Here is a 142,567-nt window from a genome sequence, read left to right on the forward strand (position 1 = left end):
TATTCTAATCCTGCCAGAGGAGCAGAGCAGGACAGGCTGGACTTGTGGAGGGAGAGGGGAGGCCGGGCTGGACCTGGTGGGCTGGGGGAGGTGGGGGAGGCAGCCTGCTCCCACCTTCCAGTGCAAACCCGCCACTAATGAGGCCTGTCTTTGGAGTAATTAGCCGCAATCACAGCGCGGAGCATTAGGCAGACAAGGCCTTGGTGCTGCGGCGGCTCCCAGGATGCAGGAGCCCAGGGCTTTGAACATTGCATTACGGCAGGGGATGCGTCCTAATGTCACTTAATTACCCCAGACAGCCTCAGATGTAATCGAGCCTGGATGGGCTGGCGCGAGCGGGTGCAGACGTCCAGAGGAGGCTGATGCATTTATAATGATGCCACTTTGCAAGACAAATTTGGCTTTGGTGGGCTGAATGAAGAGCGCAAAGTAGGGGTGGCAGGGAGGAGGCTGCGGTGGCATTCAGACAAGGACCCCTTCATTTCCCAAACCCTTGGAGGTCTTCACCCTATCTTGGCCGGATGTCTGCATTGATCGGCCCCAGGCAGCAGGAATTGGAGGGAGGGGAGGAGTCTTTACTTCCCATCCCCCATCCAAGAGGCTATGGGGTCAAGGTCTTCCTCTACTTCCATTTCATTGCCTGCCAATGGCGAATGATGGATCCGGGAGGAGGCGTGGCAGGTGGGAGCTGAAGACAGGGCACAAGAAGGGCCGATGGACACTGCAGAGAGTCAAGGGGAGGTGGTACCCTCGAGGACCCTGGAGATGAGTTTGGGAGAAAGCCCCAAGGGCAGGAGGAAGAGCTCTGAGGCACGAATCTAGACCCTGCGTTTCAAGGGCAGACTCTCAAGACAGTGCTCCTGTCAACGCCTGTCCCTCCGGAGGCTGAAGAGTCAGCACGACAGGAAGCTGAGTTCTCCGAAAGGCCCTTGAAGGCAGGGACCATTCCCAGCACCTGGCACAGTGCCTGGCCCTCGTAGGTGCTCAAAAAATATTCACTGACATGAATAAGTGAGTGAGTGCCATGGACCTACTTATCTCCTGAGCTACTCATTTCCCCCACTTGATTTCAGTGTCCTCATCTGGAGCTAATGATTCCCAGCTCAGCGGCCAGGCCTGTGATGGCACCTATCAGGTGAGCTAATGACCACAGATCCTCCTGAATGGTGAGGAGCCCCTAACAGAGGCAAATGGGGGCCACCCCCTCTGGGACCTGCTCTCTCTCCTGCTTCCTCGGCCGAATCCCGCAGATTCCAGACCGACTCCCTGGAACAGGGGGAGGTGAAGTACTCGGTGACTAGGACTGAGGTGACCCTGCCCTCAGCTTGGGGAGGCCGGGGACTCGCCAGCCCTTTTCTCCTGCAATCCCTCTCTCCCCTGTGGGCCTGACTTGTTCTTCACACATCAGGATCGCAAGCACAGGTACTTCCAACAATCCCAGGAATGGCTGCCGTGGAAGAGAAAGCTTCTTGGGAAGGGTCCCCCTGAATAATAACGGACGGGAGCATCAACTGTGTGATTCAGGTGGGGGCCTCATGCAGAGAGTAGTTCAAAATGCCAAGTAGAATACACACCTCTAAAAGGCATCTGGGCTAATTCTTCCCATAGATTATCAGACAGAGACGGGAGGGGCTTGGGAGACGGCAGGCACTTGGGCCATGAGTGAAGACTCAGAGGTTGGGGAAGGCAGGCAGATGGCTTGGGCTGCAGAGAGAGAAGGAAGAGAAGGTACAGACAGATCGTCATGGCCTTGAATGCTCGGCAAGAAACTGGGACCACACCCTCTGCCCATCCCCATCCCCCCGACCCCCACCAGTGGGGACAGTGATATATTCTGAGGTCTCTCTTTCTCTTCTCCCTCCCTTGGACCACCTGGGACCTCTTCAGGAATCTCTGCCCCTAGCTTGCTATGTGACCTTGATTAATTGCTATCCCTCTCTGGGCCTGGGCCTGGGCCTCTCCACTTGGATAATGGGCAGGCTGGACTACGGGGTTGCCATGTCCCCTTTAACTGACCTTTGTCTGCCAATCACACAGAGGGGGGTACGTGAGGCATTGGCTCCCTGGGATCCCTGTCACTGCACCCCAGAGTCCACATGCCCCCTCTCTGGAGGCCCAGCAGTCACTGGGACCCACGGTGACATTGAGGGACGTGCTATTCTCTACCCTGACCAATGGGCCGTGTGCCAACACCTGCCTTCTCCCCGCTGTCATCTGTCACTGTCTCAGTGTGTCGGTAGGAAGACAGCTTCATTAGCTCCTCCTGAGCCATCCGTCCCGGAGCAGAGACAAATGAAGCCCTCCCACCCCCTTCAGCCTGGGAAGGCTCCGAGCCCTAAGGGCAGTTTCTAAAGGGCTGCCCTGCCTTCTCCGCTCCCTGTGCAGTTCTCCCACCTGAGGTCATAGGGCTTCTCACAATGCAAGAGGATGAGTCCGCAGCAGCTCCCTCGCCACCTGACGCCACGCCCAGAGCCCTGCCGGGAGAGGCCCCTGAGGCACTTCAGCTCCCACAAGTCCACGGCAAGGCAGACACCCGGGAATAGGAGGTCAGACACGGGACTGGAGCCAAGAGTCAAAGGCACTCCCCTCTCTGATATGGGCCCCAGGCGACTGGTTTCCCCTTGGGGCCTCAGCTTCGCCATCCTGAAATAAAGGAGTTAGTCTAGAATCTAGATAATCTCCAGGCCCTTTGATCTGTGATATTATGAGGTTCCATGGGGGTCCCTGGGGCTCAGAGCATGTGGGGGAAGGACGCGCTCTGGAGCTTGCTCCCTCTGCAGGAACTGGGGCCACCAAGCACACGGCTCAGTTTCTGAGACGTAACCACATTGGTTAATGAACATGGCTCTCCCCCTCTAAAACCCTTCCTGAAAAATGGTCCCCATTTTGGAACTTCCAGTTACCAGCCATGGTCTTAGGGGCAGTGGACAGAGTGGAAGCCAAGGCTTGCATTAGCATCTGGGCGGATAACAGGCCCAGGAAGGAGAGTGGTTTCCTCAAAAGGATTCTGCTAGACGCCCAGGCCGTGATTCTGCCCCACCTGGTGGACAGAGAGGGGGTGCATAATGGCCGCCTCTGGACCATCCTGAGTTCCCCATAGGTTCAGTGGAGAGAAGAGAGTCATCCCGTCCCCACCTGCTTGCTCACCCCAAAGGAGGAACCCCCCCTGGTTTTCAGAGGGAGAAGGAAGCGGCAGCTCCCCTGTACTGTAAGAGTGTGCAAGGGAACTCCTCCACCTCCATTAATAAAATCACACTGGACCCCAAGGTAGAGCTCCGCAGAGAGAATCGCTCCATGGAGCAGTCTGGGCTCTAGTGGGGTGGGCGGATGGAAGCTCCCTACAACATCCCTAACACTGAAGCTGAGGCAGAACCATGATTTCTGTGTAGTGAGAGCCAATCCAATGGCTCAACTCCCAAAGGCTCTGAGCAAAACAGGGAGATGGAGGCCTGAGTCCATGACCTAGCGTGGCTCGGCCTTCTGAGGGAACAGGACGCAGGGCCCTGTGTCTCCATGACAGTGACCTTGCCTACTGATTCCGACATGGAGTGGGACCCCAGGCGGACGCGGTCTCAGCGAGGGGCCACAGCCTCTGCTGTCCTCTCCTCAGAGCGACTCTTCCCTCACCCATAATCTCAGAAGAGCAATAGTGGTTTCATGAAAAGACTTGGTAAGTCAAAATACCACCAGTACGCACACAAGCCCCATTCACAGCCACAAGCAGCTCCAGTGAGCCCCCGAAGGCTGGCTCAGAGCCCCATCCGGGCCCGCAGAGCATGGGAGGCCTGCCCTCAGGACTCTGCCCACAGTGTAGGAGTCACACCCCGACAGCCAGCTGGCTGAGGCTCAGGGGTGAAAAGGAGAGTGTGTCTGGGACCAGAGAGAAGGTTCTTCTGGCTGGAATGAGGGGAACATGAGGAAAGGACAGGGATCGGAGAGGGTCCTCAGGGCCTGGTCAAGGAATTTCGAACTTGATCCTATAAGCAGAGGGAATCTATTAAAAGCTTTTGGTGGCAGGAAGGGCCAGAGCTGGGAGGGCCCCAGAGGACATCTAACCCAGCCTCCCCATTACAGGTGGGAGGACTGGGGGCAGGGGGCCTGGTGTAAAGTCATCCACGTGTTTAGAACAGGGCCAGCACTGTTCTTTCCGAGCAGGAGGTAACACTGTTCCAGGCAGAGGAGGACCACTCCTGCCACTCCAGCCCTCGGATCTCTGTCCCCTCTGGGGCTGGTCGTGGACAGTCTCTGCCTCCCAGCTTCCCACCAGGAGGAGGTCTGTGCTCCTGGCACCCAGTTTCCCTGCTAGGAAGCCCTGCTTGGAGGGGAGGACGGGGGCAGTGGGGAGAGGGGCTATTATCAGGGGGCCCAGATGTAAAATGAATGCCTGTGATATTTATCCCTGTCATCACTATTAATAAATGGCCTGATTTGTCAAGCAGGGGCAGATTCAAAGATGTCAATTAAGAAGAGAAAAAAGCCCAGCTGTACTGTATTTATCTGTCAGGCAGATGCATGGTGGAGGAGAGGGCTCCAGAGCGTGGGGGCCCCCCGAGCCCACCCCCACCCTGCTGCCACTTTCCTTCCACCTCCCTCACCTTCTCTCGTCCCTCTGTCTCTTCCCTCTCTGGTTTCATCCTCACGTCTGTCTTACTGCACGCTTGACTCTGTCTGTCCTTCACCTCTCGCCCCACCCTGCCCCAGCGCACTGGACGATCCCCCTCTCCTATCACTCTCTGCTTCCCCCACTATGATCCTGAATCTCCTCTTCCAGCTCCCCCTCCCCTGAACCTTTGGTTGCTATGACCCTGGTCTTTCTCCACTGGCTTCCTTTATGATCTGGGCTCACAAAGCTTGTTCTGGATTCAGAGTGGTGAGTGGATGTAAGCCGTAGAAGGAAAATTATAAAAGCCACAAATCCGAAGGTTTTTACTTAAACTACAGCATCAACCAAACTTTTAGAGGGTTTCTGCTTTGAAAGATAAAATAAGATCCCAGGGAATCATTTTGACTGGGTCCCTGAATAATAGATTAAAATTGAAACTAGTGCCTGAACCTAAGTAAAAACTTCTCCCTCCTGCACCCCCCACCCCCGGCCCTGAACCAATCATGTCTGAGACCTGGGGGGCCCAGGACAGGACTTTCTCCAGGGACCAAGGGGTTCTAAATAGCACTGAGAGTTCTCCTTCTAGATCTTGGATCTCTCCACTCAAGGAGTCACAGAGAAATGCCCCCAGGGAGGAAACCAGCCCCACGAGGGCCACTGCAGTCTAAGGGGGGTCGAGGAAGGATGTGGGGATTTGTCCACTGTGGATGGGACCAAGGGAGCTCAGAGAGGTGACGATGCATCAGCCTGGTGCTCTCCACCACTGGCATGGTGGGGAAACTGGTGGCCTCTTCTAGAGAATACATGCCACTCAGACATCCCAAGCTGGGGCATGTGCTCTTTGCTGTCTGCCTCACTAGGGCCATGACTTTCTTCTCTGAGCCACAGTGAAAAGAATTCCCTGAATGGTTCTCTGGAAATGGGTCCCGAGCTGCTGGCGTAAGCAGAGATCCCTCCCCCTGGGCCTCCAGCCCCAGCCCCACAGCTCTCCAGCTCAGGATGATCTCACACTGCACAACACCAAGACTGACCACTGACATGGGGTGAGGGCTGGGTTGACCCTGGCTGAGACCAAGGGCTAGATTGCAGCCCATCCCAGGGTGGGTCAGTCCATGGTCAGGGAGAAGGGGAAGCCACATGGCCTCCAGCAGACCAGTGGTATTACCCATCTGGCCAGAGCCAGCTTCCCTGGGCCTCACCAACTGCGTGTGCACAGGAGGCCCTTCAGCCATATCCTGAGATGTCCCTGCATCCCTAGGGAAATGAGGAAACCTGCCCCAATCGGTCATAACACTTCTCAGGTGACCACCCCACCTCCTAGTTTACTACCTGCCAATTCCCCCCTCCTCTGCCTTCTGCCTACCCCCCAGGAACCAGCTGAGAGCATCTATCCCCGCACGCAGATGAGGAATCTGTCATTCATTCTGGAGCCTGAATTAGAATCCACGCTCCTTGCCCCATGGTCCTTCCTCTGTTCCACATCCTCAGGGACAGTCTGAGGATGATTACGTGATGACAGACCATACCTGAAGTTGATCTTTGAATTCTTGGGGAGACAAGTGTCATAGACATAGAAGTGATTGTCGCAGCCCCGAGCTGTGTGAACAGATTTATAAAGCCACTTGCCAGTGGTTCTATCGGAGCTCAGAGAGTCCAGGAATGCTGTGGGAGTCTGTTCCTGAGCTGCCAAGGACACCGTGAGCCACTGAAAGTCACTCTAGCCTCGTAAGTTGGCAGCGTGTTCTGCAAGCCTTTCTCTTGTCCCCTCTTCTATAGGTATCATTGGAATAATAATAAAATAATAATGATGATAATAAACATTTGTTGGGCACATAATATATTCAAGGCAATGGGCTAAATATGTCCCATGCATTATTTTGCTTATTGATGACAACAACCACATAGTTGAGGTACTATTATCTCCCCCTTACCAAAAGAGGAGACTGACGTTCAGGGGTGTTAAGTAATTTGCCCAAGGACACAGCCCGTAAATGGCACTCAGCACTTGAACTCGGATCTGTATTTCTCCAGAGCTGGAGCTTAGGACCAGATTTTTCCCTCCCTCCTGTCTTGAGGTCCAGCCCCCAGGGTGAGGCCTGGGTGAAGGTGCCCACGGAGGCAATTCTCCCCTCGGCAGCTGACACCAGGGTCTGTTCAACCAGGTGGTCGATGACTGAGTCTTAGTGCAAACTGGCCCTTGGCTCCTCTCAGGGAGCTTCTCTCTGCTCAGTCACTGAAGCAGGTGCTGTGGGTGCTCTCCCCATATGCACCCCCCTTACCATTCCAGAGCTCACTGACCCAACGGCCAAATGACATCATCTTCTTTTCTATGCCTGAGGATTTTCTCTTTGCTGACTGTGTAGGGAAGAAATGTCAGGGAATTAACAGCCCCTGGGAGCAGCCTTCAACCGAGGACTCCATCTCCCTTGCTCCTTGGGTGGTCCAACAGTGGGGCTTGGGCCGTTGCAGGTCTCCGAGCTCCCCAGCAGGGCTGGGCCCCACTCACCCACTGTGGTAACTGGCTCAGTAATGGCCCCCTTTCTTTCCCTACTGATGTCCCTGCACTGAGATAGGTGTCTCAGGGTGGGCTTCTGGAGGGACCCAAACTAACCCCCTTCCTCCCCACTCTCAGCAGTGTCCTCAGCGCCCAGAGCAGGAAAGTGGTGGGGGGATCTGACTAGGATGTAGGTACCATCTTCCTTCCCAAATCCCCGGATGGCTCCCCAGTGCCTCCAGAAGGGGTCCAGGGTCTCTAAGCCGGCATGCTCTGGCTCCTGCCCACCTCACCTTTGGATAGCCCTCTCTCCAAGAGGCTTCCACCATAACATAGTTTCATGCCTGCAGGGCTCTGCCCACACAGCTCCCCCGAGCTGGCCTCCTCAGAGACCCCCTTTCCACCTGGTGAACACCTGCTCATCTTTCTTTTTTTTTTTTTTTTTAAAGATTTTATTTATTTATTTGAGAGAGAGAATGAGAGAGAGAGAGCACATGAGAGGGGGGAGGGTCAGAGGGAGAAGCAGACTCCCTGCCGAGCAGGGAGCCCGATGCGGGACTCGATCCCGGGACTCCAGGATCATGACCTGAGCCGAAGGCAGTCGCCCAACCAACTGAGCCACCCAGGCACCCCCTGCTCATCTTTCAAGACTCCGCTTAAGGGTCGCTTCCTCTAGGGGAAGTCACTCGTGTCCCAGGGAAGTGATCCCTCCTGCCAGGGAGCCCCCGGCCGTCCTGAGCCTGCTTCTATCCCAGCCTCCGTGACCCATCGAGGGACGCATCTGTGTATGAGGCCGACTGTCTCCCCAGATGCTGAGCTCCTTGAGGGCAGGGGTCAGTCTTATCCATCTTTTGTTGTCAGGCCAGCCCCCTGATAAATGTACATTAAGTGAATGGTAGTGTGTCTGAGGAGAGAGGAGGGGCAGGGGGGAGGCAACTCAGGGAGCTGGACCTCACCGCACAGGCTTGTTTGCTTCTGTGATGATCTCAGAACCTGTCCCTGCTCCAGCAGCCTGACAACTGGGCCCAGTTAGTCCCATGGCCCCCTGGCTCTGTCCCTTGCTTGCCCTGGTCAGTCAGCCAACTTCTAAACTGGGGTCTCCTCTGTACCCACCACATCCCAATGATCAATGGAGAGGGCCTGATATCCTGGAAGGTGCACCGACCTGGCTTTAAGCCCACATCGGACCTTCAGCAGGTTATTTGGCTTCTGTTTACCCATCTGAGCCTCAGTTTCCCCAACTGTAACAAGGGGAATAATACAACAGTCTTCCTTCCAGGGGCGCCATAAGCATTCAAGACGATAACCACGAAAGGGCCCAGCACGTCCCCTGGAATGTGGGGGTGCTCTCCATAAGCAACTGCACAGGACAGGGGAGACTTTTGCCAAGTTTCGTCTAGTCGCTCCATTTCGCAAATGGGCGAACAAAGGCCCATAGAACGGTCATCCCCCCAAGGTCACAGAGCCTATCAGGGATAGAACTGGAGTTCTGAGCTCCTTGGCTGTGCTCTTTCCTTCGCCCTAGATGGCTTCTTTGCAACCACCCTTGTTGAGCTAAAATAGCTTAAAATGTCTTCTTTTCCCACCTGTCCCCACAGTGGGTCCCGGTGCAGAGTTTCCCAGAGGCTCCTCATCTACTACCCCAGCCCTGGCAAGTCTTCCCCACACCTGGCTGCCCACACCTGCTCATACGCCCCCACCTTCATCAGCAAAGACTTATCGTCTCCTAGGTGTGGAACTCGGGGCTGCAAGGCGGAGGGGGCTGACGGGCTGGGGGCAGGGGGCTGGGGGCTGGGAAGTCTCTCTCCCATGATTTTCTCCCCAGACTGCAAGCTCTCTCAGCAAGAAGTCCAGACATGAGACTGGCTGGGGGACAGGGTGACCCCACATTCATTCTTGCGGATGTCTGCTGACCTCCCAGGATGCCCTAGGCTCTGGGTGAGGCTTTGGGGGATCTAGAGCTATGTGTACCCCACGATGCTCAGGGTCAGGGAAGAGGAGCCAGCAGGCAAAGAAGGACCTGCTCGTGTGAGAGCAAACACCCCTCAAGGCGAACCCCAGGCACGTGAGAGTGAGGGCAGTAGCAGTGTGACTCCCTCCAGGGCTCAGTCCACTTGTCATCTGGGTGTCTTAACCCCACTAACAGATCCGAAGGGCCCGCGGAATGTCTGCGATTGGACCGACTTGCAGAGAGGGGCCCACTCATGGAGAAGGAAGTTGGGGGGGATTGCCTGCTTCCCTTCCCCAGCCTTCTCCTTCCCTCCCTTCCCCATCCTTCTCCCCATCCCCTCCCCCGCAGCCCCCGTTCCTGCCCCTCCCCCACTCAAAGAGTCCTATTAATAACTTGTGATACCATTAGCTTTTGCTGTCACCGGCGCCGACAACTCAGAAGCCCCCGAGAGCTGTCTGCAAAGACACAATAAATGAGAACTCTTAATTAACACCTTCCTTAACTAAATAAATTAATTTTATGCGGTCATGATGTCAGCGATGTGACTTGCTGATGACAGAGGCGACTTGGAGAGACTTGGCAGGGGCTGCAGGGCAGGAGCGGCTTGTTAACCTCTGCGGGCCTCGGAGGGCAGCGGGACCATGGGGTGAGGGGTGGACATGCGGGCGGGGAACCCGGGACCGGGCAGCCGACAGGGGAGCCAGGGTGGTGCAGCCGATGGGCCTCCCTCGTCCTAGTGGCCCTGGCAAGCTGCTTAGCTTCTCGGGGTCTCTGTTCTCCTCATCTGTAAAATGGGTGTCATCTCTTGCCGTGCCTCTTTCTCGGGACCATGGAGAAGACGAAAAGGTGCTGGAGAGAAGGGGTTTTATAAACTATAAAGTGCTGTGCACGTGTGAGAAATGATAGCACCCCCTTCCACTGCTGGAGAGTTAGGGCTAGCAGGGCAGTTCTCCTGTGCTTCCCTCACTGCACACACAGGAAGAAACGCTCCCCAGGCAGCCCTGAGCCTCCCGGAGGACACCCTGGCACAGGGAGAACACCTCCAAGCACAACGCCCTCAGAAAGCCCCCGGTGTCCCCCCCCCCCAACTCAGCTGAGTGCTTAGAGCCAATGAGGCCAGGACTGTGGCACTCGTCCCACGGGCTCCCATCAGAGAGGAAATCTGCCCGTGCCCCGGGCTGACCCTGCCCCACCTGCAGGAGCCTCTCATCCAGCCCTGGGTCGGAGGACCAGAAACCAGCCCCAGGCTCTGACTTCAACCCTGACCCGGACAACTCAGGCCCTGCTCTGCCCCGGCCCTGGCCAAATTCTTCATATGGGATCCCGCTGTTGCTGGAGTGAGCCCCTGACTTCAACCCCTGGCCGTACCCCCCGTCCAGCCCACCCTGACACCCCTCAGTCCCAGGGCCAGCCTGCGCCCTGGCTGGGTGCCAGGCCCGGGACACTCTCTGCCCCAGCCCCTCAGGACCATGCTGTGCTCTAACGCACCTCAGCCTCGTCTTGGGGGAGATGGAACCTGAAGTGATCGGAGCCCGGACCCACGTGGGAAGCGGCAGAGCCCCAGCTGGGGTCCACTTGCATGTGAGCAGCTGTGTGACATCGGCCAGGTCACCAACTTCACGCACTTCAGTGTCCCCGTCTAAGAAATGGGCTAACAGTGCCCTTCACGCAAGGCTGTGGTGGCATTACAGAGGTCACTGTTCTTGGCGCAGGCCTGGGGACACAATGAGCGCCTCGCCATTGCGAGTTACCGCATCTTTCCACCCCTTGCCTGCCGCAAAGCCGGCCTTCCAGCCCCAGAGCCCCGGGGACCAACCCCCCGGAGTGGGAAGGGCCCTCGGGGTGCCTGATGTTCCTTTGCCCAAAGGCCCTCCACAGCTTCCCTTCAGGTGGTCCTCGGCTTCAGCTCGTATGCCCCAAGGGACGGAGTACTCACTACCCAAGGCAGACATTGGGAGGGAGCTCAGCGTGAGGGAGGGTTCTCCTACTAAGTTGGAACGTGACCCCTTGGAACATCCACAGGTCCCCAGTAGCCTGAACCTGCCCCGCTCCTGGTGAGCCCTCCACGTGCGGCCGTCACCAGAGTCCATGCCGGAGTTCAGCTTCTCTGGTCTTTCAATCAGGGTGCCTTGGAGAAAGGCAACCCGAAGACCAAGACAACCCAGGGTGTCACTCCCCTTCTCTTCACCCTGATAGCTTTCCTCCCGGTCCCCAGCCATCACGCCGAGCTCTCCCGATGCCCCAGGGTCTCCAGTGCCTCCACTCATGTGGAACTGGCACATTGTAGCATTAACAAGTGTTCCTTCTCCTGTGATTCCATTTTGGAAGCTGGGACTGTTGACCTAATTCACCCAAAGGAATGACTTCCTAATGAAATTATGGATGTCAGGGCGTCTTGGTGGAAGGGAGATTTGCAGATAAGAGCCTTCTTTTTGTTTAAGATTTTATTTATTTATTTTGTTTTAGAGAGAAAGAGCGTGAGTGGGGGGAGCAGCAGAGGGAGAGAATCTCAAGCAGACTTTGCACTGAGCACGGAGCCTGACACGGAGCTCGATCTCACGACCCTGAGATCGTAACCGGAGCTGAAACCGAGAATCAGATGCTTAACCAACTGAGCCACCCAGGCGCCCTGGTAAGAGCCTTCTTAATGCCCCTCGAATCATACCACCCTACGGGCTGCCAGGCTCCCCTTCCTGGTAAGATTTTTCCTACACAGAGCCTTGGGCACGCTTTGGAACCTGAAGCCTGCTCCTCGGCAGGAGGGCTTAGCCGAAGCAGCTGGGACAGCCGCGGCTTTAGGAATAACTTCTGAGCCCCCAGAAGGCAGGAGTGGGGGGGGTTGATTTTTGAGTCCTCTTGGAGACTGGGATCTGCAATCAATCTGGCAATTACCAGGCCAGGTGTGAAGTGGCTGCTGGATTCCAGGCTCCCGCATCCCCCGCCCCCGGGCTCCTCTCCTTTTCTGAAGGAGGGGCTCTGCTGCTCCCTGTGGTGCCTCCTGCCTCCCTGCCTCCTGCCTCCCTGCCTCCTGCCTCCTGCCTCCCTGCCTCCTGCCTCCCTGCCTCCTGCCTCCCTGCCTCCCTGCCTCCCTGCCTCCCTGCCTCCTGCCTCCCTGCCCCTTGCCTCCTTGCCTCCCTGCTTCCCAGACACAGCTGCTGAGGAGTCCAGCTGGTTGTACCTCTTTCCGGACACTGTCACCTGGGCAGGGTCATAGGGTGGGCTGGGAGGAGGGGGCCCAGATGGCAGGGCTCAGTGAGGGAGCAGGGGGACACCCCCCCCCAGGCCCACAGCACAGAGGTTGGGGCAGTCTGGGCTCCTGGGCATCACCCTGGTCAGATCCGGGCAGCCTCTAGGGGCCTTTTCCAACCCCTCCACATCCACATCCGAGGTAGGTCGGAGGATATAGCAGGGGTTTCCAGGGACTGAATTTTCGGAGGCCCGATCCAGGGGAGCAGAGAGCTGTCTGTCCTACATTCGCCATCTGCCCAGCTGACCAAGCCCGGGGGCTGCTGGCCATTGAAACAGTTCAGCTCCACATCCCCCTAACCAAGCCCCACTCCAGCCCTCCCACACCTGGAGAAGCGAGTGGCTTGTCAGGATTGCCTAAAGGGGGGAGCGATGAGGTTTAAGAGAACTGGGGGCTGTCCCAGGAAAGACACAGCACTGCCTTGAAAAAGCTCAGATTAATGGGGGCTCTGTTTTCCCTTTCTGCCCCCCTCCTGTGCTGTGTGAACTTGGATGATTCCCCTCCCCTCTCTGAGCCTCCAGACCCCACCTATACCAGGAGGGTGGGATCAGAGGATCTGGCTTGGGGGGGCAGGGGCAGAGTCCGGGACTCTCAGGGCTTAGACCATGACCCTAGGGTTTTCCAAAGTGGGCAGCAGGCATGAGCTTTCCCAAATTCAGCATCCCAGAGGCCCCAGGAAATGTAGGCTGGTTGCAGCCAGGTCCCCCATGGTTGAAGATTCATTTGAGGTCTTACACCCCAGATCCTGAGCTCCAGCTCTCTCCCCTCCCTCCAGAGCCTGGGCTGGGGTGGGAGGCTAGTACCTGGAGGGGCTCAGCTCAACCCTGAGCTGTTGCATACCAGGACCCAGGGCCACCACAGTGAGGGGCGATGGAGCTTTGGGGCTTCGCGGGCTGCTGGAGCCTCCAGAGCAGGGTAGTGGGACCTTGAGAGTATTTTATTTCCCAAGGGCTTCATGGGCCACTCCTCAGGGCTGGTGGCAGCAGTCTCCACCCATAAGCAGGAGCCCAGGAGCCAATAAATTCAAATCACAGGCCCCCACCGCCTCTCCTGACCCCGGATGGACTCTCTGAGCCTCCTCCCAACACATGATTTGAGAGCCTCACCTGCTGATTCCCCTTCCTGACCCCTGCTTCTAGAGCTCAGTTACCTCCTGGAAGAGGCCAGTGGTGAGAGCCAAGGGGTCGTGCTCTGGGAGGAGGCAGGAAGGGTGCCTTCTTCTTCTTTAAGGTCTGAGTAGCTCAGGTGTTAGCAGGAAGTATCTGATTGCTCCTCTCTGGTCCCTTATAATCTTCCCTGTCTCCTCCTCGAACTCTTCCTCCTCCCTCCGTACCCAGTGAAAGATAGAATCATTCTAATGCAGCTAACTATGCCCTTTGTCAGATGGCACACAGGTGGTCAGAGAGAAGAGATCCCTCCACCCACCCACCGGCACATCACCCATCCATCCACCCATCCATCCATCCAGCCAGCCAGCCAGCCAGCCAGCCATCCTCCCATCCACCCATCCATTCACCCACCCATCCATCCACCTACCCATTCATCCATCCACCTATCCATCCACCCATCCACCCACCCATCCACCCATCCACCCATCTAACCATCCACCATCCCTCCATCTATTCACCCATCCATCCATCCACCCATCCATCTACCCGCCCATCCATCCATCCATCTACACACACATCCATCCACCCACTCACATGCCCACCTGCCTACCCACCCATCCATCCATCTATCCAGCCAGCCAGCCAGCCAGCCAGCCAGCCAGCCATCCTCCCATCCACCCATCCACCCACCCATCCACCCATCCACCCATCCTTCCATCCAACCATCCACCATCCCTCCATCCACCCACCCATTCATCCATCCACCCATCCATCCATCTATCTACACACACATCCATCCACCCACTCACATGCCCACCTGCCTACCCACCCATCCATCCATCCACCCATCCATTCATCCACCCATCCATCCATCTATCCATCCAACCACCCAGCATGCCCTCTGCCTGTAGTGTCAGACCAAGGGCCAGGCAGACCAAAAAGGAATCCAACAGCCTCTGTCCCCAGGAAACTCCAGGCCAACTGCCCTGGGGCAGAGCAGGGTGGGCAAGGCCCCAAGGCACCCAGGCACCAGCACCTATTCTTCCCAAAGAGACAAGGATAAAGTCAACCAGTCACCAAGGGTGACTCCGGCAGCCCCAATACCCACCATTCAAGGGGTTATAGAGTGGCCGAGAAGAGGAACACTCGGATGTCATCTAGGACAAACACCCCATTGGACAGGAGGAAAGCATTATGCCAAGTGAAGAGAACAGTGTGAGTGGAGGTGAGGAGTAGTTAGATAAGCAAGTCTGAGTACAGTGCCTGAGGGCAGAATGGGGGACAGAATGGCCCAGCTGAAGAGCTGGCGTGCAGGGCGACTGGCAGGGTGGACAGGATGTTATCACCCACATTCCATCACCAGCTCCTCTCTGGCCTGCACATATGCAGGGGTCACCCCAGACCCACTGCTCTGCATCTCTTCCTCTCTGTCCAGGAGGCCCCTCTCTCGGGCCAGTTGGCTGGCAGTTGATAGACGCAGTCACAACCCCCATTACATCTCCATTGCCCACAATTCTTTCCCTAATTTTTCTTGCTAAGAGACAGTTTTTAAAAATGAGTCCCTGAGCTCAGCCCTTTCCAGCCTCGTTAATTTCATGCCCCACCTCATTTGTTCGGGGGACCTACTTTCCCCTCGCCCGCTGCCGCCTTCCTCCCGCCAGCTATATTGGGATCTCTGTTCCGTCCTCAGTAACCTTGTGCGCCGCTCAGAGTTCTGCGGCTGTTTTTCCCTGCCAAGGAACTCTGGACTCGAAGGGACCGCAGAGGTCATCTGTTCACATCCAACCCCCTCCTCATGCCCGAAACTGGAATCCCTTTTCCAGCATCCCTGCCCAAGGTTATCCGGTCCCAGCTGCATTCCTCCAAGGACAGGCTGCGTACGGTCCACAAGACAGCCTCACTGCTGCAGGGCAGCCTTCCCCGGGCCCGAGTGCTTCCAGAAAGGCGGAAAAGACATGAGTGAGACTCCTTTGCCATGGTTCCCTCTGTGTGTTCTGTCTGAGTCAAGTTCCCCGCACACTACCATCAGCCTCCAAGAGCAGGGCTCATGGCATGCCTGTCTTGGGCATCCCTTGGACCACGTGTTCTTTGGGTACTTTGGATGAGCAGGACATGTCCTTTGCTTGCAGTCTTGTCAGTGATGGGACTCTCGAACCTGTCTGCGTGCCTCCAGCGCAGGAAAGTGCTGACCTAGAAACTTCTTCTCCGTTTCAGTTGAAAATCCCCATTTCTGTAGCTAACTCTGCCTTCAGGAGTCACCCAGAGCAAGCAGAATTCCTCTTCTGTGGGACAGACCCTCAGATGTTTAAGAACAACCATCACTTTCCCTCCAAGTTCAATGTCAGAATTCATTCAGTCATCCTGCCTCTGGCCTGGGTTTTGTGGCCCAGGCACCCACACTCCTCCCAGGGGGACACACGGCAATTCACCGATGTCCATGCCTGGGTGTAGTCCCTCTGGCCATGGTGTGAGCAGAGCTGACAGATGTCACCTGTCACAGCAGCGTGAGCTTGCCCTGCCGCTCTGGCAGTCCTGCTCTCACCGCTGGTTCCTGCTCCTGTCTCCCCAGGAGAGCCAGGCAGGGAGCAACCTCACCCACTCTGCATCTCAAGTGGACAAAGCACTCAGGGACGGGGCTCCCAAGAGGTCTATGCCTGGAATCTCCACAGCTGACTTTTCTCTCGCTCCTCACCCCTGCTATCAGGCCATGCCCACATACACCTGCTCTGAGCAGGCTCTTCAGCCTCCCGACTGTTACCCTGGGCCCCCCCGTACAGCAGCTGATGCTGCAGGCCATCTCTCTTCGCGTTTATGATGCACAGCCCTAGTCCAGTCCTCCAACTCTCGAGGGACTCTTGTCCCAGTAGGCTGCTCAGTCTCCCACTCCACCCCTGCCGTGCAGACCTTCAGTGGATTTGCACCCTCAGCCCACCCCTCCTCACCGCACACTGGCCTTGACTCATGCCTGCTTTCAAAGACCCTCCGGGCGGGCGGTCCCCAGTCTACCTTATAGCGCCCGCTGAGCTGTGAACAGGGCTTTCACCACTTTCTGAAGCCTTCCATCTCCTTCAAGATCAAGCCCCGACTCCTGTCTTCCAGAAAGCGTGGTGCAATATCCCCATGTCACTCAGGGTGCCTGCCATACCCATGTCCCCTTGTAGCTACAGGATAAAACATGGCCCTCTGTGGGCAGCCTGGAGCAGCTCACGTGACCTGGCACCTGGGGTCGGCCCAGCGGGGCAGAGACCATCAGTCAGGGCTCCTTGGGATTTGGGCTGAGGATATGGTGAACTGGAGCTAGCATCCAGAACAAGGAGGATAAACAGGCAAGCAGAGGGAGAGGCTGTCCTGGGAAATGCGGGAGGGGAGGAGGACGGAGAGACCACTGAGAGAAGCAGCCCAGAGCTGCTGGCCCCTGGCTCCACCCGACTTTCCTGCCAGGGAACCCCTTGGATGAACTTCTGGCCTTCATGACTAAATGTTCTGCAGCCCCAGGCGGATGGAAGCCCTTCCCCCGGCAGGCTCCTAGGCAACGTTTTTGTGTCAGGGTCCTTAACGCGGGGAGGCTCAGGGCGTCTGAGCTCCCGGGGGGCTGATTCCTTCTACTGACCGAGGCCGTCTGAACAGTCCCAGGGCCCCTTTGTGGGGAAAGAGAGCGGAGGAGACAGACAACCTGAGAACACCAGACAGGGGCATGGGGGCGGGGAGGACCATTCAGTACAAGGACTGTTACAAGGTCACGTCTCCTCTCGGGGGACACATCAGGATTACTTGCTATGGCTCTGAATTCAGGTTCCCTGTCCCCAGGGGCCCTGTCACAGCTGGGGGTGAGGCTGAGGATCTCTTGGGGGTGTCGAGGCAGGAAAAAGACTGAGAAGCATGGCCTGACCGGCCTCCATTGCAGACTAAGGAGGAAACCAAGGCCCAGGGAGGGTGGCTGAGGCCAGGGGTGGAGATGGCGGGGCAGGGCAGGCACAGACGCCGACTCCCGATGGAGGCTCGATGTTTTGAGCACATCTCGCAGCCTCTCTGGGGAGATCTGGTTTCCTCCCTGGTTTCTGCACGACCTTGGGCCAGTCACCCCCACTCCCTCCCGCCTGGTTTCCTCCTGCATCTTAAAGAGGGCTGAAGCTCAGTGTCAGGGACGTGGAGCTGGAGTGCCCAGCTCTGCCTGGAACCAGGCTGTACACGGGGGCGGGGCCCGGCGACCTTCCAGAGCCATGCAGGGCTGCTGGGATGAGATGGTGCCGGGGGCCTGGGCTGGGGGGGTCCGCTCGGACTCCTCTCCTACGGGGCACATGTGCCCGGCTGATCTGCCTCCCCGGCCGCCTGCTCCCCAAGGTCTCAGGGGGCAGGGGTATTTGTGTGTGTGCATGATGGTGTGAAAGCATGGGGGGCATGAAGGCGGGTGTGGGCATATGTGAAGCTGTGTGTGTGTGTGTAAATGGAGGCGAGTATGGGTGTGCGAAGCTGTGTGTGCGTGCCTGAGGCTGTGCGTATGGGGGGGTGAAGGTAGGTGTGAGTGTCTGAATGTGGGTGTGCGTGTGCACACTTGGGCGTGGAAACCGTGAGGGAATGGGTCTATTGCTCAGGCTGTGCCCTGCAAAGAGCAAACTGGGGATTCAGCCCCCTGGTGAGCTGAGCAAGAACTAGTCCTGCAGAAGAGTTTTCGTGTCCACCCGAGGTGTTTGAGCCGCACAGCAGATGACAGGAAGGAAGAGTGGCCGGGGAGGACACCAAGGCCCCGAGAGGGGCAGTGGTTGGCCCAAGGTCCGTGCCGAGGTCAGCACGGGGCCTGAGCTGCCTGGCTCCTAGGTTGGCGTGGCCCCTTCCTCGGACCATCTGCCCCGCGTCCCCCTGGGCCCAGCTACGGTGCGCCCTGGGACCCCAGGCCTGCCGCCCTGAGGACTGATGCCTGAAAGGGCCGCTCTGGGCTTCACACTCGGTCTGCCCTCTCCCTGTGAAGAGCAGCCTTGCACTGATAGGCTCACACCTAGGCCTCCCCCCTCACCAGCCCTCTCCACCTCCTCCTTCCAAGGCATGAAGCCAGGGCCCGAGGAAGCAGGGGGTGGCCGAGCACCGCCAGGGACCTGGCAGGGGACAGCCTGATAGACAGCTGGGGCAGGCCACATGCAGGAAGCTGGCCGAGGGCAGGCCCCTGGGCCCTCTGCCCCGCCCCCACCAGAGAAAGAGGGAGGCTCTCGTTCCCTGCCCCCTCGGCGTCACCCCTCTCCCCCACTATCCCCATGTGCAGCAAGAAGGAAGCTAAAAGTCCAGAAGTTAATCTCTGGCCAGGGGGAGAAAGCGGAGGCTGATGCTCCTATGTCAGGGGATGATGGATAACCATGGGCGCAATGTCTCCAGTCGCCCATCTACCCCCATGTCCATCTTACAGAAAGAGGAAGAGAGGCCCAGAGAAGGGAACAAGTGGCCAGGGCTTCTAGCTGGCCTGGCCTAACATCATGGAGAATTCCTGGTGGAGAGGGTTCTACGTCTGCCCTTCCCAGCTAGTTGGGCTTACAATGCCAGGGAAGGAGGTGGACCAGGCCATTTCTTCCAGCCTTGGTGTTCACTGTGAGGACCAGAGCCATGTTAGCTTGGGAGGGAGGATCCCCAAGACACTCCTGTCCCAGTGTGCCTAGGACTTTCTAGGTTTTAGCACTGAAAGTCCCACATCCCTGGAAACCCTGTAGTCCCAGGCAAATCGGACAGTTGGTCCCCCTACTCGAACCAACAGGGGACATCTCCCAGTGCGTCCATGGATTGTGGGGCCAGGCTGGAGGGTGGGGAAGAGTTGTAGAGGCCATCAGCTTAACTGTCCTGCCTCTCAGCTCATCCTCACCCACCTCTGCTTGAATACCCCCAGCTCCCAGGAGCTCACCACCACATTAGGTACCTTCATTTGTTATGGAGCATCTCCAAGTGCCAGAAAGTTCTTCTTCCAGCAGGCTGATGGCTGCCTTCCTGTGGCTTCTCCCCCTCTCCGTCCCCTTTCCCCCCGCCTTCCTTCCACTCCTGAGAACACTCAGAAGACACGTGCCTTCTTCTAGGTCCTTGCCCTTCAGACACTTGAAAGCTGTGATCACACCTCCTGGGGCATCTTGGGCACATCTTCTCTGGTGAGAGATTTCTAGGCCCTCTTGCTTCATCCAGCCTTGGTGTGCTGATGATGAGCAGACAGCAGACAGTGGGGTCTACCTCATCACCCCACTCCCACCATGCTGTCCTCATGCCCCTCCCCGGCTCACGCCCTCTCAGGGCCCTCACTTCCAGCTGCTCCCCCCTGCAATCTCACATATTAATTGAGCACCTACTGCATACTGGTGAGGGGGGAGGCCACCGAATGGGACAAATACCATTCCTGACCTCACCAGGGTTGCGGTGTCCTGCACACAGAACACAGCACCACAAATCGGGGTTTAGGAAATGAGGGGAGGCCTGGGGGGGCTGTGAGGCTTTCACAGGAATGGGCACCTGAGCTGCGTCCGGGCGCCATGTCATCCTGAACCAGGTGAAGGGGGAAAAGAGGGCTCCAAAGAGGGAAGCAAATCCGCAGCTTGGAGAGCAGGGCTGAGTGGGGAGGGCACCCTAAGTGCAACGGGAGCCTTTGGGAGGCGTGGGACCTGGTCTGTGGGAAAATGCTCGCTCTGGCCACCATACAGAAAACAGACAATATTGGGAGGCAGGGATGGAGGCAGGATAGTGGGGACCAGTGTGGTCATCCATCTGGCTCTGCCCTCACAGGCCCCCAGCCCTGGGGGCCCACGCATGGGCAGGGTGGGCATGCAGCCCCCAGGGGAGGGGACAGGGCCGCCCTCCCCCAGGCTTCACCTGTTAGCCTGTCACACTCCTGCCTGAGATCTAGACAGAGGCAGCCCTCTCCCTCCTGCCCTGCATCCCCATCTCCTCCACACCGTAAACCTGTCTTGTAAAAGCCGATGAAAGGCCTGGCCGTCAGCCACGAAAGCCTTCTCGGGCCTTCTCTCTGGTCGCGTGTGGCTCCTGGAGAAAGCAGGAGGGGGCAGGAGGCTGGCATTCAGCTGCTCCGTAAATCTATCAAAGCTAGTTTCTCTCACTTCCCGACATTCCTCCGTAAAAAGCCACTCAGCTGCGTTTACAAATTACAGAATTCATTTGATGTCAAGGACCTGGCTAATGGCTTGGGTAAATCCAGCAAGAGCCAATGGGGCCCCTCCCAGCTGGGCTCCTGTCTGGTTGTGCAGCCTTGGGCACCGAGGCATGGCGTCTCAGCCTCTGCCTTCCTGTCTGTAGAATGGGGGAACAGGTGGCTGTGAGGATCAATATCACAGATGCGTGTGCCTGACTTGGGGGCTGGCCCAGAGTTAGGCCCCTGGTAAAGGATGGTGGTGGTGATGCATATGGAAGCCTGTCTGAGGCCAAGGTTTGGGGAAAGGTGATGGGGGCAGAACCCAAGGCCTGGGGTTTCTAGCCCCTGACTTGCATCTCTCTGCCAAGCAGGCCCTCCTGCATCACTGGGCATTCTCTGGGTGAGGATGCACTGGAAACAACCAGGCTTATGCACGTAGAAGGATTCTCTTCCTCTTCCTCTTCTCATACAGCAAGCTTTAGATCCTCTCCCCATCTAGATTCTTTGAGCCTTCCTACATCAAGACTATTCTAGCCCTTAGAAGTTCCTTATCTTGGAAGTTCAAGCAATCCATGAACTGATTGGTTGAGGTTCCCTGGATCCTGGGTTAAGAAGGATTCTGAGGCTGCTTCCAGTTCATTAGTGATGTATGCCATTGGCCTTAGACCGTGTGAGGTGGCCCCAAATATGGCCCCATGCTTTGCCATCCTTTCAAGTTCCAACCCCCTTGTCCTGTAGATGAGGCAGCTGATATTCAAGAAGGGCCTGAGCAATGAAGAAGGGGGGTGATATTCCCTAAGCACCACTGTGTGTTACACACCAGCCACCACGCACAGACACCTTCCCATCGGACCCTCCCATTGGACCCTCCCGACAACCCCCACCATTTGACAAAAGCTCTGAGGTTAGAGCAGTCACTCAGCCAGCTGGTCGAGCTGTGCCTTCCAGGGGACATCGTACTGGATTCCAGGGTCCCAAAGAACACAGGACAGCCAAAGACCCGGTCCTTGGAGCAGAGGGGGCCAGACGTGCGGTGTGCAGATGGAATGGCGCAGCTGGAGGCCACAGGGACCTCCCAGAGAGGGGATGAATCATTGCAGGGGGGACGCTTTCCCCAGCCAGAGTTTCTTATTTATCACTGGAGAGGTAAAACAGAGTAAATTGGTAGTAGGGCTGGAAAAGCCAAGCATCCTCCAGTTTGGGCAATTCCGAGAACTTTGCAGGGAGCTTCCGCAACCGTGCGATGTTGTTGGAGCCGCGGAGAGACCCTGCAAAGGTGAACAGTTGGTGGCTCGGCCTGGCCTGTCTCATTGAGGAGGAAGTGAGGCTCAAGGAGGTGATGTGATGGGCACCCCTAACTGGTGGGGCCGCAGCGTCAGGGACATGTTCCCGCGCTGCTTAGCTTGTCTTCTGGAGAAAGGGTGTCATGTCCCCCCATTCTTCCTCCTCCTCCCCGTCCCTCTTACCTGTGAAGGCCCTGTGTCCAGGGCTTGACACACGCCATCTCTAACCTTTACAAAAGCCACATGCAGGGGGAGCTCTCATCAGCCCCATCGCACAGATGAGGAGACTGAGGCTCAGAGCAGTTGAGGTGCCAAGGTCAACATGGTGACTCCGAAGCTCGGCACTCTCAGCGCCCGCTTGGGCAGCACGCACGCTGACGTGGGGCAGCAGAGAAGCTGGCACGGCCTGCACGAGGATGGCACACCACGCCTGCCGCGGTCCACGCTTCCAAAAGAAAAAATAGTTTGCCCTCTCGGCTGGAAGCCTGTTGTCTTCAGCCGTCCTGCCGCCCGTCCCAAGCCAAGGAAGCTTCTGCCGGGGCCCAACTCCTGGCCCGGGAACACTCGCGGGGCAGAGACCGTCAGCAGCCAAAAGGGGGTAAAGATAAAACATCTCCCTTCTGGGGTCACTGAGTAAAGTCAGGCCACGGGCAGGAAGGCGAGCCCGACACGGATCAGCAGCAGCATCCTTTTGTCATCCTTGTTGCGGAGTGAGCACAGCGCGCAGCACCCAGTGGGCCCACAGGAGAGAGTCTGATGAGCGTGGGATCCAGCGAATGAATGACCGAAGGAAGGAACGCAGCACCTGGTCCTCTGCTCCTTCATCTGGAAAGTGGGACAGTGACAGCTCCCCCCTAAGGCTGTTCGAAGGCTCGGGAGCCCCGTCCAAGCACTTCCCACAGAGGGCACGCTGAGCGCTCCGTAAACAGGAGCTATTATTTTAAGGAAAGACCTTTACCCTCTCAGAGATCACAAGCTAATCGCCTCTCCCTCGTCGGCCTTCACCCCCCTACTCCTGGATGAACCACAGGTGGTCCCAGAGCCCCTGAAACTCAGTCACTTCCGCTGAAGTCCCGGGCTTCGGGGCAGCCGGTGCCCCCCACACACATCGGGAGCAGATGTTAGAGAAAATCAAGGTGGCCTGGATTTGAAAGGCTCTGTGTGTAGTTCTGAGTTTGTCTCAGAAGATGAAGTCATCGTGTGTGACACAGATCAATATAAACATCAGTGCCGCTGGGCTGGCCAGGCTAAGGTGTAAAGGAGGTGACAGTGGAGTCAGCTTCCTGCCTAACTGCAGCCACCGTCCCGCCCCGGGAAGGTCCGGGAAGCCGGCGAGGAGGAGGGGCTCTCCCGTGCGCTCGGGCCCAGTCCCCTCCTGCGGCCTCGTGAGACAGGGTCCCTTCCCAGACCCCACAGGCTGGTCTGCTGCATCACGGGGACCCTCTGTGTTCCTGGCAGAAGTGGGCTCGGGGATGTCTCTCTCTCCAGCTCTGGGCCATACTCCCCGTGGGAGCTCCATGTCCCCAGAGTCCCTTCAGTGTGGCCCACCACCGGCTCTGTGCCAGGCAGAGGGGCCCAGCCATGCCAGCAGTCCAGCCCTGTGGGGACTCGTCCCCACACCAGTGGGCTGCAGTCGTGCCCAGGGCTGTAGAGGAGTGCCTGGTACTAGAAGGGCGTTGAACGGGGACCTGGCCTCATCGGGGGCGTGGCCCAGCTGAGCCAGAGGAGTCCGGGTGACACGGAGGTGGACGGAGGCAGAGGAACCACCTGTGCAGGAAGTGGCCAGGACGTGGAAGAGAACAGACACATTCAAGAAAAGGAAAGGAAGTCATGTGCTGGGGTGCAGAGTCAGCTGCAGGCCCCGTGCGGTGGGCAGGGGCCGAGTGTCATCCCAGGTTTCCGGCTCCCGGACCCCCTGGGCCCGTCTCTGACCACCCACAACCACAGACGCATTCCCCTTGCAGACCAGTTTATGCAAATCAGGTCACGGGCGCCGGCTGCTGCTCCTGGCCTCACCATCCAGCCGGTGCCGTGGGACTGGGAGTCCCCCCCACCATGCGACCGTCCCGGCTACACCCACTGCCTGCCTCCAGGACACACAGAAGCCACACTCAGGAGCCAGCATCTGGGGCTCAGAGCAACACAGCACAAATACACGGACATCTCCAGAGCCACGGACGCATGGGTCACTAGCAACTTACTGAACTTGGCAGTGGACAAGGACCAGGTTGGGGGAAGGCGTCAAGAGCTAAACCTTAGCACCTCGCATTTCACCCCAGCAAAGAGACGAGGCAGGCACTGGAGGCCCGTGGCTTAGGATCCACTCCGGCTCCTTCTGAAACTGGAGCAGGGCAGGCTGTGCTCCAGGCCCAAGCTCTCTGCAGCCCGACCTGAGTCTCCATCACCGCCTCCTCCAGGTAGGCTGCCCTCCTCCCTCCATGACCCTGGTGGCCTTTGTCCCCATGAAGTGCTGAAGCATGAACTTCACTAATCCTCAAGGGTCTGGGGACCTGGACAGAGCCTGCCCCTCCCCACCCCCTAGGAAACTGGTCCAGGGGAGAGTCACACTGAACAATTCAAAATGAGCCCAAAGGCCATTACCTCCAGGGAGTGGTCTAGCCTCTTGCTTCTCTATTTGAGAGACAGAGACATAGAAAGACAGGGGGTGGGGTGGCAGTGGGGACAAAGAGATAGAGACTTGGAGGAGGGTGAGAGACAAATGTGGTATCATCCGTCACTATACTTACACTCTGTGTCCCTTAATGGGCATCCCGGCTGTCTTGCTCTGCCCGGCACCCGGAACAGAGAGACCCAGAGCAGGGGCCAACGAATGTTTGTTAAATGAAGCAAGGACAAAGATCATAAAGCAAAGAAAGCAGAACGAGAGGAAAAGGCGAGGAATGGGGTAGCAGGCTGAGAGAGTTGCTGGGTCCCTCTTTCTGTCCTGTTATGTTTGTATATTTTTGGTGAGAGCAGAGGCTGACTACGGGACCAGCTCTTCTACCCAGGACCTCAAGGGGCAATGGTGAAAGCGAAGCCTGACGCTGAGCTCCTGGTCATCCCTCCCCAGCCACCCAGGCTACCCTAGCACCCACAAGTCCAGCCGGGGAGCCAGGCCGGGGGCCCCGTCCTCTAGGTGGCTCGACAGCACCCATGTGCAGAGCAAACAAAGCATCCACGTGGGCGTGTATGACTTATGGCTTTAATCTCCCTGATAGAAGGCCTTTAAAGATTATTTCAGGGAGGAAAAAAATAATCCTGGGTAATGAATCACGGCCTTAAGAAGCTGATAAGCAGCAGGGAAGCTGGCGGGGCCCGAGTTCCTGATTTAATTAAAGTCTCATGGATACTCCCTGAAACAAAATCCGTTGCAGCCATCAAGGTGATAAAAAGACTGCAGGTTACTTTAAACTAACTCACCTGTCTCATGAATCTTCTTCCAGGTGGAGGGGACAGACGAAGGGGCCGTGTCCCTGCAGAGGGCCCCATGTAGGGCTGCGAGGGACCCCTGGGGGATAGAAGGTGGCTCACGGAGCCCAAGAGCTAACGTAGATCAGAACCTGGAGGATGCAGGAGGATCCGTTCAGACAGGGAGTGGGACACTGTGTGTCCTTAGGTCACTCGCTGGACCTCTCTGGGACTCAGTTTCCAATCTAACATCCGGGGAGCAAGAGATGGGTCCAGCTGGTCTCTGAGAGGCATCCCCGAGCTGGCCTTCAGGGTCCTAAGCCCCACGTTCCCCGAGGAGGTGAGGAGAAATGGGTGGTATCTGCACTGGGAAGGCCCTTCTCTCCGGATCCTGCCCACAGTGCCAGCCCCCCCACCCCCACCCCGCTTCCCCTTCCCTGCCCTTCCCGGTCCCACTCACACACACGACTACCTGGTAAAAGTGCAATTGCCGACACTCTTGGGGACACACTCCTGGTCCAGGGAGGGAACGGTGGGGTGTACGTGTCCAGCCCGAATGCACCAAGGAAAGCAGGGCCTTCAAAGCAGGCAGGAGCCGTGGACTCTTTTCTGCTCTGCCACCAGGCTCTGCCGAGGCTCCAGAGAGAAGCCGAGTGGACTGGACCTGGAAGGACAGAAATAGAGCCCAGGAGAACATGACGACAGTGGCCAGTGGTCTGTACGCCCTCTGAGACTAGCCGGTCCACAGGGAGTGAGAAAGACAGCTGGCTGGGTGCTGGGTGCGTGCATGGATGGATGGATGGGTGGATAGACAGGTAGGTGGATGGATGTGTGAATGGCTGGATGGACAGGTGGACACAGAGATGAGCAGCACGCAGGGGAGGGGACTGTGAGCTGAAGCTGGGTTTGGTCTCCTGGTGCCACAGCTCCCTCCCTGAAGCTCTCAGCCCTGGCAGACTCTGCTCAGCGCAGATGTGTGCGTGACCACGGGCCATGTCACCCATGAGGGCCAAGGCCACGGGCTCAGGGTTGCCAGATAAATGTGAATTTTAGATTAATTACAAATAATTTTTAGCAAAACTTTGTCCCCAATACTGTATGTAGTTGCTCCATATGGCAGCCCTGCACAGAGTGTCCCCCGGGCCCCGGGCCTGGCAAAGGGCTGCTCCAGAGAGAGGCCCCCACCCAGGCGGTGTGCATGGTGAATTTCTCATTCATGGCCTCCCCCCCTGGGCCCCGAGGCCCCGGAAGCCTCTGGCTGGTGAGTGGGTAAGGAGAGAAGAGTCCACCGAAAAACTGCAGGCTGAGACGTGGCAGTGCCAAGCCCGGTGCCCTCCCCAGGAAAGCCTCCGGGCCCAGGCCAGGCTGCAGGTCGGGCTGCTGGGGGCTGGCTGCCACCTAGCTGCCAGGGTCAGAGCGGCAGGCTGCCGCGCCCCAGGGACAGTGGGCAGGTAAATGCCCTCACAAAACAGCCTCCTTATGCAAGGTTAGGATTGTTATGCACTTGACAGAAGAGGAAACTGAAGGTCACCCAGAACCTCAACTCATATCCAGACCCTACCATGGACGTAGCCTGGTCTCCACCTCCAGGCACCCCCTCTCCTATTCACAGCCACTAAGTGGGTCCCCAAGGCCCGCCCTACCATAGGCATCTCCAGCTCACCAGCCTTCCTCAGTAGCTCCCTGTTTTCGATGCAATAAAACAACGCCTCTCTGCGCTGATGTTCAGAGCCTCTTCAACCAGCCCAAACTTCGCTTCCCTGACTTTTTCTCTGCCTTCTAAATCCTCCTGTGTTCCGCCTCCTGGAAACTTCCCCAGCCCTCCTCTGCCTCCTTCCCTCCGGGTCCCTCATCTCTGAGGCTGCTGTGCCCCCTGCCCTTCGTCTGCCCTGAGGCTATTCCCCACCTCCACATGGCCCTAACTTTCTAAAGCCCATGGGCCCCTCATGCCCTTAATAAGCTCATCTAATTCCACACCTTCAAGTTCCATCCACTAACAACTCCAAAATGCCTCTCGCCTGAACTCCAGACTCACACTGTGCACCATCCACCTCCTGGGAGCCCTCCCCTAGGAGCCCAACAGGCCTCCCTCCAAAAGCCGCTCACCCTCAGCCTTTCCCGTCCCGTGGCACCTCCACCTCTCCAGTTAGGCCAGATTTCTCTTGCATACACCCCACATCCACTCTGCCCACAAAGCCTGTTGGTGCTGCTTCCAATATCAGCCTGAAGTCTGACCACTTCTCACCCCCCTCCACCCAAGGTGGCCAGCCACGCATGCCCACCACGCAGGGGCACTCGGCCAAGGACAGCCTCCTGGGCGCACCAGGACCACTGCACAGGCCCCCTGGCTGGCCTCCTCACTTCCTCGTCCCCTGCAGTCTTGGCTCCCATTCATTCATTCATTCATTCAAGGACGGGCAAGGCCCCCGCTGTCGTGAAGCTTCCACAGGGTGAGGGCAGGGGATAGGATGGTGGGGCTGGAGACAGATAGTTAGCAGCCAGTGAGACACGCTATTATTTCGCTGCAATCGAGATCATTGCTACAAAGCAGAAGTGGGCGGGGCGTGGGGGGGTCACAAGGCAAAGAGCAGGTGGAACCCACGTGGTCTGAGGCACAGAAAAGGCTTCCCTGAGGAGGGGCATTAAATCTGTGTTCTCAAAGATGGGTCTGTGTTACGTGGACGAAGAGAAAGGAGGGTGGGGAGGTGGAGGGAAATGATGCAGGGAGAGCGATGCACTGGGAGGGAGGCAGAGGTGGGAGGAAGGAGGCCCAGAGGTGGGGGCGGGTGGTGTGCGCTGAGACCGGGGGCCCCGCAGGGATGAGACCCTCCTGGCCTTGTGGGCCTTGGAGGCACTCAGGGTTTTATTCATGGACCCCTCCATACATGATTGCCCACCCACCCCTGATTCAGGCCGAACAGGGCAGTGAGGGGTTAGTGAGACACCAGCCACAGAAACATTATGTCAGGCTGGTGACAAAGGTCTGGAAGTCCACCTGTAACACCAAGGCTCAGAGAGCCTGCCTCCGAGAGTCCCCAGGTGCCTCCCTGTCCCGCACACTTGGTGAGTGTGGAGCCCCTGTGCCGGCCCCAAGCAGCCCAGACAACCCAGGGGAAGGGCCCCTGCTGTGGCCTTGATGGCCTTCCCAGGGGCTGGACCGAAGGACCTCAGCTGTCCTGCTGCCTGGGGGTGCTCCCAGGCCCACCCACACAGAGGAGGGACCTGGGGTTGCCACAAGAGTGCCCAGGGAGAAAGGGAGCCCTTTTCAAGGGGTCTGGGAGTGGGGAGTCAGGGAAGGCTCCCTGGAGGAGGGGACAGGAGAGAGTCCTGCACGTAGAGGGAGTGGCAGGAGCAGAGCAGGGCTGTGCAGCACTCATCTTCAAGAAGGGCTCAGGGAATAGGGGTAGAAAGTTGGATGGAGTGAGTCGGGTTTGACTGTCAGGGGTGGAGGGAGGTGGGAGGGACACATGTGGCCGGATGGGGAAGAGAGCTGAGGAGTGTACCTAATTTGGGGTGTGGGTAGCAGTGGCCTTCCCCCATGGGGATGGGGGCAGTGACGTCCTTGTCACTGCATCCGTCTAGCATGGCATGGCTGTACCCACGGGGCACACGAGACAGGGAAAACTCTCCCCAGCAGGCCGAGCGGATCCCAAGAACCCAGGCTCTTGGTCTGGGGCAGAGTGGGGTTACCAGGGGCCGGGAGCAGTGGGGAGATGCTCTTGCTGCCGCGTCTCCGGCGGGGGGAGCAGGGGATGGACCGAGGGCAGAGGGGAGGCTCCCGGACAGGGATTCTGACAGGGGACTCGGAGTCTCGGAAGTACTGGCGTCAGAGCCAGGGGCGCAGGGGATCCTGTGAGCCTCAGCGGCCCCATCTGCCAACTGGGTGGATGATCCTCCTTCCACCAAACCATGGGTGGACGGGGGTGACGTTGGCAGATGCAGAGCTGTGCGCGAATGCCAGGCTTTCTTGAGGGGGGTTCTTGATGAGGCCGGGGGTGAAGCCAAGACTTACTTGAGGTCCCTGTCTTCCTTCAACAGGAAGAATCAGGAAGGACAGGGAGCCCTCCTATTGTCTGGCCTCCTCCCCAGAACCCACAATGACCCCATTGTCCCTCACATGCCCAGCCCAGCCCCGCCCGACCCGGGCAAGAGCCGGTTGCGTCTTCCTCCACCCCCACAGGCTCAGGAGGAGGCTGGCTCTGGACTCCTGAGGCCGTCCCAGGCACCTGCTCCTGAAGGAACCCCAAGCTTTGGGGCACTGGTTGTGTCCAGCAGAAGGAAAACTGAGGACAAGTTTCCCACCATTGAAGATCTACGAGGGCACCAGGACTGGAGCTCTGTTGCTGGTCCTTGTCTCTAGGAGAGGAAGAGGGAGCACTCCCCCAGGTCTTGCAGATTAGCTTGGAACAGATGCCGAGGGTAGCCCAGGGTCTACAACTTATCTCTGAACATGTAGCTTAGCCCAGGCTAGCCTAGAACTAGCCCACAGGTCAGCCCAGGCCCACACACTAATCCAGGGACACACGATATCCCCAAACACTTGCGTTGGTTTGGAACACCTGTTAGCCCAGGATAGCCCAGGACTCAGAGGTCAGTTCAGAGCACACAAGTTAGGCCAGGTTAGTCCCTGACGCATAGGTTTCCTTGGCACACCCAGGATAGATGACAACAAATAAATTGGTCCAAAAGAATAATTTTTCAGGGTTCCTGGGTGGCTCAGTCAGTTAAGCGGCTGCCTTTGGTTCAGGTCATGATCCCAGGGTCCTGGGATCGAGCCCCAAGTCAGGCTCCCTGCTCAACGGGGAGCCTGCTTCTCCCTCTGTCCCTCCCCCCCGCTTGTGCTCTAGCGCTTGCTCTCTCTCTCTCTCTCTCAAATAAATAAATAAAATCTTTTTTAAAAAGAAGAATTTTTCAAAAATTGATAAAGCAGTAGAATTCTCCTTCAAATGAAATCTCACCCAGAGTCCAAAGTATAAAACCGATGAAGTGGAGCTGCTGTGGTTGGGGATGGAGGGGGCGGGAGCGGGGGGCCGGGGTGCAGTGGCACTCTGGGAACCGTGCCTCCCTCAGTGGCCAGGGAAAACCCTGCCTCGGGCATTAACCAATTTCCGTGATACAAACACTCCCACCAAGGCCTCTGCAGGCCAGCAGCCCTAGTTACTGACTCAGAGATGGGAAGAGATGCCCAGAATTACCTCCACGAGCCTGTGAGCCCGCGCCAGCTCCCAGAGCTACCCACTGGACCTGAGCTCTTCTGGGGTCATCCCAGGACTCAGAGGATCTCAGTCCTGGGGAGCCCAGGTCCAAGACACAGAGGTTGGCCCAAGCCTGGGGGTTGACGAGGCAGTTTCAGGATTTCAAAGTCTGAGGGGAAGCCAGAAAAATGTATCCCGATCCCCGGCAAGCATGGGGGGGCAAGTCAGAAGTGATGTCAGCGGGAGGGACCCGGCCCCAAGAATCGCCCGCATGACTTTGACCAAGTCCTCTCTGGCCTCTGGCTCTCAGTCTCCCCACCTGTACAAATGAGGGCCGTGGGGCCCCACCCTGGCCTCGGGAAGTCAGTTGAGCTTGCCTTTGTCACTTCCTGCCTCTGCCCCCTTTGCAGGCCTGGCACCCCGTCCCGGCAGAGCCCCAGGCCCTGGGTCACTCTCCCTCCACCCCTCAAACACCTGTCCTCAGCCAGCTGCCATCCGACGGAGTGTGCGGAGCTGGACACAGGGCGTGTGTCCTCCTTTGTCAGAGGCGAGTCCCACACGTGCCCACGACAGCCCATGCAGGCCGGCCTGATCCACGTGCGGTGCCTGAAGGAGCAGCGGGAGGGTGGCTCCTCGCAAGCAGCCCAGAGCATCGGGAGAGCCCAATCTGGCTTTTCTTTTTCAATTTGAAAAATAAGGTAAATTATGAAATAGTTTGAACACTCAGAAAAGGACATTTAGCTACCACCTGGACTGAGATGCTAGTATTCAGCCAGGCTTCTCGGACTGGGACATGCTTCTCCCCCGCTCAGAGCGTGCTCAGTGCCCCTCCCGGGGCCCCCTCCGTTCTCACGCAGGCGCAGCGGGCCAGGGGTGCCTGACGCCTCCCTCCCAAGCAGGGGCTCGCCCGGGGCAAGACTGGCTTCTCTGTGCATCGGCCCTGTGTTCTGTCACACGCACGTTCCCCTGACATCTCATAACCCCCTGGTGAGGCGTGGGCAAAGGAAGACTTATTCTCTCCATTTCACAGAAGAAGAAGAGGCATAGAGGGTGAGGGAGTTACCCGAGAGCACACGGTACATGGTGGCAGGTCAGCACTAGACCCGGGTCTGTCCCTAAGACGAGGGTTCTCTTCCCCATCAGCCCCTGGGTGGCCTCGCCCGCTCCCCTCCCCTCAGGGCCTCCAGGTGGGTTGCTAATAAGCATGCTGCGTCCATGGGTGTCAGTGGGGACTGTCCCAGGCAAACTGGGCCATACCTCAACACTACCTTTGAAAACCTACCCCAAGAGGTGGTCGAGAGCCAGCATTGTGTGAGGTACAGGACACCGTCCCGCCCCAGAGGTGCACACGGACGCCCAGATGCACACATTTATGGTAGCCATCGGGCTGTGCATGCTGAGCATGCCACACACAGAGCTGCCAGCCGTGGAGCAGGAAGCAGGAAGGGCTGGCTTTCTAGAGGAAGTGGTTTGATTTAGGTCTTGGACAGCAAGCCCGGCGAGGTGGGGAGGAGGGCAATCCCACCTGGCAGAGGGCCCCCCACATTCCAACCTCAGTGGTAGGAACCCGCACCGCCCAAGGAGCCAAAGAGAGGGGTTTGTGAGAGGATGGGAAAGTAAATGATGACGATGGAAAAGCATATGCCTGTACACGCATCCACAGACGAATCAAATCCAGAATATGTTTTAAAAAAAAAAGATGGGGCGCCTGTTTGGCTCAGTGGTTAAGCGTCTGCCTTCGGCTCAGGTCATGATCCCAGAGTCCTGGGATCGAGCCCCACGTCGGGCTCCCGGCTCAGCAGGAAGCCTGCTTCTCCCTCTCCCACTCCCCCTGCTTGTGTTCCTTCTCTCGCTGTGTCTCTCTCTCTCTCAAATAAATAAATAAAATCTTTAAAAAAAAAAGAAGAAAGAAAAAAGAAAAAAAATATCTCCAAATCAAGAAAAAAACCCCAGCCTAAAAAAAAAAAAAAGCACTGGCCAAGGCCTGGAACAGGCGCTATTCAGTGAGCCCGAGTCCAGCTGCCCAGTGAGCATGTGAAAAGTCCCCAACGCCACCACTCGCGGGGGGAAATGCAAATTACAACCACAATGGGATCCCATCATACTCCCACCACGATGGCTAAAATTAAAAAAGAATGCTCGCTCCCCGAGCCGACAAGAATGCGGAGCTACCAGAACTCACACACGCTGCTAGTGGGAGTGTTAATTAACCGCTTGGGAAATGGCTTGGCAGGATTTACGGAAACTAAACACATGCCTGGGTTGTGATCTGGCAAATGCCAGTCACAAGAATTTGCCCAAGAGAAACGAAAGCAAAATGACCGCCAAAGATGTAAACAGAAACGTTCATCACAGCTTTTTCCATGCGAGCCAGGAACTGAGAACCGCTCTACAGCCCAGGGATTGTGGGGTGCATATGTAAGTGAGGGCCCATCCCGTCAGTGAAATACTACACGGCGATGAAAAAGAACAAATTGCGAGGCCTTTAAGTGTGGGATGGACCTCACAGCCATAAGGTGGAATGGAAGGAGGCAGACAGAAATGCCTGTGTGCTGTGTGGATGCATTTGAATAAGCTCAGGGGTAGACGCAACTAATTTGGGGGATTAAGGTCTGAAGAGCGGTTACCTCTGGGAGATTATTGACTGGAAAAGGGCCTGGGCTGTTGGAGTGTGCTGTATCTTGATCGATGAGGCATTTACACAGTCTACACCTGGAGAAATCCATCGAGCCATGCACACTTAAGATTTGAGAGCTTTATACTAAGAAATACACCCAATAAAGAGGTTTTTTTTAATCCCTCTAGATAAAGTTCACGAGTGGAGTGGAGAGAGCCAGGGAGGGCAGGACAAGCACTTGGGAGGCTTTTGCAACACCCCAGGTGCGAGAGAATGAGTAAACCAGCGGGAAACAGGTGCCAGGCGTGGGCTCAGCCGATCATGCCACAGGAGGCTTGAGGAAGATGTCAACAGCGTGGGCAGCTGGGGGAGGCTTCTAGAAGGAGAAAGAGGGACTCGACCAGCAGGCAGAGGCAATGACTCCTGGTCCACATGCCCAGGTGTCATCTAGAACAGGCACCCTCGCTACCCGTCTTAGAGGGGGTGAGCACCCCAACATTGGCGGGCTCAACGAGAATAGTCAGCCCCATTCGTTGGGCCCTTCTGATGTCTGTGGGGCCCCGCAGTGAGAGCTTTATGGGAGCTCTCTCATCAAGCCCGGGAAGGAGGCCTTATTCTTCCTATTTCACAGATGTGCACACTGAGGCTCCGAGGGCTGAGCAGTGGCACCAGCACCCCCATCTGTTAGCCCTCCTTGTTAACAACCGTGACGCACCAGAGGTGGATGGCCCTCTGCAGGGACATCGGTGGGGCAGCGGGGCAGAAGCAAGCCCCGCACGATGGCCCTCCGAGGCGAGCGCTGTTATCCCCATCTTACAGATGAGGAGTTGGAAGCTCAGAGTGATGAACCGGGGAACCCCCATCCCCCCCGGTGTGCGGTCCCCCAGCCCAGCCTGTCCCGCTTGCCTGTCAAACCTCCCCCGGGTCCTGGGCACTGGAGGGCTGGCACCCCCCAGTGGATGGGGCAGAGATGACCAATTCTGAGAGACCCAAAGAATGAGAGGGGAGGGAGAAAGAACAGAGACGCCAAGGAACTGAGCAAAGCCATGGACTGAGCAGGCGGGGAAGGCAGGCAGCTGGTGCAGAGGTGGGAGACTGAGCAGATGTTCCCAACAGCTGTGAACTCATGAGACAGACGCTGCTGACACCAGCTTGCAGGGCCGGTCCCCGCTCCTGCCTGTCCCCTGCACCCCCTCGGCGGCCACCCTGGTCCAGGCAGCAAGGGGTGTAAGTTGGGGGAGGATCAGCAGAAGGCCAGGCCAGACTCTCCCAGGGAGCCCCCCAGGAGACTGTGCGACCCTGGGCCTCAGTGTTCTCATCTGGACAATGGGTCTCAAAGACCCTGCCGCTACCGTCAGGCTCCGAGCCACCAAGGCATTTCCCCCCCACCAGGCCTCACTCCTGCCAAGAGGACACCCTGCAGCCCTCCACCCCCTCACCCAGGCTCCTGGCTCCCTATGGGAAGTGCAGCCCACTCGGCGCCACCATCCTGGGGCCTCCAGCCTCGTCTCCGAAGGACGGGGTGTGCTCGCTTCGGCCGCACACACACCAACACTGAAACAGGGCGGGGAAGAGGAGCGTGGCCCCTGCATAGGGATGACACACAGAGTCTTGAAGTGTTCCATGTTTAAAAAACGTAAAAACAAAAGATGAGGCCAAAGACTGCCTGCAGCATCCCTGTCCTCCCCGTGACCCCCAGGCAGGCCCTTGCTTCAGGCTCTGCAGGGCGGGAGGTGCCTTGTGGCTGACCTGGGAGGGGCCAATGTGACAGTAGGGTGGGAGAGATCCGGGGGACTCCATCAACCCCATTGTCACCCCCGCCCACCAAGAACTGCCTGGCCTCAAACCAAGCTTTGCCAAACCAGCTGTGTGACCTGAGGCAGGTAACTCAACCTCTCTGAGTGGCTCATCGATAAGGTGCCGATGGGCTGGCCCCCTTGACAGAGCTGGAGTGAGAACTGGCTGCCACGGCCGCAGTGGGAGCCGCCCAGCCGGTGCCCAGCGCTCCGCGGTATAAGGACAGCTCCCGGGCATGAGAGAAAAGACAACCGTGGAGCTTGAAGGGACTTCAGCCAATGCTGACCCCAGGCCTCACTTGACGTCCACAGAGGGCAGCTGGAAAACGGGCCACACAGCCCTTAGGGCTCAGAGGGCACAGAGCCCAAGTTTCTGGCTCCCAGGCCAGTTCTCCCTGGTCACCTGAAGTCACTCCTGCCCCTGCTGCAGATGCGACAAATGCCTTCTCCCTGATGGCATCCAGAGATGCCGGGCAAGAGTGGGCACGGGAAAGCACACCGTGGGCCTCTGGAACCCCCGCTCCGTTGTTGAGGGCGAAAGAACCACAGTCCCTGGGCCCCGAGTGGGGCATCTGCCCGAGAAGGCGAGGCCAGGGTGGGATCCAGGCTACTGAGGCCGCACTCCCTCTGCCTGCTGTCCGCTGGGCCCCCCTTTCGCTGGCAGAGGCTCCAGGCTTGATGAAGCTGTCTGTTGTCTGCAGTGTCACTTCAGATAGAGTCCAAAGGGGACAAAGGGAACAGGAATCACAGGTCCCTGAAACAGGCTGAACCCGATGTCAGCGGCTTCCTTGGGTCTTTAATGCCAGCCAGCTGCCCTGTGGATGCTCAGCCCAGCCCCTGCCCAACCTCACACGGAGGAGGGGGACACTGTGTACAGCCCCTGATTAATTAAACCAATAAACCACCAATGCAAATCTGGCCAAGGACCAGCTCTTCACAGTGCTCCATGCTGAGGGGAGGACTGCATGAACCACTGCAGCAGGAGAACAGGAAGTAGGGAGGAGAGACAGAGGAGGAAAAGAAGGAAGAGAAAGGCCAGCCAGGGAGGGGGCTCAGAAGCAGGCTGAGGGTCCTGGCCCCCAGACCTCCTCTCTGGACCACATCATGACTCATATCTGTAGCATCCCCTGGGGTCCCATTCTCACCTTTGTGCTCTCCTTCCCACCTCCTGCCAACATGGCTTCAAGAAAAGTCCTCTATCAGTCATTCACACTATAGTAAGAATTTGAAGCTGGACAAGAGTGCAGAGATGCCCTGATCCCACGTCATCTGGGGGATAAAGCAACTGAAGCTAGGAGGGCTAAATGCCCCTGGGCATCAGTGGCCAAGCTGAAAACTTCTGAGCACTAGGCCTATACCATTGGTCTTTGTGATGCACAACCTCCCCATGCCAAGGTCTTTCTTCGGTGGAGAGTCAAAATGTCTAACTTGGTGGAAAATATAGGCATATATAGGCCCATATAGTGTGGGCCAAGGCTGGCTACCACAGTAGGAGTCCTGCAGGGGCCCTTTCTTCAGTGTCTTTGGGTCTGGGCAGTGTGGGACCCTGGCAAAGGCCCAGGCAAGCAGCCCTGCTCACCCTCTATTCTGGATTCTCAGGGGACCTGGTTGTCAGGAAGTTTGTCCATTAGGAGAAGCTGTGTGGCCTGGGGCCAGCCCTGGTCTTTTCTGGGCCTCATTTTCTCTGTCTGATCACAAGGGACTCAGAACTAACCATCTGTAAGTGACTCTTCATCAGGGTCTGTAAGGGGAGAACTGCCTCTTTGACAAGCCTGGGGTCTGGCCTGAACAGAGAGCTTATGTTTGGAGCCAGAGCCCCTCTAGCCACCCCCAAACTGCTGGATGGGCCCTGGGGTTCAGCCATGAATTCCAAGCACCCTTCATTTCCCCATCTATAAAATGGGGTCTCACAGGTTGGAGGCTATGCACTAATGAATGCTTTCTGAGCCTCAGAAGAGAAAAAGGGGAGCCTCTGTGGGGACCAGGGGATATAAGGCTGCAGCCTAGGGGCCCCTGATGCCAGGCTGGTCACTGGGCCCTGCCCCGCTGGTCCAGGAAACACCAGCAATCCAGCAACCTCTAGTCTACTAGAGAGGTTTTCCTGGCATTCACTTCCTCTGGGACCTCAAGGAAAATCTTCCGCACGTCATGCCCCTACAGCCCTCCTCTGTAGATGGTTCGGAAGCCCTGTGACCCAGGTTCCCAACTCTAGAGAAAGTGACAGCATTTTCCTCATGTCCCTCTCTCCGACTGGGGTTTGTCAAGTCTTCACACATCCCTACCACTGTGAGGGACACAGGGGATACATGGGAAGGTGCCAGCCATCAGGAGGCTATGTGTCCCCTGGGTAGACAGAAGGCAAAGCAATGAGAGAGGCTGAATGTCATCACGTGTGAAAATGTTAGAATAAATGGCCTCGCGGCCCAGATGCCTCAGCAGGGAAAGGAAGCATAAAGCCCTGCAGTCTTCTAGTTCCTGACCCTGGCAGACAGCTCCAATAGATCCCACAACTCTTTCCAGCTGAGCCCGGATGCAGCCTCCCTGGTCTTTCTGTGAATGGTGCTCCGGGCAGCCCCCGGCCTGATCGCTGGAGTTAGCAAGCAAAGCGGGGCTCACCTGTCCCCAAAGGTCTAAGAATTATAGCTGAGCCGGCTGCAGGAGACTTCTTGGAGGGAGAAGTCTTCACCTAGGCCTTGAAAGAAGAATCTGGATAGTTGGAGGGAACAGAGAGATGTTCCAGGTGGCAGGAGCAGTGTAAGTGGAGATCTGGAGAGAGGAATCTGCACGGTATATTCAAGGACCATGAGATCAGGTGCCAGAGGGGAGAGAAGCCCAGAAGAGTAGAGGGAGGCAGAATGGGAGGTGGGGGGGGGGTGCCCAAAGTCAGGCCAGTCCCACCCCTCTCCCCAGTCTGGTTGACTGAACCTGAAGCCCCACTGCCTTCTGTACCCACTCCCTAGCCTGGAGAGAGGCCCTGGAGGAGCGTGGGGTGAGCGAGGTGGCTCTGGGTGACAAGGAAATTTGTAGCCTCATTAGAATGACATGTCACTGCCCATTCGGAGTTGCATAAACCATCTCCGGCAGCTCTGCTCCGTGGGTGATTTACAGCCGCGTCCAGCCCAGTCCGGCCACCGGTCCAGGGGCAGCCCACACCACAGGGAGAGCTGTCCTCCATCACTGCACCGGGGGCCAAGTGCAGAACGGCCAGCTCAGACACCAGGGCATCTAGGGCTCTAGGATGCACGGGGCACACAGGCCAAGGACAGGTGCACAGTGCAACCCCTTTCCCTTCCCCTGGGCCCCTCCTTAGAAGACAAGTCTCCACCCACACTTTCCTTTAGGACCTCTCTTAGTTTTCACCTCTAACAGGGAGCCCACCAGGATTTATCTGCAAGACCTAACCAACTGCACAGAATGGCAGGAAACCTGTTTATAGGTCTGACCCAATGCTAACATTCTAAGGGACTTGGGCAAGCCATCCCTCTACCCAGGACTCAGTGTCTCCATCTGTCACCAAGGGAGTCAGACAAGAGAGCCCTCGGGCCTCCAGCACTAACGCTCTCGTCATTTCTGTCCAGAGGAGGCCAGTTGCCTGGCTGGCTCCTACAGCATCATCTGGAGTCTAGGCACCTTGTCCCGCTGCCCTCAGAGCCTAGCCCAGGTGCTGACCAGCAACCTGAGGGGTTCAAAGGCCCAGAACCTTGGACCGCCATAGCTGGAGGGGCCTTCAAAGACCCTATGGTCCAAACTCTGCTTTTCCCAGATGGGCCATGGAGGCCCAGAGAGGGCAATGACTTGCCCAAGGCTGCACAGCAAGCCCTCCACAGCCAGGACTTTTACCTTAGTTGAGATCTTGGTGATGTGACTCATGGGTACAAAGGCTGTGCTAACTGTCCCATTCCTGCCACTCACAGGGAGTCCCCTGGGGTAAGGGAGGGTCACTGGACCCTGATGGGTGGGGTCAACAGGGCAAACAGAAGAAATCTCCCCCACCTGCCAAGAACCCACAATCGAGACAAGAGGAAGAGATTCTCGTGGGAAACAGGAGCCAGAGAGTGCACTGTCCCAACTAAAGCTCCCCCATCAACTCCCCACTGCCTGTCATTCCACCGTAAGTGAAGTGTCGCTTTGGGGTAAAAACTGCCCTCTTTATAGAGGAAGTTCCAAAGTCATTTCCTAGCATCTCAGTATAAATGAATTTGTCAGAAGTCCTTCTCTGAGGCAACGGGGGCCCAAGATCAAATAAAGGATCCAAAGAGAAAGACCCCTGCTTCTTCTGGGGTGCAGACAAAAGTTCCTAGAATTCTCTCCCCATGGGCAGCCCTCTGGCCTCATATGCTGGTTTACAGCTTGTCCCAGCACGGGCGCGCACACACACACACACACACACACACATGCACACACACACACACACCGCACTGCCAAGACCAGAGTGAAAGCATCAGCCTAGCAAAGACCTTCTCAGTGTCAGAGAGGGCTTTCTCAGGGGTGGGGAGCTGCCTGACCCTGGAGGCATCCAAGCCAAGGGAGTGGAATGACGAGGGGCTTTTCCATCCCAGAGAGACTCGAGGACACTTTGCCACTCCTCGTCCTCCCCCTCCTCCTCCATGAGCCCCCCAGTTCTGCCAGCCTGAATGCAAGTCCATGAATGTCCTGCCCATCCTCTGCCCTGCTACTGGGGCCCTGGCATTCAAGGGTGTTCTCTGAGTGGCCAGTGCCAGGGTGGCCCCTCGCAGGGGCTGGTAGCCCCCTTGTCACGAGGCTCCAGGGCCCCCAGAGCCCCCCACCAATCAGGCCACAGCCCACCCTTCAGTTGCTGGTCCCAGGCTACAGGACCCCTCGTTAGCACTCATGGGGGCACAAGGAGCCTTGGCCTCCGACCCGGAAAATGACAGTCCCCAAAGGCCCTCACTCACTCGCTCACAGTCTCCCACGTGCCTGTGGGCAGGCACCCAGGCGGGGGCGCGGAGACCGGCCTGCAGTCCTCCTACCTCTCGGCTCCGCATGGCTCTCCCACTCCGAGCCTTTGCTTCCTGCTCTGCCAGTCTCTCCCTCCCCTCTGGCTCTCCTTCTGTGGGTCCCATCTCCTCCCTGTCCGGCCCTAGCGCTCTTTGCCTCTGTGCCTTCTGCCCCTCATTCCCCGCCTCCGGCTCTCCCCACCTCCAAGGGCCCCAGCCCTGCGGGGCTGCACACCCAAGCCAATGCTGAATCAGCGTTTCTGAGCCCTTCGGAGCTGAGGGCAACTCTCCCTTCTCCCCAGCGCAGCCCGCCCGGCAGCCTCCTCCCGCTACTCCCTGTCCTCTGGCCATCTCCTGGGGGCCCAGCCCTGCACCAAGCCCCAAGGCAGGCAGGGGAGGGGAGAGGCCCAGGCACTTCCCTCAGATAGCCAAGGTGGGTTTTACATACAAGCAAATGGAAGCACAGAGACATGAAGAGACCACCCCAGCCAAGCTGCGGTTTAAACCCAGGTCTGCCGGACTCCAAAGCCCAGGGGCTTTCTTATCTCCACGTCGGGGAGCCCAGACAGCTGGGCTAATGGTACAGCCAGGACTCGAACCTCCAGCCCTGCAGGCGCACAGGGACTAGTTCCGTCAGAGCCAGGAGATGCTCACGGAGGGGTGTCCCTGCCACCAAGGGGATACCATCTAGGACAGGGGTGGGGCTGGGGGGTCCTGGAAGGAAGCATCAGGGAGAGGGAGATGGGGGACCCCGGTGGGAGAGCAGGAGGCAGGGAGGGGATGAGCGCAGCAGGGGAGGAAGGTGGGGGGGAGGGCAAAGCAGGGAGGACCCAGGAGGAAAAGACAAAGGGAAGGAGACAGGAAAAACCACAGAGCCCTTCCTCCCCTCCCCCAAAGCCGAAAGTTAAAAATAGGCTGTGTGGTGAAAGAGACAGAATGAGAGCAGGCGTCTGAAGCAAGAGGTATGGGGGCTGCACCAGGAGGAGTGTCCCCGCAGGCCTCAGCCAGGACGAGGTGGTGGCCGCGTCTGCCCCGCCTGCCCGGGCCCCGACCCGGGCCTGAGGACATCCTTGCACCCAGGAATAACCCACCCGTGCAGCGTTCGGCCGGCTCAGAGCCAGGCTCTGGGCACCCAGACCTGGCAGGTTGGCCGTTACAACCCCACTGTACAGATGGAAAAACTGAGGCTCAGAGAGCCACATGACAGGCCTGATTCCCGGGCACCACCATGAGGACTTGGCCACAGAGGGGACAGACCCCCTGTGGGATTCCCTGGGCTCAGAATTAAAGATGCAGCCCCCCCACCCTCACCTCCGAGTTCCGCCCACCCCACCCCGGGCTGACACCCAACATCAAGGAGGGCAGAGAGGAAAGGGTGAGGGACGAAGTCCCAGGAGATCTGGCCGCACACACCACGATGCCCCACCACCTTCTTGCGTTGGCAGCTCTGGGGGAGGCTGAGGCCCGGAGAGGGCGAGCTGTCTGCCCTGGTGCTCACCACAGCAGCAGAGGTAGGCGCTGAGAACCGGGAGATCTTTCTGTTCCCAGCCCGGCCCTGCCCCTAAGCGGCTGGGTGGCAGGGTTAGACCCCCCCTTCCCGGAGCTTGAGCTCCCTCATAACCCCGTGCCCTTCCTGCCTACCTCCTGGGCACGCCTGTGGAGGAACTAATTAGTGGTTGGTTTGCGGAGGCGAAGGCCCACATGCACACAGAGGGTTATTAGCCCTCCGAGCCCGAGAGGAAGGCCAGCTAGGAGCTGCCGTGCTGACGGGGCTGGTTTCTCTGCCCAACTGGAGGGCGTCATTACTTTTGTTAGCAGACAGCGTGATTATTGGATGTTGTTAATAATCTCTTAGGTTTATAAACAGCCTTTCTTCCAAGGATCTTAGGGCTCTTCCACATTTAGCTTCCCCTGTTGCCAGCAGGTCAATACCGCAGCACGGGGAAGCACAGATCTCCGTGCTTTTATGAGACACAGAGGGGTTAGGCCTCTCGACCAGGGTCACACAGCGAGTCAGAGACAGAGCTGGAACCAGTGGTCATGGTCTTCGGGGGTCCAGGAAGAACCCATCTTCTGTAGACTCACTGATTCTCTCGGTCTCTCTCTAGCCATCTCAGGACAAGCCCACCCCTCACACTTGTCTCGTGTTTTCTATCAGATTGGATCCCCTGTGATAAAGGCAGGGCTGGTGGAATTGTTGTTACCATGGGGCAGGTGAGGCTCAGAGAAGTGAAGTGACTTACTAAAGATCACACAGCAGCAGGCAGGTGTCTGGACTCCCCCTCCAGTGCTCTAACCAGGCTGGCAGCTGAGCTGGGGAGGCTCCAGGGGAACAGTGAGGTGGGTTCTATGACAGGTAGGAAGACCTCGTCCTGTTAGTCCTTCCTGCAGGGTGCGGGGGAGGGGCCGAGCCAGGACAGCCCGTGGCCATCTCCCTTCCGTGGCCCACAGGTGGTCGTGAGGGAGCAAAATGAGGAGGAAGAAGGTAGCCCAGACGGAGAGGAGACCCCAGTGGCTGACTGAAGGCAGCTAACTCCCCTGTTTGCGCCTCCATGTCCACAGCTGCCATATGAGGATGGGGCTGGGCAAGGGGAGCCCTTAGGTTCCCTCTGGTTCGGAGGCCGCTGAGGTCTCGAAGAGCCTGAGGTCCAGCCCCCGAGTCCAGCCCGCTAGAGCCCCTCCAGCATGTTGGGGTGGGGGGGAGGGGAGAACCCAGCCAGTAAGGCAGGAGCCCTGGCTTGTATCGCAGCTGACAGGGACCTTGAGCAGGTCCCTCACCCTCCAGGCATCTGTCTCCTGGTCTGTCGAGTAAGGGACTACCCTGAGGTCCCTTCCAGCCCTGGGGCAGCCATGACTGAGGCTCCCGGGGGAGCGGCTCACAGCTGGCTGGTTTGGGCACACAGGAATCTGATTCAGACATGGATAAACATCGGTCACCCAGCCTCCCCGGGCCACCAGGGGCTACAGAGACACCCCAAGGAGGCCCTGTTCATCTTCCTTCAAAACCACAGGCCCCAGAGCTCTGGCCCAGGGTGGCCGGCTCCGAACAGCACTAGCAGCCCAAGTCCCTGGTTAATGAAGACAGATGGGCTCGTCTGGGCTGCAGGGGGGGTAGGAGGTGAGCAGGGCTGGGACTGGGGGAGCTGTCAGAGGGGCGGGGGCTGGAGGGGAGAAGAGATTCCTAATCGAGAAAGATGAGGAGGGGGACAGTCCCCGGGGCCTCCTCCCGAGAAACCGCCCCCAGGGCCCACAGGGCTCCTGCTTTGTAGGCTCTCGGGGTGGGTGCGGCCCCATCCCCGGCACCCTTCTGACTTTGGGCAGGGAAGGAACAGCAGATTAGAGCTCAGCCCAAAGGTCCAGAAGCGATGGGGGAACGAAGCTAGCCGTGACCCTCTCATCACCAGGCACAGCGCTTCAGCTGGTCAGGATTTCCCGGCACAATCTCCCTGGAGTCGCCATGACGTAAGTCCTCCCACCTCATTTCATAGCCAGAGAAACTGAGGCCCAGAAAGGGCTGGAGACGCTTACCACATCACCCAGTACGAGCCTGAGCTTGGCCGTGGACTTGCTTGCTCCCACCACCCCTGGCTCCCAGTCTGCAACCCGAGCCAGCAGGAGGTCTGCGCGGAGGGATGCTCCATCAAGGCATCAAGGCCCAAGAGAACTGGCCAGCCCTCCGGCACGCATGTCAACAGACGGGGCATTCCGTGGGGTGGGGAGGAAGGTGAGGAATGGGGGCAAGCACGATCTTCTCCTGAGGATGTATTACAAGGGCGACCGAAAGGGACCGTGTCAGCCCCAGTTGACCAAGTCAGCGCAGTCAGTGGGATTCTGCCGGGATTCTGCCGGCAGCGCGGTGGCCCCCTGCCTCATTCACATGGAGAATGGGGACAGACAGCCCACCTGGGGCACCAGGACAGGGAAAGCAGGGCAAGGGCAGAGTTGGTTGGAACACTTGCAGTGTTGTTGGTACGGGTGAGCAAAGAGGACACCTCGCCCACGACCAGCACCTCCACCCTCCGTGGGCACCCATGGGAATTGGGAATTGAGAAAGAGACAGCTCCCTCCCCCACCCCTCACATGCCAGAGGCTCCCCTTATACGCCTGCTTTTGAGCCCCCCCACTCTCCCCCCCCCACCTTCTGTGGCCCTCGGCTGCTGGGAGGGCTGCAGGGAGGCAGAGCTTGGGGAATGGTGCTCTGCAATTCAGGCCGCGGAGCCGTGGTCTCCTGACCTGTGAATGGGACATAACAAGACCTCCCTCGTGGGCTTTGTGAGATTAAGACAACACGTGCACCCAGTAAGCTCTCCACCACTCCTCCCTTTCCGGCCGGGCCTTAGCCAAGTGCACATCCTCATTGCTTTACCCCAGCCTCTCATAAGGGACTCCTGGCTGATGCCCTGACAGCAGCCCCCTGCCCCTCCATCTCCTCTGCACAGCCTGCCACGGTGAGCTTCCTGAAATGCTAACCCGAGTCCTGCCACTTCTGGGCTTAAAAATCTGTCGGTCCTGGATATGGGATGAAGTTAAAGAATGGTTGTTAACTTCGTTCAGGGGTGGTCATGGTAGTACGGTTATGTTTTGTTTTTAAAGAGTCTCCAAGTTTTAGAGATACAAAAATATTTATATATGAAATGATACGTGATTTGCCTCAAAATAATCTGAGGGTGGGGTACAGCTGGAACGAGCTGGGCAAATTGTCCATTGTTGAGCCAGGCAGGTGGTCGGTCTATGAGGATCATTATACCAGCTTCCTGCTTTTGTGCGTGTTTGAAACTTCCTAGAGTAAGAAGTTTTTCAAACGTGGACGGAGAATGGATGAGAACGTGGGAGAATGTGATCACCCTTGGTGGGCACAGGGGAGTCATTATACTGCATGCTTTGGTGTATATTTGTACGTTTTCACAATGAAAAGTTGTTTTGATATTGTGTTCCTAAAAGCAATTCTGTCTGCTCCTCCTTGGTGCCCCAGGATGGGGCTCCTTAGCACAGGTCCTCCAGAAAACTGCACCTACAGCCCCAGCGCACTTGTCACTGTGCCAGCCCCCAGCCCCCCGGACTTGCCTGCACCTCACGCTCTGGGATCAGGGACTGCAGTCAGCTGCCAGACACTCCAGTCCGTGTCCCTGCTCTGTCCCCTCAGTGGCACATCTCGAAATCCCGTCAGCCAAGAGGTCTTGGTTGATCCCCAAAATGGCCTTCTCTAGGAAGCAGGTCCTGCTTCTCCTCTGGTCTCCACCCTGCTGGAAGAGATCACCGCTTCCTTGCAGCCCCTACAATCCATGTGGCCAGGGACACGGGCTGCAAGGGGCTGGGTTTGTCTTTGTCTTCGAGCGCCCAAAGCCTAGCACCAAGCCTGAATTCTCAGTCCACTGAGCATCCAGAGGTCTCCGGTAACACGGGACATTCTCAGTGAATCCCAGAGAACCGGGATCATTTCCTGAGGTCGCCCTGCCCCCTGTTGGTGGAAAGTAGCTTTGCAGGGTTGGGTGGAAGCAAAACTGGATTCCTTGCACCCCCAGAGCCTATAGCAGAACTCTGAACGAGGCTCGGAGATGGGGGAGCCCCCGCCACAGAAGCATGCAGAGCCCATCACCGTCAGCCTCCTCCCACCCCTTGGGGCTCCCATATTCTCAGCCCACTGAAGACTCTCCTTAGGAACTGGCCACACCCTCCCTCTGGACACCTGACTTTGGCTAAGCACCACCCCCAACACATACCTTGTCCCTGCCGGGCCAGCTCCTGGTGAATCTTCAAGGCGTACAGTGAACATCCCTCCATGCGGACACTGCCCGGTCCCCCACGTGTAAAGTTACTCTGTGTCACTCTATTTTTGCCCAACCACAGTCCTCTAGGATGGCACCTGTCGCCTGTATTACTGGGGTAACCGACTCCTTGCCCAGACCAGAGGGTCCTTAAGACAGGCCACTTGGTCTCAGCATGGGAGAGACCCACTAAGAGTTTCTAGCACTCTTGCTGAAGGTCCCCGCTGTCTTTGGGAGGGAAGGCTGAGGCATCAGACAGGAGCAGGTAGCAGTTTTTGTCTCCCTCGGAAGAAACGAAGACTTTCTATCTCTAATGTCTAGAACGGTCCCGTCCAGTATGGCAGCCCCCAGTCCCACGTGGCCCTCAGTTGGAGGTAGCTGACCTACCCTTCCCTCATCAGCAAGAACTTCGGCTCAGACGGCCGGAGCCATCCCAGAATGGAGAGTGCACTTAAGGGAGTAAGCGCCCCATAACCGGGGACATTCAGGGCACCCTGGGGACACCTCATGCTAAAAACCAGTGGCCACCTCCTAGTGTGCTTAGGACTCTTGGACTGCTCCTAAGCTGTCTTTCAGATCTCATTTCATTCAACAACATTTAGTGAATGCCTGGCTGAGCCAGGGGTTAAGCTGAGCCCCAGCAATATAATGGGGAGAGACCACATGATCTCTGGGGGACAAAATCGTCACCGTCACCACCACCCTGATCGAGAACCACTGTCCCAGACCCTCCTGGTAGGCAAGCATGGTCCCTGTGAGACATGGGTGGGAAAGAGCCATTTGTGTTGGGGGTGATGGAGGGGAGCAGCCCCCCCCCTGCGGGTGGCTCCATGGGCCTAGAAGGAGGGCAAAGGTGGCCGGTTTCAGGATTTCCACGAGGCAGAGCCTGCTGTCCTTGCCCACCAGCTCTGAGGCTGTGTGCCCCTCAGGAACTGCTGGGAGGGTCCAGCCTCAGCTGTCTGGGGGGAAAGGACACCCCCACTTTGGCCTCAGAGAAGGCCAGTTGCTGGAACAGAAGCATGGGCTACCGAGCAGGGGCCCAGGCCCAGATAGCACACCCTCTGTGGCAAACGTTGAGGCGGGCAGCCTGGAAAAGCCAGACTCTTCGCTCATGGAGAATGGAAGCTTTCCTTTGGGATGGTACAAGCCCCTGGGGTTCATGTCTGCCTAGGGACATGGCTTGGAGGAGGAGCCCCCAGAATATGTATTGAACTTCTAGCCATTTTGGGGGGTGGGTCCTCCCATGCTCTATTTTGACAATATTTTAAGTGACACCACTTGCGTCCCAAGGGTGTGAAGCATTTATAACTGTAACTATCATCTCAATATCCCTCTCCCCTCCTTCCTGCCACTTGTCACAGTACTCAGCATGTAGAAATCAAACAGTAACAGATGAAGAAGGAAAGGAAGGAGGGAGGGGAGGGAACTCGCCCTTGATTACCATGCGCTTGGGAACATGGTGCCTGAAAACAGACATGGCGACCAGAATTATGAACGCAGAGAAGCTTAGAACTGGAAAGGATCTAGGGCCGTAGGTGGAGAGCTCTGTCCCATGCAGCCATCCCTACAGCAGCCCTGACGGGGTCGGTGCATTCAGCTGCTGCCAGCCAGGTACAACAGAGCCCTCCGCTCTTGAGGGAGGCCCGTCCCGTGTGGGACAGGCATGGCTGGTTTAGAGTTCAGCTAACCCACAGAAAAACATTAGAACTAAATAGAGCATCAGTGTGACTGCAGACAAGGTACGATCAAAATTCACACCCCACCTGCACACCCAACAATAGCCAGTTAGAAATGTAACGGGACAAATATCCTATGCACAATGGCCAACCAAGACTATAAAATACCTAAGAGTAAACTTAATGAGAAATGTCCAAGTCCTATACAAGGAACACAATAAAACTTTACTGAAGGACATAAAGAAGGCCTGAATAAATGGAGTGATATATCATGCTCCAGATGGGAAGACTGGATAATATGAAGATGTCAATTCTTCCCAAATTAAATCTATAAATTCAATGCATTTCCAATCAGAACCCTAAAGGGATTTTTATAGAACTTGACAGGCTGGTTTTAAGGCTCATCTGAAAGAGTAAACAAGTAAGAATCACCAAGAACATTTTGAAAAAAGAAGAAAAATGAGATGAGACTTGACCTACCAGATATCAAAACACATTGTAAAGCCAGAGTAATTACAACAGGGCAGAGTGGCTGCATCAAAGGAACAGAACAAAGACTCCAGGAACCATGCTACGGGGATCATGGGAACTGGGCAAAATACAAGAGCAGCATTCAGGTCGGGGGTGGGGGAACAAGATAGACTAGTTGAGATACGAACAAATAGTGTGGGATTTTTCCTTATCCACTTGGAAAACAAAATAGTAAGTATTGCTCTCGGGGTTTTCGTTGTTGTTGTTGTTGTTGTTGTTAGTATTATTATATCTCACATGACGCCCAAAAGAAAATTCCAGAGAGATTAATAATCTGAGCACTTTTTACCAGCTGTCCAATATTTGTTCATCTTGATGTGAGGAAATCCTTTCTAAGCTAGACATGAAATCCAGAAACCACAAAGGAAAAGTCAGGCAAATCTGCCTGTCTAAAAATTTAACATTTCAGGGCGCCTGGGTGGCTCAGTCGGTTAAGCGTCTGACTTGATTTCGGCTCAGGTCATGATCTCGGGGTTATGAGATCGAGCCCCGCCTCAGGGTCTGCACTGGGCATGGAGCCTGCTGAAGATTCTCTCTCTCTCCCTCTCTGCCTCTTCCCCACCCCCTCTCTCTACCCTCCTCCCTAAAAAAAAAAAAAAAAAATTAACATTTCGCTATGTCACTAAGCAAAAAACAAATGAGATGCAGAGAAATATTTACAACACGTAATAAATGAGGGGCTATTATCCTACAAATCAATAAGAAAAAGACCATCTTGAATTAAGAAAAACAAACAAAAAAGACTGCAGGCGGGTTGGTGGTGGAGGGATGAAAGTCCAGGGCATGTGCTTTGAAGAGTGGGAGGTCCCTGAGGGCAATAGGCTGAATCTGCTGGGGACCTCTGAGAGACCGTGTAGAACACACGAGGATTGCTCCCCCAAGGAGCAAGGAAGCGGATTTTACCCCCTAGGCCCTGGTCCCCATTGGTGGAGAGTGGGGCATTACCCTCCCACTCTAAATGTCTAGACAGAGCTTGTTCTAGGGGTGGAGAATGTCCTCTGGGGGAGGGAGGCCAGAGCAGCAGCGGACGACGGACAGACCGTGCACGTGACCGTCACCTGGGGTTGAGAGGGCACAGGCATGGTGCTGAGCACGTGCCACAGACCATCTCATTTAGTCGTTGCAAAAACCCTACAAGGCAACTATTATCATTATTATTATTATTACTCCCATTGTACAGTTGAGTAAACTGAGGCTCCGAAAGGTTCAGTAACTTGCCCAAATCCCACCGTTAGGCCAGTGGAGGAGCGGGACCTCAGAGCAGATGCTGCTCCAGTTCCTGCCACGGCCTCCACGTGGTGACCCTCGGTGGGCACAAAGTGGCGTGGAAAGGTGGTATTTACCTTTCTCTTTATGCCCAGCCATATTATCAACGCTCTTCTTGTTATTTTTTGTTGTGTTGTTTTTTTTACTATAAGCATGTGTTCCTTCCATAATTAAAAAAAAAAAAAAAAAAGGTTGTGTGACTTGTCCAATCACAATGTGTAAACCTGAAATTAATGTATCATTGTATGTCAATTATACTTCAATAAAATTTAAAAATATTTTTTTCCAAAGTTGTGTGTTTTTTGTTTTGTGTTTTTTGCTTTAACCTTTTAGATCCTTAGCCTAGGATCTGGCAAATAAAAATTAGCGGTAGGGAAATGTGAGTCTGAGCGGTGTCCCTTGTAGAAAGTACTTCTTGAATACGGTTTCTATGCTGCGCGGTAGCCATCCCACCCAGCAAATAAACAGCGCATGAACACGGATTTGGGAAGCATTTGTTGAGAGCGTTCTAAGTACAGCAGCGTGCCAGACACCGTGGGGAATTCAGAGATGCCATGTTTCATCCCGCAGAGCAAGGGAAGGAAAGGAAATGTACTGAGGAAACAGACCCCATAAAGCTTGGCCAGGAAGTGGGTGGGGCCCGCGGGAAAGGCCCCTGGCAGGGGTGCATTGACTGGAGCAAACAGATTCTGAGCCTCAGGGCCCTTCACCTGAATGGGACCCTTCCAGGAAGCAACCTGGTCATATATTTTTGCGAAATTTGCAAAGGAAACATATTTTGATATTTTAAACACAATGCGCAAGCCCCTTGTCTTCTGTCTCCTCCGCTTTCCTGGTGTTGCTCACCTCAGGTTGGGTTGTGTTAGACTAGATGCTGGGTGGGTTTGGGGATCTGGCTAAGGGCAAGCTGAGTCGGGGATACACTTAATTTGGGTTCAGAGGGACAGATACATGTATGTGATTCTCAGTCACTTCCATGTCTAGATGAGCTACTGCTGGCCATTCTGGTTGTAGGAACACCTTCCAGAAATATTCCCGCCTCCTGCTGTGCGGACTCACCAGGTGAGCGACAAAAAGGTGCAGGGCCAGACACTGTAAGTGACATGAATTTGTCCCTTGGACCCTAGCAAAGGGTATGTGGGTAATGCAGGAGAAAAAAGGCTCCTTATGTACAGAGCCAGCATTTAACCTCTAAAACATTCTTCCAGTTGTCAGTTGTATAATATTTGCAAGCAGGCATTTTCATTTTCATCAACACCTGGTAAAAAAGGCACCTTCTTGGAGTGCCTGGATGCTCAGTTGGTTAAGCGTCTGACTCTTGGTTTTGGCTCAGGTCATGCTCTCAGGGTCCTGAGATCGAGCCCCACATCGGGCTCCACACTGGGCATGGAGTCTGCTTGAGATTCTCTCTCTCCCTCTGCCCCTCCTCTCTCTCTAATAAATAAATAAATCTTTACAAAAAAAAAAAAAAGACGTCTTCTCCCTTGTTAGCAAAATTCTCAATAATGTAACATATTCAATTATAAATACATGGTTACTTTTTTCTTTTTGTATTGCACAGATAGAATGTATCAGAATTTCATTGTTGGTCAGATCCAGCTAGGAAGTCCGTATATGTGTGAGGTCGGTTTATGCATCTAAATTATCAACAAAATAATTAGTCTTTCTTCTAGCATAATTATCAAAATTTACCTTCCTATTCTCTCTCTAAAAATGCTAATGAAACTATCATCATATGAAGCAATCAAAATGTAGAAGAAATTGTAGGAAATAAAAACTACTTTAGGTGTGTGTCAGGCACCTAATTAAAATATTATGTTATTTCTATGAACTCTGTGAAGTTTATGGTAGTTCTTTTAAATTTGCAATTTGTTGTGACTGTCTTTGTCCTTCTAAATAAATACTGACATTGGAGCTTAAATTTGTGTGGGGAGATTTTTTTTCTGTAATTTATGTTATTTTGTTTAAAGAGGGCCTCCACAACTGCATACACATTAAAGTTATACAAAAATTCTGGATCTGCCCCTACTTCTTGGAAGAGGTCATTATTAAGTCATTTTATTTTATTTTTTAAGCTTTTTATTTATTTATTTGAGAGACACTAGCAGGGGGAGGAGCAGAAGGAGAAGCAGACTCTCCACTGAGCAGGAAGCCCGATGCGGGTTCCATCCCAGGACTCTGGGATTGTGACCTGAGCCAAAGGCAGACACTTAACTGACTGAGCCACCCAGGCGTCCCTCTTAAGTCATTTTAATGGAGGGGTGAAATTCTACGGGTAGAATGGGAAGATCAGAAGATGGCCTAAACAAATTCAGACATTATGAGCCTCTGGACTCAACTAGGGAGCCTCAGAAGTTCCCTTGGGCCGGATCATGCCCCTGGAGCCTCACACATGCCTGACCCACTGTCCCACACTATGTGGCCTAAAGGACAGCCTGCCTTTCCACCTAGGCCAGCATCCAACCTCTCTAGGTGCTCCATCATGGGGGTAGTGGACACTATGGTCCTTCATGCAAGTCACCAGTTATTTCCAGCTTCACTTCCCAGGCATATGGTAGAATTGCACTTCCTCACTCCCTCTGAAGCTAGGCACAGCCATGTGAGCTGAAACTGAAGATTCAGTGCTAATCCACCACACCCCCATCCCACCCTTGCAGTGATTAGTGGTCCTGGAAATACAGAAGACAAGAGACCTCCATCGGCCTAGGTCCCCATTTGACTACAGTGGATAGAATCCACCTGTCACCCTGCATTAGGCGTGTTGTGAGAGAAAGCAGCTTTTGTTCTGTTGAGCCACAGAGATCTGGGGGGTTATTTGTTACTGCAGCAAAACTCAGTCCATCCTGACAGAGGCATGAAACAGAGGAGTTGAGGCTGCTTAGCCCAACGTGAGGCCCCCAGACTACTTGTTAGTTCATCTGTTCATATTCTACCCCCAGAGAACATGGCTCATGAGTCAAAGCATACCCTGCTGGGGCGGAAGGGACTACAAGGGACATGACCCTTCCTACAGGAAGATGACAAGGCATTTTCTTTTTTTTTTTTTTTTTTAAAGATTTTATTTATTTATTTGACAGAGAGAGAGATAGCGAGAGCAGGAACACAAGCAGGGGGAGTGGGAGAGGGAGAAGCAGGCTTCCCGCGGAGCAGGGAGCCCGATGTGGGGCTCGATCCCAGGACCCTGGGATCATGACCTGAGCCGAAGGCAGATGCTTAACGACTGAGCCACCCAGGCGCCCTGACAAGGCATTTTCACTTTCGCCAGAACATTGCCCTACTTCAAAGTTTCCCTCTTAACCCTCCCACACCCAACATGCAATAACAGGGATAGGATGGCTAGAAAAACATTCCTGCTCAAAAAGGGGAAGGAGAAGGAGGCACGTGGCAGTCAGTGGGCCTTATCAAGTCTGAAATCCAGCAGGGCACGCTCATCGTAAGATCCTGGATCGTAGCTCAGTCCTGCCCCTGGGAGTGAACCTTCATAGCTCTTGCTTAGAACACCGAATTCTTGTCTCTGAAATGTGGCTTACCTTTTCTTCTTGATAAGAAATGCTCCTGTTTGAAGTGCAGTAGCTTTTTCAGTCTGAATCCTACTCCTAGAAGGTAGGAAGTACAGTGGACTCTTTGCCTTTTCAATTATCTCTGTCTTTTTCAGTCCAAGTTGGTAGTGCTACTACCAATACAATTCTCTTAAAAATTTGGTGAAGTTCCTATGAATCTTATGGAGGTTTATTCTATTAGACAAAAATTCCAGCCACAAATCTCCTCAAGAGAAGCCCCTCTCTACCTTGGGCTGTGAGTCAGGGCACTGCAGAACCATGTCCTTAGGATTTTTAACAGCCCTCCTGTCTGGCAAAGTTGGTCTAAGAGTCACATCCTCAAGATTGTTCTAGAAGTCTACCTGAAAGTATGACACACAGCCTTAAATCTCTCTAAGGTCATAACAAAGAGTCTTACAACTGCACCCCTGACTTGATCTTTCCTGTGAAGCCATTTCTTACTTTGAGAATCTTTTGCAAGCTGGAAAGACTGTCCTGGACCCTCTCTGTTTCCTCTAAATTTTGCTCAAAAACCAAACAGGTCAGAGTGCCTGGCTGGCTGAGTCTGCACAGCATGCAACTCTCGATCTTGGGGTTGTGAGTTCAAGCCCCACCGTGGGTATAGCAATTACTTTAAAAAAACACCACCGCCAATCAGCTCATATTCCCTTTTCTCAGTATTATCACAGGCAGCTAGAAAGCTCAGCACAAGCTCATTAGGTAGCCCCTCTCTCTTCCAGGGGACTTGAAGAGACAATCTTCCTAATTGCTCTTGAGTCCTCTTTTTCCCAATAATTTCTTCACTGTCTTTTTTTTTTTAATTTTACTGAAATATACATATAAAATAGTTCATAACTCATAGAGGTATAGCTTGAAGAATTTTCCCTAACTGACATACCCACATACCCACCACACAGATTCAGGAACAAAACATTACCAGGAGCCCACTCACAATCTTTCCAATGCTAACTGTCATTGGGAAATGATGGGCCTGAGATTTCACACTCTAGATGCATTTTTTTTTTAATTCAAGTTTATTGAGCTATCATTTACACATTCATACCTTCTGGCACAGGCATCCCGTCATCTGACCGCACCACAGTCACTGTGACATCTGATGGGAAAGGGCCTACATGTGGTGTGTGCAGGGCACCAACCCCAAGGTTTACTTCAAGCAGTTTTGCAGAACTTGTCAGAAGTCTTACAGCCCTTACCAAGTGGAGGATATCACCTGTCAAAGCTGTAAACAGACTAGATGCTCCTGCACTGTAAAACTCCACCACGTTGACCCTAAAAGGCCCCATCGTCAAGATTTGTGTGGGAGACGCAAAGGCAAACGCCTGTCCTGTGACAGTACTTTCAGCTTCAAATATATCATTTAAATGAATGTAAAAAACAAAACAAAACAAAAAAACAATGGTCCTACTTGAACATGAGCTAATGAAGCAAAGTTAGCTTTTCTCCACGCTCCTTTCTGCCTCTCCCTTCTCAAAATACTTCATGAAAGGCTGTATTGTTGACAAAGCCTTCAAATGAAAGTATTGCAAAAACAATTAAAATATATATATATAAAATATTATAATTACCCCCCCCAAAAAAATTCCCTTGTGCCCTCGGTAGTCAGGTCCCACCCCTCCAGCCCCTAACAGTCAATCAGGAAACTTTGCCTCTGGTCGTGTGATTTTCAGAATGTTATATAAATGAAATAATATAGTATGTAGACATCTGAAATACTGTCACTTAGCATAATGTGTTTGGGATTCATCCACTACACTGAATGCACCCACGGTCCACTCCTTTCCATTGTCGAGTAGTATTCCACTGTCTGAATTGACCACGCGTGTTTATTCATTCATCTGTTGATGGACATTTGGATTATTTCCAAATACAGCTGCTCTACACATTTGCAAGTAGGTTTTTGCACGGACATGTTTTCATTTCTCTTGGAGTAGGATTGCTGACTTATAAGGTAAATGGATGTTTAACTTCATAAAAAAACTGCCAAACTGTTTTCCAAAGTGGCTGAATGATTTTGTATTTCCAGCAGCAATGCGTGAGAGTTGCAGTGGCCCCGCATCCTCATCAGCAGGATGGTATTGGCCCAGGATCCCAGGCCCAGAACGGTTTCCAGCACCAAACCGGAGCGGCAGAGGAATTGTTTCACCTACTGGAAATGAAGCCCCCGTGGATCTTTATCTGCGCCCTGGGAGTGGCTTGGTCTGTGGCCCCTCTCCTAGTGACTTAGGCTTTTGCTCCTGTGTAACGGGATGTGCAAGAGGAGGGCGGGGTTTGGCACTTTCCCCATAAGCTGTCAATCCCTTCCGGCCCCTGCTCAGCTGCGGGGTCTTCCTTCCATCTTCCACCCCAGCACCCGCTGGAGTTCCTCTGTGCAAACTGTCCCGGTGTCTCAGGCCCCAGCTATACATGCTGGCATGCCCACACACACCCGGCTCCCAACTATTTGTTAAGATTTTAGCTGATTTCTGGGGCGCCTGGGTGGCTCAGTCGGTTAAGCATTGGCCTTCAGCTCAGGTCATGATCTTGGTGGTCCTGGGATCAAGCGGGGGGCTGGGCTCCCTGCTTAGCGGGGAGTCTGCTTCATCCTCTCCCTCCACCCTCCCTCACCCCCACTCATGTGCTCTCTCTCTTTCTCTCTCTCAAATAAATAAACAAAATCTTAAAAAAAAAAAGAGAGATTTTCACTGACTTCTTCTTCCCACATATAGGGAGGCTGTGTGTGTGTGTGTGTGTGTGTGTGTGTGTGTGTGTGTGTGTGTGTCTCCCTTCTCCCCAGGGGCCAGCACAGATGAGCGGTCTGCATTCCTCCCTTGGAATTCAGGCTCCTTGGTTGCCCTGTGAGCTCAGCTTCCTGGCGAACAGAAGAAAAGTGCTGATTTTGTAGTATATCCAGGCCTCCCCGTGTCAGTGTGGGAGCAACACTCTTTGCAGCTTCTATATATCCTGGGTGGAAGCAAACCTTCCTTCCTGTCTTTGCAGCCTTCCTTCTACCCTCTTCCCACCACTATTTCCAGGCAGCTTGTTTTCAGCATTCCACTTCTAGGAACCAAGTTTTGTTCAGGAATCTATGCGTCCTATTCTCTATTGCTGTATGAGAAGCCACCCCCAAAATCTGGTGGCTTACAATTAAACTGTACTACTAGTTCTCATGGTTCCATGGGTTGACTGGTCTCTGCTGAGCGATGTTCTCACTTGGGTCTCACATGGGACAGCAGGGGCCTAAGTCATCTGAAGGTCTGGACAGCCAAGGAGCCTCAGCCCCACGCCAGCAGATGATTAGCAGAAGCCACAGGCATGAGCACGGACGGTCAAGGCCCAGTGGAGGGCCGTCTTTGGAGACTAGCTAACATCCTAAGAACACTACACATAAAAGGGGACCTTTCACATTTAGGTCTTACGTTTATCTAGCCATAAAGTTAACAGGAGGAAAGGAAGAATATTATCGTGGCAGGAAAATTATCAGATAAATCCTCCAAAGCACAAAGTTATAAGTCAGAGAAAAAAAAGAGAGAAGCCCAGTACACCAGTATATAAAATTTCTACCAACAAAGGACACTATGGAAGAAGTTAGTATACCGATGGCCAATGGGAGGAGATATTTGCAATATTGAAAATGGACAAGCAATTAGTGTCTAGATATAAACTCCTGCAAATCAACTTAAAAAAGAGAACACTGTAAACTCTAAAAAAATAAAAAAATAATGAAAAGACTATTAAAAGGCAATTTATAAGCAATAAGCCTCAAGTGCTAACAAGCAGATGAAGAGGTGCTCAGAATCGCTAGTAATCAGAAAAACAAAGTAAAACAGTGAGCTATCATTTTATACCTATTAACTTGGCAAAAATTAAAAAGCTAGATAATGCCAAGTGTGAGCATTATGTGCGAGCAATATAGGAGAACAGAAACCCTCCCTCACACGATGCAAGCATCTGAAACTCTTTTGGGACATGTACCCATGAGGGGATTGTTGGATTTATAGGAGATATATATATTTATATTTACATATTTATACATTTTTATATATTTATATTTAAGCTGATAAGAAACTGTCCACAGGCCAGAGAGCTACTGAGTTGGAAGAGATGTTCACTGCAGCATCACCGTTGTTGTTCTGTTCTGTGTGTGTTGCACACGCACACGCTTGGGGGCGGGGTAGTGGTGGTGGTGGCAGGTTGTTGGAAGCTACCTGAGTGTCCACCACTGGAAGAATGATAACCTATGCGGGGTGGTCACCACGGAATACTGCGCAGCAGTTAGAAGCTACAAGCAGATGCTAACAAGCAGATGGACACTATGGAAGCTATTAAGTATATATCTATATCTATATCTATATGGCAAAAATAGGTGAAAGAAACAAAATGAGACACAGCACACAGATCCATTTACAAAAAACAAAAAGACATACAGATGAAACAACAGCACCTGTTGCAAAACATATACAACCAAAAATACGTATATAACACATCAGAGTTCACAGAGTAACACACTGGGAGGAGAGGAATAAAAGTGGAGTACGGGGATGAAGGTTAATGGGAAAGAAAAATGTTTTTGAATGTGAGAGGACCTGTACTAGCTGACTCCAAGACTTACACAGCTACAGTGATCAAGACCGACGGCATGAGCAGCAAGATGGACAAACTGATCGGGGCGCCTGAGTGGCTCAGTTGGTTAAGCCACTGCCTTCGGCTCAGGTCATGATCCTGGAGTCCCGGGATCGAGTCCCGCATCGGGCTCCCTGCTCAGCAGGGAGTCTGCTTCTCCCCCTGACCCTCCCCCTTCTCATGCTCTTTCTCTCTCTATCTCATTCTCTCTCTCAAATAAATAAACAAAATCTTAAAAAAAAAAAAAAAAGATGGACAAACTGATCAATGAACAGGATAGAGTCCACACATACAGGTCAATTATAAGTAAACCACACCTATACCTTCAACTGAGTTTTTACAAAGGTGTAAAAGCAATTCCGTGGAGAAAGGAAGAACTGAATATTCATATGCAAAAAGTGAATTGGGATCCATAACGCAAAGCATAGGAAAATTTAACTCAAAATGGATCATAGACCTAAATGCAAAACCAAAAACTATAAAACACAGGAGAAAACATCACAAAAAGAAAACATAACAGAAAAATCTTCATGACATTGGGTTAGGCAAAGATTTCTTAGTTGCAACACCAAAATACTAATCCATAAAAGTAGCATTGGATAAATTGGATTTCATCAAAATTAAGCGCGCTTGCTCTTTGAAAGACAGTGTGAAACACAAAGAAGAAACTGGCAAACCACATCTCTGATAAAGTGCTCATATCCAGAATAAAGAACTCTCAAAACCCAGTAAGAACACAAAAGGGGGGGGGGCAGGAAATTTGAAGGCAATTCATCAGATTTACCAATGAAAATGAACACCTGAAAAACTGTTCAATATCATTAGCCATTAAGGAAACTCAAAGGAAAACCACAATGAGATACCACTACACAGCAAATAGAATGACTGAAATTAAAAAGATTGGCCATAACAAATATTGGTGCATCATTGAGGGTGTAGGGAAACTGGAACTCTCATACACTGCTGGAGGGCACATAAAATAGTACAACCACTTTGGGAAGCAGTCTAGCAGTTTCCTAACAAGTTATAAACACACGTCTGCCATATGACGTAGCCATTTCACTCCCAGACGTTTACCCAAGAGAAATGAAAGTCTAAACAGACTTGGATGCGAAAGTGCATAGCAGCTTTATTTGTAATAGTGAAAAACTGCAAACAACCCAAATGTCCATCAACAAGTGAACAGATCAACAAATTGTGGTATATCCATACAATGTAACACTATAAAATAAATTTTACTTAGCCATAGAAAGAAAGAAACTATTGATACATGAAACCACAGGGGTGAACCGCAAAGTAATTATGCTGAGTCATAAAAAGCTAGACACAAGAATATACGCTGTATGATCTGCATTTACATAAAATTCTAGGAAATGCAACCTAACATACTGTGCCCGGAAGCAGATGAATGGTTGTCAGAGAAAGAAGGAAACCTGCAGGGACGATGGACATATGATATGTTTATGAGCATGATCTTAGTGCTGCTTGCACGAGAGCTCACATATGTCAAAACGCATCAAATTGTACACTTAAGTTATGTGCAGTTTTTTGTAGGCCAATACCTCAATCAGTTGCCTTTAAAAAAGAAAAAGGTAATCTCGCGTCCAGGGTGACACGGCTGGTAAGTGGCAGAGCGCGATTCAAACGCAGAAGTCCGCACCTGGAGCCCGCGTTCTCAGCCCCTGAGCTCCGGGGAACAGGAGCCCGGAAGAAAGTGCTGGAAGGGGGCAGAGGCCGAGGGCGCGGGTCGCGGCCGAGTTAACGATTACCGGTGGGCGGGTCCTCTCGGCCCCTCCCCGCCCGCGGCCCCGAGCGCCCGGCGCCGTCCCGCCGCCCCGCGGCCACCTGCTGCTCGACCGCGTCCGCACCTGCGCCGCGCCCGCCATGGTGAGGGGGTCGCGCGCCGCCGCCCGCGGGGCCCGGGCGCGCGGGGTGGGGAGCGGAGGAGAGGAAGGGGCCGATCGCGGGGGCGGCGAGGGTGGGGGACGGTCCCCGCGAGCGCCTCGCCCGCCGGCCGCTCGCCAGGCTCGGAGAGCCGGGGTCTCCGCCCCGCTGCCACCCGCACTCTCGGTGGTGCCCCAGGGCGAGCTGAGGCCGGGAGAGGGGCGGTGGCGCGGCCTGGTGACAGCGAGGCGCAGCCCAGGCAAGGCCCTGCTCCCAGGCCCGTGTCCCCGGGGCGCCTCTCGGCTGCAGGCGACGCATGATCGATGGGCCCAGGGCGGGGGGAGGGGCGGTGAGAGGCAGCTGGTGAGCCCCGTAGACATCGCCCCCACTCGGTGGCAGGTTCTCGTCAACATTGAGGGGAGGGGGGCGACTGTGTGTCTGAGTGTGAGTAGGAGGGAGGATGGTTCTGTTTCTCTGCCCTCCTCGCTTGCACTTCTGGCACAGGGTCCTGCAAAGTCCTCTGTGCCCCCCGCACTGCCCCCTGGCCTCAGAACCAGCCCCTGGTGCCTCGCTTGAGGCCTGTGCCCAGCCACGGGGACCCGATTGCTCAGGATCAGCCCCCCTGCAGGCTGGGCTTTTCCCCAGGAGGGCCTTGGCGCTGTGCTCAGCCCTACTTCAATACCCCTGCCCTCCGGGAGGTGAATGGGAGCCCTGGCAGGGGAGGAGGGTGGTGTGTAGACCTGGGAAGCTTTACTAAACAGCCCCTTTCTGGTCCCAAAGCCTGAGGAGCAGTAGGGACTGTGGTGACAGCTGAGAAGGCACTTGGAAAGCTGTGGCTTGGAGGGAGGGCAGGGGGAGAGTGAGGCTGGTTGTGTGGTGCTCTGAGGCCCCAAAGATGCAGGCAGGGCGGGTAATCAGTAACCGGAGCGCACACTCCCCCAGATGACCAGGCCAGGCCAGGCCTGGCCTGCGATTTACTAAGCAAACAGTGCCCCTTCCCCCGCTCTGATCCCAGCTCTCAGAGGCGCTTGTCATTTCAGCCCCAGGCTGTGAAACTTGGGGGATCCCCGAAGACTCTAAAGGCCAAGGGGTGCCTCCTAAGAGCTCACTAGTACCCACCTACTTCTTTCTGGGCCAGAGACCTAAGCAGTGGGTTCTGATGCCTGGGCTGACATTCATCTGGTTGCCTGGATACATGACCAGGCTTATCAGCCACTGAGAAGGGGCCGGATCTGGAATGGAGCAGGGGTTGGGCGCAGCAGGCCGATCTCGCAGAGCTGAGGAAAGGAGCTGAGCTGGGCCAAGCCGGATCAGTCCAGAGAAAACAAGTGTTTTTCAGGAGAGAGAAAGATTGACTTAAGGGAGGCTGTACTGCTTTTCTAGTTCAGCACCACACCTGCAGGGCCTAACAAGCCTGCTAGCCCCAGAAAGTCTCCTTTTACAAATGCAGATGGCAGGCCCTTAACAAGGATGGACTTTATTGATATGTCCCATTGGCTCCCCTTGCTGATCTGAAATGGAAGTTCTGGGCCCCTTCTACCTTTCAAGCCAAGGGAGGTGAGTGCCACAGGGCCACCCTGCTGGACAATGGCAGAACTGGGGCTTGAACCAGTCCTGCCAACGGCCCCCCATGGCTGCCAGGCTGCGCGCTGCCTCATGAAGCTAAATTAGCCTCCCTCACATTCTCTTCCCAGACCTTACTGGTTCATTTTTCCTTCAACACTCTATTAGAGTTTCTGTTGGAGAAGTCTCAATTCTGGGATCCCTTCAGTGCCTAGGCCTGGGTCCATCCCCCCAGAGAATGGACCCGGCCTTTGCTTCCTTCTGTCTCTGAGGGTTCCACTCAGGGCCTGAACTGTACCAGCTTGGGCTGCCTGGAGGGCACTTTGCACAATAGGTAAATAGCCTGAGGCATTAGGCTTGTCCAGTCGCCCTGGGCCAAGTTACTTCCACTTTGGGCCTGAGCTCTGTGGGCTCAGGCTCCCCAGGCTGATGGAGTAGACAAGAAGGTGGGAATCCGAAGCCCCCAGGCCTGGCAGCTGGTACTCAGAGGCTGCCTGGGGGCATGAGGAACACCCACTGGGAGGTAGTACCAGTGGGTGTCCACTGTGGTGTGGTGAAGAACCACCTGGAAGGTGTTTTAAGTGCTGGCTCCTTTGCCCCGGGCCCAGGAAGCAGACTCAGACTCCCTTTGAGAACAATGCCTGTGCTCTCAAGGACTGGGGGGGGGGGGGGGGGGGGGCGTGAGGGGAGGAGAACTGTGGTCATTTTCCCTTTCTAGGCCTCAGTTTCCTTGAGTCACAGTGCAGGCGTGGGGGTGAACTGGATACAGTCCATAACAGAAAAAGGAAGGTTGGACAGTCATGGATACTCTTTCTCTGAAAAGTTGTGTAGTAACACATTCGTATCTGGGCTTGATTTTGCTTTTACTCCCTCATTATCATAAGAGACCTATGGTGGGGGGGGGGGCTCTGTCACCTGAGGGGGGGGGGATGTTGCTCAGCCCCAGGGACTTGCATCACACCTCAGGATTTTCTGTTCTCTGAGCAGAGTGTCCAAATCTAAGAACGTATCAGCGCGTGAGCCAGGGCCCCACCCCCAGGGCAGGGTGCCACCCTCAACGCCTCCCTGTCCCTTGCGTTAGACCCGGCCACCAGAGCCCCTGGGGAGGCTGGCTGACTTCCGCTCCTGACTGGAAGGAATCTGTTGATTTCCTCTCCTAGGCTGGCAAAGCGCACAGGCTAAGTGCTGAGGAGCGGGAGCAGTTGCTGCCAAACCTGAGGGCTGTGGGGTGGAACGAGCTGGAAGGCCGAGACGCCATCTTCAAGCAGTTCCATTTCAAAGACTTCAACCGGGTATGTCGCCGGGTGGGACAGAGTTTCTGAGACTGGGGCGGATGGGGTTACACTCCAGAACTTGTTCTCTCCCTTAAAGCCCTGCCACCCAAGCCCCTTCAGACGCTACCCTAGTCGGGTTGGAGTGTCACCCTTGGGGACTGGAGAGTGGGGAGATGGGTGTTGGGTTCTCCATACCCGGAACTCTTAGAGCAGCCCTCTGTCTCTCAGAGCGCTGACCTGGGTCTCACTTCACTACATAGGCTTTTGGCTTCATGACGAGGGTGGCCCTGCAGGCTGAGAAACTGGACCACCATCCTGAATGGTTTAACGTGTACAACAAGGTGAGCGATGCGCGCCCGGCCCAGTCCTGAAGGCCCTTCGCTGGCCTTCCCTAGGGGCCTGCCCACCTAGAATCAACATGAACAGCCCTGCAAAATAGTCAGGCTCACTACCAATGAAAGAAGTGCAAATGAAAACACTGGTGAGAGAACAGGCGGGTAAGGCAGACAGTGAGTAGGCATCAAGGCCGAACCACGGAAGGCAAGGCTGTGGGATGGGCCGTATTCATGGCTAATGGCTCTAAAGGGCGTAACCCCTCCTGGAGGTGCGGCGTGGAGGAGTGACAAAGTCGTCACCTGAGCTGAGAATAGCACGCACAGCGAACAGCTCGGACCCCAGGCCAGGGCCACCACGGGAGGGTGTGCAGTGTTGCTAGAGACTCGGGAAGGCTGCCCCCCAGGCCAGAGCGTGGAGACCGGCTGCTACCCTGGAGCGCTCGGTGTGGCCGAGCCGCACAGCCGTGACCCTCTCCTGCTCGGGGCCCGAACCTCTGATTTTGTTCCAGGTCCACATCACCCTGAGCACCCACGAGTGTGCCGGCCTTTCGGAACGGGACATAAACCTGGCCAGCTTCATCGAACAAGTAGCAGTGTCCATGACCTAGGCCCTGCCCTTCCTCTGTGAATTCTTCAGGGGAAGGGGGTGACTGAATCGGAAATCCAGGGAGGGAACCAGGGAGCCCTGAGATGTTACTGCAGCCGGAACGGCCAAGTGGACCCTGCTGCCTCCGGCTAGGGGGAGTCCTTGCTGTGGAAGATGTCCGCATCACCGCCGACCTTTCCTCTTCTTCTTGCCAGGCTGTGTCCTGCTCCCTTTCTAATTCATTTCCCAGGAAGCTGTGTCTAAGATGCACGAAGTCTTATCTTAGAAACCGGGACCCTAAAGTCAACCCCACTGTATGTGACAGAAGCACCTGTGCTTTTATGCCTCAAATAAAACTCGTGTTTCACTTGGTCTCAGGCTCTAGAACCTTCCTTTCCACAGGTCAGTCCAAATTGGAGTCTACAGGCATTTAAGCACTTACTCTGTGGGAGGCGCTGTCCAAGGCATTGGGGGGGGGGGTGCGGAGTGGGACCAGACCACCCTGTCTTCATGTAGGGGAATTAAGCAGGAAGCGGTAACCACCACTAGGCAGGATGAATGAAGTCAATGCTAGAGGCAAGGGTAAGAAATGAGCTACGGGAACATGAAGTGATTGACAAGGGTAAGTCTGGACGCTTCACTGACTTGTGCCTCGAAGACCTGAATGGGATTCTTGAGGCAGGGGTGGCCAAAGTGGCACCATGACTAAAAGAAAAGGTTTGCAGGACACCTGTACTTATGCATGGTGGGATCTACGACTGGGAAGGCAGTCTGCGGCTGTGTTCTGTTCTTCCTGGTCTACAACATCCCAGGGGGAGATTTCTAATCCTGATAGTGTCTTGTGGCTTCTTAGAGACTTAGCCAGAGTCTCAAGCCTTGCCCGCTTTTACTGTATAAGGGAGAGGACAAAAATCCTAGCTTAGGAGGTGACAGGCTACTTCCCATCTGAGCAGTTATGGAGTGGATTCCTACAACTCAGTCCTCCAACTTAGTAACTCTAGGATAGACTGTTCCCACTAATGTGCTGTGACTGGGAGAAGTGGGGCGGGGGGTGCACAGAGCACAGTCTCCTCTCTCCCCAGTGCAAGCCACGTGGATGGCAGTCCGCGAATGCCATGATGCAGGATTGTGGGAAGCCCTTCTCCTGATGGGTTCTCATCCAAGATCCCCTAGCCTGAAGCTGCCTGCGTTCTAAGCTGACTTGCAAATGCCAGGGTTCCTTGGAGCAGACAGTTAGCAATGTCACAACCCAGTAACCCTGGATGAGTTGGTCCTATAAGGGCCAGAAAAGAGGCAGAGGTCGGCATCCGAGAAATAAGCATATTGTTGGTAGAGGTACCAGCAGGATCTGAGACTTAACAATACCTATGTCAATGGCAGGTTCTCAGAAAACTTAATAATCAAAACCAATGAGATTCTGATGGTGGTCCCCCATCTGCTCCACTTCTGAGTTCCCTTTTCCTAAGTGTGCTTTGATCTGACAACTGTGGATTAGGGGACAGAAGCCACCAGACATGGAGGTACGGAGCATGTGTTAGGTCACCGTCCCGCCTCTGCTTACCCATGGATCAGGGGTTGAAAGGCGCCAACCTAGAGGATGCTACAGTTCTATGAAAGACTGATGTGGGACAAAGACATAAGTGATACTTTTTCAGAAACAAATGTTTATTCTACAATTTGTGCAAATAACTGACGTTACAGGGGAAGATGTTAAGGACAGATTATGAAAAAGAAAGCCCAAGAAAAAAGATGGCAATTAGGACTCCAACTTGAGAAAAGGCTCGCAAACGCTGACTTCTGCTGACCCAGGCTGTAGTTGGTGGCTGTCAAGTCAGGCCTCTCACTACCTCTCCACTGCCGCGTCTGGCTGCAGGTGGCTCGCTGCTACCAAGAACCTTCAGAGAAGGCAAAGGGGTTCACCGCGGTTACGTAGCAGGTGCAAGCATCCAAACACCAATTCTTGGATGGAGGGGGCCAGGCCTCCTGACCAAGCATATCCTGGCCTCATCCTCTAGGGCTAACCCCAAAGCAAGTAGGTGCTCAGGAAACCAAGTCATTTAGCAGAAAACTAGCAAAGACGGCATTCCTTGGCTTGATTCTGGCAAAGTCCAAACGGGTTGAAAAGCTGGGTTACCTCAGTGACAGGCTCCAGGCCCTGTGGAAGGACTTCTCACTTCTTACTTGTAATGGAACAAGATGCCCAGCGGTTACATGTGCAGAGATATTCTAAGGGGTTCCATCCACTCCCAAACCATTGAAGCCAGTGCCCAGCTGGCTGGAGCCCACCCTGGAGGGCTCAATCCATCATTAACGTATAGGCAGAAGTAGATGGTGAAGAGGACAGAAAACACAAGCTGGGCCCGGGCCCTGGGGAACTAAAGACCTGAGTTCCAGCCTCCTTAAAGCAGGCATGACCAGCACTCCTGGGGAAGCCCCCCGTGGAGGTGCTCTGGCCCACAGACGGCTAGCGCCCTGAATCTCCATGACCACCACAAGGGGGCGATCTCCCACCGGCCGCCAGTTCTCCAGTGGCCACCACCCCACCCGGGATCTCCGGCCACCCCTACAGAAGCAAATGAATGCAGCCAGCCACGTCAGTTAAGATTTCGGTCATTTAATTACTGAATTGCTTTTTAAGATATTATTGCTGCAATTAGGAAGGGAGCACTGAGCTGGGAAGAAAGAGGTTAAATACAGAAAAGATTTAAAAGAGGCAAGTACCATTTTCCAAGTATAAAACTGGTAATATTAAAAGTGACATGGCAGGAGGGTCACGCGGCTGCTTACTCCGTGTAGAAACCAGACGCTACAGTTTCTGCAGAGGCCCATGTGACATCTGCTAGCACATGACATCTGAAGACATTGTGCCCGCCTCTGCCAGACTAGGTGTTCCTAGGTGCGCAGGTACGCCTAGACTGGAAAGCCCACAAGTGTCAGGCAAACTAAGGCTCGTGCTAGGAAGTGGCTACAGGAGGTCCCTTTGAAAAACACCACTGCCCCCGGGGCAGCAGAGGAAGGGCCCGCAGACGCTGGGAGCAACAGCACGCTCTGTCAGGCACAGCTTCTCCATTTTCGCAGCTGACAAACCACAGTGGTGCCGGCGGGGTGGTTCGGGTCCCGGGTCTTCCTCCAGCACCATGAACGCGCCGGAGACCCAGGAGCCCCGGCGCACAGCTCCGGCCACAGCAACTCTCTCGGGAGGTGCCCCCAGTTCAGCGACGGGAAGGAACTCGACTCCCGTGTCCAAAGGATCTTAGCGTCTCCCTCTAACATGCTCGCGCGCACACATACACGCGCACGCACACACACACGCACACACCGCACAGGAGGAACACACACACTCCAGCCCTGCAATGACACGGCCAGCTCGTCACAGTTATCGTGGAGGAAGTACAGTGCCAGAGGCCACTTCAGACAAACGTGCCACGGAGCCCGGGGGAGAGTCTGGTGGTCCTGGCTCTCCCGGCCGGCATTCCCAGTGAGGGAGGCCAGAGGACAGCAGCCTCAAGAGGCTGAATGGTTCAGGAGTCCCTGAGAAGGGGATTGGAACAGAGGCTATTTTCTCCTGACTTATCCTAAAGTCCTCCCCCACCCAAATAAAAGCTCAAAGACTGACCCATTTCCCCGAGGGCCTGGGTCAGGAGTAGCCCTCCACCGCTCTCTGCTGAGGAGAAAAGGCACACGGTATGTCGTCTTCAGAGGCAGACAGTGCTCCACCTAGATCAGGGCCCTGTGCAAGGGGGAGGAGGGTGGGGAGTGGGCGCAGGGTTTGGTCCTGTCCCTGCACCACCCTGAGCAACTAGTCTTAGGAAGGAATCCCAGGCCCCAGGCCCCAGCTGACAGTTGCCATCATGCTTTCCTAGTCCAAAGTTAGCCGGGCCTGAGAAGTGTCCAGTACCTGAGGCTAAACTGCCATAGTACCTTTGGGAGCTGAACAGACGGAAAGAGGGAGGAGGGACACACGAACGGGGAGAAGTTTCCTTGCCTTGGAGGCTCTCTCACGCGCTCCATGCACCCACCTAGGGTAAGTCAAGGCAACTTGTGAAGGTGCTCTGAGCTGTTCCTTCAAGCAAACATATTCTCAGACGAGATGGCTTACAGCAGTGGGTGAGAGGAGGACCACCACCAACTCTGGGGACATGTATTCCAATGTGACCCTCAGAGAACTTGAGAAAAGGCTCTGGTTTCCGATCCTCAGCAGCCCAGGAGAGGGGTCGGCTGTGCTCCCAACGCGCCGATGCAGACAGGAAACACCAGGGCCAGAAAGGCCTAGGCTCTCTGGAAACCACGTTCTCTTCCTAATCCAGGGGAACAACAACAAACCAATGGGAGCACAAGTTCAAACACAAATCTCCAAAGATGGTGGCCACCAAGTATCAAGTGGGGACAGCAGAGGGCCACTCCAAAGCCTGCCTTGATAGACTGAGCAGATACGCTCAGCCATTCTAATCCCGAAAAAGAGGAACAACGGCCTGTCCATCTGTGTCCTGGAAAAAGAAACTGAGCTGCACTACGTGACTCTGCGAGACAACTCACCTACTCAAAGAGGAGGCTGAGAAGGCGTTGTGCTTAGAGGGTACCTAACTCCCACCCAGGGAAACACCTTCCGATCTGCCTCGCCAATCTGCCTGAGAGAACGAAGAAAACCTTCTTTATCACAGAAGCCACCCCCAGCCTCCGTAAGGACTCGGGACCGGTCAGAGCTGCCACACAATGATTAAGTGAAGTTGAAAGCTAGAAGGTTAGAGAAGGAAATGGCTAAAACAATCCCTAGGGTAACATTTGAGAACAAGGGCAAAATAATTAGGTAATGAACTCCTTCAGGGTCTCCACATTAAAGACCACAGAAGGATGACAAGAGGAGGAACAAGAATCCTGAGGATCAAGCCGTCTCGTGGTCTGTCTCGTCGTGCTCCATGGAGCAAGACCAGATGCTGAAACTGTGCGTGGCCTGTTCCACTCCCCGAGAACTCTCTGAAGGCCAGGAGCCCCTCGGGGCCACAAAGGGTCGAGGCTCAGCGGGGTTTTGGAGAACCATTCATCTGGCTGCTCTGAGTTACACTGTCAGTGCTGAAAAGGCTGTCCAAGAAGACTGAGGACAATTCTGCGACCAGGTTCCTGTCGACGGTCGTCTGGGCCATGCCGTAGATCGCACCCTACAAATCCAGTCAGAGAGCATTACTGGCAGTGAGGCGTATGGGGGTGGAGATGAAGCTGCAGCTCCGATGCCGCCCATCCCCCCATTCCCGCCTTCCATGTCCGCTCCCCTCCCCGGCTCCATGCCCACACCAGACAGCTCTTCACAGGTACTTGCCGGTCTGCCTTTCAGCCCAAAGGAACTGGCCTATGGGATTTGCCATAGAAAATTCCAGAGAAAACAGGCTTATTGTTTTTCCTATGTCAACATTTTCTGTTCAAAGGGACAGGACCACCACGTGCCTTTGTATGACACATTCAAATTTATGAGGTGCTTTATATACAGCACACCTCACTTGACACCAAAGAGCCTGTGGACGGGTGAGGCGGAGGTCCTCAGCTCCAAGGAATAAGGTCTGTGGAGACGGGACAGAGGCAGGACCGGACTCGAGGTCACCTGGTTCTTCCAAACCCCCCCCCAACACCTGAACTTCCACAAGAAGAAAAAAATCCCAAGTGTCCCTACCATTCCTGTGGTCTTTGCTTTAGGATTCTTCATGATTTGAGTGACAGACTCCCGGATGTCCTTTAGGAACTGCACGGCTATTCGCTTCCGGGTGTGTACTAGCGTGATGCAGAAATGAATACTGTGGGAGGAGAGAGAGACAGGCAGAGATGAACCTTGGGGAAAGAAAACAAAGTTCTAAAATAAAGCAGCCCCATGTCACATACTGGAATTTATCGCTCGCTTCTTCATGTTATTTGTGACAAGTGTTCCCAGTCCTGGGAATCGGGGCTCTCAAATACATGGCTGTCAAGCATGGGCCGGCATGTGGGTTTCATGCCTCCGCGTGAGCAACATCCTGACAGAAGGGAGTACGGCTGCCTGTTCTGTCCCACTCCTCCCCTCAAAAACTGTCAAATGCTACGCCTTCAGTCATGGGACCACCAAGGGGATGCTCTCCTTGTAGACAATAAACCCTCATGGGCACAGGGCCCCAGCGGTCTTGAAGGACTTCAAGGCACAGAAGAAACTCTCACGCCCCCTAGAGGGAGACTGAGGTACAGAGGGATCGTGAAGAGGAAGAAGCTGAGTCCAGGTGGGACTGGCAACAGCACCAGGAAGTGAAAGGATTGGGGTGCATGGAGGGCACCGGGGGGACCTCTGCCGTCGGGGTGTGGTGTTTATTTACAGACATCGTGGGAGATGAGATGACAGAAGCATATGACAGGACAGGGCAGCGGGCCTGAATGATGAGAAGCCCTGTGGAGGGTTCTGAGCTAAGTATGACTCAGGTCACGAGTCCGTCAGCAAGAGCAATCTGATGGCGGTGTACGAGATGGGGCGGGGAGTACACAGCCCAGGAAGAGGGCAGGGGCAGCGGTGGAGGGGCTCGTGACCGACCACTGGTCTCCAGAGTTGTAAAGCTCATCGTCTCGTCCTTGATACTGAGTAATGCCAGGTGGCGAGACAAAATCTCACGGATACTCTGTCGGCCCTGGAGCGCTGGCCTCACTGTCAGTCTCTAGGCTTCGGGTCACCCTGCTACCCGAGTTGTTGCGAAGTCACGGAGCGCAGTGAGGGCAGGAGGCTCCTCGGGCTTACCTGGGTGGGAACTGCAGCTGGTTCAGGTTCCAGCCCTTAGCAGTCATCAGGTTAAACAGTCGGTAGATATCAAAATCTCGGGAGCCCAGAGCAATGACTGACAACTGGGGATTCCCAAAAACAAAGATGCCTTTGATATTTTCCAGTCTTAAAACAAACAAAAAAGGGAACAGAAAGGAAATTTCAGCCACATATACTCCATCATCTCTTCATCATGCAAACGTCTCCCCTGTAACACAATCTAATCTTTTAGGGCTTCAGCTCGCTCACCTTCTAAAATCAGGCAGCAAGACTGAGATCAGTGGTTCCCAAACATTACATATACTCAAACGCCCAAACCCCACTGAGCTCCAATGAGAGAACCACTGGCTCCTACCCTGTATGCCCAACTCCCAAATTGTGATGTGCCCCAGGGGCATCTGAGGCATAAAGATGCACTTAAAAAAAATCCTGGCAAAATAACCCCTCCATCTCTTCAATTTAAAAAGTCATATATGTAATCCCTAAAGCAAGAAATGGTAGAGCAGTTCACAACAGATGGGTCTATCAGCTGGGCATATGCAGGCTTTTTCCGAACGAGACATGCCTACTGGCCGCTTTCACGCACCCTCCAGATTCTGAAAAAGCCTCCCCAGTGCGGATGAGCCACAGAGATAGGCAGGGGGCACATGAATAGGTGGGTCAGACAAACGTGCAGCCTCGTTCTAGCCTCATCTCACCCTCGGTCTCCCCCCCACCCCTCCCCCGTTCCCTCTGCCTCATCTCTGACACTGTTCCACCAGCGACTCCCCGAGTGTGAGCCCTAGACCCGCAGCTTCAGTATCCACTGGGAGCTTCCCAGAAACGCAAGTCCTCAGACTCCCACTCCAGATGAACGAAATGAGAATCCTGGGAGTGGGGCCCAGCAACCTGTGTTGTGACAGGTCCTCCCGATGATTAAGATGCGTGCTCAAGTGTGAGAACCGCAGTCTAAAGCATGACACTGCACAGCGTATGGGCACTTGGTAAGAGCTGCCAGTCGTGAAGACACGCTTTGAGACACGATGGCCCACAGGTGAAGCCTGGGTCTGACCCTCCAAGTCCCAGCAGAGCCAGGGAGCTTCTCCTCCCAGGCCGGCGCCACACTCCTAAACTGCTGTCCTAAGCCCCTGGTCGCTAGGGGCTGCGGGATGGGCTGGGAGCTACGGGTGCTTGGCCAGGCAGATGCCTCGGGCCTATGAGCAGACAAAGCAAGAGACGAGGCAGACCCCCAATCCTCCACACATACTCTGACTTGAGGAAGCGAGTGGTTTTGATGATCTGTTTGGTGGCCTCAACATAGCCGCTCTCACCGAAGTGCATCAGGGCAGCCCAACAGGCCGCGCTGATGCCTCCGGGCCGGGAGCCCGCGATGGTCGGGGAGGCGTAGATGCCGCCCTGCCAGTCTGTCGCCACGAAGAACTGATGGCTCCTGTACTTCTTCTCACTGTAGAGCAGCACGGAGGAGCCTTTCGGGGCGTAGCCGTACTGAGGGGAGAAGCGCACAGGTGAGCGCCCGCAAGCTCCTCGCGCACACGTCTCCTCCACGTGCCCGTTTCCCACCGCGTCCCACTCGCACCAACAACCCACACTCAGAGCGTTACGGGTGGAGGGCGCTGCGGGGACGGGGCTGAAATGCCCTCCGGGAGGGCCGAGGCGTCTGGGGCCCCCTCACCCAGCACGTGGCTTCTCTATGTAAACAGCACCCCAGGGCGGTGCGGCACGGTGGAAGCAAAGATAAATTTCCACTGGCAACCGGGGAAAAGGGTAGAAGTCACGTCACCTGGAGCAACTAAAATCACGAGCTGACTCCCTTCCCATCTCTTTTATACTTCCTTTTTTAAGAACATCACGGTGTTCAGCATCTAGAAGCTACTGAATCCAGCCTAAAAACAACCTGCGTACTTGGTTTCCTTATAGAAATGTGCCCTCCTAGTGAACTCCCGCTGCCGCGAACATGGAGCCAGCCGCACTCCCTGACCCACACCGGGAGAGGTGGTAAGGAAGAGGGCACGGGGGTCGCCTGGGTGCGAGGCGAAACCAAATCAGATCCCGACGGAAGATTCGCGGGCATCACGTTAGAGTCTGAAAAACAGGTCTCCACTATGCTTGAGATGAAAACAACCTCTGCGAGTGTCTTCAGCACAGAGCACACATTCCTGAGGCTGCTGCTTCTCCCACATCTGCATGTAGCTGCAAAGCCATCCCGGCCACCAGGGGTGGTGGCATCCGAACATTCCTGAGCACGCAGTTCTGCCCTCTCTCCAAAGGACTCTTCCCTTAGCTGGCTCCTGTCACGTGGGGCAGCAGCCCCCCGTGGCGTGAGAGCTCAGGACCAGCATACCTCCTCCTCCCAGGAATCCCACTATCAACTTCATTGCTACCCTCCACCCCAGAGAATCTCAGAGCTTCATTGCTACCCTCCACCCCAGAGAATCTCAGAGCTTCAGGGAACATTTTTCTAGGGGCCCCTGTCCTGGCACGTCCCAGCTACATACAGTCAGTGGATGCAGAAATTGTCTGAGCCACATGCCACAAATAGGTCCCTTTGCATGATTATGTATCACCTCTAGCACCATACTTTGTCACCTGAACCAGCTACGCGGGTGAGAGCAAAGAGCCAGATTTAATTTTACATTCTGGGCAGAAGTTAATGCTTTAACCAATTTATTTTGTTGATAGTAGTCGAAATAATCAGGTGCCTCCTTTGATTAACATTTGGTCCCTTCCCTGTCTCACCTTGTGGGTATCAGCTGAAATGCTGGTCACACCTTTCACCCGGAAATCAAATGGTTGCTCCAGTGGGTATCCTGCTTTCTCCATAAAGACGATGAGGAAGCCCCCCAGACAAGCATCTACATGAAGAGGTATTTTGTATTTGACAGCCAGCTAGTTCCAAAAAACAAAGACCACAAGAGAATTTCATTTATAGCCATATAACAAAAACCCTGCAAGACACAGGTGGAAAGGTGTGCTGCAACCACAGGCCGCTCTATAATGCATCTTTCAGGCTTTAGAAAACTGGCTAGTTTTCACATTCCTAATAAAGCTCATCTTTCAAATGTATTTAGGCTTCAAAATAATTCCTCTGAAATGTGGTATTTTATATTTAAATACGCAGGGCCTCAACCTGACTATAAAATCAAGCAGGAAACGAGCAGCCCTCTGATGCAGGGGGAGAGTAATGCAGGGTGGGGAGGAGGGGGTGCTAGGCGGGTGGCGCTGTTGGATGCCACCCTCTGGTAGGCAGGCTCCTACATGCAGCTCATTTCCCCGGCTGAATCCAAATGCCAGTACTCTTTCAGAATACCCAGTTTCCACAAAGTCTTCTTCCCACAGCAGAAGCCAGTAACTTTCTGAGGCTCCAAACAGAGCCACAGGGCTTCCTATGGGGCTCAGGAAATTTGTGCACAAATCTAAACTCAGACTTGCTTCTCCTTGCCGAGTACTGCACCATTAGGTTCTATTTTCAAATCTCAGCTTAAGTGCCTGGCAGCCCATTTCTCCCACGTACCTTGGCCACTTCAGGGACAGGATCGATGACACCATGAGGAAACTGGGGGGTAGAACAGACGAGCATGGCCGTGTTCCTGGAGATGGCTCTCCTCATTGCCTAGGGATTTAAAGGTGAAAGGAAAATGAGAAGCCACGTCAGAATGCCAAGAGCACTCCAGGCCCCCAGCTCAGGGTCTGCACTCCTCTAGCCCACCTCCTCTGTCTCTCCAACCCAGGAGAAGACAGCCCCCCGCCACGGCGGCAGCACAGACACGGCCAGAGGGCTCCAGCGGGGTTGGGGGGGGGGGGGGGGGACAGTCTGCGGCCACAACACGGCAAATCACTGTGGGAGGAAAAACGGCATCGGGCCAAGAGGCAGATGAGCCTGTGCGAGTCCCAGCCCCACTCACGAGTGTGGAAACCTGGGGCAAACGATTTAACTCCACCCGGACTGTTTCCTCACCCGTGCACTGCAAAAGGACTGACAGTTTCTCCAGCCTCCCTGGGCTGTCACAAGGCTCAGATGCAATTCTTACAGCATCCCGACGCTGGAGAGTTCTCCACACAGGCACGGCATAAAAATAACGACTAAAGGACTACTACTGGGTCTTCAAAAAAGAGAGCCTGCCATTTGTGACGGCATGGATGAACCTGGAGGACACTCTGCTGAGTGCAGTAAGCCAGGGCCAGAGACACAAACGCTGCATGACCTCACATACACGGCACCTACGACAGTCACACTCAGAAGCAGAGAGCAGAGTGGCGGTCGCTGGGAGCCGGAGGATGAGGGGCACCAAGTTTCGGTGACGCCTGACAGGAAGTTCTGGACCGCTCGCGGACGGCCGTGTGACCACGTCTAACAATACCGCACCGTGTGCCTGAAATCAGCCAGCGGTCCAGAGTAGCCCTATGTATTCTAACCCAGAAAAAAGGAAAATGACAGAAGATGGTAACTATTTGAGGGGATGGAACAAGCTCAATAGTGTGACTGTGGTGATTCATCTGCGTATTTGTCTGTACACTGTGTACAAGGGTCATCAGAATATCAAGCTGGGACCACAGATATGTACAGTTTTTTTTGTCAACTGTCAGTCAGTGTATCAATAAAGACGGCGGCAGCAATAACGCTAGTGCTAAGAAACTGGGTAGTTTAGTTCTGAAGAGATAGTTACTGTTATATTGGCGAGGATATGGATGCGGGCTCATGAAAACCGCAGGGAGAGTCCTGGGGCAAGTCAGTCTGTGCTCTTTTTACAGAGAGGAGAAAGCCATGGTGCTGAAGCAAAACCCAGGTCAGCAAAGTCTCAAGTCAGGGGCTGGATCATCTCTGCTATCAGAGCTCATGAATTTATGAAAAGCCTGAGCCTTTGGAGCCTCTCTGCGTGCGATGCTGGAAAACACCAGTTAGTCAGGTGCGTCCCTGCTCCTCACGGTCCATGGCATGAAATGGCCCTTCAGGGGAACTCACCCGAACATCCACCTCCATCATTTTGTTCAGCGGAACCCGTATAATCTTCATCCCAAAATAATTGGCTGCTTTGTCAAATGCAGCATGGGCACTTTGGGGGGCCACACTAAATGACAGAGAAGAGAGTAATGAAATTCCAATAAAAGCAGGGCTCAAGAGAGAGCCTAGTTAGCAGCTCATCTACGTCACCAGGAGTAAACGTCTAAATATTTCTCCTCACGTTTTTACAAGTGTTTATATTGTTTTACTTTTCTTTTTAAGCAGAAAGAAAAAGAGGTCAACTGATTTTCTATAGAAATCTTCTCCCTCTGGTTTAGGAAATCCAAAGCATAAAGCAGGGCTGACAGGCAGGAGACGAGGCACTGGGAATTTGGATCAGACTGGCATCAGGCAGAGCCTTCTCGTGTTGGCCATCCAAAGCCAGGGAGCCGTTGGTGGGGGTATGCTGACATGACACATGGCCAAGCAGGAACCTAAGTCTGCTGGTATCAGGGTCAGTGGTTCCTTCCAGCTCTGAAAGCCCACAAGCCTGTGAGAAACTATAATTCCCATTGTTCCTACATACTTAGAAGCAGCACTTCAAACAGTACTGAAATGGGGGCGCCTGGCTGGCTCGGCTCAGTCAGTAGAGCCCGTGACTCTTGATCTTGGTGTTATGAGTGCAAGGCCCACATTGGGCGTAGAGCTTACTTAAAAAAACAAAAAAAAGACAAATAGCACTGAAAAGGAGACTAAGTCACGGTTAAGTATTTGCTTTCAGACTTCTCTCAATTACTGTACTCTCAAAATCAATGTGTTCCCTTTAAGGAAGGAAAGACTATTACTGAGTACGAAGCACTAAGATTTATGTATGGAGAAAGATGGCAGCCTGATTTATTCTCTTAGGCTGCACAGCATGAGATCACATGCAACCCTTAGTCACTGATACTTGTGGGAAAACAGTAACCCAGAGGATGTAGTATAAACACTCTGGGCCAAGAGAGGGTCTAGAAAAAAAAAAATGCAGCCAAATATCAAAGTTATGTCTATGGGGTGGCATTATGGATAAATCTCAAAAAGATTTTAAAAATTTCTCCTCCCAGGGGCGCCTGGGTGGCTTAGTCGTTAGGCGTCTGCCTTCAGCTCAGGTCATGATTCCAGGGTCCCCTGCTCCATGGGAAACCTACTTCTCCCTCTCCCACTCCCCCTGCTTATGTTCCCTCTCTCACGGTCTCTCTGTCAAATGAATAAATAAAATCTTTTAAAAAAATTTTTTTTTTCTCCTCCCAGAAAACAGCCCTCAGGCTGAAATTTTCTTAGGAAGCACTTTGAGGCAGCCTATTATATTTAAGTAACTTTCCCTGAATTTAAGGGATTATGAGAGAGTTTTCCTTAGGCTCCAGATTATTTATAATAAATATCACAAAATTCAAAGATGTAGTCCTGTTCAACCTGTCACTTTTAGGAAAAGGATCTCATTCTTGCTTTCAGTATATACCACGTATAAACTTGGGGGTTGGGAAAGGGAATGACCTTTAAAATTAACTGGCTGATCCACTTAGGATTCTGTGGAATGTGAAGGGATAAGGGTCCAGGGCGCAGGACAGGAAGAATGAGGACTGAACAGCCACAGGAAGAGGGAAGAGAAGTAGAAAACAGATGGTCAGGTTGTTTCCAACCACAGTACTCCAAACAGATAAATCCAAAAGGAACACATACATACATTTCTGGAGTTTTGATCCCATTCTCAAAGGCCAGGTCCCGGTAAGCCTTGCAGGCCATCAGTATGCTTTCTGTTCCCCCCGAGGTCACCTGTAATAAAGAAGCGATGTGATCCGTGCAGTGCAGTGAGGCCCGCTGTCAGCATGCATGGCCCACCTTCTCTCGGTGGTGCCTGACGCAGCAGCAGGTAACGTCTGCAAGGCACTTGGCAGAGCACACATGGCCATGTCTTCCGGATGGAAATGGGGCTTCATCGGCTAAGCGCACTCTTGGTTCAGAAGAGTAAAAACTACCAAATAAGAAGGTGCAGAATCTCTACACCGTATGGAAAAACGCACCACCTGCCCAGAAGTCACCAGTGCGCCGCCCGTTCACACTTCTGCTGCTGGTCCAGTTGCAGAGAGGACAGAGCATTTTACACTGCTCAAGAGCATCAGGACCATAGACTTGGATTTAAGTTTCCAATGCCCACTGCAGAATGAACTGCAGTCTTAACTCTAGTAAACTACGCGATACCTCAGCAGATCAAGAAGGAAAGTTTATACATTCCAAAGTGAACTGTGGTTTTGACAAGTTTGAAAAAGAAAAGCAGAGGCCTCTACTTACAAGTTGGTTATCTCACTTATCTGAAATCAAAACAAAGATCGTAGTGTTTTTAAACGAAGTAAAATGTTTTCCTGAAGCTAGGTCTAGCCCTCCTCGGTTATAGGTGAACGTCTTTTTTTTTCTTAAGATTTTATTTATTCATTTGACAGAGAGAGAGCACAGTAGGCAGAGAGGCAGGCAGAGGGAGAGGGAGAAGCAGGCTCTCCACCGAGCAGGGAGCCAGACGTGGGGCTCGATCCCAGGACCCCGGGATCATGACCCAAGCCAAAGGCAGCCACTTAACGGACTGAGCCACCCAGGCACCCCTAGGTGAACTTCTTTATCAGAGTTGAAACCTAAATACTCAAAGGTCATGTCATGCATCCAATTTCCCTCACGAGACTATAAACTCATGACAATGGGGACCAATCCGTTCATGACAATATTCCAAGCACCCAGCCTAAAGGCTGACACTTAACAGAACCTCAACTAACATTTCTCAAAGCCTGATCTGACTCTCAGTAAACCATGACCAACATGGGCACATCATACCCGTTAGGCTATCTTTTGATGACATCTAAGAATGAATCATTTCAGGTGCGTCTGGGTGGCTCAGTTGGTTAACCATCCAACTCTTGATTTCAGCTCAGGTCATGATCTCAGGGTTTTAAGATCAAGCCCCACATCAGGCTCTGAGCTCAGTGAAAGTCCACTTGAGATTCTCTCTCGCCCTCTGCCCTTCTCCCCCACCTCTTTCTCTCTGAAATGAATAAATAAATTTTAAAAGAACAAAAAAAGAATCATTTCAAAACAAACCAAAAAAGCCACAGCACTGAGCTACGTGGTTATTTTCTTAGATTTCTCATCTCCTAGAAGCTTAGATAACTTTTTCATTGTACAGGTGAGAAAACTGAGCCCCTAAGAAGACTAAAATAATTCACCCAATGCCATCCATTAGTATCAGCTGATAAAAAGTAAAACTTTGCAGCAGCAACTTCTTGCTAGACACATCTCCAAAGGCAAGGGAAGCAAGGGCAAAAATGAACTGTTGGGACTTCATCAAGATAAACAGCTTTTGCACAGCAAAGAAACGGTCAATAAAACCAAAAGGCAACCAACAGAATGGGAGAAGGTATTTGTAAATGACATACCAGATAAAGAGCTAGTACCCAGAATCTATAAAGAACTTATCAAACTCAACACCCAAAGAACAAATAATCCAATCAAGAAATGAGCAGACAACATGAACAGCCATTTCTCCAAAGAAGACATCCAAATGACCAACAGACACATGAAAAAATGCTCAACATCACTTGGCATCAGGGAAATACAAATCAAAACCACAATGAGATACCACCTCACACGGGTTACAATGGCTAAAATTAACTAGTCAGGAAACGATAGATGTTGGCGAGGATGAGGAAAAAGGAAAAAACCCTGCTACACTGTTGGTGGGAATGCAAGCTGGTGCAACCACTCTGGAAAACAGTATGGACGTTCCTCAAAAAGTTGAAAATAGAGCTACCCTATGATCCAACAATTGCACTACTGGGTATTTACCCCAAAGATACAAATGTAGTGATCCAAAGGGGCACCTGAACCCCAATGTTTATAGCAGCAATGTCCACAATAGCCAAACTATGGAAAGAGCCCAGATATCCATCAACAGATAAATGGATAAAGAAGATGTGGTATATATAAATACAATGGAATATTACATGGCCATCAAAAATTGAAATCTTGCCATGTGCAACGACATAGATGGAACTAGAGGGTATTATGCTAAGCAAAATAAGTCAATCAGAGAAAGACAATTATCATATGATCTCATTAATATGTGCAATTTAATAAACAAGGCAGAGGATCATAGGGGAAGAGAGGAAAAAATGAAACAAGATGAAACCAGAGAGGGAGACAAACCATAAGAGAATCTTTTTTTTTTAAAGATTATTTATTTATTTATTTGACAGAGAGAGACACAGCGAGAGAGGGAACACAAGCAGGGGGAGTAGGAGAGGGAAAAGCAGGCTCCCCACGGAGCAGGGAGCCTGATGCCGGGCTCAATCCCAGGACCCCGGGATCATGACCTGAGCCGAAGGCAAACGTTTAACGACTGAGCCACCCAGGCGCCCCCCATAAGAGACCCTTAATCATCCGAAACAAACTGAGGGTTGCTGGAGGGGAGGGCAGTAGGGGGATGGGGTAACTGGGTGATGGACATTGGGGAGATTATGTGTCGTAATGAGCACTGGGTACTATATAAGACAGATGAACCACAGACCTGTACCCCTGAAACAAATAATACATTGTATGTTAATTAACTGAATTTAAACTAAAAAAGAGAAAAGAGAAAAAAAGGAAAACTTTCTACATTTGTGCATTTGGTGGAGTTAACATGAAATGGAATGAGAGAGAGGGATTTCTGGAATCTCCTATAATACCCACGTAGAGGACAAAAACACCATTGGCTACAAAACCCCAGTGGTCAGGAGTTACATGGAAGATTAGCTGAGAGAAGTTAGTCATACTGTGATTCAGAAAGTCTTCAAGAAACACGTGCCCATCATCCACGAAGTAATGCGCTGACTTGGGCACAGGACGCCTGCCTGTTCGTAGCCTCTGCACTTTTCTGCCAAAGATGAAAACGCTTATAGTGGAGGTCAGCTCTGCAAATCAGCGGCTCGCCCTGTGGTCTAGCACAAAACCTCAGACTGTCACATGAAGAGCCAAACAAGCTGTGAAGCAAGTCAGGAAAGGACCAGCAACGTCCAAGTCTCCAGTGTGTCAGCCTCTTACTAAGGTCCAGTAATGACCTACACAAACGGATTTCCAAACCCCTAGTCACCCAGCACACACGCTCTATTTTTAGTCCAATAACTAATCAAATCAACATCACTGTTTGTTGGGCAAACAGCAGTGTACTTTTGACTGTAAAAGCAGGAATACCTAAATTCTACTTCTAATTTTTATTTCTGATCCCCAAATTCTGTGTCTAAACATGCTACTAACCTCCCATTTCCTTCTACTCTCTGCGCCCAAAGGAAAATGGAATTATGAAATGAGAAGATGAAAGCTTCAATAACTACTTGTAATGTTAGCTTCTTCCGACATTTATAAAAACTCTCGCTGTAATATATGAGAAGCATGTCAGAGAATAAGAGGAGAACACGGCCTGCTGCGAGAATTTTCTTTCAGACCCAAAGGCCTTTGCACAAGCCAAGACTGTTCCCCAGGGCAACAGAAGTTCTTTCAGTATATGAAATCACTTCTTACCCATTCTAACTGAGGCAAATGAAGTTAGTAACAGGAACGATAGTTCAGACTGAAGAACAAAGAACGAGAAGAGCTTAAGACCTTGGCTGGGAATATGCTGCAGACTGCCCAGCCACGCAGCTCTGTCTTCTCATTTCCAACCTCTGAACTCCGAACTTTTTTCACCAAAAGCAGCTCATCGAGAGAGAGAGATGGAGAGAGACAGAGACTGAGAGGAGTAAGAGAAACAGAGAAACTCAAATTACCCCAGAGGTCATCACTAGTTCTCTTGTAAAAGTCTGAAGTATTAGAAAAGACTAGGGATCCCAGACTCCATCCTTCTCCCGATCCCCGACACTGTAGCAATGCAAAAATACCCCTGGGGTTAGACTTCGGCATTCAGATGAAACACTGAACCTACCTCACAGCTGCTTTCTCTCCCCTGGTACCTAAAAGAAGGAAGAAACACAATTGCAGAAAGCTGCAATAACAACCATCAAACAAGGAAACAGAGAGAATCCAATGCAATAAACTTCAAATACTGGCAATGAAAAAAAGAGACAAGTTACTAAAGCACAGAAAAAAGCAAAACACACTCCCTAATCCCTCCTCCAAGTCCTGAAAATTGTCCAGCAAGCCAGCAAAATCCTGAGGATTCTCATTAATACCCGCCAAATCTTCAGAGAAGCAAATGGAGGGGGGCTCCTTATCTTCCGCTCAGTGAGTGGTAGACATGGCAGCGAGGGAGAAACAGGAAAATGGGGAGAGAGAACATTGGGACCGACCCCTCAAAGTCAAGGCTTCAGGGATCCAGGACGGATTAAAGAAATAATCAAAGCCCAGAGGGTCTTACTGTCTTCCAACTAGGCAGAGTAAACTCTAATAGGTAACTTTTAACAAATCTCAGAAGAAGAGACCCAGATATCCTAATACAGGTGGAACCAAGAGGCCCTCAAGCAAATGCTCCCAGATGAGAAATCAGCCAGCATGCGTCGGAACAAAATAGAATGTTCTGATGAGCATGAGCCACAGTGAAAAAAAATGGCATGGTAACTACGCAAACACACAGAAAGAAAAAAAGCAGCATGCATAATAAAAGCCTAACTCAAAAGGTAACAGTCTAAGGGGGACTGTCATCACTAGAGGACAACATGACAAGAACACAAATTGAAGAAAACAAGAGCTGAAAGACTGGACACCAAAACAAGAGAATGAGACTGCAGACCTAAAACACAGAGTACCAAATGACCCTGATAAAGGATTAGTAAGGACACGAGGGACAGAATAAACACGGCCGAGAATAAAGATCAGGACTTAGAGGAAAGGTTTAAGGCAAGTTTAGTGAACCCAGATTTAAAAAAAACAGAGACTGAAAGATCACTGCCTCTCCACACCTGTGTCCCTCTGGCTAGACACAGATAACCAAAAGGTGTTCGGAGAAGAAACATGGGCATGGTCGCCAATCTGTGAAACCGTATTCTCTAAGACTAGCTGAGCAGCCTTGGAAGAAAGTGGGGAAGAGCAGATCCAGAGGGAGAGAAGCTGTAAAGTGTACAAAGTTCACATGGAGAAGAAACAACAACAATCATGGAACTCCTATTTCTGGCAATATAGATTAGACAGCTTGGGCAGCCCACCCTCCCCTGGGAAACAACTAAAAATGCCTCGTAAAACATTGAAATTTATTTTACATCCACCACTGAGCTTATATAACATAAAGGAATATACTAATATACTGAACCCAAACAGAGCAAAACCAAGAATCCTAGCAGATAAGTGAGTGCCAAAGCTGGTTTCAACTTTGACGGTTGTTGCCGCCCCCAGAAACCACCAACCCCCACCGTGACAAATGAACAGGAGGTAAACTGAGGGCCTGCCTAAGGTAAAGAGTCTAACAGGAGACAGCTGGAGAACCTGGGACTTACACCCACATCTCAGGGTAACAAGAAATTAAACCCCACTGGTGCAGCAGAAGACAGCAAGAAAAATGGCTTTCTCAACCCTGACCTGATGCTCTGGTAAAGAAAAATAAGGATCTCTCAAGAATGGCTCACAAGACAGCTTTGACGTGGGTCTGCAGTGTGAACTCATGCGCCCTCTGTAGGATGAGACTGCACCCTGAGCATCAGACTCAGATGGGTTCCCGTGTGACAGCATCTCCCAGCAAGGCCCCGGCAACTGGCAGAAGTCATTACATAGCTTCCCTGCAAGAACTTCACTTCAATCTAGACCTCACAGAGAAGTTCCCAGGAAGACGCAAAAAAAAAACAAAACAAAAACAAAAAAACGTCGCAAATACAAGGATACAAGCCAATATGAATGAAACCAGCAGAAACAGATAGGTAATAAGGCTCATGAGTAACAGCATTATCAGACACAGAATATAACATAACTACAGGCAATATATTTAAATAAACAAAACATAAGCCAAGGAAAGGAACGCTAAAGAACCACCATGCAGGGGCGCCTGGCTGGCTCAGTCGGCAGAGCATGCAACGCTCGACCTCTGGGTCTTGAGTTCGAGCCCCACTTTAGGCGTAACACTTACTTAAATAATAATAATAATAAACAAACAAACAAACAACTTGAGCAAAAACCTAAAAAAAAAAAAACGAACCACGAGGCAGATTAAGACAAAATTCTCAAAAATGAAGACTACAGTAAATGAAGTTAAAAAAAAAAAGCCAATGGGGGCCGCCTGGGTAGCTCAGTTGGTTAAGCAACTGCCTTTGGCTCAGATCATGATCCCAGGGTCCTGGGTTGAGCCCCGCATCGGGCTCCCTGCTCGACAGGGGGCCTGTTTCTCCTTCTCCCTCTGCTGCTCTCCTGCTCTCTGTCTGCCAAATAAATAAAATAAATAAATAAATAAAAGCTTTAAAAAAAAAAAAAAAAAGCCAATGGAGGAACTCAAGTGCAGAAGAGACACGGCTGAAGAGGGAACCCACGAAACCCCTCTACTCATCTCCCGGCTCCAACAATGAGCACCTCACAGCCCGTCTTTCCTCCACCTGCACACACCCCGGCTGCCACTGCTGCTGAGAACACCAGCTGTTTTAACAGCTAATTACACACCAACCAGATGCGTGGTAGCTCTTCTCATTCCAGCCCTCAGGTCTCTCAACCTCTTCTGTGCTATCTCTCTGGATGTTATTCCGGTTAATTTTGTGTAAGTCTTATTCTATAAATTGGACTTCGGAGCCATGTAAGTATTTTACATCGTTCTAAATGAAACAGGGCTCTTTGGACAAATGGCTGAGTTGGGGTCTGGAAATGCAGAAGGTAACCCTGGAATATTTCATCAAATAAAAATTATTTTGTCAAAAAAAAAAAAGGAAAGAAAGGAAGCTTGCAAAGACCACTCGAGTCATACAAAAGAACCCAGAGGCCAAAATTAAGAGGCTCCCACTGGTCAAACGGGCTAATGTGAGCATTAATCAGAGTAGCAGCTGCAGTGGGTTGAAGCACATGGAGTAGTCTGTAATTTTCCACCCCACTGTTGACTGACATTTGAATTACTTCCAGTTTTCAATACCACGGACAATGCTACTATGAATATCCATCTATCCTGATACACACGTGCCAGTTTTTCCAGGGTATACCCTGAGTAGTGAAATTTCAGGGTCATGAGATACCTGTTTCTTCAACTTACCTAGATGAGGCCAAATTGTTTTGGGGCTGCTTAACTGATGGTCTCTTAAAAGTTCACAGAGTCTATAGCGTAGGAGAATACCTACGTACTGTAAGTATACTGGATGGATCAAAGAGAGAGGGGGAGAAAGAAAGCAGCAGACACAGCAGATGTGCAAAATATTTAGTTACTGAATCCAGGGTTTTATATATTCTAGCAACTTCATGTTTAAAATGTTTTAAAATACATGGGGTGCCTGAGTGGCTCAGACGGTTAAGCGTCTGCCTTCAGCTCAGGTCGTGATCCCAGGGTTCTGGGATTGAGCCCCGCATCGGGCTCCCTGCTCAGTGGGGAGCCTGCTTCTCCCTCTGCCTCTGCCTCTCTCTCTCTCTCTCTCTCTCTCTCTCTCTGATTCTCATGAATAAATAAATAAAACATTAAAAAAAAGTGTTAAAAAAATGTTTTAAAATACAAAACGGAGGAAAAAATATCTTAAAAAATATACAATAAAATGTTGATGCTCTAAAAATTCCAAAAGTTAACACTTTTACATTGCTGTTAATCTGGATCTTCCTACCAATAATCACATATTACTTGTGTAACAAAATGTTTTCAAGAAACTCTTCTATTTTAAGCGAAACACATAGGCCACCTGCATCTACTTACACATCCACAGGAATCTGGCCCCCCACTGAACAGGGAACAAGCTATCCTCACAATCTCCGCCTCGATCTTTCGCAGTCCCGGGAAGATGTCTGGATGCAGTGGGTTACTCCATGCAAAATCTCCGTAAGCCTGCAAAGAAATGCACACAGATATGAAGTAGAATGAATAAATACACTGTATGGGACAAAGAATCATGCACTAGACAGAAGTTTCTAGGTACCAGGCACAACACTAGAAACTGGAAAAATGGTAAGATATGTGTTCCCCTCTAAAGAAGATCAAAATACAGTGGAAGAGAGACACATGCAAATAAATTATTTTACAGTGTGGTGAGAGAGGAAGTATAAATGTGGTTAAAAAGCACATACTAAAACAACAAACAGACCCAGTTTGCAATCTTAGCTTTGCCTATTACTTCTCGCTGTGTAATTTTAGGTCAGAAAACCTCTCTGAGGTTCAGTGTCCTCATGTGCTCAAGGGGATAATCATGGTACCTACCTGACAGGGTTCTAGCGCTAAGTAAATAACATAAGGCATGCCAAGTCCTTAGGAGAGCATCCGGCACAAAGGAGCTATTGTTCTGAGTGTGATACCAGAAGCATGCCAGTGATGGAAGGAGCCCTAAGGAGGGAATAACAAACAGCCCGACAGGTCTGATGTCTGTACAGGCAGAACCCTGAGAGATCAATAGGAATTCGACACTTAGAACAGGTGGAATGAAGGAGGGGAGGAAAACATGGTAAGAGTGAGGTGCATTCAGTGAAGAGGAAAGATGGAAGTTCATGTTTACATGGGAAAGTAACAGAGGTGGTTGAAAAACACAGGTGGGAGCCGGCTCACCACAGGGCTTGCATTTTCTTTTCTTTTTTTTTTTTAAGATTTTATTTATTTATTTATTTATTTATTTGAGAGAGAGAGAGAGAACAGCATGAGAGGGGAGAGGGTCAGAGGGAGAAGCAGGCTCCCTGCTGAGCCGGGAGCCCGATGTGGGGCTCGATCCCAGGACCCCGGGATCATGACCTGAGCCAAAGGCAGTCGCTTAACCAACTGAGCCACCCAGGTGCCCATGGGCTTGCATTTTCTGCTACGTAAGCAGCTTGGGTTTTATTCCGTAGATAGTGGGAAGCCACTGAAAGATTTTTAACCCAGCGAAGTAAGATCAGAGCATTATGTCAAGATATAGCTAAGTCAAACCTGTAGTATTTAGTAAGGTAGGAGCAGTTTCCTAGTTATCATAATCAAACACAAAGACCTTAGGGATTGTTAAGTCCAGTGCCAATTTTATATGACAAAGTGGGGTTTAGGATATAAATCTCATTAGCTATAGGCAACTCTAAAGTCAACAAAAAATGAGAATTATTTCAATTATAAGTGAACCTACTGCTCATTCTCAGATCCTTCGATCTGAGACTCGGGTGGTACAGGAAATGATGAGCAAGTGTCTATTCCTCCTCTCTTCTCATCAAAGTATGTCTTGTCATTAATAACTTCAAATGATGGGGGACTGACTACCTTTCCTAGTAATCTGCCTTCCACACGGGGCACCTATAAAGCCTGGAAATATAAGTAATATCGTACTTTTTTATGGACTGAAGACATCTCGGACAATATTATCTATATTCACCTATATGTGGGTAAAGAGAAACTTATTTTTAACAATAAACTTTCGTTAAGTAATTTTTTTTTCTTTTTTAATTGCAAAAGTAAGGAGAAAAACTGAGGTGGTATGAAGGGCACAGACCACACACACTGCCTTGGGGTGCTGGCATTCACCTTCACCAGGAGCTGGGTGAGCTCTTCCGCCCCGCTGTACACTGCTCCGGAGGCTTTCCCCTCCTGCCAGAAGATGTCTGTAGAGAAAGTTAAGATCACTGGGTCAGTAAGCAGGAACTTGCCCAAAATACGAAGCAACACCTCTGGGTACAAAAGAAAAAAAAACTTTTGAGTGGAAACCCGGAGGTAATCTTATATTAAATCAAGAAAAAGAATTCCAATAAAGACCTATCACAGCAAAATAAAGAAGAAAGATCTTCCATTACTATCAACAACAGTGTGAAAAAGATATTAACAGAAGCCAGGTATAATCTAGTCCAATAATGATGCTGTCATCATCCCCAAGGGTCTTCTACCAGTAGAAAATTGTTCCTTGATCTATACTCATTTCCTGGTCTCTGTATGGCTAACGACTTTTTTCGCCCCTTCCTATCCAGTCAAAGGAAGTGTGAGAACTGTTATGAGCAGAGCTGGCAGGGAAGAGCAAGGCAAAGTGTGGAATTTCAGTACACTACTGTCAGAGTTGGGAGCCAGAGAACTGAATCCCTGACCAGACAAACCACGATGATAGACTGTCAACACCCTGGTTTCAAGGGCACCCCGCCACGAGCCCGAAACCTACCCACAATTCCACTTTCTGTCTGAGGTGCTTCTCCCAAGACAGTCTACGTTGTATCAACGAATCTGCTGACGTGGGTATCTCAGATACAACATGGCTGTGCCCTACTGAGAGTGCGCAGTGACAAGCCACTCCAGAGACACACTAACTGAAAACTGTCGCTGCAGGCTCTACAAAGCCATTATCTTCAGCTCCAACAAGAGAGCAGAAGATTGAGTAGCAAACATCCAGACAGACCCCTCATCTCAGGCAATCTGCCAAGCTCTGGCTTGATTCCAGTAGGACTTTCCCTCTTTCCTTACAGGACACTGGACTATACCATGCACGTCTTCAGACCAGAGGCCACCAGCCTTTCAAAAATAGAATACATGGTTTCATTTCCTGTTATTTTACTGGTGCTATTGACAATGACTTGGAAAGGAAGGGAAGGCAATATGGCGGCAGCAACGTGCCCTCACGATCATAGAAATCTTTAACATCCAGGTCTCGGGCACCTGGGTGGCTCAGTTGGTTAAGCAACTGCCTTCGGCTCAGGTCATGATCCTGGAGTCCCTGGATCGAGTCCCGCATTGGGCTCCCTGCTCGGCAGGGAGTCTGCTTCTGCCTCTGACCCTCCCCCCTCTCATGTGTTCTCTCTCATTCTCTCTCTCTCAAATAAATAAATAAAATCTTTAAAAAAAAAACAAAAACAAAAACAAAAACAAAAAAAAACATCCAGGTCTCAGAGGGCTGATCCCTGCTTTACATCATCTATAAATCCTGGACTGCAGCTAATTTTGTACCATCCAATGTCAAAATCTCAACACATGTCAATTAGAAATTTTTAAGTGTATTTGTTGAAATGCAATGTGGTATCCTGGATTGGAGCCTAGAACAGAAAAAAGGACATTAGTGGAAAAACTGGTGAAATAGGAATAGAATTTGCAGTTTAGTCAACCACTGTTTCGACAAATGCATCACAGTCACTTTAGATGTTAACATCAGGAGAAGCCAGGTAAGGGGTGTATGGGCAATCTCTGTATATATGAATTTGCAAATTCTCTACAAATCTTAAATTATGACAAACTAAAAAGCCTATTTTCGAAAAGTATTTGCAATATGATCTAATTTGTAATAAACCTGTGTTTGTGTTAACAGCCAACATTATGGGGCGCCCGGGTGGCTTAGCCAGTTAAGCATCTGCCTTCGGCTCAGGTCATGATCCCAGGGTCTTGGGATCGAGCCCCACGTCGAGCTCCCTGCTCAGTGGGGAGCCTGCTTGTCCCTGTCCCCTCTGCTAGTGCTCTATCTCTATCTCTCCCTCTCTCAAATAAATAAAATTTAATTTTAAAAAAAACAGCCAACATTTATTGAGCACTTACTATATGCCAGGTATTATACATTTATATGTACGATCTTATTTAATCTCTGTAATCATCTTTTATTTTTTTTATTTTTTATTTTTTTAAAGATTTTATTTATTTATTTGACAGAGAGACACAGTGAGAGAGGGAACACAAGCAAGGGGAGTGGGAGAGGGAGAAGCAGGCTTCCCGCTGAGCAGGGAGCCTGATGCGGGCCTCTATCCCCCATGACCTGAGCCAAAGGCAGACACTTAACAACTGAGCCACCCAGGTGCCCCTGTAATCATCTTTTCAAGTAAGTTGTATTATCCCCATCGTAGAAAGACAGAGACCAAGACATAGCTTAAGTAATTCACCCAAGGTCACACTTTAAGTGGCCCAACTAGCATGTGAATCCACGCTGATTCCATGGGCTACACTCTTTTTTAAAGATCTTTTTATTTTTTTATTTTTAAGTAATCTCCATACTCAACGTGGGGCTCAAATTCACAACCCTGAGATCAAGAGTCACGCACTCCTCTCAGCCAGGGCTACACTCTTTTTTTTTTTTTCTTTTTTTTAAAGATTTTATTTATTTATTTGACAGAGAGAGACACAGCAAGAGAGGGAACACAAGCAGGGGGAGTGGGAGAGGGAGAAGCAGGCTTCCCGCCGAGCAGGGAGCCCGATGCGGGGCTCGATCCCAGGACCCTGGGATCATGACCTGAGCCGAAGGCAGACGCTTAACGACTGAGCCACCCAGGCGCCCCAGCCAGGGCTACACTCTTAAACATTAAGCTACTTGGTATATTTATCCTTCCCTTATGTGCTCATGCATACATACATATCTGTATGTGTATGTATGTTTATTACACAAAAACACTATTAAGATTCTTACATATATATATCATGTGTTTATCTTGTGATGATGGGATTTTCTTTTGTGCCTTTGTGCAGATTTCACAAATTCTGTAATGAATCTGTATTTCATTCTTATTACATATATTCTCTCCTTAAGAAACAAACTTATCTGTTTTATTCAGGCTTACAAAAGGAATTGGGACCAAGTTCCACTGTCTCAGATTTGTTTGCTTTATGGATGGAGGATGAATTTAAATATAATTTTTATGATAAGAAATTGAGCCTCTGAGACAGGATGGATATATAAGTTCCAGGGATGAAGCACTCGTAACCTATCGACAGTAAACAATGACCAAACCGGCCACGCTGGGAAAGCAAGCGGCTTGAGCTCGCCCGGAATCCTACCCATAGAGCTGTAGTCCTTGAGCTTCTCCAGAACTGCCGACGCGCTCAGGCCTTGAGAGGGCAAAGCTTTCACATACTCTTTGTCCACTTTCAGGAACGACATGTTCTTGCTTATATCATCCTTGGTCTTGTTCACCTTCTCTTGGATCTCCAAAGGTAAGAAAGACAAAGTTAACAAGGAGATGGAAAAATACAGGCCAGGGAGCAGAAGAACCAGTTACTACTCCAAGTCAACAGTTCAGGGCTGGGCGCCACACCAGTGCTACAGAACGGGGATGGTATTGTTTTTGTAAACAGATATGGGGACATTCTGGCTGCTCAGCTATTTTCTGGCATGTGCGGCAGGCTCTTAGAAGTCTGAAAAGTCAACTTCCTGTCCCAAAGTCAAAGATACATTCAACCCCCCCACCCCTTTCCTCTGCCATGTCGACATCGCCCCTGCTTTACTGGGTTTGCACGCACCACTGTCTGAGCGCAGTATGTGGACGTTATCCGTGTCCTGGCAAGCAGCCAGTGTGTGTGCTAAAGAAACAAAGGTGGAGCCACGAACGGTGGCCAGAAAACAGGCCAAGCAGCAGCAGCAGCATTCTGGTGCTCGTGCAGGTGATGAGCTCCGTCACCAGACATGCACGGAGCATGCCCAGAACGCGGACAGCCTGCGCGAGTCGCCACATGCGTGTGCGAGACACCCCGGGGGTACTGGGGAGACCGCATTCGATCTCCTGGGGCTGTCCGCCGCCTGTACTCTTTGACCCTCAAGTGCTAGGGGGGAGCGACAGCCCCTCTGTACAGTTTATCAACGATGGCTGCTTCTCCGTCGTCCTCTTCCCTCACCGCAACAGCCTGTGCTTTCCCTCCCTCCCTGGGTGCCGAACTACCCCTGTGGGCCAGCAAGACACAGCGAACAGAACACACTAGGCAGTACGAGTGAGAACAACTTCTGTTCTCACGACGCTTCCTTGTAGCAGCAGACACAGAAAATGAAAGTCAGGTAGTGGAAAGTACTGGGGGGAACAGAACAGAGTTTAAAAACACAACAAAACCCAGCAGGGGCCGCTGTCTACACTAAGGGACTGTTGGGGGGTAGCCTGGAAGAGTGGCATTACAGGGAGACAGTTTCAGCGACCCATCTGTGAAGGTCTGAGGCCCACGATCTGACCCCAAACATTTCGACTTTCCCATCTCTAGCCCTGGAGGACGAGAACACGAGAGGAGCCTGCTAGATGCGGCCCCCAGGGAATCTGCAGGGCAAGCCGCCCCGCGAACCACGCCCGCAGGTGCCGCAGGCAGGCTCCCGCAGGCAGCGGAGGTCCGCCCCGCGGCAGTGGGAGGCATGTGATGGGCAGGAAAGTATTTTTAAAAGTTGTACGTGGACTATGCTGCCTAAATGGTGAGCACGCAACAGGAACAAACCACGGAAGCCAAGCTTCTGCGCCTAGACTGCTGCTGTAATAAGACAGAAGAGCCACAAAACGATGGTGAGTCGCATCAGAAGGCACACAAGTACCTTCCCCCCAGTGCCTGCCTCAGGGCCTCTATCAATTTTAATTTCTTCACAGCGTTTATTTCAAAATGAAATTCTTACATATTTGTTCGTGTATCTATTTTCTGTTGTTCCTAGGAAAACGTCAGCTGTGCAGAGCGGGGATTCGGTCCCCGGCACCCAGAGCGGTACCTGACGCGGAGCACGTGCCCACGACCCGTGTGCGGAGTGAGCGAATGTAAGGGAACGAATGAGACAGGGACACACACACACTTGCTCGAAATAAAGAACTCTGGTCTCTGAGCCTCAAAATCTGCTTCTAAAAAATGACAGGTGATTACATAGTTTCTAAGTGCCTTCCAATTCTGTTATTTTATAAATTTCAGTAAATTTATAAATTTCAGGGTTCTGGAACCCTAGCATTTATTTGTCCCAAAATCTGACACCGAAGGAGAAATGTGTGAAGAAAAAGAGCAGAAAAATACAGGGAATGAAAAGGAGAAACGCTAGTATCCTTTGAGATCCAGTCCACCCTCTATAGCCGCCCTCTCCCTACCCCTTAACTCTAGATCGACTCAGGGAGATTTCATTTTATGGCTTAAGATGAGTTAGGGTCAAATAAAAACCTATCTACTCCCATTCCCCTTTTCCACCCCAGTAACTACTTCTGCTTCCTTATAGGAAATGAACCTGAAAATAAATACACAGTTACGGGAGAGTTAGCCCAGGGTCTGAATGGATTTTGGTCAAAGGCTAAGGATGACTAACATCTCTTCTGGTTTGGCCAGGAAAGGGGAAAAGGGAAAGGGAATTGAAAGCCAAAAGTGAAAGAAAGCTTGAAGGAAAGCTGAGGGGCAGGCAGGGCACGGGGGGAGCCGAAGACATCAGGGCCAGTGTGCCTTCCTTGCAGCTTGCATGGGGCCTGCCCCATTTATCTCCTTCTGTGATAAAGAGCCGGTGGGAAGGGTACAGAGGTGACTGTCCTATCCTCAGCGTGGGTGAGGGGACAGAGGACACAGTGAAGGGAACATACTATGCTGCAGACAGATACAAAGAGCAAGAGATCAGGGCTCTCTAAGTTTCTAAACCTGGGATCCGCCAACTACAGCCGACCGAGATCTGGCCCCTGGCCGTTCTGTAAAGGAAGTTTCAGTGGAACACAGCCAGGCTCATCCTTCTACCTCTCTATCACCCTGACAGACATGGTATGGCCTGCAAAGCCTAGAATGTTTCCTATCTGGCCCTTCACAGAGAAAGTCTGTCAACCCTGACCTAACCATGTAAGCACCCGACCCCCAGACACTTAAGTCAGAGCAGCCAAATATTGCTGTAAAGCATCATGCCACTTCGGCCAGCTTTTCTAATTGCAAATTCTGCCTTTAACAGACATCACCTGTCTCCTTTGGGCAAATATGTTGGAGAAAGGGTTAAGTGTGGTTTCTTAATCTTGACACTTCCAACATCTTGAGCCAGATAATTCTCTACTGGGCCCTGCAGGATGCTTAGCAGCACCCTGGCCGCGATCCACTAAATGCCAACAGCACCCCCCTCTAGTTATGACAACCAAAGCTGTCCTCAAACACTGTCAGATGTTCCTTGGCGGGGGGGTACAAAAATCACCCCTCGTCCTTGGGAATTCGCACTAGGTTCAGTAAATAGAAAGAAAGAGGTCATGACCATGGGGGTGACGGGAGGGCTGGAAGTTATACACAGATTCCACTTACCTTGCGACCAATAATAGGCATCTTCCTGATGAGCTTAAAACATCTCTTTTTAAACCTTAACCATAAGCCTAAAAGAAACAAAGGGTTTTGTTATCTATTCAAATAAATTCCCACGGATAATGTATGAACTACTCAATGTGCCTCCTGCAATCTCACCTGCCTTCTGATCACAAAGGTAGTTTCTTTCTATTTTAAAAAACCTTGAAATTTAAATTGCCAAGTAATATATTTACATGGTTCAAAAATTTAAAAAAATTGGGAGGCCTGGGTAGCTCAGTCAGTTAAGCGTCCGATGCCTGGTTTCTCTGCTCAGGTCATGATCTCAGGGTCCTGGGATCAAGCCCCGAGTCGGACTCCACACTCAGCACAGAATCTGCTTCAGATTCTCTCTCCCTCCTCCTCTGCTTCTCCCCCTGCTCATGTGTGCACGCGCTCTCTTTTTCTTTGTCTCTCAAATAAATGAAATCTTTTAAAAAAATTTTTTAAATTAATAAACACACGCAGAGTTAAAAGTTTCTCTCTCATCTATTCCCCAGACTTTCATCCTACCCTCAGGTAAACACTACTACTATTCACTTCTAGAAGAGCTATCTAGAATTTCTTTATGCTTATACAAGCAATAATAAAGATAAAATCTTATTTGTCCCACCCACCTTTTAAACAAAAGGTAGCATACTCTAGTACTATACTAGACCTTGATTTTCTACTTAGGCATATTCTCTTAAAGCTCAGTGCTTCCTCATTCATCTTTATTTATTTATTTTTTTTAAGATTTTATTTATTTGAGAGACAGTGCACGAGATGGGGGGAAGACAGAGGGAGAGGGAGAAGCAGACTCCCTGCTGAGCAGGGAGCCTGACACAGGGCTTGATCCCAGGACCCTGGGATCATGACCTGAGCAGAAGGCAGACATTTAACCAACTGAGCCACCCAGGCGCCCCCTCATGCATCTTTATAGCTCCAAAGTAGTCCATGATATGGATGTATCATAACTAATCTAACCTGCCCCTTCCTGATGGACACTTGGGTTATTTCTAATATGTCCTATTACCAACAACAGTGAAACAATAACCTTGCAGCACATACCACATACCTGATGGCATGCCTACAGCATGAATTCCCGGGAACAGAATGCTGGTTAAATGACATATGTATTTCAGAGCTGTGGACCTTCTCAAGGTTTTAGATGCCTAACACCTCTCTTCCCTCCCCGAAAACAAATGACCAAGCCATGCTTTTCTTCAGGATCTATGCTCTAGTCTCTCAGTCAACACACACCCTGACAACATTTCAACATTTTTTGGGCTTAAAAGGCCTTCGGTATCGTGGACACCAATCAGACTCCCTTCTGTCAGGCAGCGCACAGGACAAATACGGAGTTCTGATCCTCTCCACTGCAATAATTATAAAGACATGGCATCTAAATAGACCATCGTAACTTTGAATGAATTTGCATTCAGTATAGAAGGCACCAGCTACAATCCAAAGGCAACTAAGGATCAAGCATTAATAACCTGCTGAAGGCCACGGATCACAGCAGCAACGGAGCAGGGATTTAACTGAGGTCTTAATCTTCCTAGCCCTAAACCCCCAGGACTCTATGCTGCTTCAAACACAGAACAGAAATTCTCCGTTATCCCAAATGAGTCTATAAGGAATCCAGACCTAGCTTCTGTGCAGGCAGGAAATGAATATGACGTTTTACCACATTCTAGGAGATGGAGACATTCCAGCTTCCCTGGCCAGTGGAGCACTCTGCAACAAGCGCAGACTGTCTGTGCCCCGTTAGTACTGACTACATGATGCCTTGCATCTTTACTGGCTGCAGCCCTGCCTTTCCCCCTCGCCCACAGTGCCTAGCGCTAGAGTCAACGCTCCGTAATGTCTGGGACAAAACCAGGGAACTGATACCCACACTGAATAAGAAGACAAAGGGATTGAGATCACTTGTTTGTAGTTACTTTTTATTTAAATTTTCGAGTATTTCCTTTCAGTCCTACGTTCTGCACATGAAACACATAGCTGCGATCTTATAGTATGGACAACGCTGTGCCCTCTTGTCACAGCATTTGCTACATTAAAGATCCTTCCTTAAAAAGTTTTTTTAAGTATTACCATAATAGGCCATCAAATGAGTATAACGTAGCGTTGGATATTTAAGCTGCTTATTATTTGACCATTTCTAATAATGTTAAAGCTGTAAAGATTCAGAAAACTTCCTTATTTAACAGATGAAGTAATTAACTAATGAGGAAGAATAAGGTTGAAAACTCAGTAAATGGGAGTCACTTGTCCAGAAGTACAGTCATATGGCTAGGAGGAGGAGGACAGAATAGACTGTGTGCAAGCTGTGAGATTAAACAGGACAGGTAAAAAGAAGAGAATACAAGATCAGAGATGGAGAAATTAGAAATGAAGAGATCATGTGGTCATGACCTAAAACGATGATCTCAAAAGTAAAAGTCCCCTGAGGTACAGAAAGAAAAGTAATCAGTGTTTATTGCAGTGTTTTAAGGTAATAAAATAGGAAACGCAGTGTGAGGACACCAAAGCATGGCTCTTTACAGTTGACAAATTCCTTTCACACAAACGATGCCTCTCAATACTCACATTACCCTATGAGTAAGTAAGGCGGGTGACACTTAGGCCTATTTTACTATGAGGAAACAGGCTAAGAGAGTTTAAGGGTGTTGCTCAAGGTTTCACGGCTAGAAACTGGGAGAGTGTGTCACCTCCTCCCACCATATAACTCCGATTCCTGTTCATGAACTATGGACAATCCCACAGTTAAGTCAACATCAAGGAGTAACGATATGCGCTGATATCGCAGAGCAGAATTAGGGGCGAGATAACACGGCAGAGAGCTGCTGACCCCTGCCCATGCTCTCACCCCCATCCTCCTGCCGCTTCCAGTTCTTAACTGCCCCAGTGTCCATCCTGTGTTCCAGAATTATCTCTCATCTTAGAAGCGTATTCAGAGTTTGAAGATCAGCAAAATTTATCACTAGTCCAGACTTTAAGACTCCTCTGGGGCAATGTGCTAAAAATAACTCGACTGTTCAGTGATGAGGACAATGCCTCTCCATGAGCAAGGTACTGAAAAAATGGCAATGCTATCAAAGTTATCTCCCATCCAAGTACTAACCAGGCCCGACCCTGCTCTAGAGGGAAGACATTTTGATCGGTGTCTAAAATTCAAGTTAGAAGTTACAAAATAAAAAAGTGTATTGTGTGTACATGTGTTAAACTATAGGAAATTGCTGATATTCAAAAATGTTGACCTACAGAAATGACATTTTGTATGTCTGCTTCGACTGGATTCAGATATAGAAAAAAGACACATATGTGTAAATAGTGGTTCGCTCTAGAGAGCAAGCTTTTCATTTCGTTCTTATGGGTTATTGGTATTGCGTAATTTTCTGCAATGAACATGTCCTACTTTTGTAATAAGAAAAAACATATTAAAAAGGACTTAAATAGCTCAGAGTTGGGCTTACAAAGATTTCCATGGCGCATACCATCAACACATCGCTACTGGTAATTTTCTCATGGAATGCATGGAGACCAGCACATTCTGTTTGGAACAAGGCAGCTAAGTAAGTACCAGGGCCTCAGGTGGTTGTGCTTCTACTACCGGGTGGGCAAAATGCACACAGGCACCGTGGCCCACAGAACTAAAGACGGAAGTCAATACCTAAAGTGAATACTAATCATAGCAAAGAAATATAAATCTCAAGATCTGTAACCTTACGTTGGTTTTAACAAATGCACCACCTTAAAAGGAAAAGTACACAGAATGGTGGCCAGCAGGAGCTGGGGGGGAGGGGATCATGGGGAGTTATCGTTCCATGGGTACAGAGTTTCAGTGGGGGATGCTGAGAAAGTTCTAGAGATAGATGGTAGGAATGGTTTTGCAACAACGAGAATGTACTTAAAAATGAGTAAGACAGTAAATTTTATGTACATATATTTTATCACAGTAAGAAAGAAAGGAAGAAAAGTCTATTTATTGCTACTCCTTAGAGTCCTCTGGAATAAGTTACTTCACCTGGAAGGACAAGATGGAGGGCTTTCCAGAGCAGAAAGATACGGGTTGTACCCCTTTCCAAACCACAGAGCAGATGCAGCAGAAGGGTTAGTTATCAGAGTTTATGAGGAAACCTTGCAAGGACTAGGAAGAGGAACTGAGGACAGGGTTTTTACAGCTGGAATGGACTAAAATGTAGACAGGGCAATCAGGTCTCATTCCCACCTACATTAAGTGCAATGTTTACTATGCCTTAACTGCAACGGTTACTAGAACGGCTCAGTGGCTATCTGCAGGGTAAAGAGATGAAACAGAATCTGGCTTCTAAGTTAACCTTCCGGGGTGGGGGTGGGGGGCAGAAAAGCAGAAAAAGTACAGTTAAAGAGCCCCTTCAAACAGATGTTATCAGGGAAGCAAACAGTCATGGCCATTAAAATTTGTTTAAGAACAAATGAGACATGACAAGTGACTCTCTTCAATGTTAATGGTTTTTCATCCCCAGGAAGTTAACTCTGGTACCCTACACTAAGGGTGGGGAAGGGGTGCAGAGGAGAGTTATCAAACACCCACCACCACTCCTACTTTACTTACGAAGCACAACCTGCAGGGGAAACAATTCACAAGGAGGGAACATGCAAGCCGGTCTGGCAGGGGAGGAAGGGTGCCCAGGACCTTAGGAAGGATGGAGGACTTACAGACTCCTCACTAACAGACTTCTCACCTTCTTCTGCACTCCCTGAGAAGTGGCCTCCTCTTCCCCACGTCAGTTTGGCTCCCTGAGTCACTACCCAGGAAGTTCATAGTGCGCTGTCCCCTGACATCAGAAGTTTAACTCCAGGAGGACAGGGACCCTGTATGACTTCTGTAGACATCCCCAGAGCCCAGCACAGTGCCTGGCACACAGCACATACTCACAGGGTCACTGCATGAGTGCTGTTCCAATTTCACATAATCTGTATTGAAAAGATGGCCTAAAATGAACGCAATGAATTCCTGCTTGGGGAACTCCAGGGTATACAATTATGTCCTAGGCAAGAAACTAAACCTGAGAAAGGTTTAAGCCATGCTCTGAGATACCTGTGGATCCTTACAATGACTAATTTCTCAGGAAGCTTTTATGCAAGCTGCAACTCCAGAAAAATCAACAAAAGCAGCTATAGATACATTAGAGTAGCTATTATAACTTTACGTATAGAGTCCTACTATAACTTTATGGTCAGAAGAAGACAATGTCCCACTTCCCATTTAAATAGATTTTAAAAATCAGAACCAAACCAGAAGGCAAGCAATTAGTCCAATCCATGAGTTCTAAAGCTGGTGAGATTCCACTGTACCTTTCCAGAGGAGAGGGGGCAGTATACTTACTCTCTGGCTGGAAGACAAAATCATATGCCCAGACTATCAGCAGGGTGCACAGGACACTCCAGGCAATGAGCTGCCAGGGCTCATACTTGGTGCAATGTCCATTTACATAATTCTTGGCCTTTGTGCAATATACTTCCAAAATCTCAAAGTAGGGCTCAAAAGCCTTCTAGAAATACAAGAGAAAAAGAGAAACATGACATTCAGAGAGAGAAAAGTCTGTTCTTCGTTTGTTCCTCTGCTCTCATTTTTCAAGGGCAAGGCCACTCATGATCTGGCCCCACCCCAGCAATAATCTTATCTTCCTCCACAGTCCTCAAAGCTTCTGCTCCAGTGGTACACTGCCCCTTAGAGTCAGGTGGACTTTGACAAGGTTGCTGATCTTCTGCCCAGTCTATAAAATAGAAGGTTCAGCTGGATCATCATTTCAGCCCTGAAGCTTTTCTGTGCCTACAGTATTCATCGTCCCACTCTCTTAACTCCAAAGAGCCCATCCTACCCTCCTTCTCTACTCCATTTGAAGCCTTCCCATCCTCTAACCCAGGGTCAGCAGATTGTTTCTGTAAAAGTCCAGAGAGGAAATGTCTCAGGCATCACAGACCAGCTGGTCTCTGTTACAAGGATCAACTCTGCTTCTGCAGCACAAACACTGCCCCAGCCAGCGGGAAACCAATGACTGTGGCCACGTTCCAACAAGTTAATTATAGATGTCAAATCTATATTGCATAGAATTTCCCGTATCACAAAATATTCTTTTTATGAAAACAATTTTAACAATGTAAAATATCATGCTTAGCTCACAGGCTCTACAGAAACAGGCAGCAGGCCAGGGGTAGCCCATGGGCCACAGTCTGCCAATCTTTGTTCTCACGCCCAGCTGGACTAACAAACATTTAGAGCCGGAGACCATATCTTATCACTATGTGTATCCCTAGCAATAGCCAGCGCAAGCAAGAAAAAAGTCCTCTCCCCTGATCATTTACCAGATACCCCACTCATGAGAATGAATCTCTCCCGTTAAACTCTCCTCAAGTCTCCCCTTGCGCCTCCCCACCGAGCCCAGCAGCAGGTGGCCTGCACTCAGCCTACTCATCTGTTTTTACCTCCCTCACTCCATGCTTGAGTCCTTGAATGCTGATCAGATCTGAGTCATCGCTGCAAGCCCCCACGGTGGCGGTACAAAACAGGTTCATCTGATAGTTTGTTCCTCACTCACTTATTCAGTGTTTACTAAGCATCCTCAGTGGTTAAGGCATTAAGTTGGGGGAGCCCTAAGGTAAACATCACAAGTTTCTGCTCTCACTGAGCTTACAATCTAATGGGAAAGGTGTGTGTGTGTGTGTGTGTGTGTATGCACAAACATACACATGAAAACATACACTAGCAGACACATACATGAACAAATAATTCAAATTCTTCAGGATAAAAAGTATTTAAAGGGGCGCCTGGGTGGCTCAGTCAGTTAAGTGTCTGCCTTCTGATCAGGTCATGATCCCAGGGTCCTGGGATTGAGCCCCGCGTCCAGCTCCCTACTCAGCGGGAAGCCTGCTTCCCCCTCTCCCGCTGCCTGCCCACCACCCCCCCATCATGCTCGCTCTCTCTCTCAAATAAATAAATAAAATCTTTTTTTAAAAAAGTATTTAAGTAAAGTGCTAAGAGAGACCACTAAGAAAGGCCTGTCTAACTCTACCTGACAGGAGACGGGGAAGATATTATTAAAAGGGTAAAAGAACTATCAAAGAAAATTCTCTTGGCAGAAAAGTTAAGAGAAAAAAAAAGTCATAACCGGGAAGAGAGAAGAGGAGCTATAAATGCATAAGAAAAGTCTAGGAATGGCAAAAAAGTTCGGTGTAGTGAGAGCAGCGATGGGGACAGGGAGCTACATGTGTCATCCGTGCTAGACCCCCAGCACACAGCGCGCTCCATGAACACCCGGACGGTGGTGGCGACCGAGCGTGTGCGTGAACACATTAATCAGAGAATGGAGGCTGGCAGAAGTGCACTAGGTCCAGATTAAAAATGGTCTTAAAAAAAACCATGGAGAGTGGGAATATAATTTGACAGGCATTTTTTGTAAAGCAATTTGTCAGTGTTTACTGGCGTTTTAAATGTATATTCATTTTGACCCAGATATTCCACTTTTTGGTATCTACATGCTTTTCAATACATACAAAGAGACAGGTTCAAGGATATTCATTTCAGTCTTCTTTGTAACAGTGAAATACAAATATCACAAATGTCCATTCAAGGACGAATGGTTAAATAATCTATAATACACACACTTTATGTATTCATACTATGCACCATTTTTAAAAAGATAGATCTAAATGAACTACATAGAAAAATTTCCAGAACACAGTGTTGAGTGTAAAAAAAAAAAAAAGCAAATTGCAGAACAACAACAGCAAACAAAAGGTTGTTAATCAGGAGAATACATTTTTTTTTTTTTTAAAGATAACTTGATGGGAGATGAAGGAAAGGAAGACAGAGGTCAGAAACACAAATCTCAGTTAAGAGGACTGCTGAAACAGTCCAGGGGAGAAACAAACTAGGTTTGACCTTAAGCAGTACGACACTGGGGCTGAAAAGCAGCACGGATTAAAAACCCTTTTTGGAGTATGGAGGTTCCTCAAAAAGTTGAAAACAGAGCTACCCTACAACCCAGCAATTGCACTACTGGGTATTTACCCCAAAGATACAAACGTAGTGATCTGATGGGGTACGTGCACCCCAATGTTTATAGCAGCAATGTCCACAATAGCCAAACTATGGAAAGAGCCAAGATGTCCATCGACAGATGAATGGATAAAGAAGATGTGATGTATATACACAATGGAATATTATGCAGCCATCAAAAAACCCGAAATCTTGCCATTTGCAACGACGTGGATGGAACTAGAGGGTATTATGCTAAGCAAAGTAAGTCAATCAGAGAAAAACAAGTATTATATGATCTCACTGATACGAGGAATTTGAGAAACAAGACAAGAGGATCATAGGGGAAGGGAGGAGAAAAATGAAACAAGATGAAACCAGAGAGGGAGACAAACCGTGAGTGACTCTTAGAATCTCAGGAAACAAACTGAGGGTTGCTGGAATGGTGGGGGGTAGGAAGGATGGGGGGGTGGGTGATGGACATTGGGGAGGGTATGTGCTATGGTGAGTGCTATGAATTGTGTAAGACTGATGAATCACAGACCTGTACCTCTGAAACAAAAAACACATTCTATGTTAAAAAAAAAAAAAAAAGATAGTAGGAAGGGAAAAATGAAGGGGAGAATCGGAGGGGGAGACGAACCATGAGAGACTATGGACTCTGAGAAACAAACTGAGGGTTCTAGAGGGGAGGGGTGTGGGGGGATGGGTTAGCCTGGTGATGGGTATTAAAGAGGGCACGTACTGAATGGAGCACTGGGTGTTATACGCAAACAATGAATCATGGAACACTACATCAAAAACTAATGATGTAATGTATGGTGACTAACATAACATAATAAAATTAATTAAAAAAAAACCTTTTTGGAGGTGGCACAAACAGCGTTTGCTAACTTCATAGATACAGGAAGCACAGAGTGGGAAGAATAATTCCAAATGTTCAAGTTTAAGTCTGAGAGAGCAGGTGAGTGGTGTCACCACCAACCCCAGCAGACTAGAAGAGAAAGGGAGATTCTGAGATAAAGATAATGATACTGGTTTGAGTTATGTTCCTGTTGGATATCTACCTGTAGTGTTCTAGTAGAAGCATGTAAGCTTAGGAGGACAGGTACTCAACGAATGTTTATTGAAAACATTTCTTCTTTTTTTTTTTTTAAAGCTTTTATTTATTTATTTGACAGAGAGAGACACAGCAAGAGAGGGAACACAAGCAGGGGGAGTAAAAGAGGGAGAAGCAGGCTTCCCGCCGAGCAGGGAGCCCGATGCGGGGCTCGATCCCAGGACCCTAGGATCATGACCCGAGCTGAAGGCAGACGCTTAACGACTGAGCCACCCAGGCGCCCCTACTGAAAACATTTCTATCCTTAGCAATTAGGCTGCAGTATAAGGTCATTAACATCAGGCAAGTCCTTGGTTCCCTAGAGGGCTATCCACGGAAACACAGCTTATCTGCAACCCCCTCTTAGTTCTTAGCCATTCCCCAGAGCCCACTGTTGCTATCAACAACCTCAATCCTACACAGCAGTCACAGTGCCGGTCAGGACCTGGGGAAGACCAGAGGCGTCTACCCATCATCAGAGGTGTGTCATGATTTCCATCATTATAAAGAATCTTCTAGTGTTAAGGCTAGGATAAAACCAAATGGTTAAATAGTGTATACGGGGGGGGGGGGGCACCTGGGTGGCTCAGTCGTTAAGCATCTGCCTCCAGCTCAAGTCATGATGCCAGGGTCCTGGGATCGAGCCCCACATCGGGCTCCCTACTCGGAGGGAAGCCTGCCTCTCCCTCTCCCACTCCCTCTGCTTGTGTTCCCTCTCTCTGTCAAATAAATAAAATCTTTAAAAAAAAAAAAAATAGTGTATATGGGCTGCCTGGTTGGCTCAGTCAGCAGAGTACTGCAACTCTCAGTCTCAGGGTCATGAGTTCAAGCCCCACACTGGGCATGGAGCCTACTTTAAAAAAAAATAATAATAATAAATGAATGAATGAATAATGCATACGAATGGGATGACAGAAGAAATAATCATGCAGATTAGCTTTCCTCCAGTGATACTAGTTCCTAATTCACCCAGAAAATAGAGCTTACCGAGGTCAAAAGATGCCTGTAGATATTGTCAATTTCTCATAGCACATAACAAAAAGTAATATAACTAGTATCAGGGAGAGAGCAAAGAATCAGCAAATGCAAACTGTGTTAATTTCTACAAAGCCTATTAAGATATGAAGGCATTCCTTGATAACATTTATAAAATTACATTCAGCGAGAATTTATTTTCTTGGTAATTGCTCTAAGAAGATAATGGGAGTCCTTAAATTCCAAGTCCTTAAATCTATCTCCTTAGGAAGAAATCTATTTCTATATTCTCCTTCTCCAAAGACAGAATGTTGCTGGCCTTGGATAGGTCCTAGTAAACTGTGTAGACAACTAGATGGTCACAGAAATTACATGTCCTGGCCTCAGCCCAAGGTCCTTCTGGTTACTACAAACAACCTAGGTTCCGTCCCCAGTGAATAAGCACCTCACAGCACTAACAGCTCCCTGCTTTATAGGGCTCCATGGGCTAATGCATGCTATCTCCTTGGAAAAAAGGATGAGGCAGCTCCTTGGGGCCTTGCACACGGCCCAAGCCCCAGGCTGGGGCCTGACGCAACACCACAGCCCTAGAGAAGCATACAATCCCAATGCTGAAGGGAACCCTAGAGATCAAGCCCATATTCGCAGTTCACAAACAGAGGCCCCGCGGTGAGACAGCCTCGTTAAGCCCAGGCCTCCGACTCAGGGTTCGGGGTTCTTTCCATCCTTCATTCTAAGTGTGCACGGGTGGAGGGTCACTTAACACATTACCATCCAGTGCCATCCCAAGAGTTTCCTTCTCACAATTTACGTTTTAGGTGGAATCTACCCTGGATATATATACAGTTCAGAACAAACTAAAACTGGAGAGGTGTGTCATGACTACAGAGACAGAAACAGCACAAGAACGTAATAGTACTATAACGACTACTTCCCACCATGTCTTCCTGCTTACAGAAATACATTTTTTTTGGTCTATATACACCTACATATATATTAATAGTTAATACTAAAGCTTTTATTTATTTCAACCTAATCCACATACTGTCTCTGGAAACACAAGAACCAAGGACGGTCATCTGTGAAGGCCACTAGCTTGCCGTGCCCCTCCAGGCAAATACTTCGCCAATGTGTGCATCCACGCTTCATCTAGAGGGACACAGGATAACAGTCACACAAGAAATAAATTGTGTCTGTATAGATGTGCACCTGTGGGTGTGTGTGGGTACATGTGGGCATGGATCTCCAACCCTCAGCAGAGCAGTTTTGGTAAAATTTCCACAAGTAAAGCATTCCTTCCTCCGTATCAGATTGGGAATATATTCCTCTGGAGGAAAACCAAAACAAAACACTCTGCCCACTGAATATATATAAAATGATGACAAAGAATACCATAAATCTTTTTAAAGTGCAATATTAAAACAGAAAAGAAAAACCTCAGTAATATAGATTTGAAATAGTAACTACTTTAAGGAGCTACTGTCAAAAACAGATGAGTAAACTAACCCGCCTTTCTCTTCTTATTCATTTCCATTTCCCATCTAATAATTAAGTTTTAGCTGATGCCTATAAGACGTCAAAATAATAATCCTAATCATTATTAGACAAAAGGCGGCTGCTAGGATTTATGGGAATTTAGTGGCCCTTTTAGTCCCAATCATATTGCACTCTTCGAATCCCCAAATCACTTCAAGGGACCAAGACACTTTCATAAAAGTAACACAATAGCGGAAGTCTACAAATTCTGTAAATTTGGGACATGTTATTTTTTATTTTATTTTATTTTTTTTAAATTTTTTTAGAGAGGGAGGAGGAGATGGGAAGGGGGAGAGGGAGAGAGAGAACCTCAAGCAGGCTCCACGCACAGCTTGGAGCCCGATGCGGGCCTCAATCTCACGACCCTGAGATCATGACTTGAGCCAAAGCAAGAGTCATATGCTTAACCAACTGAGCCACCCAGGCACCCCTGCATGTTACTTTTTAGACCATGGGGTTTCATGCTTTTCCTTTTTTTTTTTAAAGATTTTATTTATTTATTTGAGAGAGAGAGAGAGAGAGAGAGAGAGAGGACACGAGCAGTGGGAGGGGCAGAGGGAGAGGGAGAAGCAGACTCCCTGCTGAGCAGGGAGCCTGATGCGGGGCTTGATCCCAGGACCCTGGGACCATGACCTGAGCCGAAGGCAGACACTTAGCTGACTGAGCCACCCAGGCGCCGCCGGTTTCACACTTGTCCAACCCAGACCCGTGGAAGTGTATTTTACAACCATCTAGTACACACTGCAACAGAAAGATATGAAACCAAAACAAAGGTTTCCAAAATAAAACCTAGCAGTTCATTACTTGTGATGCATGTACATTTTTTTCTCTATTTCCTCTTTCTTTTTTTAAATGTCCCAACCACTAAATTGATTCTGCCTCCCTCTGAATGGATCACGGCCTTCAGGTTTAAAAGCCTCACTGTGATCTACTCCCGGCTTCTTTAAATGCAGAATGTAATGCAGCCAAGGGTGTTAACACGGAGGCATTTTGCACTCTACACAATCTCAGTGCTTTTTGCACTTAAGATTTATTCTCTTAACATTTTTGTGAGGCCCGGGATTGTGATGTCATGAGGGAACGGTCGGTCGAAGAGATGCAGAATCCTTCCGTCACGGGTTCCTTCCCTACTGGTACCAGCCCACAGCTGCTCCCAATGACTGCTAACTCTTTCGGTCCTCAAATCCCTCCATGAGAAAAGGTTCCATAGACAAACTTCCCTCGGTGGCACTATCCACACCCTCCCCCCCCAAAAAAACCTCTTTGAAAACTAGGACTGCACCTGACCAACTGCCAACTAGGCAGTGATATTTCTTCCACAGCGATTTTCTTAATGAACAATGAATACCAGAAGAAACACTCTAAGAATGAATAGGACTAAAAGAGAAAAACCATCTGGCAGACGTTTGTCCAGAGCCACACTGCATGGTGCTTCCTTCCCCGGAGCTAATACAAATAACAACAACAACACAAATAACACCTCGCAGGGCGAACCGTCTGTACTCACTCTATCCAAGAGCCGGGGCGTCCCAGCTCAGGCGGCCCCCAGCGCGGCCTCCCACACTCCCCGAGCAGACCTTGGGGCAACGCTGCCCCCGCCACACACTTGCCTCCTGCTCTTCACGTTTTCTGCCACACGACAATGGTTTCCTGAGCACCTACTACACACATGGCGCTATTTTACAGGGATCCAAGATCACCAGTTTGTTTCACTTAAAACTGTCTCTTCCCTTCAAAACTCAAAGATTGGGTGACGCCCTGATCACAGAGGGAATAAAATGAAGAAGGAGAAGGCCAGAGGGGCCGTGATAAACATGTACAAGGAAGGGTGAAGCACTTAAAGGCACTAACTCAGAATACATGGTGATATTTATATAACTTAAAATTTTAACCAGCTTTCACGTTATTTTATGTGTACTTTACAACCTCATGAGGTTCTCAGGTTAAGAATGAACGGTTTCACGGGGCGCCTGGGTGGCTCAGTTGGTTAAGTGTCTGCCTTCGGCACGGGTCATGATCCCAGGGTCCTGGGATCGAGCGCCACGTCAGGCTCCCTGCTCAACTGGAAGTCTGCTTCTCCCTCTCCCTCTGCCCCTCCCCCTGCTTGTGCTCTCTCTCGCACTCTCTAATAAATAAATAAAAAAGAATAAACAGTTTAAAAAAAAAAGAACGAACAGTTTCTTCACTTCATAGGTGGTAAAAACTGAAATCAAGAAAGGTTAAGTTTGTTCTACAGCAAAGTAATAAGGAGCAAAGTCAGGACTAAAACACAGGACTTCACACACTCAGAGTTGAATTCCAAGGCGTCCTGAACCATCTCTTAGGGCTCCACAACATTAACATATCTAAGCATTAACTGGAGGGGTATGACCTAAAAGAAGAGTACTCAAGAAAACCAAAATGCTGTGAGGCCAAGCAGAGGAACCAACAAGTTATTCCAATGTACGTTCTCCTTCCTGATCCTCCCACATCAAAGAAAATCAGGCTAAAGATCAAAGAAAAACATTCCCACTGTCAGAATGATTGACTCTACCAATAATTTCTGAACAGAGACATGGATTCCCTGCCAAAGAAAATGTAGCAATTTTGCTCAGTTGATCATGACCCAGCACAAAGCCTACTAAGGTTTTCTGGTCAAAACTAAAGTGCCCACGAACTAGTTTCCCTAGTTTTCTTCTTCGCTTGCTCGTCCAAATGAGGACTGCCGGCCACAACACAGACCTGGGTTCAAGTGTAAGTCTGTCACTCACAGAAGGAAAAATTCAGAACAGTGATTCCTAACAATATCACTGTGGAGACATTGTGAAATTGGGCTTCTGGAAAGCTACCTTTCTACAAAAGGTTCACCTTCCTATCACAGCACAATGACTTCTTTGCATTTCCAGTATGCCTCAATTCAGGTTATTTCTCAAGAGTCAATCAGGGCCAAACGGCTTTAACCAATTGCACTGTGAGTTAACTCGTCCCAGAGGCAGAGCGCTCAACCCTGGTGGGGGAGAATAACCAAGTAACTGTCTTCATACTTGACCTCCCTTATGGTACCAAGTGCTGATAAGAATACAAACAACAGGGGCACCTTGGTGGCTCAGTCGTTAAGCGTCTGCCTTCGGCTCAGGTCATGGTCCCAGGGTCCTGGGGTGGAGCCCCGCATCGGGCTCCCTGCTCTGCAGAGAGCCTGCTTCTCCCTCTCCCACTCCCCCTGCTTGTGTTCCCTCTCTCGCTGTGCCTCTCGCTGTCAAATAAATAAATTAAAAAAAAAAAAAAAAGAATACAAACAACAGCGAAGGCATAATTTTTATATCTCCTACAACACCTTCAACACAGCAGGGACGCAACATTTATTTATTCAACTGAAGTGAAATCATTATAATACTGCACACACTTGGGACTGCCCTGTAAGATCCTAGGGAAGATTCTGCCTCGCCTCTCCCACATCTCTCCTGGTGGCAGTGGCTCGAACCCGCAGAGCACAATGGCTGGTATTTGTAACCAGACCGCACACATCGGCACCGTTCAAATAGAACTCACAAAGAACTCACAAGATACATCATGTCATCGGCCGCCAGAGCCAACAGGGAGGTTAAAGACCAGTCCATGACCACTCTCCGTCCCTCACAGAGGAACACAATGAAGCCCGAAGGTCACACAGCTTCCCCATATGTTTCCTTTGTAGAATAATTGACTTAACATATTCCTGAGACTCAGTCACCAAACTTAGTGGCTATCCATCTTTTAGATGAGTGTAAAACATCTCCAAGCATTCCCGGAAGTGTTAGTGAGGGCCCAGCCACGTCAGTCCACAAGACCAACTCATTGCTCCAGGCTAATATTTATTCTTAAGCCAAATACTAATGAAAATCAAAATCTCCCACCCTGCAATGCTGCAGAGAAAAAGCAATTTGTTTTCCTCTTCCTTCCACTTTCTTTACATCTAATACAACTACACACTTCACCACTCAATATTCCCGAAGAGCCAGAAATCCGAGCTTTAAAGCAGGAGTGGGCTGCTGAGGAAAAGAAGACCTGTCTTACCGAGTTCACCCGCTGCCTTAATGTCTTAAGATCAGAGGGTACTTAAAGCCTGGGACTCAGGTTAACTAAGAGTTAAAATACAGAAGACACCAAAGAGTTAATGTAGTCACTCTTATTCCACTTCTGCCCTAAAAACAGAAAACAAAGCAAATTACATCTGGTTCTCTTTCATATCACATTCCACAGAACTTCAAAGTGCAAAATAAACAGGTAAGAAAACACTATTGTTTTTAGAACCTTAAAAGGCATTAAAGTTTATCAGCAAAACCAGATCACAAGCCCAAAGGAAAAACTCCCTTGGGTCATTAAAGAAGTAAGAACTGAGCAACAAAACCAGTCATTTGACTGCATTACAGAAATGTTAGAAGAGACTGAATCATCATTTCTTAGGTGGTAAAGACCAAACCATATACTTCCTCCAAAATTCCACTACATGCATTAAGTTCATCTCAACGAGCTTAACGGTCCATGTTTTCCCTTCTAGCCACGCCTCAAGAGTAGAGGTATAGCTCAGTACTACTCCACAAACATTTACCAAGTCTAATTGCGCTATGCTTAGCTCCGGAGTATTCAGGCAAAGCACCTGACCATCACTGAGACATAATCTTGGCCTCAGAAAGGGGACAGATGTGCAGTGTTAGAAGTGTACCCATGGAAAATCAAAGCTTCTGGGTTCATAAACGCTGACAGCCCTAAACACTGCCAAACAAGTGCGTAAATTCTGTATTTATTTACTTGTGGGCAGGGCAAGACACCGAGTGAAGACTGATGCGGATTCTGTCACTGAAGACTCGGAGCCCTTCTCTCCTGTGACGCATCAAGAAAGGCACCCTGTGAACTTCAACCAGGAGAGAATGCTGACATGTAGGAAACCAAGTTCAGTAAGCAGAGGAACAGGCTGGTGGGATGCTGAGATAAGAGCAATTACAGGTTTCTTTGCTAAATACATTCTCACCCAAAGGCAAGGAGGCGGCGTGGGGAAGGTCTACTCAACTTGACGGCTATGAACTCCCAGAGCCTCTTACGGTAAGTAGCTAAATGTGCACATACACAGAAGCTACCTTTCAAAGTACAAAAGGAGTTCACTATGCTCTGGGCAATTAACAGGAACTCCTTAGATTACAAGCAAGGACCAGCAGAAATCATGCCGTATTCTTCACACACAAAGGGGAAGTCTTGACTGCCCTGCGCATACCGCAGCTGGGGAAGAAGTCATATGGGCTTCTCCCTTCCCATCCTTATTTACTAATAGGATTTCTACCTTTGTCACTGAGTTCAAATGCCTACACTTCCCAAATTATATTTATAGAAATCTCCATTTCAATCATCATACTGCTATTAGAGATAAGAAACACTGAATATGTGCTAGGAAGTGTAACCTAAGTTAAGTTGCAAAGGCTACTTCTCTGGAGATTTCTAACATGTAATCTTATTCAAAAGCACAAACCAAAGACCCATCCCCGGGTCTCTGACGGGCCATCAACTGATATAAACACCCTCTGGAAAATCTGCCTTCAAAATCTAGTCACAGAGGAGCTACTTTTCTAAAACTGAAGAAGCGTCTAAATTTAACATTAACACTCAGAAAAGTTTCTGACTTTTTTGATAATCTGTTGAAAGTACAGAAGAAGATATGTGCTTCCAATGGAAAATTATACATTATCTAAGGCCTCCCTCTTGGTTACCTGATTTTGACTATAAGGAAATGATTGTACAACTCTATAAGTTGTATATAATTACAGCAATTCAAACTATCCTTCATCTATAAACATGTAAAATCTGCCAGGTCTGGTAATGGTTCCAACTGACTTCCCTCTCCACTAGGGAAGAAACCAGTTTGGGTGCTGTTTATGTATTCATTTTAATATTCCTGATCTATAAATGTGTCTGTTCTTTGGACCTTTCCTCTGAACTGGTTATAACATCTGCCTGGTTTCCTCATTATAAGCAAAATAAAAATTTTAATGTGTGTTCATTTTATATTTGTACCAGCATCATGATTTTACCTTTTCTGAAAATTATGTTTTAACAAAGGCTATAACCTGTAGGTCCCCAAACGCCCCCACCAAAAAATGTCTGGGAACATGAAACTGCAAATAATTACAAAGGGTTCAGGACATCCTGAAGGCCAGTCATTGGGGTCCATATTCCCCAGGTTAATAAACCCCTCTTCAAAATGAGTCATAGAAGTAGCTTTCATATGACAAAGTATCCTATTATATGTAGAGTAAACCCAAGCCCCCCATGTTGCCTGTAGGTGAGAACTATTATCCATTACTTAAAATCCTCCAGGAAAAGCCTTATGACTATAATAAAAAGGAATGAAATTCTGATCCAAGCTACAATATGGATGAACCTTCAAAACATCATGCTAAGTGAAAAAAGCTAATCACAAAAGACCCGACACTATAGGATTCCATTTATATGAAGTGTTCTGCATAAGGAAATCTACAGACAAAAAGTAGTTTGGGGGTCGCCTATGGCTGGGGGACTGGGAGGACATAAGGAAGTGACTGCTGAGACATGGAGTCTCTTCTGAAAATGTTCTAAATTGTGGTGATAGTTGCACAACTCTGTGAACATAGTGAAAACCAATGAACTGGATGCTTTAAAAAAAAAAAAGGCATTATGACCCAGCAGTTTCATTTATGTTCACCAAATGTTCTCTCAGCTAAGACGAACCACCTAAGATTCACAGGCTTTCTTTAAAAAACGAAACAAGGGGCGCCTGGGTGGCTCAGTTGGTTAAGCATCTGCCTTCGGCTCAGGTCATGATCCCGGGGTCCTGGGATCGAGCCCCGCATTGGGCTCCCTGCTCAGCAGGGAGCCTGCTTCTCTCTCTGCCCCTCTCCCCCGCTCATGCTCTCTCTCTCTCTCTGTCTGAAATAAATAAAATCTTTAAAATAAATAAATAAATAAAAATAAAATAAAAAATGAAACAAAACAAACCCCAAAAACCCAAAGGCCTTTCTAAAAAAAAGTTCCCATACGGGCTATATAAACAACAGAAACCCTGAAGTTCCAGAAAAAGAGAGTAAAGCTTTGGACTCCAAAGGAAAGCAATCCTAACTAAGTATCTAAAAATAACTTAGAAATCTGTAGAGCAATTATGTATAAACTAGACAAAGCAGGTCATTATTGCCTAAAAGTATATATTTTTAAGAGTCTATAAATAGAATTATTAACTGCTAAAATGATGAATTTTTAAAAAAATACTTTCTCCCTTGGCAGCTCATAAACACGTACTCCAGCCACTACCGAGGGTATGGGAAAGGGACAGCCAGCTCTGGGCGCTGTTAACCGACACTCATCACCACTCCTGGGGACTCACTGAGCGTCAGAGACAGCTGTGGTGCCCTCCAAAGTCTGGACCAGTGATCAGAGGCTTCTACTCTAATTTTAGCTCTGTGTGACCTCTGGCCCATGACCGAGCCTCTATGCAGCTGGATTTTGCTCATCTGCAAAAACAGATGCCATTGTTACAATTCAACAAAAAGTTTACAAGACAAAAAAGATACACTCATCTGTCTACTCACAGGTTGTTGTGAATATTCAATGCAGTCAGGTAGTAAGAGATTGACTGCAGATAATAAATGCTTACCAAATATTTGATGAACCTGAATGAGTCTCTGATGATAAACGTTCTCCTTTCCTTTTCAGTAAGCAGCAAGGAAAAGTAAGCTTTGCGATGTCCCAAGCGAAGGCCCACAGGCAGAGCTGGGAGAGGCTTTAAGTGGTTTGCTTCCCATGCCTCCGTTGTATTTTCTTACAGACACCAATAATGAAATACATGCTAATAGTGAGCTGCACCTCCATTTAATAAGACAGATATTAAGTCAACTCTCAGCCTTCAACTATCTAATTCAATCAGAAGGTTGCAAGCGCCCTCTTATCTACAAAACAGGATTATATCGGTTACCTACTCATGTTTACATCATAAGCCTGATTTCAGGCATCTGGATAGATTGCTGTTGACTGCTATTGTTATGACTCTTGGGAAAGCGTTTGAAATCACAAGTTTATCAAAAAGGGCTGCGTAGCATACTCCTAGGCCTTTGTCCGCCCTGGCTGCAGTGCATCTAGACAAGGAGCAGGTCCCCCATGGCATTCTTGTATTTGGCCTCAAATCTTTCCTACTAGAGTATGAAAAGAGAATTTTCTATCTGCCTCAATTGTCTCAGCACCAGTAAGACTGGAACTCAAGATGGTTTTAAAAGGGAATACATCAGTCCTATCTGCCAAAATGCATTTCAAAGGAATACATTTAAATGCTTTCAGAAAAGCCTCCAGAAAAAAAGGTCTCCCCAGTAAATATACCACAACAGCTGTTTGGATTCCAAAGAGTTCCAGAGGACTATGATTTTACCTTGGAATTCACTGTTACAAATGGTGTTTTACAAATCTAAACTCTGCCCTTAACAGAGAACGAAGGCTGCTCTTTTCCATCAAATGTTTATTAAAAGTTAGAGACGAGATAAATAAGAACACAGTAGGCTTTTACTCTCCGGGGAAATTAGAGAAAAGGAAGGACATTTCACACTTTAAAAGTGCCTACCCTACCTCAGGACAGAGTTCTCAATGCTATCTCCCACATCTAGTGTGCAGGTAGCAGAAATTTAGGATTTGCTGCCTAAAAGCTAAAAGCACAAGTTACACATTAAGAAAACCCTGTGGGAGTATAAATGAGTACAACCACTTGGGAAACCTGTCTGGCAGTGGGCCTCAGACCTGGCAATGCTATGTTTACCCAAAGACATGTTCATTCAAAACAGCCAACAACTAGAAACGCAAATGTTCATCAACTATAGAAGGAATAAACTGCCCTGTTTTATACATGTAAAACCGCACACCTATGGTTTTTAAAACTACTGCTACATAAGAGCATGGCTGAATCTCACAGATTCAGCAAAAAGGACACTCGAAATAAAACATACTGTATGTTTCCATTTATATGAGGTTCAAAAATCAGCAAAACGAATCTATAGTGAGAAGGATAACCTCTGGGGGCCCAAATGGGAGGGAAGGAAGAACTTGCTGGGAGGCTGGACATTCTTAGTATCTGGGTGGCGAGTACAGTGTATCCCACATGCAAATATTACTGACCTGTATAATTAAGATTCGTGCCCTTTACTGTATGCAAGTTCTATCTCAAAAAAGAAAACTACCTTTTTTCTTTTTTAATTCAAAAGTGATTTTATCCACTGCCTGGGATAATAGGCCACATAAACAACAGTATGCCAGAAAAACGAACCAGGAGGAAGACTGTTCTGCAGTTTCTGCCTATACAATAGGCATGTCACTCATTCATTCATCAAACCTTTACAGTGTGCCCATTTCATGACAAGGAGCTCAATGAGCTATATTATATTAAATCAAAATGCACTATTAGGCTAAAAGTGCAACTTACTAGGTAAGATGTAACAATTTTAAATCTGTATGTACCTAGTAACAAAATCTCAAAATACGTACAACAAAATCTAATAGGACCACAAGGAGAAATAAATAACTGAAAAAGCCTAAGACTGGAAGAGGCACCCACAAAACATGAAATCCAAATAGTTAATATTCAGTGAAAAGGACACGTAACCTCAGGAGTAATCTGGGAATTGCATATGGGAATCAATTAGATTTTACCCTCCTGCAATGGCAAAAAATATAAAAAGCCTTGTAAGTACCAAGTTTGTCAAATTGTGTAGGAACAAGAACTATCGCTAGGAGTATAAACTGTATCGACTTCTTCCGCAAAGTCTGTCATCTAGCAAAGTTACAATGCAGCGATTCTACTCCCAGGAATAAACCCCAGAAAAACTTACACTTTTGATTACTTCTCATATACAAGAAAGTTCACTACGGTAATGCTCAAAAAAGCCTCAAACTGGAAGCCAGCCAAGTGTCCATCATCATGGATTGGATAAACTGTGGTAGTCATACAGTGAGGTACTGGGCAACAATGAAAATGAATGAACTAAAACTCATAAACTACAGATAATAACATGGATGAATCTCACAAATACGGAGCAACACAGGGAAATCACAAAAAAATACATATAAATCGATTTACAGCAAGTTAAAAAATGAACAAAACTAGGGACGCCTGGGTGGCTCAGTCAGTAATCGTCTGCCTTCAGCTCAGGTCATGATTCCAGGGTCCTGGGATCGAATCCCCACATCAGGCTCTTTGTTCAGCAGGAAGCCTGCTTCTCCTTCTCCCTCTGCCTCTGCAGCCCCCCCTGCTTGTGCTCTTGCTCTCTCGCTCTCTGACAAATAAAATCTTAAAAAAAAAAAAAAATGAACAAAACTAAAGGGACATATACATAGGTGGTAACACTTTTTTTTTTTTTTTAACACAGCAAGAGAATAATTATTCCAAAAATCAGGATAGTTATCCCTAGAGGGGAGGGAGGAAAGGAGATATAATCAGGGTGAGGCACATGGGATTGGGGGTAAATAGTCTATTTCTTAACCTGGGGATAGATGTATGACTGTTTTATTGTTATTCTTTAAAATGTAGGTATGTGCTTTATATAACTCTCTACGTGTAATAAATTTCACATGAAAACATTTTTGATTAAAAAGGAGAGCAAGCCCTTCTCCTTGCCTTTGCTCTTCCTACCAAATAAAACAGGAACATAACAGCTCAAGCTCAGGGCAGCTATCCTGGACCAGGAGGGGATGCACCGTGTATGGTGGAACCTCCTCAAAGGCCTAGGAATGACCATATCAGCCAAGAAGGGTCTACTCTGGCCTTCTCTTAGGGAAATTCATTTCTACCTTTTGAAAATCTCTGTTACCCTAGTTTTTCTTTTATACACAGCCAAACCTAACCCTACCAGATATATCAGTGATCTGGACAAATGGAACACTTTCTACATTTAAAGCTGTCCAACAATGGAAAGAGCTCCCTGAGAAAGCACTCTGCACCCACCCCTGGCAGGGCACCGTAGAAAGGATTTCCACACAGCAAGGGAAGTTGGACTGCAGGATTTCTCAATGCCCTTCAGGCAATTAAGATTCTAAGGCTACTCCTGGAAAAAAGCAGCTCGGGCCTTGCCAAAGCTGTGGCAACATTTTGCGCTGAATCTATCCTTCTGTTATCAGTGAGAACATTCCTTTTCTATAACATTCCATGTTCTATCGTTCTTCAAGACTCTGCTAACAAGCTATCTTCTCGCCTGTGCCTCTCAGAACTAACTTGACCTCAACTTTAGCATGCTGGCTATCTTCCCTTGGCTCCTCCAGATCCCCTACCCAACCTTCTCCACCTCTCTGTGCCTCACAGGGCTGCCCTCTATGAATTAAATCTCCCAGGCTCCTTACTTATCCTCTGGTTTCCAGCTGGGTTTGGCCAATGAAAGGCTCCAGCCTGAGATCAGAGGGTGGGAAAAGAAAGGGTCTGAGGTATTTATTCCCCTTGATTCCCTCCCTGCTAGGGTACCGATTGGCAGTGGCAGCATTCCTACAGGTTACCCTCTCCTCCAGCTAAACTTTCAAGGTTCCAGAAGCTACTCTCTCTTTGCCCATTCAGGCCTAAGAATGATGATGGCTCTTAGCCCTGAGGTGTTTCACCAACTCCTACGGGTCTTCTTAACTCTGCCCAGCTTTGTAAATAGTCCTTTTTTCTCCTCAGTCACACTATTGGAGGGTGCCAAGAGATAACTGATATATCCAACCTACTCTTCAGCCTGCACCATTCCACCTTCCCGGATGCCGATTTCCCCTTACCCCCCAGCATGGTTTTTCTCTCAGTAATTGTGTTCTATATGTTTCCACATACGGACTGATTCACTCTGAATCAATTCCCTATGGAAAATTCTTAATCCCAAAATGATTCCCAGTTCTGTCACCAATGTGTACAAACTGTATGTTTGGGCAAAGCTTAGAAAGCAAATGTTACTAAAAATTCCTGACACACAGACTGCAAAGCCAAGCCAAATCCTGGGATTTGAGGTTTATCTATTTATAATCCCTCCTTCCTTTAGACCAATGGCTGGAGAAATTATCAGACTTGTTATTATAGTTTTGCTTTACCAGTAAGACTAGAACAATGCCAAATACAGTGCTCATCTTACAAGGGCCATTCAAATGGTCAACAAAATTTTAAAGGTCCTACCAGTCCCAATAAATTTTCCCTTCCTTCTAGACAATCCTACAAATAAAACACCAGATTCAAATAGTAGAAATGAGCTTTTAGTGCCCATCTTTTGGCTTATTGCTCAAATCCTACCTGACATTCAGAAAGAAAGCATGCCTGAGAAAGAGTCAAGGCTCAAAGATAAAGCTCTAAGATCTGGAAAGATTCCATTTTGAACTCCCCAAAAAAAACTGAGACAGGCTTATTGTTTCCACATCAAGAGTGCTTCAGAAATGTTGCAAAGAAAAGCATTTCTTAAGATTTTACTGTATCACAGAAGATTGTGCTGTATACTGTCCAATATATATATTCCAAAGCAGCAGGACTTGGTCCATGGACAAAATAACCCCAAGGAGCACTGTAACAGACCCACTAGACTCTAAGAAAAGACTCATTCTCGTGAGAGAATATGAATGTAAGGGCTACGCAGATGCTATTCCCTATGTTCAGGAACCCTACACCAGGGTTTCTCAACCCAAGCACTACTGACATTTTAGGCCACATCATTCTTGGTGGTGGAGTGCTGTGTGCATAGTAGGGCCTGTAGTTGCATTCCGGACCTCTAGCACTTAGTATGGCAACCAAAAAAGTCTCCAGACATTGCCAAATGTTCCCGGGAAGCAAAATCACAGCTGTGAACCTTGGCCCTAGATAAACTCTCTCCCAAACTCCGCCCAGCACTATCAGAGCGCGTATGATTCACTGGATGAGAAAAGAGAAAAGCCACCCAAAGGAGCAGACTTAGCTTTATAAAGTACTCTTTTCTTAAAAGCTCTAAGTATTTGACAACTTGCAAAGTGACACCATTCCCCAGCACTAGGAAGGAGGAGAACATGGGTGAAAAGAATGGTTGCCAAAGTGGAGAGAAACTGCTAAAAAAAATTTCCGGACTTGAAATCCTTCTGAAAGCATTGCAGGTCTCAGATGCATACTCTCACCCCTTTTATTATCTCTGAGACACAGGTGGAAAGTATTATAGTTCATGACATAAGTGCACAAACAGAAAAAGGCAAACCACCCTTATCAAACGAGGGCAAAGCGAAGGGCAGGAAGGCACTGAAGACTGACAGCCCCAGCTCCATGGAGTGGAGTGCAAGGCTTATCATGGACGGACTCCGGTTCATCTTCATGCTTTAGTGCCACATGATACTGTCCAGACAAGTAGTTTCCAACCCTATCAAACACAATGCCCTCTTTTTCGAACAAATATTTTATATGCCCTTTTATCATTCTGAAACGGAATTCAAAGACCTCTACAAACATAACTTTTAAAAATTTCAATATAATGCCCTAACTGCAAGGTACGAGAAAATAAAATCAGAAGATCTGTATATAATATATGTTTTCAGACAAGACCATACTAGAAAAAAAAGCACCCCCACACACACTTCCAAAGTGCCCCCTCAGAGGGCAGAGCTCTCCCGCCCTACACAAATCATGTCCCATCAGTCATAAAGCTCAGCAACCTCTGTCCCTTATGGGCAATGTGGCCCAGAGGCAGCATCACAAAGCAGAACAGGAGGGATTTGAAGTCAGACTAGCTGTAGTTAAAACGCGGCTCCACCACCTCATTGCTGCAGTACCCTCCCTAAGCTTGGTTTTTCACCTACAAAAGGAGGATGCCAGCGTATTTTTCAAAGGGTTTTTGCGAAAATTAAATGAATATGTAGAGTATCTATTTCTGCACCTAACATGTAATACCTGCTCAATAAATGTTAGCTACCAGATTTATGTTATTATTCCTGGATCCACCTTGGATTGTGTCCTAGCTTACGCCCATCTTATTCCCCCAGCAGAAAGGATGGATGATGGGATATCCATTCATCAGAGATGCTCTAAAAAGGATTCACATACAATATAAGTAAGAAGTTGCATCACACAGCCTCCAAGATTGCTTCTACTTCTGGGGCGCTACAATATACTGCCTTGCATGGAGGTTATTTTTTATTAACTGGGGTCCTTTCTTGCCAGTTAGAGGGCCCAGAACATGTCTTCTGCTTCATACAAAGTAGCTAAAGAATGCAGATAATGACCATTTACTACCCCCGTTGAGAACCCGGCCCTGGCCACTGGTTCTTTACCATCTGGCCTCAAAGAGCACAACACACACAAAGAAGGAATGACAACTCTTCCAGAGAAAGCACCTCAAGGAACACACACAGAATCCTCAGAGAGTGAGGATTCTCAAGAGCCAGTCATTATCCGTGTGAGTTAATTCCTTACACCAACAAGCAAATCAACACCCTCAATACTCTAGATTATCAAATGAGGAAATGAAAACTAATGTGGTAGCCAGAGAAATACTTCAAAACAAAACGATGCCCAAGTTAACATCCTGAATAAAAAAGCAGTGACTGATCACACTGTTCAAGAGAGCCCACGGGCCCAAGAAGTCACAAGCTCATCTCTGGGCATGAGGGTGTAGCCTACTTACACCAGAAATCTTAATTTATATAAACATACTGATCTGTAAGAGGAAAAACAAATTGCCAATCGTTACAAATCATTCTGCATTAACCCTCTAAGGTGCTTATTTCTGAGTAGTATAATTATTGGTTATTGCTTCCTTTTGCTTATGTATAGCTCCCAATTTTTCTAATACGTGGCTCCTGTGATAAGAATTTAAAATCACATAATAAATAAGGCTATTTATTATCTACTGACAATCATGAAATTTGAGGCAAGAAGCTACTTTAGGTGAACTCGTTATCAGGATCTGTGAATAAGCCAACTATTTACCCACGTCTCTAAAACCATCCTTGCTCTCTGCCTCAAACTGGACCTAATCACCACTTAGTTTCCTTCTTTATCCGTCCCACAGATCTTATAGGTTTTGCCACTACAGAAAGTCAGGACTGGGTATAAAAAAAAAAAAAACCCTCACTGCTAGGTTTTTTTGCCAGTTTCCCAGTGACAGCTACCAGCTCTCTGAGATAGTGAGATAAAGAGAGGGAAATGAATTGTTCTGAAATCTGTGTTTTCCCACAAAGAGCCATCAGACTCAGAGAAGTAGCTTATTAAAAACAAAATGCTCTTTTTCGAGAGAGCTATTGGAAAGCCATGGGCTCCCCACAATACTCACAATAAAGAGCCTCTATGGAATCATAAATGTCCCAAGAATAAAACCTCATTTTGGTAAACACTCATTTGGCAATGCTGTTCTCCCTGCTCAGCAAAAAAAAAAAAAAAAAAAAGGCAGGGAAAGATCTCGAGAGGAAAAAACAGACTCTACCAAAGCAGGCATATTCCTCAGCCCAACAAAAGAACTTAAATTCAAATTAGTTTAACTCAACAAGCATTTGTTAAGCACTTACTATACACAGAGCACCATGACAGTTGTTTATTCATCTCTAAACAAGTAAGACATGATTATCTGTCTTGAGGAATCATAACTCTAGTCTGGGAGACAAACACTTATAAACGAATATATGGCAGACACGGACAAAATTTAATAGAAATTTTAAAACTGTTCTGGTAGTATGGGAAGGGAGAAATTAAAATCAATTGCAAGAATTCTGTAAAAGAGTCTTCATATTCATTAAATACAAATGTATTCGTATATTTAATCCAGTCATTTATCCATCCCAACCAGTAAACCCAAAATAAAAGGTGGCAGAAATGCTCAGCTACCAAAAGCAAGCATCAGAAGTGAGACCTACACACTTAGATCCTTTAGACTAAAAATAAAACTTAAGGGACAAGTGCTTTCTAACAAGGAGGATGTTTGGGAAAGACTCACCAACATCAGAAGGTCCGTACTCGGCATCTTCCTTCCCCAGCCGTCCTCTCGGGGCCTCCCCTCTGCAAAAGGGAACCAGGTCTGTTTACTTCTAAAGCTTTAAACTGTCGCCTCGGCCCGCCTAGAGTCGCTAGAGCAGTCAAGAAATGGTTCTCTCGCTCCTTTGAGAGCTCCGATTTCACTCGCAGATATGACACTCCACCCCCAGCACCCAAGCCAGCGAATCAGAATCCTGCTGGCACTGTGCTTCCCTCCCACAGCTGACCAAACGAATCCGGACCCAGCCTCCCACCAAGCAAGCCCCCCAGGTATACACCCGCGGAAACGCCCAGCCCGCCGCCGACCCGGCCCGGAGCCCCGGAGCCCAGCCCACCAACGCAGCAGGGCGGAAGATCGGGCGCCACGGGCAGCCCAGCCCAGCGTCCAGCCTCCAGAGCCCTCCTGGCCTCGCTCCCGACTCCATCGCTTCCACCCCGGAGCCCTTCCTCTCTTCGGAAGGATCAGCAGATCCCCGCTGCCCCACTCCGCTCCCACCTCCGAGGGAGTGGAGTCTCAGAGCCCGCTCCCTCTCGGGTACCCCCCCGCTCCCTCTGACCTCGGGGCTCGGCGCGCCCACACTCATCCCGCGCCCCTCGGTCCGCCGGGCCCTCCTTCCTCCCCTCCACTCCCCTGCCCTGCCCACCCTGGAGCCCTCCGCCCCAGCCCGACCCTCCCTTTTCCGGAGCCTCAGCGGCCCTCCTGCACTCCCCTGCCCCGAGTCCGCTTCCCCGCTCCTTCCCTGAGCCTCTCCCTCTCGCCGGCCTGGCTCCTCCTCACCACGCGACCGACTCGCGGGCGGCGGAGCGCGGGCTCCCCCTGCAGCCGCCGCCACCGAGATTGGAGGTCCGACCGCCGGCAGACCCGCCCCTCCCCGCCCGGAAATGGCTCCCCAGCCCCGGCGTGCGCGGCCCCGGCATCGGGCGCGCGCACGCTCCGGGGCGGGGGGCGAGACCCACCTCCCCTCCGGGCCCCACGGCGCGTGCGCGCCGCCTGCTGGCCAGGCAGGGACCGGCACCCCGGCGGGCCCTCGAGGGAAGGTGGAACCAGCCTGCGCCCAACCATCACCAGCTTCTCCTTCAGGCTGCCTTTTACAAAAACCAACTTACTGGTCACATTTGGTCACTTGGAGCCCTTGAGAGAGTCAGCCTGTCGAGCACTGCACAGACTGATCCAAAGCAACCACTCAAGATGGGTCTCCAAAGAGACCTTTGGGATTTTAATGGGTGACTCAGATTTGCCCCCTTCTCTTTCCGGGAGATTTCCTCGAGGTCAATAATGCCTGAAGAAAAGCTACATGAAAACCCCCTAAATGGAATTGCCCTCCCCATAGTTCCCTCCCCCCACAAATATGGAGAACAGAGACCAGGTATTGGGCAAAAAATGTTACCAATATTACTTTATTTTCATGAGCAACGTTGGGAGGCATCTAATACTCAAGTGAAAGTGCCCACCGGGACCACAAATGTCACCCTTCATTTCCAGATGAAACAGCTAAATCTCAAATATGTTTGTCATGTTTTGCCCAGGACACTAATTCAGCAGGAGTGAAGGTAGCATGGGTACACTTAACTGACCAGTGATCAGCATGCGATATATTTTTCAACAGATTTAAAAATGACACCTAGATGGGATCTTGAAATCTTAACAAAAATGACACTAATGAGGGTAGCCAATTCCATCCCCTTGCAAATGTGAGGACGCTAACTTACAGTGTCATCGCTGCCATCAGTACCCTCAAGCAGTGCTCTCGGGACCGAATCCCCTGTTAGCACGGCTGCCCTCCTCTGCACACCCGCTCGGCACTTCCCGGCCTCCCAGCCAGAGTGGTGAAGACCCTGAAAGGGTCAAGCAGGTTACCTCTGGGCTTCTCGGCCCTCAGCCCCAGCCCATCGGAAGTCTCAGACATCTCTGTCGTTCAGAGCTCCTGATTCAGTCACTGGCACCCCCAGACCCTTACCCCTCTTGCTGCTGTCCCCCAGCAGACATCCATTCTCAGTGTTGAAGGGCCAGAAAATGTTCTGGGGCCTCCAGCCGATGTCTACTCATCAAGAGTCACTTTGGGATTCCAGGCACGATCTCCCCACTCCCCACTTCCCACTTCCACCACTCTGCTTTATTTCTTCTTCAGATCCTAGGATGTGCTCTCCCTCATCTCCTTCTTAGCTACTACCTCCCAACCTTTCATCTAAAATCTCTGTGCTGGCTGACTGGAGGACAGGGTGCATCTCTGACCCTCCCTTTACTCCTGCAGTACAATTTCACTGCTCCTTACGTGCAGCAGGCAGTCCGTTTATTCTTCCCAGATGAACCAACCAATTCAACCATATTGACTAGTCCTTATTGTTGTGGACTAAATGTTTGTCTCCCTCCCCCAAAATTCATTATGTTGAAGCCCTACCCCCCAATGTGATGGCCTCTGGAAAGTCATTAGGTTTTGATGAGATCATGAGCGCAGAGCTCCCCTAATAGGATTAGTGTCCTCACAAGAAAAGGAAGAGACCAGAGCCCTCTCTTGCTCTCTCTCTCCACTCACACACTAAGAGGAAGTCATGTGAGCACACAATGAGGCGGCGGCAGTTTGCAGGCCAGAAAGAGGATCCTCACCAAGACCCAAACCTGCCAGCACATTTACCTTGTATTTTGTTATGACAGCCCGAGCTGACTAAGAAACTTATTTTGCCAAGAACTACACTAGGTACCTTTACATCCAAGGCTCTCTTTAGGTCCTAACTTGCCCAGATCAGCTGACTCTCATCACCTCCCAACTTGTAAATCAGGGCACCAAGGCCCAGAGAAGGTGAATGATCACTCCAAAGACACACAGAAGAGTGCGGTAGAGTTTGGATAGAGAGTTAAGGCTTCAGATTTTGTAGGGAGAACCTAAAATACGCTGGTTGATTTATTAAGCTCAAAGAATGTTAGAGGTGGAGGAGTCTTCCACTATTTGCCAGCTCAATCCCATAGTATATGCATGAAGAAACCAAGGCCCAGAAAGGAACATGACTCTTCTCTGCAGTTCCTGGCAGAGCCCAGAGGCTTGGGGGGGGGGGGGGGGAGACAGAGACAGAGAGACACTTCAGGCCCCCTATTCCTCTGCCCCACACTCCCTCTCCCCCTAACCGCAGAATAACATCAGGGATTACACGAGAAGCATCAAGTAGAAAGTGGCCAGAGATAAAGGATGCATGGGGATTAAGGGAGAGAATTTCAGCCTTCACAGGGGAATCACATTATACCAGAATGGAACAAAATCCCCACAGCCTCTCGGTCTTACGTGTCCTAGCTATACTGGTGGGCCCTTGGGAGAAAGCTAGAGAGAGGAGAACAAAGGAGATAGAGATAAAAGAGAGCATTATACTGCAGAGGGAAGAGGAATATGAAAAAGCAAGAAGCACTGGCTAAGGAGGGGACACAGCAAATCTCCTTCCCCTATGCCCCCATCAAACACTCCCATGATAGGGGCTTCAGAAGGAGGGCCTGAGCTGGCTGAGGGGCGGCAGAGGTGGGGTTGCCTGGGGCTTCCATACCCAGAGTGTGGATTCCCCAGGAGCACCACTGGCATCGCCTGGACACTTGCTAGAAATGCGGTTCTTGGAGCCCCACTCCAGATGGTGACTCTGAATCTACATTTCAACAAGATCCCCGGGTGATATACATGCACCATAAAGTCTGAGAGGTGCTTCCCTGGGCACCCTGCTTGCAGAGAGAGCACAGTGTTTGTTTAGGATGGTTTAGGGAGATTGATGATTATTTGGGGGGTGAGGAGATCTAGTGCTCCCCCAGTTGGCCTTCAGTGGCATCATGTGCCTTCCAGGATAACAAAAAAACTGGGAGGGATTGGAAATACCTATGGGGAACCAGTGAGGGACCGAAATTTGTGCTGATGACAGAGGGCTTGGGGTGGCAGGGGGCACAGTGAGAAGGAATATAGGCTGGGATTTTTTTTTTTCCCTACATGGCTTCTTTTAAAACAATTCATGCCAGCAAATGTGGTTCTGCTTAAAATGGCCACATTAGTGACACCCCTCTCCCCCTCCAGGAGCACACACGCCCCACTCTAAAAAGCAGGAACATACCGCCCACACCTCCATTCCTGTCCCTGACACCTCCCCACCCAACTGGGGACCTTCTGTGGAAGCTCACCTCAAGACAGGGCTGTGCGCAGATGTTCTTGCAGCTTTTGAACCCCTCCTGGAAAGGAATGGCCCACAAGAAAGCCCCCTGCAGGACTTCTGTTCATGGAGCCTAAAATGCCCTCCCTGCGGAGAGGCGGGAAACCAGCCACCAGCAGCAGGTTGGGATGACACAACAGGACTGGCCTTGAGAAGGTGAGCTAAGGCCCAGCCAGACATGGTGGCACCTGATGCGGGGAGCAGGTGCCCAGAGATTGCCACCCTGGGATAGACAACAAGGTGCACCTGGTCACCGGGGTACACATCCCAGGTGCCAATTCAGCCAAAAGTCAGAGTGGCCAAAACCCCGAGAAACAAGTCAGTTCTCAAGGAAGTCCGCTTTTCCGGAGGAAGCCATCCATTGCTGTCCGGGCTGCAGGATCACTGCTAGCAAAGCCTCAAAACCAGAGTGACTGCTTATCAGAAGCCAAGTAAATACACCCTTCCTTGGGCAGAAGGCAACCAGCTGGGGCCTGTGGTGACAGAACAGCTTTGAAGGCGGGCACACGGGCCTCTCCTCAGAGATTGCTGCATGGCCTCAGACAAGTCAGTCTCACGGTCTGAGCCTGGGCTTCCTTGGTTGTAAAACAAGGGTTAATAGCCTCTACCCGAGGGCGGTGGTGGTACCTCAGGAGACAGACATGTGTACCCAGCATGGGGCCAGGCCCACGGGAACACTCCAGAGCATTAGTCAAATCCGCTCCACGCGTGTCTAGGAGGAGTTCAGGTAGGATTCCAGTCTGTGCTCTGTGACCAACTAAACCAAGCCCGCCCCCTGACCTTGTTGCTCTTGGTCTGGCTTCATTCCCCATCAGGACCTGATCCTGACAGTTGGTCGGTCTTTCTAACATGACCCTTGCCCCAGAGGGAACCCAAGGCCTTTTCAAGGCTTGTCCAAGAGCCTCAGATCTATGGTCCTCCTACAGGTTTTGTTGTTTATAGATTAGTACGTTTCAGACCAGCCAGACCCAACACTCCCGGTTTATGCGAGTTACAAAATCTATTTGTTATAAACAGGGGGTGTACCTACCTATACATGTAATTCTCTTACAAAGTGGCACAGCGTCCCAACTTTAAAAGTGAAAGCCAGGGTAATAAAATCATACATGAAGTTGGCAAATGCATGAATTTACAATGGGTGGACTACGTTTTTAAGAGAAAACAATAATTATTTGAGTATGGTTGTCACTTTTTCCTTTATAATTGACATTTGAGAAAAGGCTAAATTTGGATCTTGATGTAATTAAGTACAATTGTTATGAATTAGGAAGTTACAGCTGCAGACCAGTATGGATGTGTGGTCTTGGTGACTCAGTTACTACATAAGCAGCAGCGTCTTGGGTGATGTGATTTTTCCAAAATGGTAGGTTAAGAGTTGTAAAGTTTCAAACAAGGTAAGGCAACTTACATGCAACTTTCCACATGGTAGTTGCGCTCCAGGAAGCGTATATAATAAAACAATGTTTTTAAAGAAATGCACTTCTTGTATGAAAGTCAAATTGGGGAGCGCCTGGGTGGCACAGTGGGTTAAACATCCGACTCTTGGTTTCGGTTCAGGTCATGACCAGGGTCGTGATCTTAGTGTCATGAGATCGAACCCCAAGTAGTGGGCTCCACGCTCAGCGTGGAGTCTGCTTTAGACTTTCTCTCCCTCTCCCTCTCCCTTGGCCCCACCCCTCTCCTCTCTCTCTCTTGCTCTCTCTGCCCCACCCCTCCCCCCTCTAAAATAATCTTTTTTTTTTTTTTAAGAAAGTCAAATGTTTGGCTCATGTGACTGTGATCTGGTTTTTTACCTACATGAATGTTCCGGCAAGATGTTATTAAAAAGCTGTGCAGAACTTGGACAATTCTTCACTGTGAGGGGCTACCCTTGCAATGTCTGCAGGGCAAGATCACCAAATGCCAGGGGAACTAACCGCATCATGTGACAACCAAAACTTTTTAAAATTTTCAGGATGGCCCTCGGGCACCAAGCCCTCCCACTGAGACCTGCTACTGTAGATTGATAACAGGAATGCACTTGAGCCTGAGCCTCATTTTAGATCTACAGCTGAGTATCTGTCAGGCTGGAAGGGACTTGAGCACCGACCAGGCGCAGGCTTCCCAGGTAGCATTGCATGTCTGGATCTCCAAGCACCTTTTCAAAATCTGCATGTCAGGGCTTTCCTGCAGACCCAGTGAATGAGGGGTGGGGCCCAGACATCTGTATTTTGGACACACCCAGGTAAGAGCTGCTAAGTTCTATCCATTCTCATCAGTTTCTATGCCTTGGTCCCACAGCTAGTGGAGACGGAACCTAGAATTCTTGACATTCCAGCTCCAGAAGCCCAGGCTCAGGAATTGTAGTGAAATCTATGGGTTCTTGTGCCGGCTTTAGCTGTGCGGCCTTGGGTGAGCCATTTACCCTCTCTGGGTCTCAATTTTCTCACCTCAAAATTGGATAGGGAGGGGAAGCAGCTCTCCAACTCTGTCAGTCTAGAACTTTCTATGCCTCACTTGCGTTATAGGAAACTCCACTTCTCTGTCCCCAGGTTCCCAGAAAAGGCCCTCAATCATGCAGTTATTTGGTTGGAGAGGGTGTTTGTCCCAGTCCTGCGCTGAGGGTGAGCAGTGTGGCCAGAATGCCCGGGGAGGCCTGGCCCCTCTTCTCCTCCCCCACCAGCCTGGACACAGATGGGATGCAATGAAGAGGCCCAGGTAATATAAGTCCTGTGTAAACAGAGTACCAAGGGGGTAATTATGGACCTTGGCCCGTGGTTACTCCTTGCCTGGCCCTGCAGAACCAGTTCCCAGGCTGACTCACTTAGAGGAGCTTTAGATGTATCCTGAGCTCAGGGGTCAGGGGAGGAGGAGAGAGCATCCATCTCCATAAGCAACTGAAAACCTTGGTCTTTAAAAATGGAGTTAAAGTAATTTTCTCTAGTAGGTTTTATAAAAGCTGAGGGCAGTCATTCTCCACAGTCAGGGGAGTTGACCTGGCTGAGGGATCAAGGACAGCTTGAGCTGAGTACAGAAGATGAACAGGAGTTAACCAGACAGAGAGGGGCAGGCAGAGTGTTCTGGCTGACGGCTCTCTATGTGCCAAGACCCAGTGGCAGATGCAGAAAGGGGTGCAGGTCAGTAGGGATAGTTGTACAGGGCAGGTGCACCCATGCACATGCCTTCAGGGGCCCAAGCAGGTGATGTGCCTGCCTCAGGCTCGTTCATTATTTCATTCATGCATTCATTCATTCATTCATTCATTCAATGCTAGGTTGCACTATCTTGGGCAGGGGATGGATCATTGAACAAAACAAAGATCCCTTCCCTAGTACAATTTGCACTCTAGTGGAAGGAGTCAGATAAATAAACACAGTAAGTAAACTATATGGTAGTCTAGAAAGTGCCAAGGACTATGGAAAAAAAGCTGAGTATGGGAAATAAAAGTGTGGGGCTTGGGGCAGGGTGTCATGGGTGCTGTAATTGCAAATAGAATGGTAGAGTAGGCCCAATATTTCAAATTTTCAAGGAAAGTTATAAATCCAGACTTTTTGGTAAAATCTCTCAATGTTAACTTTGTGATGTCCTAGAAGCCTGCTAGAATCAGCGATTACTTTCTTCTCTTTGCCAGGACTATTTTAGTGCTTTATGTCAAACAATGCAAATAGTTTCAGCACCCCAAAAGACAGGGCCCACTTAAAGGACTGGTCACTGCCCCAAAGACGCAACATTCAGAGACTACCAATGATGCTTTCAGCCATGTGTGGAAAGCTTTTCCTTTTTTTCAGATGCCCAAGCTATTCTGAACTCCCTTTTTCTTGGGGCAGACACAGAGAAGCTGCCCACAGCCCACCTCCTGCCCAAGCTCTGTTGAGCAGACGGTCCCTCCAGCGGGGAATGTGTGATGCTGACACGCAAACACACTCCGGATCTCCTCTGGGCTCCGGGAGACAAATGCAACATACACATCGCTCTTTATTCTTAGCAACAGGAAACAGCAAGCCAGCGTGAATTCTGGGCAAAAAGAGCTCAAAAATATTATAGGACTATGTTGTTTTCTTGTCGCAATTTCTATAATTCATCTTGTGACCATGATGTAACTTACTGAATCGCCCCTGTTTGTTCATTCCATCTCCCCCGCCTTACCTCCAAGAGAGAGAAAAAAAAAAAATCTGGAGTTGTATGGTGATTGCCAACAGATTGAAAAGGTCATAAAGAGAAATATAACCAAGGAACTCCCAGAATTTTGGACAACTTATTCAACTGTTTTGAAGTTTTGTCTCTTAATTGAAATATGCCCTATGTACAGATAAGTCCACAAATCAAAGACTGTTTGATGAATCTTCAGGGAGTGAACATCATTGTTCAGCACCCATATCAAAACACAGAGCATTGCTGGGTGCTTGGCCGGCTCAGTTGGTGGAGTATGTGACTCTTGATCTCGGGGTTGTTAGTTGAAGCCCCAAGTTGGGTATACAGATTACTTAAAATAAAATCTTTTGGAAGAAGAAAGGAAGAAAGAAAGAAAGAAAGAAAGAAAGAAAGAAAGAAAGAAAGAAAGAAGAAAGAAAGAAAGAAAGAAAGGAAGAAAAAGAAAAAGAAAGAAAGAAAGAAAGAAAGAAAGAAAGAAAGAAAGAAGAGCATTGCCAATTCAATTTTTTTTTTTTTTTTAATAAAATGAACTGAGGCTGGTTGCAAATGTTCAGCTTTCTGTCTGAGACCACAGGGCCCCGTAGGATATAATATTTTGATCTTTATCCAAATATCAGCAAGCAGCCATTGAAGTCATTTTAATCAGGGGGCTGATTGTATCATATTTGGGTCTTCAAACAATCCCCTTGCTACTAAGGAGAATGGCTAGATGCAGGTCCAAATGAGCAGACTACTTACAAGGCTTTTGCATTCATCCAGGTGAAGAGTGGAGATAGCTGGTTCTAGGGAAGAACAATGGCATCAGCTGAGAAGACGGGTGCCTGGACAGATGAGGTCATTCTGGAGTAGGGTGGGCCCCAAGCCAATATAACCGGGGTCCTTCAAAGAGGGGAGATTTGCACACAGACATGCACACAGGGAGAATGCCCTGAGAAGATAAAAGACGGAGGTTGAGATGATGCTTTTCCAAGCCAAAGAACACCAAAGATGGCCAGCAAACCACCAGTGTAGGGGAGAGGCATGGCACAGATTCTTCCTCATGGCACTCGGAAGGAATCAGTCCTGCGGACAGCTTGATCTCAGGTTTCTGGTCTCCAGAACTGTGAGACAATACATCTCTGTTGTTCACGCCACCCAGTTTATGGTCCTTTCTTACAGCAGCCCTGGCAAATTCATAAACTGAGATTCCCAAACTCACTCCAACCTTCAATAGGTTGACAGAGGAGGAATGGGAGGTACAGGGTGAACTGTCCATTCCTAGTAGCCTTGTGTCCCCTCTGAGTCAGGTGTCAGAGCAATAACTAGAGTGGGGGAGACCCCAGTAGCCCAGGGGACTGGGGCTAATCCTGAAGCTAATCCTTGAGGTGACCACTGCATTTAGTTTTAGACCTGCCACCTAGGAATATTGCAGGAACCACTGCAAAGGAAACCACTCATCCAGACATAGTTCAAATGCCCACCCTTACTATCCATTTCTCATATATTTCAAGAATTGCAAATATTTAAACTCTTTCCATTGGCCGCCCATTCAAATATCTAACTCAAGGCTCCCTGGTTATTGCATCATTGTAGACCCAATTAAACTCATTTCATTTGAAGATTCGTGTAAGTCTCTCTAATACACAAATCATTTCCCTCATTTAAAGCAAGTTGTTTATAGCTAGTAGGCTTACTCCCCACCCGAGCTATCCCCCTCCAGGGAAGCCTTACAAAGTTCCTAGTTGGGAACAGAAGGCCCTGAGGGGATTGCCCAATGTTGTCTCAGGACACAACCTTACAACCATAAAAACAAGTCAACACGGAGACCTACTGGCAGAGAATCAGTTACAGGATATGCATGAACAAGGGTCAGCAGAGGTTGCCTGGGCCAAACCCCAGGCTATGTGGAAAGCACTTACCTGGTAAGTCTTCCACAAATGGTAACCCATAGCAATAATCATCTTTCAATAGATGTACTGATCTATCTGTGAATTAGATTTCATCTGGAAAAGATGACCTCCACGGGAAAACGCCATACAAAGTTCAGTTAACAGAATGCTCTTCTTGAACTTGGCCCACAAGGCCCCTTATGATCAACCTTTGCCTCTCTCTGCCTTCATTTCCCCCATTTCTACCTCACACTGAGACCTTATTTCCTCGGCATAGAGTGACCATATAGTTTATCATCCAATGTGAGATTCTTTTGAGATGGACAATGTATTCAGTTTTCTGGGACAACAGGTATAAACTGGGCTGTTTTATCCAATCTGGGACTTCTAGTCTCCTTAGCCATGTGGAACAACTTAGAGTTCCTATAACATTCCATGGGCTCTTGAATCCCCAGACTTTTGCACATGCTCTCCTCTTCTGGTCTACTTGGAGCACATTCTATAACCCACTCTTCTGTGGGGCCTTCCCCAAGACTCCTAGGTGGGCTTGGGCTCTCCTTCCCCTGTGTCTTCACTGTCCCCAGCACATACCACATTCTGTCTTCATTTCCCTGGCTCCCCACAAGACCTGCAACCTCTTGAGGACAGGTATTATATCTTTTCATCTTTGTGTTCTCTAGTCTATTCCATTTTGTAGGTACTCAACATGTGTCTGATCAATGATTTTATAATTAGCCTGGAGAAGAGATAGGTGTCCATTAACTTCAACTGTCTAAAGAGTTGTGATCACACCTAGACTTGACTTATGAGACCATAAGGGAAGAACAAGAATACTAACTGGAAGCCTCAAGAAGATATATTTCAGCTCAGTATTAAGAAGAACTTTCTAGCCAACAGGACTATACAAAATCAATAGGCAGCTTTGAACAGTAGAGAGCTCCCTGCCACTAGGGATGTTTTGTTGACAAATACTAGCATAGACTTGGTAGGAATTTTGAGGTAAGGATTCAGGCATGTAGTGGGTGAATGGCCTGGATAACTACCTTCTACTCTATGATTCATCCATTCGTTCATTCGGTGAATATTTACTGGGCACCAGGCATTGGCCCAGAAGCTCATGAATTAGCACAGAACAGACACACCCATGTAACCACCATGCAGAGCGAAAGCGTCTGCTGGCTGATGCACAAGGCAGATTTGGCCTCTCGACCTGTTGGAGCTTATAGGTTTGCAGAAGAGATACATGCAATCGTATGAATTTATGGGGTATCCAAAGATAGTGTGAGGGGACAACTAGGGGTGGGAGTCCGAGAGATATTTAACTTGAGCAAGGATGAATGTAGGAAGCTTGTGTGGTTCCATGACCTTTAGATCTTTCTAGAGAGCTCAGGCTTCTTCTCTCTTCCATGACACCTGCTCTTCCAGTTGGGTGACCTTCCTGAAGGCTGGCTTAGACCAGTCTCTACCTGTCAGTTCCAGAGCTGTGAGTTCTGCTCAGCTGACGGGTAACCAGGTAACTCTGATCATCCCAGGGGAGCCATGTGTGGTCTTTAGTCATGCCCTTTCTTTCCTTCCCTCTTCTCTAAAAGACCACCAGAAGGCTAGTCACATGGACTTTGGGACAATAGAGGCACGGCAATGCCATGGCGGGTGAACCCTCAGAGCCTGGTGACTCTCCACTTTCAGAGCAGCCATCAGAGTACCCAGTGGTACTGGCCACAATCCAGAACTCCGTGTCCAAAGCAGAAAAGACATAGCAGGTGAGCCAAGAGGCATGTGATCACAGGCCCTCCTCCTGTCCTGATGGGGGACAGCACTAGGATAACACAGCAGCTATTCATGAAATGTTTGCATGCTTTGGGTAAACGATAGTAATAATAAAGAAAATTACCATGCCTCAAGCCTTTGCTATGGGCCAGGCACTGTGCTGGGTGATTATATATGCATTATCTTACTTAAGCATCAAACAGGCCCATAGGGGCAGAATTATTATCCTTACTTTACAGAAGAGGAAACTCTAGAAGAGGCCTAGAAATTGTCAAAACTTATCTGAGATTACATAGCTAGGGAATGGTAGGCCCGAGGGTCTCCAGAGCCTGTGTTTCTGGTCTCTGTTCTGTTGAGCTTGCGTGGGGATAAATGAAAGCCCAACAATGCAGAATGGGTCAAAATGAGCTCTCCTGTGTGAACTCCAAAAGTAGGTGAGCAAGCCCTCAGCAGAGTAGCAGTTGAGCAGGGGAGGGATCTAAAACTGTGTTCATAGCATACGCAAAGTCAAAGAAAAATAATGAACCAGAAAAAAATGTCTTCTTACTCATGTTACAAAGGGATAACGTCTCTAATATATAAATGCATATATTCATGTAAGAAGGACTAACAAACAAACAGAAAAAGTGGATAAAAGGTATGAACAGAAATAGCAAGAAATATACTCAACTAGCTCTTAAGCATAGGAAAAGATGCTCATCTGACTGACTGAAGAAATGCAAATTAAAGCCAAATTAAGGTAGCACTGATCTCCTACAAACTGAAGAACATGTGGGATGCAGCTATGATGGACTTAAATGTAGAACACATTTGAAAAGAAGGAAGCGGGAAGTCAATGACTTAAGTATCCCTATCAAAAAATTATAAAGGGGCGCCTGGGTGGCTCAGTTGTTAAGCGTCTGCCTTCGGCTCGTGTCATGATCCCGGGGTCCTGGGATCAAGCGCCGCATCGCATCGGGCTCCCTGCTCAGCGGGAAGCCTGCTTCTCCCTCTGCCTGCCGCTCCCCCTGCTTGTGTTCCCTCTCTCACTGTGTCTCTATCTGTCAAATAAATAAGTAAAATCTTTTTTTAAAAAAGTCTTTAAAAGAAATTATAAAAAGAACACAAACTAGACCCAAAGAGAGTGGAAGAAATTAGGTAGAGAAGACCAAAAGCCTAAACATTGGTTCTTTGAGAAAAAAACTGATAAAAAAAAAAAAAAAATAACCCTTGGCAGGATTGATAGAGGAAGAGAGAGAGAGAGAGAGAGAACAAATCCAGTCCAATATGTGTAATGAAACAACAGGTATCACTATAGTTTCCGGAGACAATACAAAGATACAACCTATGCTATAAACTTGAAAATGTCGATGTTCTGGAGAAATTCCTCAAAAAACACAATGATGCCAATACCAAAAGGACAATGATGCTAGAATTATCTGAGAAAGATTTTATAGCAGCCATGATTAAAAAAAAAAAGTTCCAATGAGCAATTAGAAACACATTTGAAATAAGTGAGGGAAAAAAATAGAAAGTTTTAGCAAAGAAATAGACGCTATAAAGAACAAAATGGAAATTTTAGAAATTTTAGAAATAATTGCAACACCTGTGACTCAGGATTTGAGATAACATATCTAAAAGGATTAGCACAGGGCCTGGCACGTAGGCAGTGCTCCATAACATTTTATGTTCCTCCTCTCATAACTGAGGCATCCGAGCAGGAGGACCAAACTCCAAAGCATTTCCAGGCAGACAGACCCTCCTGCCTTGGACATTCCATAAAGAAGATGTTAGAAGGGTTTGCTTAGCAATTATGTTATCAACCTTACAAACCAGTGTTGAAGGCATTCCTTAAGGTACTCCCTTCACCCCACCACTGCAATCTGCATGCAGACCCCGTGTTGGGTTCTGAAGAATATAATAGAAGCATAAGAGGTACAGTCGGAAGGGAAAGACGGGCTTTAGTTTCAGCCGCATCAGCTCCCAGGTGGGAAACCCCCCAAGTGTGCTGGAAGCAACAGGGAGGGACTGGGCAGGAAGGAAGAAAGCTTTCTCTTCTTTCAAACACAGTATTGTTTATCATAATAGTAGCCAGAATTCCCAGAAGCATGGAAGGAGGATGGGTCACCTCATTCCCGCAGAGACAGGCCCAGGAAAAGCTGCACTTAGGTGGAGACCATTCTGAACTGCCCGGATGGAGAAGCATTTGGGGCCAGGCCAAGATCAGGCAGTACCCCACAATGGGTCACCACCGTCCTTTGAATCCCCACCCTCAGCTGGGATGGGCAGAACTTGTGAAGGAGTTGGGTTTGCCTCTAGCTTTCCTTCTTCTTTTTCTTCCTTCCTAGCAGAACACACAGCATCAAGCTCTCTCCCTTAGTTTACAGAACCAGTTTGCAACCCTCATGGTGCCTGATCTCATCACACCCCATGGACTAAGGGATATCCTCACTTCATTTTATGGGGGTCCGAGTTGAGCCTTAGGGCAATCAAGTGAATTACCCAAGGGAGTTCTCAGACTAAGGACTCATCCCACCTATATACCTATATATAATATAAAATCCTACCTCCATCAAGACACCAATATTTTTTTTTTTTAAAGATTTTATTTATTTATTTGAGAGAGAGAGAGAATGAGAGACAGAGAGCATGAGAGGGAGGAGGGTCAGAGGGAGAAGCAGACTCCCTGCCAAGCAGGGAGCCCGATGCGGGACTCGATCCCGGGACTCCAGGATCATGACCTGAGCCGAAGGCAGTCGCTCAACCAACTGAGCCACCCAGGCGCCCCAAGACACCAATATTAATGAGCATTACCGTTACCATTTTTGAGCATCTCGTGTGTACCGGGTAAAAGACTAGGTACCTGGCTTCCCTGAGCTCATTTGTCCTTCAGAAGGACACCAGGGGTAGAGGAGGCTGCCCTGTCGTACAGGCTCAGAGAAGACAATAATGGTTAGGAGATCATACTTAGTGCCTGGCACTGTTCTAAACACTTCAACGTGCATTAAGTTGCTCCATCTTCCCAACAATCCCAGGAGAATAAGTGTAAGTAGCATGTCCGTTTCCGAGATGTGATAACTGAAGGTCAGAGACATCAGGTAATCTGTCTAAGGCCACACGGCCCGGAAGTAGCGGAACTGGTATTCAAACCGAGCCTTCTTACCACTGTTTCATGTTTCTGGCAGCACAGCGGACTTACCCAAGGTGGCACATCTAGGAAGTGTCCAAATCAGATGGAAACCCCTGCCCAACTGAAAACCAGGGTCTTCCCACCCAGCTATCCTGCCCAGAGTAGGGCTGGAGGGAGGCTCTGGGTCACTTGGGCAGCCTCCTTCTCTCCAGCTAAGAGACAGCTGTCTGCAAATCAATCCCCAGGAACAGGATTTGTGGAGGCAGAGCCCTCTATGGTGGCATCAGGCCCAGGCAGGCTGACAAAGCTGGGACCCAGCTCCATCAACCTTCTTTCCCTGCCAGTTGTTCTCTCTCTGCCTGCCGCTTGCTGGCCGAAACTGGCCCCAGACTCTCATTGTCTCCCTTGGCCCCCACTGAAAATGCTGAGTGCCAGGTGGAGAAGGACCTTGGAGAGAACCTGGAGGGGTGGGTCAGAGGAGCTGGGGGGAGTGGTGAGGAGAGGGGTGCTGGGGAGTGGTTCTGGAGTTGTGGGGAAGGGGTCGCCTAGCAACCACCGGCTCACGTGGTCACAAAGCCGACAGGCTTGCCCACAGAACCAGCGAGCCTGCCTGCCTGTTGATGTGTCCTCTTGCTCCTTTCTGCTCAGGCAGCAGGGACTTCTCATACACACACTGTAGCAGGCACTTGCCTCGGTGAGTCCATGGATCTCTCCCGGGGAGGAAATGGACACTAGAGCCAGACAGGGGGCCAGGGGAGGGCCTCCAGAGGCCGAGATGGGGAAAGCGAAGTTCTGTCTCAGGACTGGTGTGAGTGTTCAGACCCCTTGTGTCCAGCTGTTGGGGGCCAGGCAGAGAGGGAAGTGAGGATGGAGGCAGACACAGTGGGGCCCGCCTGTCCCGCTCCAGAAAAGACAGGCCTGGCTCAGCCCCGTTGACCTCTACCGCAGCTGTGGGTTGTGACCCATTCGTACCTTATAAAATCAATTTCATGGGTCACATCTAACATTTACAAAATGAAAACAAAAAGTGGGATGAAAATCGCACTGTGCATCATTTGTGGCGAGGGCAAGGATTGCTTTAGGATGTTCTTGCTCCGGTTTCACACACACAGAAGTGCGTGCACACCTGTGTGGGAATCATGATCCAGGAAGGAGTTTCTTAGTATGATCACAGTCAAAAGCATTTGAAAGTCTTTGGTCTAACAAGTACTTTTTCCCGTAGGCAGATGGGTTGGGGCTTCCAAATGGCCTGTCCTCAAGCCTGCAGCATGTGAGTGCTCTAGACCCAGGCCCTGTCATCAAGGATGTCCAAAGCTTCCTTCAAAGGAAGTTCCGCCAACTGTTTTTCTCTTTAGAGAAGAGATCAGGAGACTTCGAGTCAGGATGCCTGGAGTCCTGGCTGTGTGACCTCAAGTCTCCCCTTCCCCAATCTCAAGCAGTGCTTGAGTGCCTGGTCCTGCGGATCTCTGGGGTCCTTTGCAGATTTTTGTGACTGAGAGTTCATTTTCAGAATGCACTGACTTCCCGTCCCAAGCCTATCCCTAGGACCTGCAACCCCTGCACTTTGGAGAGATATAGACAGATAGATCCATAGATCTATATATGTATATGTATGTGTGTATGTGTGTGCATGTGTATATGTATATGTACATGTACATGTATGTGTATTGTATGTTTATATGTATGTGTCTATGTATACATATGTGTGTATGCATGTGTATGTGTATCTGTATGTGTATGTATGTGTATATGTATGTGTATATGCATATCTATAGATCTATAGCTATATTCAGGTCCAGAGATTTAAACCAATCACAATTCTTGACTTCGACACCTATCATCTTTCATGCACATCACTGAATTAGTTTATTAGTTATTATTTATAATGAGCACCAGCAAATGCACCTCTCAAACCAAGAACTAGAATACCACCACTAACACATCTTACCTGCTCCCCTCCCATCCTATTCCCCCTCCCTGACTTCTCTCAGAAGTAACCACTAGCTGAATTTTGTGTTTAGCATTTTCTTGATTTCCCCCTTTACTTTATTACATTTATGATCATTTTGCTTGCCTTTGAGCTTAACTTTTATTTTTTTTTATTTTTTATTTTTTTAAAGATTTTATTTATTTGCAAGAGAGAGAATGAGAGACAGAGAGCATGAGAAGGGGGAGGGTCAGAGGGAGAAGCAGACTCCCTGCTGAGCAGGGAGCCCGATGTGGGACTCGATCCCGGGACTCCAGGATCATGACCTGAGCCGAAGGCAGTCGCCTAACCAACTGAGCCACCCAGGCGCCCTGAGCTTAACTTTTAAAAAAGGAATCTCAGGCTATGTGGTCTTCTGGGACTTGCTTTCCTTGACCTCACATTGTATTTGTAAGATGCATTCATGTTGGTCTGCGTAGCTGTGGTTCATTTCCATGCAATATGATGTTCAATTGCCCACATGTAGCACAGCTCATTTACCCATTCTTTCCGCCATTGGACATTTGGGATGTCACCAGGTGTTGGGTAATTTGAACAATGTTAGTCTGAATATTCTCACAAACAGCCCCAGTGGTACGAGAGCAAGAGCATCCATTGGGTGTATGTCGGGGAGAGGAACCACTGAGTGCTACAGCATGCAAATGTTCAATTTTATAAGACATTGCCAATTTTTCTCCCCCAAGTGTCTGTTCCTGTTTACACTCCCACCGCCAGTGTATGAGAGGTCCTCTTATCCATCTTCAACACTAGTGTTAGGTGCACCGGCCTTTATTCTGTTAGAAAGTCGACAATGGCTGCGGAGGTGAAGACCCAGTTGGCTGAACATCCACTGATGAGGCAAGACCCCCCGTGGGCCCCCCCGCTGCTGACCAAGGAGGTGGTGGGGGCAGGGCGGGGTGGGAGACGAAGATGGCGGGGGGGAACCCAACAGACGGAGAGGCCTCACCTTCTGCTGCCCTCAGCCAGGCCCCGGGTGGGTTCTCGGGCCTGAGTTAGCACAGGTCACAAACTGGGTCCTTCCCTGGAAGGAGAGGACATGGTGGCAGGGGGCAGAAGCGCCTAGTGCTAGAAGTCCTGGGGTTTTTAAGGGGTGACATCCTCCATCAGTTGGGGTAGGGGAGGCCAGGTAACTGCAGCTTTCAGAGAAGGTTTGCTTTATTTCTTTAAGTCCCAGATCCCTTAGAGGCCAATCGAGGACGGCACAGAAAACTCAGGGGCCTGGTCAGCGAAATCCTCAGAGGGTCCTGGGGCAGAGCACCTTGCTTAGCATATCCAGAGCCCATCTCTTCTCCAGAGGGCCTCCCTTCAGCCAGGGCCGGCGGGAGAAGGGAATGCAGACAGCGCGCAGGCAGGTGGTCCCACCGGGCCCCAGGCGGAGATCACCCACCTTTGAATCCTTGCTGGACTGACTTCGAGCTGCCCTCCAGAGGCAGGGCCCGGCATCCTCAGCAGAGGGCAGGGGTGCAGGGTGGAGGACAGACAACCCGAGAAGCTTATCTCCAGCGAAGCCGAGCAAGAGCTTGACGCGTCCCTGCAGCGTTGCTACTCTGAAAGCAGCCCCATCAGCTCTGCGTCTCCCGGGAGGGGCCCCCACAGGAAAAGGCGCTGTCTGGCCTCGGTGCTCCAGCTTTGGCCTCTGGACGCTGAATCTGGGCCAAGACCGCCTGGGGGCACGGGGGCCGGGGGACCGCCTCTAGCTGGCTTCTCCTGGGCTGCCAGCAGTCAGCTTGGGGAGAGGCCCTGGCTGTGTCTGTCTGTGCATATAAGGTACCTTTGTTCCAACCCAGGTATTTGGATGAGTAGGTGGGTCTATGGCTTCTTTTTTCTGGCCTGAGAGAGGGTTTCTGGGAGAAGACTGAGGTTTTGGGAGATTCCGTCTGAGTTCTCTCAAATAAATCCTAGCTCCCTGCTAAGGCATCTTAGGAAGACAGAAGGCTCCCTGGGACTGGATTGTACCAGTTGGGAGAGGACCCTGGGGGGAGGCCCGGCTTTGGGTGCCATGGGGGTGGAAGTGAAATCCTGGAAACCGATTTCAGAGTGTCTCGGGAATAGACTGCAGATGAGCACCGAGCTCCGAGCCGGGTGGGCCTTGCTGCCAGGAGGTTCCATTAGCTTCTTGACCTTCTCTTCCAGTCCAAGGGCTGAGCTGAAGCCTGAAAAGAAGTCAGAGCACAGGCCAAGGAGCCACGGGGACGGCAGGCCACAGAAAGAACTGATGATCCCAGGGATCGTGGATTTCCAGCTGATCCAAACGGCACTGAAGACCCCCAAGCCTCAAACCCCTGGTGCCTACCGCTTTGGCCGCCTCAGCCACCACTCCTTCTTCTCCCGACACCACCCCCACCCACAACGCGTGACCCATATCCAAGGTAGGCCTGGGGTAGGTAGGGGCCCGGCTGGAGGTGGCAGGGCCGTCTTAAAAACTGGAAAGGGAGGACCCAGCCCCTGTTTCCAAGCTGAGACTCAGAGAGGATGGGGATTTGGTCAGGGTCAGAGAGCTGCTTGGCCACTTGCAAGCACTTGGTCGAGCAAAGACTTGACCTGGGGGGCAGGCTCCGAGGCAGACTGTGTAGCCGTAGATGATGCCCCTCATTGCCGATCTTCCCATTTTACAAATCAGAGAAAGGGATGAATGTTCTACCCCAGAACTGCACTCTGTTCTCGAACTCAGGCCAATTCATCCACTTAGCCATCTGTCCATCAAATATCTATTGAGTGTGAAGTCAGGCCCTATTTTAGGCGCTGGGGATATGACAGTGAGTAAGAGTCCCTGACCTCATGGAGCTGACTCTGGTGGGAAAGGATAGGAAATAGGTAAGGTGTCAGAGTGTAGGAAGTGCCAAGGCTCTAGAGGGAAGGAGACCTCATCAATAGCATGGCATTTGAGCAAAGAACTAAAGGAGAGAGGGCATGAACCATGTGGATATTGGGGGAAAGAATGTCCCAGGCAGAGGGAACAGCAAGTGCAAAGGCCCTGAGGCACGAATCCTGGCTCTGCTGGAGGATCAGCAAGGAAGCCAGTGTGGCTGGAGCAGAGTAAGGAGGGGTAGAAAGGAGATGCACCAGAGAGGTGGTGAGGGTCCTGATCATGTGGGCCTTGGAGGTCACCCCACTTGCCATTGAGCCATCTCACTGAGTCAACGAGAGCCATTGAAAAGTAAAGGCAAAGAAGTGACAGAAGTGATATGTTGGCCACTGTCTGGAGGGTGGCATGGACCAAGGAGGTAGCAGTGGAAGAGTGAGTGGCCCTGTTCTGGAGATACATGGAGGTGAAGCCAACAGGATTTGGAGAGTGGTTAAAAATGAGTAGGAAAGGCAGAGAGCAGTCAGGGATGATTCCCAGGTGCTGGGCCTGAGTGACTAGAAAACCAGAGTCACATTGGCTGTGAGGCAAAAAAGCCTGAAGCAAGGGCCAGCGCAGGGTGGGGGAGGGATGGGGAATTTGGTGGGGCCCCGGGAGATGTGAGACTCCACATACCTTTCAGGCTTGAGGGTAGAAGTGCAGAGTAGGCAGCCGGGCCCAGGGTTCAGGCAAGAGATGCCGATGTGGCCATTCAAGGAGGGACGGCATTGGAAGTGGCGTGCTTGGATGGGCAAGCCCAGAGCCTGTGTAGATGCAGGAGAGCCCAGGGACCCCAAGGCCGAGGGGGCAAGGAGGTGAGAAGGAAGGAGCAGAGGAGGTGAGGAGCGGCCTGCGAGTTAGGAGGGACCAGGAGAATGAGGGGACGCCCGACCAAAAGGAGAGTGTTTCCGGAAGGACAGAGTGAGCCACCATGCTAGATCCTACCCAGGCTGGTCCTCGAAGCTTCACGATGGACGACAATACACGGTCACACAGACTGGAAGCCAGAAGGGTCCTCGTGTGTAAGCTGCTCACCACCTCCTCCAGGCTGCCCTGCACGGCTGACAGATGGCAAGGAGTTTTATCCAGGGGGTCTGGCTAAATCTCACTCCCTGTGATTTGAGCCCAGGCCCCTCTGGTCACAGACTGTGGGTTAATGCCCCAGCCCCATGTCCTCCTCTTTAAGCTGCCTACCTCTGTGTGTTCACACCTGCAGTTCTTTGCTCTGTCCTAGAAAATCGGAAGGAGCCCAAGACTAGGGTCCCAGGAAGCCTGGGTTCCTATCTCACCTCTGCCTGACTCGCTGGGTGACCCTGAGCACAGCCTGTCACAGTCCACTCTAATGTCCCCGTGGGTAAGGCCTCTGTGGCCGAAGGGCCTCCCAGGTCCAGCGATCTATGGGCTTGTGGTTATGGAAGAAGCGGGCTCAGTGTTCTCCCTGCCCACCAGCTCCTCCCAGCCTCCTGGGGTTCCTGGGGTCCACCCACCTCCTTCCCATGGCCTTTCACCCTTCACAGATCTCACCGGGAAGCCCGTGTGTGTCGTCAGAGACGAGTTCTCTCTGGCCCCCTTGCCTCAAGCCACACTTTTAACCCGCTGTCTGATGGGGATGCCCACCATCTCTGTCCCCATCGGAGACCCGCAGTCCAATCGGGAACCCCGGCTTTCTTCTGGTGGGTACTTGGGCAGCAGCCCCTCTCCAGGTTCCTGGGAAGGAAAGAGCTCTTAGGTCAGTGGGGTCCTGTGGGGTACCCTAGATTTTTCCTCATTTCCTCAGACAGCAGCATCTGCATACTTCCCCATCCCCCAGGTCCTCAGAAACGTGGCCCCTACTCCGATTTGAGGTGTTTGAGGAGTAATGACAATCAGACGACAGGCAGATTTGGGCCACAGTCATGTGACTTACAGCCACAAATAGGAACGATATTGGAAATGTTGAGTCACTTGGATGCTCAGGCACCGGCCATTCGGAGCAGTCAGCCGGAGACGGAGCTGGAGTAGCAGTTTTCCGGCAGCCACTGCCCTGCCCTGCTCCTTGCCCTTCCCTGAGGGTCAAGGGGAAGCCCACTGGTGGGGTGGGGGCCGGGAGAGGCCCCGGGGAGGATCCAGGACAGCTGTGCAGGGCAGAGAGGCTAGGGAGGCTCACCGCAGTGCCATGTCCCCAACTTCGGCAGGAGCAGGTCAATATCTGAGTGACTGGGACAGCGCAGCAACTGAGTCTCAGTGCTGGCCTCAGGTGCCTAAGAGAGGCAAAGCTGGATTAACCTGCACTCATCTTGGCCCAGGTAGCCAAGCATCTCTAGCATCTCCCAGTGAAGCCACAGGCTAGGATATCAACGTCGGCCCCCTCCAGTAGTGACCACACTCACCCACCAAGGGGTGGATTCCTCCTCCTTCCCTCAAGGTTACCGCCTCCCCCTTTCCCTGTAAGATATAAGGCGGAAGGCTGGGGAGGTGAGCAGGCTCTTCCCCGCTTCCCCCTACAGCCCTCCCAATGCTGGGTCCCACAGGGAGGGCAGGGAGGAGGACCCCAGGTATCAGCTGGC

General features: G+C 50.4%; 3 protein-coding genes, 1 long non-coding RNA gene and 1 pseudogene across 4 annotated transcripts in view; 3 read left to right on the forward strand and 2 right to left on the reverse strand.

The window, feature by feature from the left end:
* Window positions 1-25,221: 25,221 nt before the first annotated feature.
* On the reverse strand, window positions 25,222-39,756 carry LOC118530472 (uncharacterized). The gene is made up of 3 exons (XR_004914681.2): window positions 39,728-39,756; window positions 25,676-25,867; window positions 25,222-25,355 (listed from the first exon to the last, which is right to left on the reverse strand). It is a non-coding gene; the product is annotated as an uncharacterized LOC118530472 (long non-coding RNA).
* LOC118530479 (U6 spliceosomal RNA) lies at window positions 34,538-34,646 on the forward strand (annotated as a pseudogene).
* Window positions 39,757-58,936: 19,180 nt separating the features above from the next.
* PCBD1 (pterin-4 alpha-carbinolamine dehydratase 1) lies at window positions 58,937-63,180 on the forward strand. Its single transcript, XM_036083942.2, has 4 exons — window positions 58,937-59,053; window positions 61,774-61,905; window positions 62,148-62,228; window positions 62,732-63,180. Exons 1-4 carry the CDS (start codon window positions 59,051-59,053, stop codon window positions 62,828-62,830), a joined length of 315 nt encoding a protein of 104 aa, XP_035939835.1. The 5' UTR covers window positions 58,937-59,050; the 3' UTR covers window positions 62,831-63,180.
* Window positions 63,181-64,452: 1,272 nt separating this feature from the next.
* Window positions 64,453-120,917, reverse strand: SGPL1 (sphingosine-1-phosphate lyase 1). The gene is made up of 15 exons (XM_036083941.2): window positions 120,885-120,917; window positions 120,107-120,168; window positions 97,943-98,108; window positions 92,551-92,618; window positions 89,344-89,491; window positions 86,137-86,213; window positions 84,364-84,492; window positions 76,234-76,322; window positions 74,532-74,637; window positions 73,083-73,181; window positions 72,308-72,457; window positions 70,818-71,056; window positions 69,551-69,697; window positions 68,471-68,591; window positions 64,453-67,964 (listed from the first exon to the last, which is right to left on the reverse strand). Exons 2-15 carry the CDS (start codon window positions 120,131-120,133, stop codon window positions 67,824-67,826), a joined length of 1,707 nt encoding a protein of 568 aa, XP_035939834.1. The 5' UTR covers window positions 120,134-120,168; window positions 120,885-120,917; the 3' UTR covers window positions 64,453-67,823.
* Window positions 120,918-137,969: 17,052 nt separating this feature from the next.
* Window positions 137,970-142,567, forward strand: part of TBATA (thymus, brain and testes associated) — a 12,115-nt gene continuing 7,517 nt past the window's right edge. Inside the window, exons 1-3 of the mRNA XM_036083962.2 lie at window positions 137,970-138,016; window positions 139,313-139,548; window positions 141,539-141,694. Coding sequence (XP_035939855.2) covers window positions 137,970-138,016; window positions 139,313-139,548; window positions 141,539-141,694 — 439 coding nt within the window. The remainder of the gene's footprint in view (window positions 138,017-139,312; window positions 139,549-141,538; window positions 141,695-142,567) is intronic.

Source organism: Halichoerus grypus, chromosome 7, assembly GCF_964656455.1.
Source record: "Halichoerus grypus chromosome 7, mHalGry1.hap1.1, whole genome shotgun sequence".
In the NCBI taxonomy this organism is placed as follows: Eukaryota; Metazoa; Chordata; class Mammalia; order Carnivora; family Phocidae; genus Halichoerus; species Halichoerus grypus.

Bases quoted from the DNA above. Each gene is read 5' to 3' on its own strand.
- PCBD1 (XM_036083942.2), top strand. The intron at 61,906-62,147 runs GTATGTCGCCGG...TTCACTACATAG, and splicing joins ATTTCAAAGACTTCAACCGG to GCTTTTGGCTTCATGACGAG. The intron at 62,229-62,731 runs GTGAGCGATGCG...ATTTTGTTCCAG, and splicing joins GGTTTAACGTGTACAACAAG to GTCCACATCACCCTGAGCAC.
- SGPL1 (XM_036083941.2), bottom strand. From the start codon at position 120,133: ATGCCGAGTACGGACCTTCTGATGTTG. The intron at 86,214-89,343 runs GTAGGATTCCGG...CTTTCTCTACAG, and splicing joins CAAGGACTACAGCTCTATGG to ACATCTTCTGGCAGGAGGGG. The intron at 76,323-84,363 runs GTAAGTAGATGC...TCTTTATTACAG, and splicing joins GGCCAGATTCCTGTGGATGT to GTGACCTCGGGGGGAACAGA.